We start from the raw sequence: 144,179 nt of genomic DNA on the forward strand, positions 1-144,179 counted from the left end.
AATGTGAAGCATCAAATTAAAAACTGTGAATAGATGAAGTGTGTTCTTGTGTGTATGTCCAAAGGGAATGAAAGTCCTCAGGCAAATGAGAAAACTAGATGCCAGAATGTAAAATCAGATGGAAGACCTCAGCAGAGAAGGAAATACTCATTGGGATTACAGCCACCGCTCTGTAAAGAGCGGCGAGGTGCATATTAAGGGGAATCTGGAGTTTGATGTTTCTTGTGAGGCTTCAGCTCTGCAGAATTCGGATTATTTCCTGTCTGTGTCTCAGAGAACTCCAGAGACAGTGAAGCCCTGGGAGCAGAGCGCAGTGAAAATGAAGGATAATGTGAGAGAAAATGAGTTGTCTCAGGTGGTTGGCTTTGTCTCTCAGGGAAGAACCATATTCCAATATTGGGTTTTTTTTCCCCGAGATCACCAGGCAAAACCCAGACTCTGCAAACACAAGTTGGGTTTACTCTAAATTTTGTGTGCTATAAATGTCACCAGTGTTGTGGTAGACCATAAATATGCTCTTGTTTGTAGCAGAACATGTTGTAAAATAGAAAAGGTGAGTTTGTCCGTCCCAATTTCAGATGTTGTTGCTCACAGTTATAATATTTCTTGTGAGCGTACAACAATGGACAAATATGGGCTTTAAATTCCATCAAGACAATCCATCTATTAGGAAGCTTCCAGTCACAGGTAAGTGCGAACTGCACCACATAGGGTGGTTGTATTTCTAGTTCTATTCTTACTATTTCTACTATTTTGCCTTTGGGATATTTCAAAAATAATTATACACTTGACATGGCAGCAAAGGTATACACCAATCAGCAAGTTTAAAAGCTGTAATTGGCTCATCAGTAAATATCTGTGCCCCATTCTGGACGATCAATTTTTAAAGGAATATATGAATGGGAATGTTACAATTTTAAATAATGATACTGCACACAATTTGGTTTGTTACTTTGGTCTCATTAGACAATAAAATATAACGCTCACATGAGCACTTAACTGTTAACATCTCCTTGTTCATGTTTGGCGTTGTCTCAGTTCTCCTCGGACCGGAGCTGTCATCAATAAACCTTTTCAACTTAACTCATCACCGACTCCAGAAACGCCATCCTTTGTCTTCTCACCTGATATTCAAAATCTCCCAGCAACAATTATGAGTCCATTCCCATTTGATCTCTAATTACGTTGCAGATGATGACAATGTTTAAACATATGAGGGGAAAGACACAAGAAAGAAACACAACAGATTCCCTTTCTCATTGTCAACCTTACACCGCTGAAACTTTCAAGAGTTTAAAGAAGTGAGGGATCATCTGTAGCAGTCCAGAGATACAGGCAAGATATCAGGAGAGAGCCTCCCTTTCCTCAGTGATGTTCGTCGTGTTTCTTGAGAGCAAAGAGGTGAAAACCCCAAAAGTTAGACTCCTCTCAGAGGTGAAGTTGAATGTGTACTGCCAAAAGTTGGGCGTGAAGAACGGACCATGTTATCACAGAGACTCTGAACCGCGAGGTCAGGCTGCTGTTTGGAAACTGCCTTGTAATATCACTTTACTCTGAGATACTTGATAGAGCCTGGAGGAGAAAAAAATATATATATATATATCGTAGCTATGTCTCGAATGTCTCGACTGTGACAGCTGCTGCAGGTGAAAGAAGTTTTCTGTCTATTTCGAATCTTATTAAAACTTTCATCCCGGTCCAAGGAGAAGCTGTCAGCACGAGTGTTTCCGCTAAGGATAGAGTCAGAGAGTCACTGCACATATATATTATAGTCTGTGATCAGAGATGCAGGGACCAAAGCTCAAGTTTTGATTTCCATCTTTAAACAATGATTCAAACTCTTCAAGCCACTCTTTGTAAATTCACCCAGAGACCACGCTAGTGAAAGGAGCCTCTATATCGGTAAACACACTGTAGTGTGCTGTAAAGTTTGTCAAGTGTCAGAAGATGTTTTTAGGCAGAAGAATTTACTCATCAAGGTGAATGGAGCAGTATGACTCCAAGCTGCATTTAGTCATTTTTGTCGTATCTGTTATTATTTTTGGTCTTGGTGACATTGCAGCATTAATTGTACGTTACATCCTTCATCATCGGAAAACCCTGACTGAGAGTGCATGTGTGTGCAGCGGCAGTGCAGTGCAGGGGTGGGCGGCGTAGAAAGCATGTATCCTGTCACACTTCTGAACAACCATGTTTTCGGAGCAGTAGAACTCACTTCTGAAAAGTTTTGTGGGCACTTCTTGTTCTTGTGTTTTCAGCGATACTTCTGCAGTGTGGCAAAATGGAACTTTATATATATACATGTACAGTATACATATAGTATCGGTATTGGTTATTGGCCTAAGCTCTCCTGATATATCAGCATATCAGAAACCGGCAAAAAGTCCAAGTCCAATAGTTACAATATTTACTGATCCTCCACTATATCGTTTAAACTGTTATGGTAAATTAAATTTAAAAAGGTTTTAATTTGGTTGTGGGTTTTGGATAATGGGTAACACACACATGCTTGAAATAAAATCAATGATTTGGAGCTTCTGCACAAGCCATCCCAAAGTTAATATTGCCCAAATGTATGCATTTAGAAAAAATGTGTGTATTTCTGTGTGCAATAAAACAAATGCAGTTTGCAGGTACAGGCAGGTGAAGGTGAAAGCCATAAAAGCATCATAAACGATGCTTTGTGCTGCACTGAGGTGTAATCTTCCACCATCTGGGTTATTTTCTTATGGTCAAATTGTACAGTTGTTTAGTGTTGACATTCATTACTGACTTTTTAATGAAGAAAATGCTAATTCAGCGCAACCTGCTGTCCCGCTTACACTGAGGCAGAGGAATATGCAATGTATACAGATAAAGAGCCTGAGGCTTTAATACATAAATAAGCTAATAACTTAAGAGTATTAATAAGAGTACCATTAATGTTTACATCAATTATAATGATTCTGGCCCAGGAGCAATATGAGACGGGGTCACCCGAAAAAACCCTGTCAATTTTAAATAAATGGATATGAAATGTAATAATTTGCCCAGAGCCAACTCAAAAACAAAGAGCATAAATAAATAAAAAGGTGACCTTGATACTAACAGCAGCTAACTCAAAATACTCTCTAATCTACTGAGATTATAGGGATGTGAACATAGTGAGTGAATGAACTGCTGTCAACAATCTAAGCGATCACTAATTTATTTCTTAATTAATTCACCACCAACATCTGTTTCTTTACACCCGTGTGTCATATGGTGTAGTTGTGACGACCAGCAGAGGGCGCACATCAACAAAAGCACTCAGAGAACAAGTCTGGAAGGTAGTTGTAGGAGAAGGATGCAAAGGTGTTATGTCAAGATGCTGAAATGAAAAATCGAGTGCATCAATAGGTGTCGTCACCTTTTTCATAAATGATTGGACTATTTCACAATTATGACATCTGCTGCTGTTTTCATCTTTTTTTTTGTTTAGACAGCGATCGTCTCGTTTCTGTAACTATTTGTGCTATCTGAGCTGCTATCTTGACCGAGAGCCCCCGGAAGAAGAGGTCTTGTATCTCAACAGGATGTTCCTGGCTAAAGGATAAATCAAAAAAAAAAAGAAAAGAAAAAAGGTTTATGAGGTTCTCAAACTGTGGTGCGTGTACCACCAGTGGTACGTGAGCTTCCTCTGGTGGTACTTGGAGGAAAATCTCGGGAATTTTGACCGGAGTGTGTAGAAAATGAAACAAATAACACAAAATAATAATAATAATACATTAAATAATAATAATAACTAGAGTCACATTATATCTATCTCTCTCCATCTTAAACTAATGTCACTATACCACTATACATGTGAGGAAGAGGAGGATGAGTGGTGTACACTCTCAGTGTCTCTGTCAGTTCTAAAACTAAATAAATTAAAACTAAAACTAGAAGACAGATCGGATATTCAGCAAAGCAGTTTTTTTTGGGGGGTGTTTTTTAACTATTCATTCAGATGCTTTTTGAAAAAAAATGTTGTTTTCCTGCACCTATGTTCAGTAAATGCCCTGGAGACTATAATGCAGTATGGTAAGTAAGTATGTTTGGCTATCAGTCATACTGGCTCTACTGGCTCTGTGTCCCAAGTGGCTGTTTGTTGCCTCCAAGCAATCTCCTCACATCCATCTGTACCGTCATGTACAGACACAGAGCTATGAGCTATTTGTGTCCCATCCTGTCAACACAATCTTCAAAGTCCGTCTCACACCTCCTCAGGTTTTCATGACTGTGCACTGTGTTTTTATGTTGCATTCACACTGTGCATGTATGTATTAAGAACATTGTAAGAAAGGATCAGAGAGAGAGAGAGAGAGAGAGCAACAGTCAAAGACACAGAGAATTCTCCTTTTTCTAGAGTCTGTGCGTGCATGTTCTTTTCCACACAACCACTGTCTCTGTAATCCACTATTTCACTTTCCATGTCGCCTTGAGCTGATCAAAGCTTTTTTTCTGTTGTCCCCGGGCTCTATGCATGAATAATACCACACACACACACACACAAACACACATCATCTGCTCAGCTATAATTAACACTCATGTCTATTTTTTGAGCCGCGAATACACAGAAACATTTCCTGCTGCGGTTTCATAAACAAGGAGTCAGCGCTCCTCATAATAGGTCCTTAAAGTACACGTAGGTTCCATATATATAAAAAAAACAAGTATAATGAGTTTGAACAAGTTGATTTTTTAGTATTTTTTTTGTTAAATCATACACATGTGTTGAAACGAACCATGGATAGATAACATGAGATGAGAAGTTCTCTCCTGTTTGCTTGATACTTAATTCTCACATTGTTCTGCACTTTAATTCCAAGGGAAACACCAGCGTGTGTTTTTAGACACAGTCGTCTGGCTCTGGGTGAATACATTAACATAATAACTCATTTAATTAAACCCTCCCCAAGGCCTAAATATTCCCATGGTGGCGAATACATTAAAGTAAAAGCTTATTTATGTTTAACATCAGATGCAAACATGGATATGGACTAAATATTCTATTCAAACACTTTTTCTCTTCTGTCTTTCACGTCTTTTGATACAGATGAAACGGGCAAAACAGTAGCAGTACCACTGAGAATCACAGGGGGGCAGTGTAGTCAATCGTTCAGAGATTTTACAAGTTGGTAAGACACTCAACAAAAGGGGCCTTTGCTATCGTAAGAACAATGTTACCACCACCACTGCAGTGATTGTTAGAAACAGTGTGCTGCCCTCTAGTGGCTTTGTGTACTAAGTAGCACTAATGCGTGTTTTATTTCTTTACTTCTTTTTAATCATCCAAATTGATCACGATGGCTAGTTTTTATCTATGCAGAGTGATCCACTCAGTCACTGAGTGATGAAATGAAATATATATAAATCGCTTAGCGCTCCAAACTACAGCAGTTACTACGTAGGTGCGCATCGCAGATGACGCGTTTGCACAAGTGCATTTGGCATCACTGTAATTACGCGACGGTTTGTGTTATCGGAAAACGGTTTCTGAACGCTGAGAAGTTGCACGTCAAAGACAACATGTGATTATTACGGTCGCGTTGTTTCAGGAAGCCGGAGAATCAGCGTCTTTGTCACCAGAGAGGAAAGACTTGGAAAAACCCCTGTACCTGTTTTTGGACATTGAGAAACTACTACTACTACTACTTTACTACTGTACTTTAACATGCAGTAAATTGATAAATAACTGCCAGATATTTAATATTATTTCTGAAAAATGGGCCAAAGCACTTAGTTACAGGACATTTTCTGGCCTTTAATGGTTAAAATAGGATAAAAAAAAGTCCAGACAGACATTTTAAGGCTTAGGTGTAAAGGGTTAATAGATTAAATGGCGTGCCATTTCAAATGTACTCAGAGTCATGGAGCTGTATGATACTGTATACATAATATCAAGCTGTCATGAAGTCGAAGGGAAAAAGTTAATGAAGAGGCCGACATAAGACACATAAGGAGAATTTGACAAATTCTTTGTTTTTCCCTCCGTGTTTACATGATTTCTGTCCTCCTGTCGGTCCGTGTTTGCTTGTTTACTTCTTTTTATGTGGTCTGATCAATGTGTGCAGTGCAGTGATGAGTTCAAGGTCGATTCAGACATCAGAGGAGAATCTTAAGGCCGGCCTCTTTAACAGCTCTTCACACCTCCACCATCTTTCATCAGCTTCTCCGTCTGTTTACTTCACTTTGAATGAAAATATTTAATGCTTCAAACAAGACGAGAGGATGCAGACAATTAGCAAATTGCTCCTCTGCGGTGCCTGAATTGACCTTATATCCTATTTTTAAATGCTGTGTTTTTGATGTCTATCAACCCTTAGAGGGCTGATTTAATAATAGTCAGCAGCCTTTTACTCAGACTATGGGGAGACAAATTACCTCAGTGATGCATTAGTGCCATTAACTGCAGAGATTGTTTGTACAAGGACAAGCTTTGTTTGACATTTATTATTTTGAGGCTAATGAAACGAACAAGTATGTTTGTTTTTTTGTAGAATAATGTCACATAAATCTTTCTAAACCCATCTTTAACATTTTAAGTGTTACTGTGTTTGGAAATAAGGTGTTTTTAAAGTCAGAGGGAAAAAAAAGAAAAGAATGAAAGCCAAACACAATCTTACAAAGCATCTGTTGTGCTGTTTGTCTACAGCTGCTGCAAGTTCATGACGATGGTGAAGATTTCTGGCTAAACTGGTTTAATAATATCTGAGTAAACACATAATGAGTTGAATCAGTATGTAAATGATATTCCAAATCCAGATAAGGATTGGAACAGTTTTTTGTTTCCCTGCAACCTGCTCACCATAGTCAGTGCCTTTACATGCATGTTTGACGTCTGATTTTAGTTGTACTAAGACAATAATTTGGTTTTCTTCATTTCATGTAAACACATTAGTCCCACTAAAATCAAGCTAGTCTTAGTCGGACTAACATACCTGGATAATGTGAGTCATAGTCTGAATACACCTGCTTGTATATGCTTAGTCAGACTGGGGTCAGGACTTGGCCTTCTGCGCATGCACTAACATTTCCTCCCCAGTTTTTTGACCTGAAAGTAGAAAGAGACGATGTCTAAACTGCAGTACTATAGTAATACGTTGGCGTCTTTCTTCACAGTAACCACAAGCATGTTGTCCGATTGCATGTGTTAGTCAGACTATGGCCTTAGCCTTAGCTGGATTGAACTGTACATGTGAGTGTCTGCATCCTACGGGGGATGAGAATGAAGATATTAGTGTATATTACTGTGCTCCACCAGCGGGTATTGACCCTTGTCACTGATCTTGCTTGTTTCATCAACACCTGAAGGTGCAGCTGGGGCAGCGAAGAATGTCTTGTTTAGGATCCCTTTTTCTTTTTTGATGAATCTGTTGTTTTTATTGGCTTTTATGAGACTGTGATTTTTAGCCGAGCGTGAAAGTAGTATGAGATCTCGGTTCTGTCAAAATCTGAAACAGTATATTGCTTCCTCCAGCTTGGGGAAGAGTTGCTGCTGTAAGTGTGGAAATTGGCAGCTGAACCTGAACGTGAATCTCTTTATTTCTTATACTTCATTTGAGGTGGTACCTATTATTATTATAGGTTTGGAGAACAACCAAATACATTACATCACAGAAACACGTGGATGTAATGTACGGTCCACTGCTTCAGGGATTTCCATTGCCTCCTATTCATTGTCTATGTAAACAGACAAGTGGTTGCATTTCAAGGTACAGCTCATCAAGTTGGCCGCTGCTCATTTACATGAAGAACTACAGACTTTTGATCCAAACTAGTGGTTTTTGAAACAAATAAAGACAGCAACAGCAACTTCATGGCTTATTGCTCATTAAAAATCTATTCAGAAACACATCTCAGTGAAGCATTCTGTCATTTTGTGAAAGTTTCCGAAAGAGCCACCATGTTGGTCTGGCTTGAAATCTGGCAGCGTGTGCAGCCAGTGTTTAGGCTGTTGTAGGACTTGCCTGTCAATCATGTACTGGAACATTTTTACTGCCACGCTCATCACGTGTGCAATGCTGGGATCAAAGATTCCAATGGTGGACACATTACTTCAAAAGCAAAAGTTCACGTGATTTGGGTTCTTCTTTGGCTAATGCCGATCTTTAGAAATCAGTAAAGAATCGGAATCAGAATACTTTATTAATCTCAGAGGGAAATTCAAATCGCCTCCAGCCGACGAAGAACAAAGCAGATCAGAATAGAGAAATCAGTATAAAGTATAGAAAATCTAATTATAAAACTAGAACTAAAGGTATAAGATCTATAATGAAAGTAAAGTATCAGAAACAATTTCAAATATTAAAGATGACACAAAATATGAAAAATAATAATCAAGTAAAATATAAATAGAAAATGTAAACATTTAAATTAAATTAAATGATGTATCTCAAAAGTACTGTATGCAATACAGTATGTACAGGAAGAGAATGAATTGCAGTATGTATAGGATATGTATGATATATATCATATATATAGACACACATGTATATATATACACACATATATAGTATGTATATATGTGTATATGTCCTGTGACATTTGTAAAGCCAACCGCCAAAATATGACAATGTTTAGTTGTATATTGAATAACTAAACATTGTCAAATAAACTGTTTGAGAACATATTGTGAAAAATGATATAAATGAAAAACAGTCATTTGATAAACGGTTCCTACCTTTGTTTGAGATCCTGGTTTGACGATGACATTACAGAGACCATGTATGTCATCTGGCTCGGAGACTTCTTTGGATCTGCTGCAAGGAACCATAAGATATTGCAGGAGAGAGCAATGTTGTTTGTGATCAATCCCAGATTAGAGGCAGACAATAAATGGATGAATGGTATCAGTGTGAATTACCGTGTGCCACCACCAGGGGTGTTGGAAATGGAGATTTCCTTCTTCTGAATTTACCAGAGCTGTTAAAGAGAACCAACTGGAAGTGTGCATTAATGACAAGGTGATTGTGACATCACAGTGGTGAGTTATTGTGTGGTTTGTAAAAATACCTGTCCCAAGGTTTACATCGTTCTTTCATTCACCAGTGTGTTATTGCATGTATCTGATTGTGTCGCGATTACCACTCCTGAAACACCTCTCTTTTAATTGAAATCCAACCCACACACACAAACACACACACACATTCCTGCAGTTCCCTGGAGGGATCCTTATCAGTTTTAAGCGGCTTCACCTATGCCAGTGATGAAAAAGCTGGGAAGGAGGACAAATGCAGAGATGAAGGGATGATGGGAGAAGAGATGGAAAGATTAGTGTCGAAAATAGAGGAATACTGCAGATGAGGAAGACGCAGAGTAGCTGAGCAAAGACAGAAGAAATGCATGCGCATAAATAAGCACACGCGTCGCTCCCGAGGTGTCATCTACAGGGCATAATGTAACACACTCCTGTGAGCCACTGTCTTATTTAATACTGAGGGGAAAGAGAAAGAGAGAGAGAGAGAGAGAGGTGCTCACCTGAGGTATCTGTCATTGATTTGCTGGTCCTTAAATATTTGAGCATCCCTGTTATTTAGGTAAGACTTTATTCATTCAGATGTATGTCAATTCTCAGTAGGAGTGAAGCAGTAGATGCCGTCGACCTCTCAGCACTCTTACATCCTTCTTTTCTTCCTCTCTCCATCTCCTTCACTGACTCCTCTCCTCTCTATTTGGTTCCATTTACTTCCTTTTCCTGTCCTCTTGAAAATGTCGCTGAACCTTCACCACCTCCACTTTTTAAACCCTTCTTTCATCGTCCCCTTCTTTACACTCGACCCCTTTTCATTCCCTCCGTCTCTCCCTCAGAGATCAATCTTATTTTTTGGGAGGATTTACTCACACACTGTGCATTTAAACCTCCCTATTGTTCCCAAATGCTGTCTGCATAAGAGCAAAGAGTAAATATCTGTATAATAAAATCATGCCACTGCTTCATCACTACACTATGTGGTTTCCCTAAGACTGAACCCATGCTAATCTTCAGTATTGGCACAGTAGGGGAGATTTCTTTCCAGAGGGAGAGACTGAGATAGCAGCACATCTGAAGCGAGCAGGAAACCAAGCCCACTCCACCTTGATGTGAAAAGCCCAGCGGGGATCTGACCACATGACTAAAGGCAGTGGATACATCCTCCTCCTCCTCCTGCACTTCAAAAGGAACGCCTGCTTCATTAAAGAGCTGTGCCAGGAAACCTGAGAAAATGCCACAAAGAGAGATGAGCATTTGCCTTCACATCTGTACGCAGCAGTACTTACTGTACATACTGTACCCATATGAACCAAAAACTCAAAATACTAATACACGAGCCGACGCTTGTGCTGTTTTTGCATGCCGTGCATGCTGAGGTATAAAAACAGGAAAAGTGCTAATTGGGGCCACACATATGGCAGCAGCTACAATTTACAAACAAACAAACAGAAAAACTGTGTGTAAGCAAGACTGTTACACCAAATGTTTGGCAGGGAAGTTGGACCTCGGAGAATCCTGAGAGAAATGACACAAAACATAGAAAGAGAGGAGAGGAAGGAGGGAGGTGAACATCTGACATTTGCATTCGAGTGGAAAGTGATTGTATGAATTTTTAAATGTATTCCTTGGAGTGATATAATGAGTGTTTGCACTCATATACAGCAGCACACTGTGTGTGTGTCAGTCTTTAAGTTGAGGAAGAGCAGGTTTCTAACCAACACGCTCCACTGATAGTTGTGTATTTATCATTTATGGCTCAGTAATTATTCAGCTGTGTACATCAATCTGTTCCTGTACTGATTAACTATTGTGTAAACAACATCAATAATACGCTCGGATATGGCTCTTATTCAAATTTCCTAACAGCTGAGCCGACAGACCAAATAAGACAGATAATGAGCTCAATAATGCTGCTCTGTGGATACTGTTGCACACACACATCTGGAAACAGACCAAAACAAAAACTGCACAGACGAGTTTTCTTTGATTCTTTAAATACTCAAATGTAACCACATTTGTTCTGAATCCATATATATACACACACTCACACATACACATGTACAGGGAGTGTCACTCCATGTCAGAGTGGTTCAGCCTGCTCCCCACTGAGCTCACATTTCCTGGTTCCCTCCCCTCAGTTTGACGATGGGAGAAGGATGAGCCAACAGGTGGAGAAGAGCCAGAGCTGACAGGCTCCGCCCACTGACGTGTCACATGTTGTTGAGATCAGAGCTCAAACCAGTTCCAATTCTGCGAAAGAGAAACTCAGACAGTCGTGGCGACAGCGAGGTGAAATGGCAGGAGTTCAGCTGCAGAGAGAAACCTTCTCTTGTTCCATCTGTTTGGATCCACTGAAGGATCCAGGGACTCTTACCTGTGGACACAGCTTCTGTATGAACTGTATTAAAAACCACTGGGACACAGAGGAGGAGAAGAGGATCTACAGCTGCCCTCAGTGTAGAAAGATCTTCATGCCGAGGCCTGAACTGGTAAAAAACGTCATGTTGGCAGATTTAGTGGAGGAGCTGAAGAAGACTGGACTCCACACTGCTCCTGCTGACCACTGCTATGCTGGAGCTGAAGATGTGGCCTGTGAAGTCTGCACTGGCAGGAAACTGAAAGCTCTCAAGTCATGTTTGGTTTGTTTGGCCTCTTACTGTGAGGAACATCTCCAACCTCATCATCAATCACCTCCACTAAAGAAACACAAGCTGGCGGAGCCCTCCAAGAACCTCCAGGAGAACATCTGCCCTAGTCACGATAAGATGATGGACATGTTCTGTCGCACTGATCAGCAGTGTATCTGTTATCTCTGCTCTGTGTACGAACATAAAGACCACGACACAGTCTCAGCTGTAGCAGAAAGGACGCAGAAGCAGAGAGAGCTGGTTCTGAGTGTAGAAGAAGTCCAGCAGAGACTCCAGGACAGAGACAAAGACATGAAGGTGCTTCAACAGGAGGTGGAGGCTCTCACTCTCTCTGCTGATAAAGCCGTGGAGGACACGGACAAGATCTTCACCGAGATGATGCATCTCCTGCAGAGGAGAAGCCCTGACGTGAAGCAGCAGATCAGATACAAGCAGGAAACTGAGGTGAGTCGAGTCAGAGGCGTTCAGAAGAAGCTTCAGCAGGAGATCGCTGCGCTGAGGAAGAGAGAAGCTGAACTGAAGCAGCTCTCACTCACACACGATCACACCCAGTTTCTCCTCAACTACCGCTCACTTTCCGCACTCAGTCCATCTACACACTCGTCCACCATCAACGTCCGTCCTCTGAGACACTTTGAGGACATGACAGCGGCTGTGGTCAGAGGTCAACTGCGGGACGTCCTGACCCAGATGTGGACAAACATCTCACTGGCTGTGACTGAAGTAGATGTTTCACTGACAGAACCAGAACCAAAGACTGAATTCTTCAGATATTCACAGGAAATCACACTGGATCCAAACACAGTAAACAAATGGATGTTATTGTCTGAGGGGAACCGAAAAGTGACAGTAACGTATGAAGATCAGTCTTATTCTCATCACACAGACAGATTCACTGTGTGTCAGGTCATGAGTCAAGAGAGTCTGACCGGACGTTGTTACTGGGAGGTGGAGTGGACAGGAAGAGAAGTTTATGTGGCAGTGACGTACAAGGACATCAGCAGATCAGGGAGTGTACTAGGATTCAATGAAAGAGGATTCGGACACAATGACAAGTCTTGGGCTTTAGTTTGTGACCAAAACTGTTGCATGTTTGTTCACAACAGTATCCAGACTAACGTCTCAGATGGTTCGTCCTCCAGAGTAGGAGTTTACCTGGACCACAGAGCAGGTCTTCTGTCCTTCTACAGAGTCTCTGACACCATGACTCTCCTCCACAGAGTCCAGACCACGTTCACTCAGCCTGTCTATGCTGGAGTTAGTTTTTATTATTCTTCACCTGGAGACACGGCCGAGTTCTGTAAACTCGAATAGACATCGAGCTCTTTCAGGAGCAGTGAGTTAAACTCTGTGTTCGAATCTTTAACTTCTCTGCTCTCATTGCAATGACAACAGTATGTTTATGTTTAAATTCCTCAAATCCTGAATGTTAATGGGAGAAAAAGAAATTGTTGAACAATTAATAAATTGGTGTTTTTAAAAATGTTTACTGATCACACAGGACCAGTAAACAAATGTCTATGAAGCAATGATGGCTGATAAGAGCCCGACACCATCACAGTGGGATTAAAAAATGTGAAGTACGCAACACACGGAGTGTCTTTTAACAGAAGGCAGATGTGCTGTTCCCAGTGAAGAGGGCTTGATTAGGCATCATCGTCAGTGATCAGCCATTCTCTGTGTGAGCATGTGTCCCACTGGGGGTTTACTGGTCTTTCAGGCAAGCTGAGGTTTTATACTCCACTGTGTTTATTACTATGTTAACACTGATATATGCTGCTGGCTCCCACAGGAAGATATTCTTCATGTAATATTTCTTTCTTAGTTTTTACCATTTATTTAATTTAATCAAAGACGGACCAAACGCAGGTATTTACTTTTTTTTAATAGCGCATTTCTTCTTTTGACAGGTTGCAGTATGACTGAATTCAATTTAGATGTCTGAGTTTGAGGGTGCATGCTGGCTCTGTACGTGAGCACAACCATTGTTAATGTTAACACCTGCAAAAACATCAAAAACTAAATATTTGCTGTGAAAAAGGCCTGTTGTGTTTGGCTGTGTTTGTTATTCTGACTTGAGAAACACACGCGCACACACAGACACACACACACTTTGTCCTTCGGATTCATGTCAAGAGGATTTTTTTGATCGCTGTCCTACACAAAAGTGCAGCTGTAGAAAAATCCCCCCCCCCCCCCCCCCCCATCTGGTTTCCAGGCAGCATGTGCACTCAGTTTGAAAGTCAAAGTCACCCTGAGCGTAGACTGAGACACTGAGAGAAAACTCGAGAGTTTACAGGCTAAACATTAAGCTGCAGTACAGTATAGTCCAGTTTCACACTGGACACACACAATTTTGATAATTTTAGGAATTAAGATCATTTGTATCCTCGCTGGGAATTAAATGAGAAGCAGTGACTTCACCACCGGTTGCTTTTCACCTGCACACAAAGAAGTAAATGCACCTGTGACCCTGCCTTATGCAACAGTCTAGCACATGAAGTTATTTTTAAAACATTTTAAGAACACAGCACACCTACAGTATGTCGCAGTGCATTTTCTGTGAAAACATCTTTCGTTTCCATTCACACGCTGCCGGCACAGCCATCGTAGGAGCAACGTGGGGGTTAAGTGCCTTGCCTAAGGACACATCCGCATGTAGACTAGCGGAGCCGGGAATGAAACCCACAACCTTCCAGTTGAAAGACGACTCGCTCCACCACTGATCTCCCGTCAGTCACAGTTTACCTCGTCTAAATCTAAGAATGTTATCTAAAATTATTTTAGATAACATTTTCCCATCTCACTCCTGTGTTTCCCTCAAACAAGTTTGATCTACTGATAAAACAGAAATAAAGAATTGATTTTCTGCAAAACACCAAGTTTTTTTTTTCTTTTTTTGCTTTTTAATCATCACACTGATGAAATGTGGAAACGAAAAGTGTTCATTGCAGTTTGAGTTGCGTCTCGACGTTAAATTGCAATCACAGTGAGCTGCTGAATGGGTTGACAGTTTCTCCCAGTGCGAGAGCGGGGTCAATGTGAAGATTTGATGAATCTACTCTGGCGTTCACACTTTTGATTTATTATTCATGGAATTGTGCTTTATAGTCGCTAGGATTTAGACCAAGAGCAGCTCTGTCTCTCAAATGCATAACATGCACTAAACATAATCACTTGAAGATCTTTTTTCCAGAGTAAGAGACCATGTCTCTGCTTAATCAAGGTTTTGGAACATGTCACGCAGAGGAGGACAGAGGTGTCAGAGATTGGGGACACCTGGACGTGAAGCAACATTTGGGGACTGACCTGGAGAAACTGGGATGTCTGGTTGCTTAGTTTAGTCAGCCCGAATGTCTCAGAGAAGCTCTATTTTGGATGCCAGGGTAAAAATATTATGTGGAGGGACCGCAGCCCTCCTGCCTGACACGCTACCAGGTGTTTGTCATTACTCTTATATACTGTAAGGCACTTATTTAAGAACCAGCAGACAGGATTCTCACTTCAGAGAATTAAAGCAGCTGCAGCAAAATGTAAAATATTAACAGGCGGGGCCCACTGGTGGCCATATGCAGTACATTTTTGAGCACAATAAATATGTTATTGTCATTTCCTGAAGACATTTTTCTTTGTGTCACTGAATGCTACTACATTTACCAAATGTAACTATCTGATAACAGAATCCCTAAATTGTGCTTAATTTTTGTTCCAGGAAACAAGTTTTGTAACTCAATGCCACTGATATGACATAATTCTCACATTTCCTACTGACACTAACTGCAGTAATAGACTAATGGAACTATACAGAGATACGGTGCCGTTGTGTGGAAACGTACGCACGCATTACGGAAATTTTAGTGCATGCCCAGAACACCAGGTCTGACTCCAGTTTAACTAGGCGTATACATGCAGGAGTAATCGGACAGGTATGTTAGTCGGACGAACGTGTTTACATGACATTAAGACAACCAAATTATTGTTTCCCAAATAGTTTAAATATTGGCATTATTTTGAAATGATGCTGTTTCGCTCAGTGTCATTTTTTAAGATTTACTAATAATTTCCTGTTTTCTGCTGTATGCTGCACGTAGAACAGACAGAACACCACTAACTATAGGACATTTAGATTCTTCAGTGTGTTTTCTGTGTTTCTGTCACATTCTTCTTGGACCTTGGATGGTGAACTTAAAAAGGAAAGAGAGTGGACACCAGATACAATATAAATCCCACCCTAAACATTGTCATCTGTTTGGACTTTTTTAATCTATCTTTTTTTCCCCCAAAAAATAAAGCCCACAAGCACTCTTAAAAAAAATCCAACTGAGAGCTTTGAAAGCTTATTTATTGAAAAATAATCTTGTACACTTTATCTTTGTCCTCTGGCCTCCTTCGGTCTTTTTGTGACCAGAGATGATTGCTTTGACCAGTGTTGCCTCAGACTTGTGTTAAGTCTGATAAATGACTCCAACTGTCACTGGAGGAGGGAGGAAAGACTCGGGGAGATAACCCAGCTGTCCATCATCCTTTGTCCAAGTGCAGAGAGGAGATTGAATATTGACCCGAGGTTGTCTTCTCCAAGCCACGATTTTTGAAGACTCTGTCAGGGATTGACACTCGTGTCCAAATACCGAGTTTCTCCAAAATGTACATTTTACAACGGAAACCACATGTTTGTTTTTTTTGTGAGATGCAGTTCACAAAAAAAAAATGAAATCCGTTTCACATTTTGTAGAAAGTATTATCACATAGTCAGAGGGTTAGTGTAAAAGTTGGTTGGTGGGCAGCAACCAAACCTTTACCTTTCAGTAGTGTATACTTCCTAACTGTAATAACACCTGGTGTCACTACCCTGTTTTAAGAAGTTTTGCGTCTATGTGTCTCCAGCTAGTTACAGTACAGCACTGTATAACTGCTGCTTCAAAATCTACAGTCAACCACAATCACGCTGGCTTCTATCCAGCTCTTCATAACACTGCATGCCGGTTCCTCATCACCCTACATTTTCCGGGGGAAGCTGCTCCACCTTTTGTCGGTTCTCTCCTAGCTGCTCTGACTGCGTTGTCCTCACAGTGTCCCTTTACCTCGCCAAATCTGCGACTAATTCTTTCCACTGTCCTTCACCTGCCCTGAAATTATAGACAGTTTCTGCACAGCGCCACCTGTCCGTGGCGAAAGTCTCTGCAGGGGCAAAGACGCCTGTATTTAGGGGAGTGACCTGCACAGCTGAAGAGAAGGGGGTCCTGCTGGAGGCCACACTCCTGCCGCACCACGGAGAAGGCGGGAAGGATGTGGTTGATCTCTGAGTCTATGACATCACACTGCACCTCCAACCTGGAGAAGGAAACACGAGAAGCAGATGAATGAATCCACAGTAAAACAGTAGTTGACTGGCTAGTATATTAACCACAGGGAAAATGTTCCCAACATGTTCTTTGAAGCGTAAACTCAGAAATACAAGTAATGAAAGTTATTTCTGAGTGAGAAACAGAACTGTAAAGTGGAAGTGGCATCACACGACTGATGCACAATTTTAAAAGAGAAGGAGGGAATTTTAGTGGAGAAGTGACAAGACAATAAGAAGAAGTGCAGGTATGAGATGTCACCGTGAGAAAGATAAAGACCCAAGCCACTCAGACTTCAACAAAGAAGAGAGGCATTTTAAACCATGAGAGACAGAAAACACACTTGGAGGATAAAAAGAAGTCAAGAGAATGGTGTTTGTGGGAAAGACTCACAAACTAGCAGCTTTCAGTTTTGTAATAGCCCTGAAAAGTACATAAAGTCTCAAGTTAAAATGTAGGATTTGACTGTTCAAGAGATGTGAACATTGAGAGGTCCCGTGTGTAAGAATTAGTGACACCTAATTATTGAGACTGAGGACTTCTTTGCTATAGGATATTCCATTTCTACCAATAAACCTAAATATTAAACACCGGACCTTTCAAAATATACGGATATATACACATATAAACAATAATAGACAGTAGTTAGATGATATACAACGAATGTTTGACAAACCAGTCAGGAACAGTGTGAGAATGCATGATAATATAGCAGAACAAAATTGAGAAATAAGGATGAAGCCTGTTACTGAAGGATTAAAATAGTGAAACCAAAAATATAATAAAAAAAACCCAAAAAAAACCAGATGTTTAAATGGGAATTCATTTGAAAAAATTGGTTGGCCCTGGCAGACAGAAAGTCACTTAAGGTTGCTGTACCTGCGTAGCGCCTCCTTGTTGTTAATGAAGCGGAAGTGAGAAGGCTCACAGATGAAGCCAGCTGACTGACATGCCTCCACGCAGGACTGACCCTCTTGAGATACGAGCAGCCTGAGGGAACTGAGCGGAGGCCAGACAGCGGGAGCTGTCACACTGGACGACCAGCCAAGCGCTGTGGAATTGGGCAGGGGAACAAACAGAGGTGCTGTTATCCTGTTGCCACCAGCAGACCCGTGTCTGGTGAGGTTGGCTGGAACGAAGGGAGGCTCTGGTGCACAGAAGTCCTGCAGGTGAGAGACAGAAGAAAAAAAAAATGCTTATGCAATCACACTTTAGTGGTACCACGGTTATGGAAATTCCCAGAATGTGTATTTTACCGAGTTTATAGGCAGAGTGATGAGGCAGCTCAGTAAAAAGCCCATTAAAAGTAGGTTCTTTCAAACAAGTGTTTCCACTGTGTCTAGTGCCCAGTGACATTGTTGCTCTGTATTTTAATGGAAGCTTAGAGGGCATTTCTCCACTGCCATGGCTACTGGCTGTTACAATACTACTGCAGACTGAATATATGATAGAGGTTACTGCTACCGCTCTAATGCTTAGTGCAAAAAGAGGGTGTACTGTGTCCAGCACCTTAGCAAAGAAGCTTTGGGTGATGTCTTTAGCAGACGTGTTCACATACAAATTTAGTATTCAACAGTGTTTGATCCCATGGGTTCACATACTTGTCACATTATAGGGTGAATATACATAGCACGTTTAGTTTATATTAATACATACATATCATTATAATACTAAGATAAAACTGTATGAATGAAACAATGAAAGGCCTGTATTTATAAAGTGTTTTTCATGTCCATCCAGATTTTTTCTTTTTGCTTATTATAATAAGCATAAAAGGGCCAGAAAATGCTAATTTTTCCGGAATAACTTTCAATATCTGGCAATTATTTACAATTAACTCCATGTTAAAATGCAGAAAAAATGCAGAAAAACAAAGTTTTATTGAGAAAAAAACACAAACACCAGATTTTGTGTGCTAAAATTGAACTTTTAACAATATAAAACATATTTAAAATAACATCTGTTTGAGTTTTTGTCTCAATGTCCAAAAACAGGCCAAAAAAAGGGTACTATGTACAGGGGTTTTTCCATCTCTCTCCTCTCTGATGATGGTAATTTTCCAAACTGTCGTGGAATTACGGAAATGCAAAGTAACGCGTTGTCTTCGACTTTCTGCAGGATTGCAGGTTACACGTATCAAACGACAGCAAAAGTAGATAGTGTTCCTTGGTTGGATTTCTGCGGTTGCCATGGTCACATGGTGGACCATGATGTCAAATTACAAAACAGTTCAAGCAATATTTATTTATACTGTACATCAGTGGCAAACAGCTGTGCAAGTTCACAAGGAAGAAAGTAAAGGTTAATTTACTGTATATATCACCGCTTACAAAATGCTGCACAGAACATAAAAACAACCAACAATGAAATACAACAATTTACAAAGAACATTTCACACAATTTTGAATCAGCAGAAATTCAGTGACAGTCAAACCAGAATATTAAACATGTTTAAATGAGTTTCTATACGTGGAGGATGAAATTCAAGTTATGATAAAAAAAAAATGATACCAATATTTCTTGCAGAGGATTTGATATTGGAGGTGAGTGGGACTATATGGGTTTGTATAGCTGATTCAGTTGATTCTGGAACAGTTATGAGAAGAGCTATCCTTCCACTCTGTGCCACTGCTGCCTTCATGTCTAATACACTTAAAAAATGCAAAGGTTTCACCAACACAGTTTCTATGTTAAGTCTCGTTTCCTCAGTGTAAATAGTGCTTGTTTGAGTCTGTGTCCAAAACTGCTGTGAGTGAGGAACTAACGACGCTTGTTGAGACACCAGTGTGGGAGACCAGAGACCAGAGTCTAGAACGGGTTCATTATACAAAAAAAAGTCTCTCTTTAATGTCAGCCCTCCATCATTATCATCCTCATACTTTTACTCTTTACACAAACTCATCCCTCCTCATTAGTGTCAGGAGACCTTCTGCTTTAGAGCCGCCGGGCAGATATGTGGTTCGTAATGAGGGATAGCGCGCGGATTAATGAGAAGTCTACGTACATGGAGTGCACACACACACACGCACACACACAGGGTGCTGAATGCACACAGTGATGAAATATTGAGCAGGGCGGCATGTTAGTTAAATAACACGAGACCATCATAGCATGTGAGGGTCCTGTTCACTGCATTTACATGTGCTAAAATGGACCGGGCCTCACCTGATGCTGTATGTAGGCATGGACTCTCTCCAGCATTCCCTCACAGGTGTACTCATAAGGCAGATACGGCTCCACCTTCAATGACACATCAAAACACAAAAGGCACAGTCCTCCTCACCCCATTATTATTTCCACATTTGTCACATATCAAAATGCATGAATTGCAATGAACCGTCTCCTCTCCTATTCATTTCAGGAGAAAAATGTTTCCATTGTCAGGTTCCTCCTATGCCAAATCACTGTGTGTCACTGACTGGTAAGTCACTAGGATTTATTTGCAAACCAATAGATCTTTCTCTGCTTGGATGAGCAGGTTTTTATAGCTAACGCACATGTTTTATTGCCTAATTTCCTCTCTTGTAAGTCACTTTGGATAAAAGCGTGTGCTAAATGCTTAAATGTAAATGTAATTAGAGATGAGCCTTGAAACAACACATATTCTTTTGTTTCTTCCTGATACCGATGTGTTCAATATCCCCCAACACACAACTGAGTGAATGTAAAATGACACCGGTTGTGATATAGAGGCAGTTCCACCTTGGAAAATACTACACATCTTACTATTTGCACTTCTAATTTGAAATGAAAAACAATCAAAGTCTAATGCTCAGCCACACACAAAAAAAAGTTCCACACACTGCAAACCGGATCAAAGCCGTATGTTAATCTACTTTGTAAACTGGAGCAGAAAGTAAACATGTCCACACGAGTGACACATTCTGGCTTTGTGCAATAAAAATCTGCATAACAGAGTTAGTTTTGCTTTGCTTTACATAGGCCATGCTCACTCCTACCATTAACATCCATATGGGGGTAATCACAATTGCAAGTCTACATGTGAATGAGACACAATGAGGACACATTTCAAATCCAGTTAGTCGGATAATATTTGGAGGTAGTGTGGGATGCACACATAGCCACTGTTTCTCTGTGACCAGCAGACCGGTTTGAAACATTTTCAAAGCAAACACTGTCTCCCATGCACGGATTTATTTGTGGCTGCCTGCTACAATATCAAAAACTGACCACCACATCCTGATATCTGACCTCACTGTCACAGTCTGACCAAACAACACATTTGGCTCCTGATTATAACAATGTACAGGAAGTCAGAAGAGAGAGACAGAGAGAAAGAAAGAGGAGAGGAGAAAGGATTCATTGGAACATGAGCAATTGTCTGGCAGAGATTGCTTTGTCTTAAATGAATGAACATGAGCCTCACGTTTATGTGTGTGTGTGTGTGTGTGTGTCATGTAGTTAATGGCTGTAATGCTCTCAGCACTGACACACGTGACCTGTTCAATTTCAGTGTCTCTGACTCTTTGAACCAATTGTGCTTGTGTGTCTTTCAGGACTACAATTTATCTGACTGTGCGTGTGTGTGTGTGTGTGATAGTGTGTGGGTGTGTGTGTGCGTGCTGGGACATTGTGCCTCCAGTGAAGGGTGAAGTGGTCTATCAGCTCCCTCAGTGGTCTGACAGTGCAGATGGAGAGAGAGCAGTCAGCCGATGCTGCTGGGTTGTAGCTTCTTTCGACAACACAGTCAAGACGGACAGATGACAGCATGTGTACTCACACACACACACACACACAGGTTTGCGCAGCTATTCTCCACAGGACACTGCATTGACTTCCAGCCTAAACAAAGCATTATTACTTACGCTAACCATAACCACGTGATCCCTGACTTTAACCTTACCACAATTCCCAAGTCTGCTCCTGACGGTTAAAACTACACAACAACTAGACTTGACTTTGTCAGGTAACGTGTCTGCTGGACATCCAACATTCTCATACAAGCATGGGAACAATAAAAACACACTGCCTACCGTATAAATATTGTCAGATTGTGTTCATTTCACAAGCTAAAGTTATTTTGTTTTACTGACATGAGCTGAGCAACTTTGTTTGTCTCCTCTTATCAGTCGTAAAAACATATTGTTGATTAGTTTGTCTAAATACAGTGAAACCAAAGATTTAAAGACTATAATGACATATAAAGGATATTTATGATTAATCATACACTTTCTAACACTCAAATACATTTAAATATTCAGACTACAATGCAAATTCTTCCATGTATTCAAGTGGGTGAATAGCAAACAATACCTTGGTCCTCATAATTTCCCTGATGGCAGAGTCAAACTCCAGGGAGTTGTTGTAGTCCACTGTCATGACATGTGGTTTTCCGATGTACTGCTCTGCATACGGGTGCTGGGACGACACCTTCAGAGGACGCACACAGGACATGCAGTCAGTGAACTACAAATACAAATATCTTAGCTTAGCATTTCGACACAAATTCCAAATAATGTATTGCAGGGGAATGTGATTTCACCAAAGTTGTATGCACAATTATATGTACGATAAGTCCTGTTGTATTAGGATCACCACGGCCAATATATGCCAGAATAATTCAGAGATCAAAAAAATTCATTTCAAGCCGCTCTAATCTGGCATGCTGCTCTCCTTAATAGAGCACTTGTCCAATTTCTCCACGAGCCATGCACAGTTCTCACCAAAATAAACAGCAAAATAGAGCTTTGATCACAGTTTGTTTGTGTTAAATTTGTCAGACACAACACTCTCTGTTAAGTAAAACAAAGTAAAAGCACCCAAGCATTTCAGTTTCCTGATTCATTAATTTTTTGTGTGCAAGTATTTGCAGGACCAGATGCACAGCGAGTACACTGTATGAAGAAAAATGTATGTCGTGGTATTTTCTGGATATACAACAGTATTTTTGTATGCATGAGGATTGTATAAGTGAGCACCCCAGTGAGACCGAAACACAGTTGTGTGTCTGTTAACGCAACTACACACATTGTTGATGATCTAAGACATGTTTTCCTCCAAAGGTGGTGGAGTAAATTGCTCATTGCTGCAATTACTACACAGTTAGTTCTTCAGCATGTGTGGTGCAGCGGTGAAAAGGGTCCCCCCCCTCTGAACAGTTTAATTTTGCTATACCGCCCAGCAAAAGACACAACATTGATGTGCTCCCTTGGTGTGAATAACGGAGGTGTGTGAGATGCAGCAGCCTGAACGTCAGGCACTGAACCTGCATTCAATTCAACTCTGCCCCCGCTGAGCTCCTCTGACTCACACAGCAATATGAGCTCAGGCATCATCTTATACCCAGTGTGGAAAAGGACATCAGTTTGTCACGGAACAAAATTTGAAATTCGTCTGTTCAGGATCTGACGCCTGAGCTTTTACTTTTGCATTCATTTTCCTCACGATATATATAAAGAGTAAATAAAGAGTATTCTCAGTGGTGACTGAGCGATGATGAGTACACACTGTATAGAGCTTACCTCTCTGGAAGTGGGTTTGCCCCTGAAAAACTCGTGATTGAGAGAGCTGTGCGGTGGGTGGAACTTGGGTTGAAGGAAAATGCAGCCATTGGCTATTGCTTCAAGAGGGGCGGGGCCTTCGTAGGGGAAACCAAAACCGATAAAGAGCTAGAAAAAAACAAAACATATTGCACTCTATAATAATGGAAATGAACAACAATTATTGTAATTTCTGCTTCTAAACAATCAACAAACGCAGAGTCTGCGCCCTCAGACTGACACCATTCGTAAGAATTCAGCAGACACAAAGTATGTGTATAAATGCTATTTCCTATAGCCTCTTGCCTTGGCCTTACGCAGCAGTTGCTGCAGTTCATGCTGGGGCAGCAGGCCATGGTTCTTCACAAAGGCTGGGACCTCCGGAGGTCTCTGAGTCTCATAATAGACTGTGCCATGGACCTCCATGTACCTGTGGAGAATCTGCAGGAAACCTTCCTTACCCTGCTGAGCGAGAAGGGGGGAAAACAATGGCTTTAGTGAGATGTGGGATAAAAGTGACGAGGAGATTTTATAGAGCAAGAGTGTATCGGAGAAGAACAAATAGAGAGTCAGTAGGTGTAGAATCATCTATATCATCATCTAAGCCTACATCTGCAGTGGATCCGTCTTACAAAACACCTTTTACATGTGAAAACAAATTGTTTTTATTAATGCATTTTCTTATTTTTTTTAATCTTATGTCCACACAAAATATCACTGTGCTGGTCAGTGTAATGGTTAAAGCTGAGCTATGCAGGATTATGACCCTCACTTAACAGCATTGGAGTCCTTTTTAATGTTTAAAGGGCTTGTTGTGCCTGTAAGATCAGGACTGCTGACCTGAAGTCCTCAGAATCAGGCGCTCTCATGAGAAACACTGATTGCTTGACAACACACACACACACACACACACACACACACACACACACACACACACACACACACACACACACACACACACACACACACACACACACACACACACACACACACACACACACACACACACACACACACACACACACACACACACACACACACACACACACACACACACACACACACACACACACACACACACACACACCCTAGCCAGGTACCAGCTGTAAGATCAAGGCAGTAATAGCGTTATTTAGACGTTCATCATGACAGAGCCGATGAAAAAGCAAAAAAGGAAAAATGCGTGTTATGTTACTTTTAACAACGGTGGTAAAGTTCCACAGACACAGTTATTACTTTCAACCAGAACGTCAACTAGTTAATGCTCTATTCTCTCACATCCTGCTCTACATATTTACATTTTGATTGTGTTTTTACATAAACATTGGTAATGGGGACACAGATAAATAAACTTTGAGACAGAAATGCTGTTTGTTAGACCTTGAGTAGGCCTTTCTGCGTGGAGTTTGCATTGTCTCCCCTTGTGTGTGTGAGTTTTCTCCGGGTTCTCTGCTTTCCTCTCACAGTCCAAAATCATACACGTTTGGAGATTAGGCAAAATTGGTCACTCTAATTTGACCGTAGGTGTGAGAGTGAATGGTTGTTTGTCTGTATGTGACCCTGTGATGGACTGGCGACCTGTCCAAGGTTTAACCGGCCTTTCGTCTTACGTCAGCTGGGATCGGCACCAGTGCCCCCCGTGACCCTCATGTGCAGGATAAAGCGGTAGAAGATGAATGGATGGACCTTGAGTAGGTGTGAGGTGTGCGATGCTTAATCATAGCTGTGCATTTGCCTCGGCTTAGTTTTCCAGACACTGTAAGAATAAAATATTTGCATGTGAAAGAGCCCAAGGGTCACACTTTCAAAGTCGAGGCTGAACACGTTGAACGGGAAAACAAATAAATCAACCAGCATAAACTAACCCTCAAAACTGAATCACATGAAAGGAGCATAACCCTGGGCCACAGTATTGACCGAGTGTCCAGTGTTAAGAAGCTTACTGTATCCCTGCTCTGTGGTGGAACCCCCACAGTCGTAATAGCAGGCGGTAGCGATCGATAACTTCTTCTGTGAGGATTTTCCCAGCCAATTAGGAGATTAGCTCAAGCGCTAAGTGCAGCAGACAACATGAATTAGCAGGAGAAATGTGTGGTAGAGCGCAGATTCTAGAACCACCACTTGCAGCAGTGTGTGTGTGTGCACACATGCGTACCCGAGCTTATACTCACGGCACGCATTGGATTAGTAACGGTAATACATATGTTCTGCTGTGCTTGTTTTTATGGCTCACCTCATTTCCTGCAGTTTTAAGAAAGGGGTTTTTCGAAACGTCAAAATGTTGAAGTAGGATGTGATGACATATGACAAGAGGAACTATTCTCAAAGCCTCACCTTCCATGCTGTTGCCACAGTTTTCTGTTTTCACATATTACTTATGTTGATAGCAACAACAGTTGATTTGACAACAAAAAAACAGGCTTCTCATTTCAAGCTGGCACCTGATCATTGTTTTATGCAGAAAAATGTCACTGGCTGAGCTTCAGTTCCAATAGTTTGTCCAAACACTGTGTTTGAAACACTCATCAATGTCTCTAGCTGACTGGTTTCAAAGCTACAAAAGGTCTGTTTTTTTTTTTTTACGCATTTGTTGAACTCTCCTTCAAGTCCCGAGAGCAATCACTAAATAATCACCAATAGAACTAACAAGATAGTAACCATGAGTTAGTCAGTGATTCACAGAAAAGGTGTAAAGCAAGTGTAAATAGCCGAGGCTAAAAGTTGAGCAACAGCTTAGTTTCAAACAACAAATCCCCTGTATTTCCTGTTTGTCCAAATACATCTTTGATGACTAAAATGCTGAGGAAAATGCAGCAGTAAACTGTGAGCTGTTTATAAAGCAGTCCTTGGTGAAGTTGTCTTGTTGGGATTATCATTTGGCAGTGATTCAAGAGAGACCTTGTTCTCGTGTTTAATAAAACAGCGTCTCCTCAACATAGCGTTACCCTAAAATCCAAACTCTTCTGAGCCAGCCTCCATTTAGTCTGGACTTGGGCCTAGTCCAGGGAGACTGTCCTCTTCTGTGTGTGTGTGTCACATCTGTGACATTGTGATGTCACAAAGTTACGGAATTGACAGCCTGAAAGCTGGCCAGCAGGATTTTGAGAGTGTGCTCTCTGTGCCGTACACTTTGTTTTTTCACAGTCCTTTAACACGTACAAAAAGCAAATATAATACAGGAAAATACTTTTAAAAATGGTGAAGTGAGATACTACACTGTACAGGACCCCGACGTGATGTGTGATGCGCTAGGAGACGCGCAAGTTGACGCGGACTTTGCCGCATGTGAGTGGAAGTATACAAGTGTCTTATGGTGTTTGGAAAATCCAATGCCACCTCAGGTATCTTAAAATTGTGACACTGACGGGTAAAGGCAGTGCATTTGCGAGTACTGTCACACGTATCTTCTCAGGAATTACTTTCCTAAAATCAGATGGGATAAGACTATGCCTAGAGTTTAATAGTGTGTGTGTGTGTGTAAGCTCCTTCATCTAATAGCACAGTAACTTTTTGCCTTTTTGGCTGTGAGACATAGGAAATGTTCAAATAAACAGGCTCTTACCTGAAGCTGATGTGCATCCAAACACAATGGCAGGCCACAAACGAAGAAGAGTGAAAGAGGAAAACATAATCAGATACAAATGTAGATAGATGAGAAATATGACAATACAGCAATACTAGTTAGGGAAAAAAGACAGAAAACAAACAAAAGGACATTCTACAATGTACAGGAAGCAAAAAAAAAACTGCCTGTGAATTAAAAGAGTTGTGTGCAAACAGAGCTATGACATGACGCTGAACCGTAAACAAGGCACACAATGCTGCCACTATTCCATTAATTCCATTAACACTCTTTAACATTAAAGAGAGGGAGAGAGAGAGAGAGAGTCTGCATTCATTAACATTGGCAGAGAAACAACTCATTCCTCATTTTAGTTGAATAATATAAATATAATAATATATAATGTAAATATAATAACACATATAATAATAATACTACATATAATATATTTTAATAATATAAAATATATTCAGTACTCCTGAAACAGTGGTTCATGGATATACATGCAGTTGTAAAACATGTCCCTACAGGCATTACAGGTGCATGGGTATTGCGTATACACAGAGTGGTACATGGGCATACTGTATCATAATGTTCATGCATTTGTTGTTTATACTGTATTTTCCCATTCATTTGCAAATGCATGTATCTATTACTTTCATTGTGTGAGAAACATTTGACGGCAGCAGTACACAAAATGTTAACAACAATAATATTCACTAATTACTATACAACTGTATATTAATACATGCTTTCAGACAGCTCCAGGATATGCAGCAGCAAAAACAAACGTGTGTGTGTGTGTGTGTGTGTTCTCTTGTGTGTACCTTCCACATGCTGGCCTCTTTTCCATACACAACAGCCATGTTGTTGACTTTGTTCTGCTGGATGCTCCTCTTCTCGGTCTCATTCAGCTCCTCCGAAACGAAACCCATGAATGAATTGTCTGGTGTGTGAGCTGAATGTGTGTATGCATGTAAGCAACAGGGAAAGGCAGGGTAATATGAAAAGAAATAGAGAGCAATGCACAAGAGAAGGGGGAGAAAGAATTTTGAGTGACAGACAAAAGGGGTGAAGCAAAAAAAGGAGCATTGCATTCTCGTTTGCTTTGGTTAAATGGCAGAATCATTATTGCTGTTATTGCCACCACTAACAATGACATTATGACAATATACACGCAGATTCTCATAAACATAGCTGCTGTGGGGCTTGGATGATTTCGGTTGTACAGGGTGTATGAAATATCTTTTAAGTTTTGGCTTTAAGATTAAGTATTTAAAGGAAAAACAACTGTGCATTATGTTCATGGTTTGTTTTTTCAATACATTTCCATTTCTGCTATTTATTCTTGAAGAATTACTTCTTTAAAACTCAAAGTATCTTCACAGGTACAGTCATTGGTAACTGCAAAAAAAAATGGCACCTGACATCCTGTGATAAAGGCTGAGACAAAACATTGCAGCTTAGTACAGTGTGAAACAGTTAGCCACAGATGTCAGAATGACCCGGCTGTTGAGTGACAGCTTGAGCTGAATGAGCAGAATGAGTACGACACTGGTTAGCAATGAATGTGAGAGAAGAGCAGAGTTAAAGTGTGCCAATGCCAAAGTAATTACCAAAACACTGCCGTCATAGCTACATCCTGCACCACCCCAGTCCTCTGTTACCCAGTTGCAATATTTATCCCATCAAGGATGGGGTTTTTTTTTTAGCATTAGCATCCACCTCTGTATCTTTTTGTGGCTGCTTCTAACCATTTTACTTTATAAAGCTATGTAGCAGCAGTGCTTCAGCCTTGGCACAGCACTGGAATGACAAGAGAACAAGACAATGCCATAAACACAAAGAGAGTTGCGCAGAGCTGATAGGCTTAATCAGCACTGTGTGACTTAATTGGTAATGACTCTATGCACTACAGCTAAAAGCAGTCAGTGTTTCACATTCAGGAATGACGAAGACATAGACTACAACAGTATGAGCTTTGAAAAATGCAGATAAGTCACATTGTGTGGCATGAAACAGAAAAAGAAAGGAGGAGAACAAGATGCAGCTTGGTATTGCAGAAAATAGCTGCATTAAATGCATCAAACTAATGAGAATAAGAAGCCAGACCTGTCAAAGAAAGTCACAGATGTCACTGAATAGGCATCTGTTTTTCAGCATCATATCAGCTGTCAAGAATTGTGGCCTTAGAAGTTGTAATATAAAATGCTTGAGCTGATAACAAGTTTTAGCAACATGTTGGTTCATTCTATATAATATGAATAATGCAGAAGGATCTGATGAAAAGTCTGTAAAGGAGATATCTTCAGGAATTAGCTTTGGGGTGTCTCAGAACGTTAACAGGCCTATGAAACAAATATATAAATAATAAAATATTCTATACTGATGGCGTGCGTGCGACACATTCAATTTAAGGAGTTTTTCTTTTCTTACGGAACATGGTCATGTATTGCTTGGCATTAAGGTTCCAGTAACCCCAGTTGGTCCTGTAGCCATGTAGCGTTGCATACTCCTCATGATTGTAGGCCGGCTCCGTCCCAAAGGTGTCGATCACCCGGATATGACATCTGCGAAAAATAGAGGACAAAGAGTCTATCATCCTTGCTGTGTCGACTGTGCAAAAAATATCAGGGACAACAGTCACCATATGAACAATCAAAATTGTTTATGACTGAACGTGAAACTAACAAAGTTGTCATTAACTATAGTTCATAATGTCTTTGTGACATTTATTTATAAGGTTTTGTGAATGACTTGAATATTCATTAATGCATTATGATGGAATACATGCATTAATTATTGTTTTTATTAAACAATAAAAACATTTTTTATATTGCTTTTAGTTAACATTGTTTCATATACAGCCTGTTTTATGTATTTATGCAAATGTATTATAGAAATAAATTTGGATTGGATTAATCCAAGTAATTTAAACATTACAGTGTATTACCAAGGTTTATGCAATGCTTGCAAATGCCAAATTATCAGCTGCCTTTACAGAATACTGTAAACATTGTGTCCCTTATTTCACACACTTTATTTACATTTGCTATATTTGTAACTGTAGTTCATTCTTTCTTATTCTCTGTTAAGTTGGATAAATTACACATTTTGTTGGCAGAAGCACAAAACATGTTTTTAATCTGCATAAAAACTAAAATAATTGTATTTCTCTTATTAACTTGGCCGTCTGTGCCTTGCACTGACATGCAGGACACACCTGGAAGTCAGTGCAAAGATGCTGACTAAACTACACGCTAAATTTACTTTGTTGGTAAGCACAAGGTATGCAAGCACAACAAAAACCAGACCTGCACAGTCGTGTTTGTAAATGTGGCCCTTTGCAATCATCATTCATCAGGTCTTAAAGACAGTAATCAGGTCACAATTGCAGAAAACTACCGATAGCACAAAACAGTCATGGCATTTAGCACAATGTCACAAATGATATTTGAAAAGATGTCAAAAAAGAAAAACAACGGAGAAGAAGCCAAAAAAAGAACAAACACGACAGCAGGTTTGTTTGAAAAGTGCAGCGTGGGAGGTTTGACATGAAGATGAGAAGCAAAAGAAACAAAAAATCACAGAGGTTAAGAGGTGTGGAGGAGTGAGGAGAGAGCAGTGAGCTCGTGAAAGATTAGGAAAAACTGTAAGTGAAGTGGTGCATGAACACGCATTTAGAATTATACACACACAAAATACTTGTGCTCCATCACACTCTGTCTCTCTCCCTCTCTCTCTCTCTCACACACACGCACACACACACACCAATGCTCTGTATGGAGTCTCTCACTGAGTGTGTTCAGTCTGGCCAGTCTGTGAGCTCGGAGTGATTAACAAGAGCTAAAGGGTCCACTGCCAGATCTGTGAGACTCTTTCCTGGCAGATAACTGTGTTTGTGTGTGCGTGTGTGTGTGTGTGTGTGTGTGTAAACGAAAGAGTGATGTGAAATAGTGCAATAACGCTCAAGTGCCTGAAGAACACTCAGGCAATTGCCTCTCTATACTTCATTAAAAAGCACACACAAACTCTTTTCTGGCAAATAGGTCTTTGAGCTGCGCACAGATTTTTTCTGATAGTTCTGATAGTTTTTTTATTCTGTTTTTCTGATATTCTCGTATATTTCCATCACAATGTACACATTACTATCGCACCTAAGGCATGGCATTATTAAACGGGCGGCTATTGTGCATGATATCAGTCATGCACAATAAATTGCAAGAAATAATGTGACTTTACTTGTTGAACACTCGTGCACATTTTTAATCCAGAATCAAACACTCAAAAGTTCTGTATGACTTTCCTTCATTGTAGCTGCACTGGAAAAACCTGGATCAGAGGTCATGCTTTCTGCAGCCTTTTCTTTTGAATGAACAAGGGAATCTTTAATAAAGTGCGTTGCATTGAAACTGTTAACCATGTAGAGCCCACAGTTTTCTTGGGAGTACCAGATGCAGTCTCTCTAACCTTCAATAGCCAGAGTTTGAGACATCTGTCGCATACGAGAGTTCTTCAGTGTTTGTTTTCACATTAACACGTATTCAGGAAGTTTCATACAAAACAAGTCCTCTAAGGGCATCAGTCTTATTCAAGACAAGGTGACACTCCATTCTTGTTTGATACATCTGTTGATTTTTCTGTCAGACTGCAGCTTCAAAGAGGCCCAGCTTTAAATGAACAGAACTAAAGCTTGGATATAAAAACAGACTTATCTGAAAAACATGCATCCATCTCTCATGCATCCTTTATTCTGAGGCGCCGTGGATGAGATTCTGCAGAAAACGTTTCGTCTCTTGGACCACAGAAGCTGACAATAAATTATTAAAAACAAATGTTCATTTCCCATGTCCCCGTCTCCTCTAGAGCCTCCCGCCAGCTCTGAAATGGTGAAAATGTTGCTACCCACAGATAAGAGGTCCCAGGGGGAGAGGGAAAAAGAAAAAAAAAAGTGTAAGAAGAGAGGATAAGCAGAGAAGTAGCTGAGCTGAATATCTATCAGGACATCAGAGTATGGGGCTAATCTAGGTTAAACGGCTGCTCAGCAAGGCTCAACAGTCCTCCAAGATGAGAGGAATATGGCAGGGTGGTGCTTTGTCACCCATAGTTTTTAAGTTTCACCTGTGGTGAGGGAGAAGAACCTGGACAACACAGTTTAGATGTGCAACCCCCGTATGAGCAAAACATGTATCTGAGGCAGAATATGTTCAATGGAAAAAATTTGGTTGCACATATGATGTCCATCCATCCATTTTCTACCACTTTATCATCCACATGAGGGAATGGACAGATGAAATGCTTTGAATAAATCTCTGAAACGTTGCTAGAGTCCATTAAAACTCTATATTAACAACTACTGACTATTAACACTGCATTAAGGATTACCAGCAGAGGACTCACAGGGACAGAGCTCTCCACCAAAGAAACCTCCTGCTTATTTCTAAATCACTACACGTTTCAGCTCTCTGAACATTTCCAGCTCACTGACTACCAACCCATCAGATCTCCCCGGTCCTCGGACAGTGGTTTTCTGGTAGCACCCTGAGTAAAATCAGCAGCGTGTAAAAGTGCAAATAATGACATGGACCTGCCCTCTGGGAAGCAAACATTATGAAAAATGAAGAGAAACTGCAAATAATGTTCTACTTTTAAAAACACAAATACAGCTTTTCGATTTTATCAAGTCTATGAGTATCATTAATAGAACCAAGTGGGAAGATGTGTGTGTGTGTGTGTGTGTGTGTGTGTGTGTGTGGGTGGGTGTGTAGTGTTTTTGCAATATAAATAGATTGTCTTGCCCTCATGTTACTGCCGTTTTATTCTGCCACTTTTTTAAATGGAGAGAAAGAGAGAGAGAGGTCAGGGTTATGCCTCATTCAGACTCATTCAACTCAGACCTCTGATCATCATCCTTCCTCCTGAGTTGGTATCTCTTGATTGATCGTGATTGTTGACATTTGTAATTTGTGAAGTGCTCCCCATACGATTGTTTTGAGCCTTCCTCCACATGACCTTTAACTTTTCTTGTCCTGATGACATGTATGATAATGAAGAAGTTAGGTCGTTCACATGCACGGATTATACACTGATAACCTTGTACATATACTGTTTATAGATCCTTTGAAAGAAAATCTATTAATTACAAAAAAAACATACATTTTCAATGTTATTTGCACATAGAAACTGTGCAACACTCCTCCATCCATCATTTAGATGCTACAGCGCAGTCACTGTGTGTTACTCATTAGTCTCTACCAGACTTTGTAAAGCAGAACTAGCCGTTATCCTCTGAAAACAGGTGCACTGTTAGTCAAGGGAAACTGTAAATGTTATGGAGTAACATCATTTGGAAAGACGCCCAAGAACAGTCCAGTGATTATAGATATGACAGAGCAGCTGGTTAAGTGTTGACCAGAGGCATTAAAAGACTGCAGTAGATGCTCATTTGTACTGTGTGGTGAGAGAGTTTATGAACACCTTAGACTAATGACACTCCTGGAAACTAATAAAGACGGCGGTAAAGAACATGGTGGAGTAATACTAACAATGTGAGGAATTTGACCTGGAATGTGGGTCTGCCATAATTGATTATGTGTTACCTTGTGTCTTTTGTCTGTTTTATTTTGTCTCTGCCTTGTTCGCCTTTCTGCCTTGCCCAAAAGTGTCCAATTATTTGCCTCCCTTGTGTATTTCGTCTCTGTTCTTCAAAGTTCTCCTTGTCATTCCACACTGGTGTTTGCTTGTGCTGTCAGTTTGTCTCAGTCTGTCCAACTGCTTCTACCTCTACTAAATTCTGTATGATCCTGTTTTTCTGGTGATTCTACTTCATGACCACTACATTGGGGAAAACAAACAACTACTGCATTAAAGTATTGGAAGAACCACCGACATCTGAAGGACAAGGGACACTCTTTTGATGATGAGAGAGTCAGACTGTTGCAAGATGAGTGAAGGGAGCCGTCAACGTCAATCTGGTGAAGCCATCACTCAACAGAGGAGGTGGACTGAGACACCAACTATCAGCCACCTACAGTACAATGCTGTTCTGACCTCAAAGGATCAACAGTCACACACACAGAACAATAAAAGTGAACTCCAACACTCACACAAGAGCAGACTCTGTCTCTCAGGTGACCCTGATGACCCTCTTTCACACCTTGACTCGGGTGAAACGGACGACCTGAAACTGGGTCAGAGGGGTGAACAATCTGCATCGTTTCTCATTAGATAAGTTTCCAGCCTTCAGAGGATAGATACCTGGATATGTCCACCAGTTAGTCAGAAGTGAAGCACCTATGTATTTTCATTTTATTTGGACTTCGCCTGCCTGTCTGTCTGTGGGCCATTGTAACAGTATTAGTCACTAAATCATTGTTTACATAAAAATACAATCTTCAAACAATCCCATTGGAGATGAAGCAATAGTAATTTAGTGCAGTAATTACGTTGTAAAGAATCATTATCTCACCTTAATGAAGCGATAGGGAGTCTCAGCAATCAAAACAAAAACAGCTACCGTTACCGCCATGTAGACGGCTCTTTCCTTTAAATGTGCAGTTGTTCATGATGTGTCCCCACGGAGTCAGCAGGCTCCAAAGTGCAGGTGCCCTAGATCATCTTATGTCTTACTAAGGAGGTTTGTTTTGATTATTTCTTGGGCATTCCCCTGGATATCTTCTCCAGTCCACCTCTAGCAGCGCAATAAATTCACCATGCAGAGGAAATCAATATGCTCGTCCTATTATACAATGAGTGGGTGTGATTTAAGACTGTGTCTCATCAGCTATCAGCATCTTTAACGACAGCGCACATGCACTGACACACCCTTGTGTACATACACACACACACACACACACACACACACACACACACACACACACACACACGCACAACTACAACACACCAGACAGGACAGCACCATGTTGTCCAGGCATAATAAATGAATGTGGATGTTAGTGGGAACATAAAACAAAAGTAATTAAAGGGAGCTGAAGGGCCCCAAAGCTCAGCGCACTTGATTAATGATCCTGTTCAGTGCAGAGGGCTCAACTAGATTGGTGTAACCTAACAAGATGAGAGAGGGAGAATGAGAGTGATAGAGAGAGAGAGAGAGAGAGAGAGAGAGAGAGAGAGAGAGAGAGAGATAAAAAGATATGACATTGACTTGTTCTAATACCTATGGGGATTTGGGGAAAAGGGTTGTCCACTACTGCATTCAATGTCCAGCTAGATGGAATACAGTGGCCAGTGGGCTCCTACTGCCACTCACCAACCTGAGTTAAAGTGTAAACAGCACAAACCTTTGAGGCCACGTTCTTTGGTAACTGCGTTCAAACCATTTACATTTACCTGACTTGCAACACTTGAAGACTTGCAACATATAACTTTATTATCTACCTTCAGGAGTTGTTATTTTCATTGTTAATCAACTTCCACTCCCTTCGGTATGCGCCAAGTGTCTGCAAATGTGTCCTCCTCTCCACAAACAAACAAACAAAGTAGAGCTGCGACTAACGATTAATCGATTCATCGTTTGGTCCATAAAAATATCAGAAAACCTTAAAAAATGTTGAGCGGTGTTCATCAAACCTGGAAATGATGATGTTCTCAAATGTCTCGTCTTTTAAATCACTTTTAATGATTTATTTGTTATCCAGAGCAAAGAAATTAAGAAAATACTCACATCTTCAAACCGATTAATCGATTATCAAAATAGTTGTCGATTGATTTAGTAATCGATTCATCAATTAATTGTTTCAGCTCTAAAACAAACCATGTAAAACCCCCAAAAGATATAATTCCACATGTGTTGCTGATCACCCCGACTGTGAGTTTGTGGGCTTACAAGCACTGGAAGTCACATCCTGTTAAGGAAGGCAGAAATCAAGCCACCACGTGATAATGACAGAGCCGGGAACTGCTGACCTAAGCAAGCAATTAGGTGCATACTGCAGGCTGACTGGCATCTCGTCTGGGGAAAATGTGGGATTGTGTGTGTGTGTCGGGAGGAGAAGACAAAGAGGGAGACACCAAAACAGGTTGTGTGCTGGAGAAATAGGTCCCCAACCGACCCGTAATGCATTTCTCTCGCTCATAATTGGATTTTAAAAATACATGGAGCAGCCTTTTATATGTGGTGTTGACTCTTGATGCCTGCGACTCCCTCTGTTTTGTAGTACGTCTCTGTCTCTCTACAGTATAGTCTCTCATGTTGCAACATATTCCCGAACCTTCTTGTTCTTTCCTGTGTTACACTTTCGTTCGGCCTCTTACAAGTATTTATATCTATATATGTGTGCTCTTTTCTTTTTTATCTTTCATTGTTGCTTCTTCATGATTGGAGCAAGAACAAAGAGAGTTAAATGTCAAGTGTTGCCATCCCATGAAGGGGGCAGAAAGGCTGACAATTTATTAGACCAAGAAAGATGACAGTGGGGCAAAGAGGGCGGCTGCAAGCTGGAGACAGGAGCAGACGAGCCTTAAGCAGAATTTTCAATCAGAGTGTTTTCTCCTATTTTTGTGTCAGTGCTTCATACAAGTCTCCCCTTCACTTCACTGCCCTGCTGCTAAGCTTCTGTGTTTGTAGAGGCCAGTTGTGATTGTATCAAAGGGTTTGTGATTGTATCAAGCAGACCAGAGCAAAAACGTCATATACTTATTATGACTTAATCTAAACAGCAGTCCAAGTGATCAAATGAATGGCACAGTCGTATCATTGATGTGAAAGATCTTTTAAAGAAACAAGGGTGACTCATGTTCTGTGCTTCACGGGGCTTTATAGACACTTTATTGTTGTTTTGGATATATTTTTGATTAATATTTTATTCACTGCCTTCGTCTCATGACTGTTATGGCCTCGTTGTTCTGGGTTTGTACCGGTGCCAGAAGCCATTAAGCACACTTTTGTAACAGCAAGAAAAAAAGAAAAAAAAAAAACTCTCATCCTGTTTCTCATTAAACAGTTTTTTTTCTTCTCTTTCTTTACACCTATTTTTTCGAACGCTGTGTTTAACTACCTCCCTCCTGTTGAGCATTTGAATGCATTCAAACAACGGTGATAATAAGCTGATCATTATCAGAAAGCGGCAGCAAACCGGGTATAGAACTACTCTGTGTGTGTGTGTGTGGTGTAGGTCTGTGTGCCACTGTTCATAAACTTATGATCTAAAAAAAATAGCTATTCACATGCTATTTTTGTGTGCATTCACACCTATGGCAAGAGTGGCAATAGATCGACTTCCTTTTTTAAATGTTCTCTGTAGATAAAACGTCTAGTGTTGTGAGAACACACAGAGATGATACGTTTTTCCTCCACCATGAACCAAATGAGTTCGGCTGGCTGCTTGACACGGACATTACGTTGTGTCAGAAAACGTGACATTAGTTGGAAAATTTCAACACTGATTGCGTTTCGTCAAGGTTTAAATTTTACGAATGGCGAAAAAAAAAGTGCTGCACTGGTCACGCCATTTACACTGGCCAGCCCGACGACATGCGTGTCTGTGTATTGACTTTGAATGCAAACATGTGCACAACCGTGTCCAGTGTCGTCAATATCACATATGCCTCTTGTGAAGCTCCATGTAAAGCTTTTGTTTTTCTTGCAGTGCGGAGTAATAAAGCATGACAAGTGAGTGCGAGTGACCTGTTATCTATTATGCCACACCATGCAAAATGTGTTTGAAATAGTGGGAATTTTGATTTTAAGGTAATTAAGTTGTATGGAGGCTAGTGGAGAAGGGAGACATTTGCTATATTTACATGGACACAAGTAATCGGATTAAAAATATGTCATGTAAACAAGGCAATGCGAAGTCTCTGATTCGATACAGTCCATTCAGAAAACAAATTTCATTCTGAACTAAAGGGCTGGTATGTGATGATCGCCATTCGGATCAGTGTTCATATAAAGAGTTGATCAAATCATGACTTCCTGGTTTGGTGCTATCACGTGTGTGATTCACGTAAGGAATGAGAACATGATGAAAACAAAGTGAAAGATGAGGAAGAGGAGGAAAATGAGACGGACAGCAGACAGGTGCAGCGTTTGTAGAATTAGGGCAACACTGTGCATGTCAAAATAGTCCATTCTGACTGAATTTGTCCACGTAAACAATGGAATTGTTAATTCCAATCAGAACTCATTTTTATAAACATAGCCGGTGTGAGTACACAAGATATTTTTGTGAGCCTAGAATTTAACACTTAAATTTAGACAGAGGCATGAACGCCTTATTACCATAAATAATGAATTCATCCATAAGCACAGCAAACAGGCCTGCTGACACATAGTGACATACAACATAATGCATAATGTGATGAATGCAAACCCCTGCTGAACAACACTACAAAACTGAAAATGGACCAAAGCAGTGACCTTATCAGGAACTACATGCAGCATGACCTTTAAATAAGAAAATAAGATGGTGGAGTGCAATTACAAACATATCAAGTTGTGAAATAATCCTCCCTTGCTTGTGGGCAAGAGGAAGGGATTTGGGCTTGTAACTGGAGAGTCACCAATTCAAATCCCAGCATGGGTCAAGGGCTCGGGTGCCCTATCCCCCATTGCTCCCCGGGCGCAGGTAAGTCTTGCCCATGCTCCTGTGCCCAGTGTGTGTGTGTGTGTGGTCACTACAGTTGTGAGTTAAATGCAGAGGTCAAATTCACTATCACTATCTAGCGTGCGCAAAAATAAATACATCTATGTGAAGCAGCACACGCAAACACAAGGTGATGCTGGCAAAATACCACATTCACTCATACTGTGAGCCGAAGGACAGCACAGATTTAATGCTTGTAAATGTGGCACTTTTACAATTTAATCACTATGAGTTTCCAGCTCAAAGAAAAGTCCTAATCAAAGAAACCCTTCAACAGCACAAAAGGCAGCAATTTTTTTTCAGCACAATGCCACAAATACTTGTTGTCAGACATGAAAATGAAAAAGTAACAATTGAGATGGAGCCAAAGAAGAACAATTGCAACCAGCAGCTGTGTTTACAGAGTACAGCGAGAGAGGTAAGGCATGATAACAAGGAAAAGAACAACATTATTGATGTTTAGAGGCTGGAGGAGTGAGAGAGCAGTGAGACACTTTCCAGGCGGACGATTAGAAGAACAGGAGTCAAGTGCAGTCAACGCACACACACACATAAAATTCACTAACTTGTGTTTCTTGAGTGAGAGCCCCATGTGCTGTTTCATCTGCTGCAGGCCATGGTAGTCAGTGTAGATGAGGTCAAAGTGCAGCGGGCCAGTGAGTGGGCAACTGCCTCTGCCTGGAGGCACACCAAGAAACCTGCAACACACACACAAGCAAAACATCAGTTTCTTACACAAGTAGCAAAACATGACAGCGAAGAACTGAACATGATCTGAGCTGCCAGAGTCATCGAGCATAAGTCATTCATCATTGGCTTTGTTGTGCATCAGTGTTAACTGGAAGTCAAATATATCAACATGTGAAGAGTGGGTGCTAATGGTATCATCGTGTTTTTGTTATTTTTATTGTTTCATTTATTGTACAAATGTATTGCGATCATCTATTTTGGTAAAGAGTTTTGATAAAGTGTTTGATAAATAACATGTTGCAAGAAATTCAGTCCGTGATTAAGGACCAAGTTTGCTGCAAAGTGCAGGCGCATATTTAAAGTGCCTTGAATCTTCAAAGATAAATAAAGTGCTTTTTAAGCTTTGCCTAGTCAGTGTGCACCGAGCTAGTGGTGTGACAAAATAAAATAAAGTGCTGGTTCAAAATGAATTGAGCCGCTCAAAACAGGATACAGGCCAAATGGGAGCCGTCAGATTAAAATGCTCCAAATGAAAGTGAGAAAGTTCTTTTCAAAGCCCTGGATTGCAGAGAACACTGTTAAACAGAACTTCTGTTTTCCTCCACCCACTTATCAAATGACCCCGCTGGGCCATAATCATACAGTATCTTTAATTAATATTTGGCAATATAGTTAGAGTTTATTATAATACCCACCTCAGGCGTGACACCAATTGTTAGTGCACTGCATTTTATGTGCTCTAATAATCTGTTAGTGGGCCAGTTCTCTCTTTTTGTTCTGTTGCAGATATTAATCATGAATAATACTGTATAAAAACATGAAATGTCTGCACAGAAGAGACATGCAATTTGTATTTAAAATATTTAAAACCCGGAAATAAAATTATAGTTGGCAAAAGTTTTATCTGGAAAACAATATTTGCTGAATGACTCATTTCTGTCAGCAGAAAAACAGTATTTAGCACCAGCAGTGATGGCTGACAAAGACAATCAGCTACAGAGACTCAACTTCATCAGCAGAAAACCTTGTGTGACTGACAGCTGAACTCCGAAAATTGCAGCTTTGCAAATATATTATGCATTGGGATTTTAGCACTGAAGATGCTAACGGATGAAAACAAAGTACGCTTCTTTGTACACAATGCTGTATTCCCCTTGATGAATTCAAAACCCCCGAATCTGGAGGTGTCAACCTGCTGAACAACACTACAAAACTGAAAGAAATAGAGCATAATATATAGTATGAAAATATACCAAAGCAGTGACATTATCAGGAACTACATGCATACTGTGGCCAAATTACAAACCACAACCAGCATGAGTTTTAAATAAGATGGTGGAGTGCAATTATAAATACATCAAGTTGTGAAATAGGCAGCCCATGGCCAAGAGGAAGGGATTTGGGCTTGTATCTGGAGGGTCACCACTTCAAATCCAGACGGGTGAAGGGCTGGGGTGCCCATGAGCAAGGTTCTAAATCCCCCATTGCTTGAGTGTACAAAAATAAATCATTCTAATTCATGTCAAAGTCACAAAATCTAATTCCCTGCTTTTTTTGTGTTTGCAGATTGAATGGGTAAATCTGCATTCAATCAATGTCAAGCCAGGGGGCAGATGAGGAAGACATAAACATGCAATACAATCAACAGACCGGTCGTTGGACTGAGTGAAGGAGACAAAAAAAAAAAGATGTCCACACGCACACACAACTGTGTCCAGGTTTAAGTCCTCGCTTGACTCGGTTTCAACTTATTTATCGACTAAGGGCCTCCTTTACCGTGCTGACAGATCTGCTATTGGATATGTGACCTGTGAGTGGTCTGCTAGCACTTACTTAGCTCTCATACCAGTGACAAATGAGGCCAAAGGCTAATGGAGACTGTAATGCAATTTGTACCCCAGTGAATTTCATTTTGCTATGCTAGTTTTACAATGGAGTCCTTTTGGCTGCACTGCTTATACAGAAGGCTGATTTAATAGTGTTGTGAGGCAGCATTTACATGAGTTTTACTGGCAGCAGTGAAAACATGTAAGAGGGTTTCATAAAGTGATTGGAGAGGAAAAGAACAGCAGCATGTCGTTTCTCCATATGGACATGTTACTGATTGTTGCACTGAGATACAAAAAAACAAAAACATCTTCAATCAAGCAGTTACACTGCAGACAGGTACAGTTGTGAATTTAATTACTGACAGCGCAACTATTGAGAAATTGTGAAAATAAAGATTTGTCTTCTTCTTTGTGTAGAGTTTTTATATCATATCATTTAATATAAATTATATATAATTTATATAATAATATACATTATCTCATAATAATAATAATGATACTATTTAAGACTTTTTATCAGCACTCATACACACACAAAAAATTCACAACAAAGACTATATTCCTCTTACAATTGTGAAAATTCACATTTGTGTGGATGTCATGTCTGTGGTCGGTGTGATTTATTGAAGACACATTGGCAGTTAAAAATGTCGTCAAACCCTCACCCATTACTGCCCTGAAAGACTGAAAGGTAATCTGTGACAGAGAGTGACAGCTGGCGATTTGCTGGCAGTTGGCCTTGAAGCAGTAGCTCGTGACTTTTACAGAGACAAGCAGAGCTGCGGGGATATAATAAATATCAAGCTGCTGAGACACACCAGGTTATCTTGGAAATGTGAGGTGGACCGGCGCATCTAAGAGCAGACCTACTGACGTCTCATAGAAATGAGGCAGTCCCTTGAGTGGCAGGGCAAAATTAGCATCAGCAGTAGAGGGGTAGCTGAATGAATTACACAGAAAATCTTCATATTGTTCGTAGCTATGTTTCACAGCAGGTATTGATGGACCAAAAATGAGAGCGATTCTGTCAGACACACGGACAAGGCTGTGTCCTGAGGAGTTGAAGCATTTATTTGCCGGTAAATATTGTAATTTACTCACAGACTGCAGTGCTACTTCGCAGCTATACAACAGTTTCCACACTGTGCATGTGGGTAATAATAATGCATACAAGTTAGATCTGGAGCTGCAGCTTAAGCCAGTCACTTGTCAGGGATATTTGCAAATATCCAAAACAGTGGCTCTCCCCTCTGCATGATAAACTCCCAACATTGTCACACCCCGAAATTATAAATGCAACTGCAGGAAATAAATCTGGTCTCTAGAGATGATGTCCTGCTGCCACCAAAGTAGGCAGTGCATGAAAAAATGTATGCAAACACAACATCAAATCACTCACAATGCTTTTTATGATTTGAAGAAGGCTGTAATTATATAATATCCATTGTCGGAAGTAGGAGATTTTGGCTGCCGTAAGAGAGAAGGGGGAACAATGAGTGAGAGAGAGTTTGGAAAATCAAAGTATCCCAAAACCGAGATTTAATAGATGTTGCAGACTCAACATTCCCAACGAAATAACACAGAGTCTTGTGTAGCAATAACTCCAAAAAACAGCAGGATAGCAGATGAAATTCAGCACCTTTGGCTCAACATTTTTCTTCTGCAACCCATTTCTTTCATGCTTTCCCTCTAATTATTCTTTCTGGCAGCTATTCAACTACAGCCGAGAGTGAAGATGCTTTTGTTCATGTCTGAACTAGTCTAGATTTATTCTTAGATGAGCCGGCAATGTCAGCCAGAGTCATACAGTGCAGTAAACTAAAACACAAAATATAACAGGCAGCAGAAAAGACCCGATTCTTAGATTTAACATAGAAACCCATACTGGCAAGCACATGCATGCAGAGAACCCTTTTAGGTCTCAAGGCCAAACATATCAGCATTTTAAATATTTTATTTAATCTGTCTGAACAACTGTTCTAATTGCACTTTATAATTATTCTTCCCGTGGCCCTCAAAGGATAATCAGTGTAGTTTTGTAACCATTGTCAGATTTTCTCGTTTTTAATATGGAAATTAAAGTATTACTGTTCTAAAACCATGGAAGTAGCGCTACCCAATCACATTTTACTTTTGTTGTGCAGGATGTGAAACTCACTCACTGATTAGAAACTGATCAGACAGATCTGCCAGGCAGTGATTTAAAACAAATCAAATAAAATCAAATAAAATAAAAAGGTTGCCTCACAGCATATAACATAAAGCACATTTACAAAAGCCTCAGCATAAGCAGTATCTTGTGCTTGTTGCCCTTCTTCTTTGTGCTTTGTGTGTGTGCATCTAATAGAAACTTTGCCAACATACTGTACAAACACACAGATTTGATTCCCTTGGGCATCATCAGAGGAGGATGTCTATGTGTCTCTGTGGCACATGGATACACAGGGTGGCAACCATCCCAGACACAATTCCAGTGCCACGCAATGCCACACAGGAGTCCAATTACCCAGGGTTCTCTTGACTCCTTGCTGGCATCTGGTGCACACACTCATAGAGAAAGAGTGTTGCTCATGTGTTTGTTGACCATGTCGCCCAAATCTGTAAGTGACGCGGTATGGTCCAGTGATCATGAAACCTTTTAACGGGGCAACATCCACCGCTGACAGAATAAAAAATAGCCAAATATGGAAAAACTAGGACACGTGTAGGACATGGGAAAAGCAGTTGCCACAGTCATTAATCAAACTGAGGTGTTTTGGTTGTTTTACAAAAAGAAAACTCTGGTGGCAGGAGGTGGTTTTCAGCTGTCATGTTCTACTTGTGCTGAGTTGTTTGCTCAGACCTTCAAATAGAACATGCATTACAGCGAGGTGAATATTAACGGTTAGAGTTCTCTTGCTGTCCTCATGAATGAGTTCAAGAATATAGTCATTTATAGTTAAACAATATTACAAATGATTTAAATTTACATAAGTTAAAAAAAACCTTATATTTAAAAGGTATTAACATTCTATTTGATTTTATTGGCGATTTTTGCTTTACTTCAAATAATATTAAGTCAGTACAACTAGACTGCATTGAAGATCCTGAGGAGCAATTTAACAAGGTGATATTAGACACACAAAGCACATGTTAATGTAAAAAAACCCACAATGGATTACTAATGGAGGAATATGTTTCAATATGCCCAAACGGGGTGTGTACTGCATTTGTGTTTCTACATAAAAACGACAGAAAGAGATATATTTTATTCTCCTACTACTAGGTCTATACATGTAAGTCGATGCATAGATTAGTGTCATGCCTCTTTGTCCATTCCTACATTGTGAGTGTACGTGTGTGTGTATGTTTGCAGGTGTGATACTGTAGATAGCAGAAATACTACACACTCAGAAAAAAACAGACAACGCTGTGTAAACAACAACTAACCTGGTGACAGGCTCTGTGCAAAATTTAGTTTGTGGCATCCCATCATTTGGGTACCACAAATACTAATGTCAACAGTGCCGTTATGACAGAGGCAGTGTGAATTCATGAACCCAGTAATATTTCCTAAGCCACATCATGAAACTACATTGATTTCCACACATGTGGACAGTTTTTGATCACAATGAGGACTACTCGTTCCTAACAGGGTCAGTGTTGACGTCGGTAGCGTGACGTAATACCAGTGCACCATTGAATGCGACACAGCAAACAACAGTGGAGGACATCCAGCAGCTCTTGTCAAGCTTTGTGTGACGGGTTTGGCAACATTTGGGAACTTTTTAATCTTACAATTAAATGTCTGCATTATCCTTGTTGGGTGCCTGTAAGCATGCATTTCATTTGCATAATATGTGTACATTTCCCTTAAAGTTCTACCTGAACCGTTGGTGAAAGTTACATGGAGCTCTATTTCACACCGTCTTTGCTTACAATGTGTGTTCTTGCTTTGCCCACTCTGTATGGAAATGGGGGGGAGTGATTAGCATAATTGTTCTGTATATTAGCTTTTTTCCTGGCAGAGTAAAGACTTTGCATTTTTTCTTTCATGCATAATCCTTGTGTTGATTACCTGCAGCCACCCAGATAGTAAGATATAGACACCCCGAGGAGTCTAGGGAATTATTTACTTTTGTTTTGATCATAAAAGAAAACATGTAAAAATAGAATTGCGATTGGAACACGGAGCTTTTACTGTCACAACATTTACATAATGTTGACATGCAGAAAATGATCAACCTGCAAATGCATTTTTTTTCTTCCTGTGACTGAAGAAATGTATGAAGACTCAATTTAGTCACTGCGCGATAAAGCCTGACAAAAATGTATGCACAACAATTTCTCCTAGGGCTGGAGCAAAGGTCTCGTAAAACAGCAAATAATGTATGACGTGAAACAAGCCTCAGCAGAGGTGTTACAAGGGAATAACAAACCTGATGGGCTGGACATTTAACTAGGGGGTTCTGGCCAAGTACCACCTTGGACTTATTGTCTTGATATAATGTATGTTATGATTTGAGACCAATATGGGGAAGAATATTATGCGACATGCTATTCCTTTGAATATAATGACTCAAAATACTTTCACATGCTGCTTTTCACATGCTTTGGTGTGGTGTGGTGATTATCCACTCAAGTGGGCAATTAAGATTGCTTGAGATTTTCACGGAAAAAAACAACTTAATACCATCGTTCTATTTTTCTGATAGACCAAGAGGGCATTCAAAGTACATTTACAGCCAAGCTGCACTCAGAGTTCCCTCTGCTGGGACCACGTTGTAATTATTGCAGACGTTCTGATGCACTTCTAGACAAATTCATGTAATGCAAATGCATAAACTCACAAACTACATCCATGTACCGTTCCTCTGTTTTCTCAGTTTTGCCTGCTTAGAGCAACATCGCCACCTCAGTGACACACAAGCCCACACACATGTGGGCCCACACACACACACACACACACACAAACACAATGAGCATAATCATGCAGTCATGTAATCACCAATTTCCACATCAGCCTTTGATTGCACGAGCGAATGGCAATCTGTGATGGCAATGTTTCTCTTAGATGCCACACAGGCACACACACACACACACACACACATGCACACGCACACGCACACACGCACACACGTACTACTGAAATCAGCTGACAGGCGGCAGCTATCATCAAAGGCAGGGTGCACTAGATAAGGGTGCCACAAGGTATCAAACACCAATACTACACAAGGAGAGGGGCAGCAGGGTGACTGGGAGAGCAATGAAGGAATGAGTCAGAGATTAAAGAAGGAAGAGGAAAAGATTCAACATTCCTGTCAGAGATGAAGGGCCCGTGTATTGGACAGAAGGAGAATTTGAGTTTTTTGTGTGTGTGTGTGTGTGTGTGTGAGACAGAGAGTGACAACAGAGAGAAAACCTACTGGCAGTGAGCAAGAGGAGTGAAAAGTGAAGAAGTGATGGAAGAGAAAGTGAGAAGAGATCAGACAAAGTTGGACAGAAAGATTAAGACACCAAAACAGATAAAAAAGAGAGAGATTCCGGCATGAGGGGTATCTGATTCTCAGAGAGGAAATGTGTGTTCTTGTATGTGTGTCTTTGTGAGGACCAAAAAATGTATAATGTGTGTTAAAGTAGAAATGAGAGAGTGGCAACTAAGTGAAAAGAATTAAATATAAACTTTTATAACTTCTAAGGTCTGACTTTGAGCTCCGGATGAAATTAAATTTACAGATAAATACACACACCTCGCATATGCACCCTGTTCTGATAAAGCCTGCTCCTACTTCAGGCATCAGGTGGTATGTACCTTTCCCTGCATCAGCAACTTAAGATCTAATCCCACTAAATCAAAGGGAATAAGAGGATGCATTGCATGTGACAGAGGAAGCCAGAGGGAACTAATAAAATGCACAAGGGGGGAGGGGAGCATGTATGCAGACATACAAATACACATATGGTTGGATAAGTGCATATAAATAGATATACAGTACACATCATTATGCTCTCACACATTGGAGTTGATTAGATTAATCCACTTTGCAACCTGCCACCGACCCTCAGGATAGAAGGAATGGAAGGGCAGGCAGCGTTACAGTGGAGCAAACATGCAAATCAATGAACGTATAAATGTGTGAAAAACAAACCCTTATAATCGCAAATCATCTAAAGTCAAGTGGATGTTTGGAAGCAAGTGCCATCCCAAATGCCACTACGTAGACACACTACGTAAAGTGTACTGTGACCGAAAAACAGCACCAGGTAAAAAGAAAACAAAAAAACAACCACTGCTGATGCACTCAGCTGCCTGCGCTGAGCTCAAACTCACACTGCTGGTAAAAAAAAAAAAATCACCAGCTTTGATAAGATGAAAAAAAAAGTTTTCTTCAGGAAGTAATAAAAGGATATTTACTCACAGATAAACAGACAGACAGACAGACAGTTTTGACTTTAAGTGCTAGATAACAGATATCACCTCCCCAGGTCTCTGTACATTTTGAAGAACATTATATCAAAATGTATAAGCTATTGAATTATTGCCCTACAAGTATGACCTTTTGGCTATTTTTTTATTGGTTCACTTTAGTCCAGTCCAATCTTAAAGACAAAGTATAGCCAAACCAAGACCTTCCCTTACCTGAACTTAGTTATTTGTTTAAATTAGAAGGAAATCTTCCATATAAGACAATTTGTGTGATGATGGAGATATATTCCTGCACAGCCGAGGTCCATATAATCGAGCTAGTAACACACAGCTGCACATGTCTCTAATAGAGTTGATATACAAGTATTGTGTCCTTTGCAAAAAATTACATCAGTCTTTCTTTATAGAGGACATACATGTTTGTAATCACAAATCATAGCAGACAATTGGAGCTGTAACACAATATGCAAAAAGGCAGTTTGAGAGGAGACTGTCAGCACTGATACAGTACGCATTCACTGAAGGAACTGCCAGTGCATTTTATAACAGCCTTTCTTAACAGTGATTACCCCGAATTTGCTTCACAAATCAGATATGGAGGGAGATGGATTGGAGTGATGTGTGCATAAAGAAAAAGACCACAGTGAGACTAAATGGAAAATCATAAAATGAAAATGAAAAAATGCTGGAAAAGAAAAACTAAATGTGGGGGAAAAGACAGCAATCTATTTAGATTTAGAAAAACCAACACCTCTCTCCACTCAACCCAATTTCAAGGCTGAGTGCCCTGAAATGGCTCAATTTTCTCCCGATGATGGCACAGAAATATCTGGAACAATCAGTTTGAGCCGGGCTTTGACAGTTCATCACTTCTTAAACCATTAAGCAGAGCAGACAGTGATGGTAATATTGAGCTGAATAGGTTTTTTTTTGGTTCTTCACTTAACTCATAACAACTCCAAGAATGCGTCGTGAGGTAGAGTATGTAGACACCAAACCCAATTATGCTTGACTTGGCTCACTTAAAGCTGCTCTCTTTTCAGTGAAAGCAGAGATAACAGAGGGCTGTGATATAACTAACAAGCACTGTCAAGTTTGCTACAGGAAAAAGTAGATAATAAGAGGTCTCTGGCCTCATTTTTAACTGTGGTTGGCACAGACATGATTAATTGGTTTCTGTGTCTTGAATGTTATTGAACTCCCTCACTGTTTCCAGATGAAGTCAAATATTCTAATGGGTTGATAAAGAACAACAACAATGACTTTGACCTAACGTAAAATATAAATGTAAATATAAAGCTGTTCATACAGAATCACTGATAAAAATCTAAATAAAATACTAAACAATAAGGATAATAATTTAAGAACAACATCCATCTTTATATTATCTTATATATTAACCCCTAATGAATTAGCTCTTGCATCACTAGCTACCGTATGTTTACATATTTACCGTTTAAATGAGCTGCGAGGGAAGATCTTGTTGGCGGACTGACTGGCGTATAGAGCAGCCAATAGTGCTCAATGGGCGTTACAGCTGCGACTCAGCATGGTAACATAGCTAAAGACGAAACAAGATCCTTAGATCTGGCCCTTTCGACAATCGTGGGTGCATTCCGATGAAGAGATTATCTGGCCAAATAATCGTGTAGAGTGAGGGGTTACAGACGAGATTTTAAAATCATCGGAAGCATCAGAGTCTTACCGATTTCAAATCTTAAGTATTTAACAGCGATTGGGGCACGAGAAGGACCCCGCAAAAACTAATGAGAGCGAGTTGACGGGGCTGCCCACAGTGCGAAAAGGATTGAATGTGAAGACCGTCTTCCGACCCCGGACCAAAAGGACACAGTCAGTCTGTCTCCATGTCTGTTTATATTCGGAAGTCAAGTTAAATCGCACAAGTTTCTGTGAGATCCCAAATCCCCGGAATCTCCCTGAAATTGTCGTCTTGACTGGATCATCTAGTCTGTGCTTTCTCGTGATTAAAACTTTGAAAATCGGTTACAAATGTATTGCGTCTGTGGTCTGCCACATTTTTAAAATCGAGTCTAATTCTCTAGTTTGGGGCAGGCATTAGTACACCCCCCCTGAGTACAAGTCATTTGAGAACAAATGATCAAAAATCTCAAAGCGAAATTGAGGGTATAATAGCCTCTATATTGCAACAGGATGATTGGAAACAGGCTTCTTTTTTAGATAATTAGGCTGTATACAGGCATGTAGGTGACATTTCCAGGAACATTTGTGTAATTAAAGCACTAAAATGCCGATTGTTGTGAGGACTTAAATGACTACATACTTTCCCGACATCAAAAGTGATGACCATGTGCTTGCTCTGCACAAACAGCACACTCATTTATCAGCTGCGGTTAGGCACAACTGCAACGAGAACCAATTATGAACCATTATGTGGTTCGTGATCTTTCAAGCCAGCCATTTGTCTCAACCCAAGAAGGAACTTTGGTTTTCACCCTCTCCCAACAGTATTTATGACGTATGACTCACTGCACTTTCGTGGCACCTCACTCAGTTGTATCATATACAGTGTGTGCCTGTGTCCTGATGACTAAAACTGTTATACAGATTAAAAACCATTAATACATTTTCCCTGATTGTGAAGTCCCCACATTATACATTAAACCTGTAATGCGGGATTTTAAATGCAAGTAGACACAAATATGATGATTAAGCCCATCAGCTCCATGTGACTCACTCTGTGGTTGCAGTACAGCAGTGTTTTATTCTTCTGTTCCCTGGTGACATTCCCTCACTGTGCACAGGAAGTGATTCATTGAAAATGAAGACTGATGGAGGCACAGTGGCTTCATAACGCTTGTAGAGTGAGACGGCTGAAAATGGTTGACGTACGGCTGTAAAAGCCAAGAGGTGCCTACGAAAAAGTTTGAGAAGTGATACGACTGCTACAAAAGCTAAGGGGTGGGGGTGGTGTGGGATGACCTCGGCATCCATAATGGAGAAATACTGGCATTATTTTTGGTAACAACGCAGAATTCATCAGGCAACAGAAGGGCTTGCTTTTCAGACTTGGATTCTTTGGCAAGAATTTTCTTTTTGCACGTCGTGAACATGAGGTAAAGAATCTCCTCTGGCAATACTTGATCAAGTTTCTTCAGCAGTTATACTTCACACTTTGTACTACTGAAAACTCTTCAGAGCGTTGACACTGTCTTAGGGCTTCAACTAACGACTATTTTCATACTCGATTAATCGATTAATGTTGATCACTGTTTCTCAAATGTCTCGCTTTGTCCAAAAACTATTCTGTTTGAATGATTTATTTTTTATATGGAGCAAAGAAACAAGAAAAAAAAAATCACATTAAAGAAGCTGAAAAATCAGAAAACTACAAAACAATCAATCAAACCAATTAATCGATTGTCAAAATAGTTGACAATTAATTTAGTGATCGATTAATAGAGCAATTGTTTCAGCCCTACACTGTCTCATTGATGGACAACAAACCCCCATTATACATAATGTTACTGTATGCTAATGATGGCGAGTACTTACAGTAGCGGTAGGAATCAGAGGCTACCTAATGATACAATACGATACGTGATACATGGTCCACGATACCAATAACATCACAATATGGCGATTCTGTGATAATCGATATATTGCGAGATATAGCGATACATCACAATATCTGCCTGACTGTATACATTTAAAAAGCCATTATCTCACAGTAAACTCCCTCTTCTTCAACCAGGTAACTTCTGCCCAAGTTTCCCATCGCCTGGCGAGTGAAACCGGCATGGACTTTACTTTAGAGCACCTTGATTTGTTAATTAAAATATCGATATTTGCCCTGGTGCCTCAATTATCGTATTTCAAATCGATATTACACATTTTAACACACTGAGTCCAAAGAGAAAAAAACATATGTAGTAACATTTTCAAAAGAATTTAACAATATAGCTGAAAAGCAAAACTTTCACTTGTACAGTACATCTGACATGATGATGATTTCATTATTGTCTGCACAGTAGAGCTTAGTTTAGTGAGAGAAACAGGGCTGTAACGGGTCAGACAGACTTTAGGGTGAGTTATGATCGGTGTCTACACTGGACATTACAAGTGTGTACGGGCAGATGAGTTACAACGTGATATTACATTTTTTGCAACTTCTCTTCTCCTTTGCCTTATTCCATGTTCTGGCTGCCTTAGGCGACTTCTTCTGAGAAATAAAACTCTGTGAAGGAAAGGAGGATGATGAATGGTTGATCGTGTCGGTTTTACTGGAGCTTGGGCTCCATGTGTCCCCAGGCCTTAAGCCTATTCAGAGCAAGAACTCCCCTCCTCTGCTTGCAATCCCCAGTAAGAGGAGATTGAAAAGCCCTAAGAACATAGATGTGGGATGAGGAAACACCCACACACACACACTTCATTTGTGACACATCTCCTTTGTGAACCTGTCTGTCAACCTATATATTTTTCTCTTTCTTTGTATGCCCGAAGGCAACTGTTTGGAGCCTGCAGTTGGCAGATGATGACCTCCCTTATTTCTCTACACAGTCAAAAGAAGGCGGACCGAGATGAAAACTACCTCTCTCTCTCTCTCTCTCTCTCTCTGTCCATCATACTGTAGTTGTGCTTGTATAAACCAGACGGCGATTTGATTGGACATAATTATAAAGAGACACATTTCTACCCTGACACGTAGACTATTATCTATTTTTATTTGATCACATTCACTATCCTATTGAAATCACGTAATAGATTTTTCAGGCATGTCAATTTCAGAGAATAAAAAGCAGAAAAATATACAGATAAACTGACAACGGAATCGCATATCAAATTACTCTCTTAATTATGCTCTCAGTTTTATGAGCTCAGCACAGGAGAATAAAATGCATTGCTCATAATGATGAATTAAAATCTGATTGTTTTCCCTTTCCATCACTGTTCAACAATAAGTGACTTCTAGAGATTGCCGACTTTAACAAATGGATGACTTGTCCACTCACCCCTCAAAACCTGTCATAAAAAAATACTATACGCCCCTTCTCATATTTTAGAAGGGGTGTTGTTTGTCTTTATTTGCATCGTAAGCTGCCAATTCAAAACATGAAGCTCATGCTCTGGCTGGTTTATCTGTTCGGGCTGCTCGAGGAACATGGCAGCACAAGATGGCAGCCTCTAAAAGGCGTATTCTTTGAAAACTAAGACATCTTTATTATAAATAGATGATACACCTATACAAACATATTAATGGGTAGTATATTCTATCTCTGTCAATAAACCCTCCCAGATGGACCTTTAAATCTACCCTCAACATCGCAGGCTTCAGTCAAATAAATCGGGTGTTGATTATTAGATCGTTGTATCATTCTTGGTCTTCCCCGGCTACTTGCAGATTGGGTTTGACACTACTCTAGCAGGCTGTATCATAGCTATCAAACTACCATTACAATAATAACTTTATAAGTGCACAGCAACTATTATGACATAAAATAAAATTAAATATTAGTTAAACAGGTGTTACTTATACCACTTGTATAAGGCTATGTACATCCATTAATGTAACTGGTAAAACCTGTGATCTACAATTTAATATCAGTGGACTATGTGGATTATAACAAAGACCTATTAACAGTTAGCGATGACTGGTGTCAGTACACTGTGGGGTTGTATAACTCTGTGTTGGAATTCCAAAAACCGCCTCTGTTTCAGTTTGAAGTGACAAGTAATAATGGCTAAAGTCAGTTAGAACTGACCTGGACAAATCTTATTTAATTATATTTAAAAAAAACAAACAAAAAAAACATCAACACTGAAATTAAAATGTGTTTCCCATGGAGAGATTCTGGAAATTTGTCCACCCCTTTGCGACTTCTACTTTGAAACAAATTAAAACAAATGACAGACTTTAGCTGTACCGTCATTAGTTATCCACCTAGATATTCCCCTGCTATAGGCAGTAAAAATGAAGAAAGATTAAAAAGAAATACAAAGCGTGTTATTGCTTTTTTTTATTATTAATGCAGGCATGCAAAGATGAACAGAACAGACAGAATAGTGAATACTGAAGGGGCATAGGCTACAGCTTGTCCTATTTGTATTTCTGAGACACAATAGTGTCATACAGACCAATTAGGGGTAATGCAGAAGACATGTGTCAAAGCAACACTAGTAACAAAAGACTGAGTCACCCAAGGGCCACAACTCTTTTTTCCCTACTCACTGCTTCCAATCTGAGACAAGGGAGACGAGAAGTCATTACAAGGTGTGCACTCTCTCGTGTGTATGTGTGTAAAGGATTTAGAAGTAAGTGTAGGGGTGATGAAATACTGTAAAAAAAACTGGAAAGTTTCCAAAAAGAACATGGATTTCCAGCTTCGAGGGAAACAGACTATAGGAGGAGAAAAGAATGAAATTAAGAGACAGAACAAGGGACAGATAGAAACAAAGGTAAGAGACAAAAGAGGGGGAGAGTTTGTTTTGGCCAAATCAGACACTTTAAGTTGAGAAAATGATGCAGACTTAGCAAACCACTCAATGACGTGCTCTAATTTTTAACAAAGACACATACCGACACTCGCACGCAGAACATCTACCACAGCTGATGTTAATGTGCTACAGTTTCCCCTTAAAGAGGGAGCAGTTTCACACACCTCAGCATGTTTTCTCAAATGAAATGTTTGAGATTTTTTAAAAGAACACACTTCTACCCCACATTGACAACCATATGCATAATGTTTCAGCTGCTCCGCGAAATGTTTCCACCCAAAATCTGCATCGTTGCTAAAATAAAGTCAGAAAGAAAACAAAAAACAGAAAATGATATACAGTAAGTTGAGGGAAAAAAAAATATAAGGGAAATCAGCAATGTCAGGAAAGCAAGAGCAGTCTAATTGCGTCGGAGAGGCAAGGGAGTCATGATTGGAGTTTTAAAGAGGATTTGTGTGCATGTGTGTGCTCCTGTCTGCTTAGCCTAAAAATAATAAGGATAAGGTGGCTTGTAGCCAGCCTACCAGAGCCAGGGGGAGGTGATGTGAGGTCACTGACTCCAGTCTCTCTGCAGGTTTTACTTCAGTGATGGTGCTAGGTGAGAGTGTGGGGTTAATGTGCCAGTGATGGCTGGAGAAGAGACATAGGGAAACAATGAGAGTAAAAGACAGGGAGGACAAAAGGGAGGATTTATGAGGCACCACGAAACAGATGAAGTGAGACTTTTTGTGGTGAGTCAGGAACCGATAAGATGTGATGAGTAACAATGAGCATGAATACAGGAAAAGAAGGATCATCCATTTAGAGTCCCGCTTTGCTGTTTAACACTCAATTAGTTATGCAAGGACTGCTGAGTAAACTCTATGCCATTCAACAAAACAATCTAAAACCTTACAAATGACCAAATCAGTGGAGTTTTTGAGAGAAAACATGTTTGTTCTGTTGAAAACGTTGTACCTACAATGTCTTGATCATCCATTCATTATACGAGGTCAGAGCACATCTACTCCAGTGAGGTTAAGAAAGCGATGAAAACTGAGATGCAACGTCAGCTAAAAGTACTTAGAGGACACTGTTGGATAAGTAAAACACTTAAAAGAAGGTGAAGTGACACAGGAAACTAAAACACAACAATGGTCAAAGTAGAGCACCACGAACCAGAGAGCAAAATACAGAGTAAAATATGTGTGCTATCTGGACACCATCCAATTTTATGTGGCGTTATAGAACCTCAGTCGATAGCTCTTTTTGCATTAATCTCTAGGGTTATGCAAGCCATCTCTGCACCGAAGACTTAAAGCAATGAGCTTATGATGCAAACTAGCTGAAGTTCGTTGATAGGACGCTGCTGCTGCTGCTGCTGCTGTAACACAGGGATTCTCAAGAGAATACAGAGTGCTTCTCTTACTACTGTATAGATAAAGCCCACAGCGCTACCGATCTGGCTACTGACCATTTGCCAGCCCTGCTTTAACACGAAAGGCATTAGAGGCTTTTAACATTTACAGACAGTATTTTAATACACCGTTAATGGTCAACAACATTGTCAACAGTGAAGCTAAAATCGTGACGCAACAACACAAAACCCTGTTCACAGCTCAACACTGCAGATGATTCTCAAAAAGAGCTTTTAACAACCAGGAAATTTCACTCTGGGAAAACCTCATTAATGCTCTTTGAGATTTGCTTATTAAGTGAATAGTTCAGCTGTGCGACTGACAAAGGCAGAAGGGAAGAATAAGCGATGAGCAATACCACTGTGGTGGTTTTGGAAGTTTTGTGTTTGTAGCATACTGTATGCTCTAAATATAGACATTGAAACGTTGGTAACAGCTCACTTTCCCCATCTATTTCACTGAACTGTGCATGGCCTACACAAAAAAGCAGATGAGACTTACTGTATTCTCAAGAAGAGCAGAAGAGGCCACGCCCCTCACCCTAAACTTGTAGGGCTAAACTGTCAGCCCTACGCCTGGATTTGCTCTGTTTTGATTTAATCTCTTAACTCCCCTCAAATCTGAGGTTGGGCTGAATCATTCGGGGAAAATATCTAATTGCAATTTTTCTGACAGAAATTCTGACATGATTGTATACAATATTCTTTTTTAAATTGGCATAAAACATACAACAATCAAAATAAACTAACAATTATTATAACTATTAACTGTTACTGCCATAACTTGAGTTGTCAGTGTTTCACACTTATCCCAACTGAAGGTGATATCTCAGTTGCCATGGAAATTAGTATCTGGTATAGTTAAGGTTGAAGTTGCAGAGACACAGAGTAATCGCCAATACATGTCTCCAGTACAGTGAAATAGAAAAAAGCGGTGCTTATGTAACAATTTTGTTATATCTATTAGAATATTCATGATCAAAACGTTGACGGACCTCATATCTGGTGTGATCCCACTGCAAAACATTTGTATGTAGTGCGTTTGCATATTCTACGACTAAAAGTATAGCGAAATATCGTATTTATTTTAGACATTCAGAGTATGCTGATGCATGTGCAGTTTTTGAACTTGCTTTTCAAATTTCCATTTATTTGCCTTGAAATCTGTGAGCTCATGCTTGAAACTAACATGCTGTGTTTGCGTTCAGACGGCAATGCTCTCTGTGTAAAAGCTACATTTTAGGACCAGAGGAGGGAAACATTTTCACTGCAGTGACACTTGGGATTGTTCCAAGATTCACTTTGACAGCCCAGTTGGTTTCTTTAAGTAGCCCTTGATGTCACATCAGACGGGCACTTGATGGTCACGTGGGACACTCAAGTTCCTCTATAGTCAGCCCAAGAATTGTCAGCTCCTCAACAGTGCTGCTTTAGTCAACCCAACTGATTTGGAATGCCAATGAAGCCAAATGTTACCTCAAGCCTATATACTGTATCTGACCCTGTCCCTATTATTATCACCAACGCCCCCCATTTGTCCTTTCACCCCAACTGGTCGAGGCAGATGGCCGCACATGTTTGAGTCTGGTTCTGTCAGCGTTTTTTTTTTTCTTGTTCATTGTGTGAACGGTTGGCTTTCTCTTCTCGCTATAACATTGCAAAGGTGTCTGCCTTACTATGTACAGCGCCTTGAGATAATGCATGTTATGATTTGGTGCTATACAAATAAAATTGAGATGAATAAATGTGGAAAGATAAGAGAAGAAAGAATATGGCACAATACTAAAAATAACAAAGGCTTGTGTCTTGTACAGCCAATAACACACACAAGTGTGTGTTTGCTGCTTTTCTGTGAAGTGTGTGGCGCTCTGTAAAGAAAACACTAAGAGCATGGGTTCAGATACGCATCAAACAGTGTAGGCTAGACTTAATAAAATAGACCAAACACTGTAAATGTGGCATTATGGTGCAGTTAAGGTAGGCGATGTGTGAAAAGCAAAATGAAAAAGCTAACGACCAATAGAAAACACGTCATAAGGCAATGTCCACTTTTAGCTATAAACAATGGTCACCTTTTATTCTTGGGATAATAGACGTACAGTGCTGTGAAAAAGTATTTGCCCCTTTCCTGATTTCTTATCTCTTTGCACATTTGTCACACTTAAATGTTTCAGATTATCAAACAACAAACAACAAAAACAACATCAAACGACAACAAAAAATATCCAAACCTACATAACCCTATGTGGAAAAAGTAAATGCCCCCAAAACCTAATAACTGGTTGTGCCACTGTTAGCCGCAACAACGGCAATTAAGCAATTGGTTAACCATAACTAGGATCATTGTACTGCTGGAGAACTGCACCTCTGCTGCTGCTTGACTGACTAGTACTTGCTCATTGTGTGAACTGTTGGGGTTCTCTGCTCTCCTTGATGTTGTCAATGTACAGTGCCTTGAGATAATGTATGTTATGATGTAGCGCTATACAAATACAATTGAATTGAATTGAATTGAATTGAATTGCTGCAGAACCCAAGTGTACTTCAGCTTGAGGTGACAAACTGATGGCTGCATCCTTCAGGATTTTTTGGTGGAGAGCAGAATTTGTGGTTCCATCAATTACAGCAAGTCGTCCAATTCCTGAAGCAGCAAAGCAGCCCCCAGACCATCACACTAACACTACCATGTTTGCCAATTACTTTTTTCATTACTTGGGTTATCTTTGTCGTATATTTAAATTTGTTTGATAATCTGAAACATTCAAGTGTGACAAACAGGAAGGGGGCAAATACTTTTTCATAGCACTGTACGTGTGTGCAGTGTGTTGCAGCTGTGTCACTGATCTGTTGAATCTTACACCCAGGGAGAATGTCTGCTGTGTGCTTGCTGCTAATGTAATCACCTTATATAAAAATGGATGTAGTCTTCCAGTTGCAGAGCAAACTCCCATTTTGAAGAGATTTTGCACTGCTGCCATGACAGTTTTTGCAACCAGAAATCCACAGATGTCACCTGCAACCAGGTCACTACTGGACTGGTTGCAGGTGTCCAGTCCAGTAGTGACCTGGACTGGACACCTCTAAATGAGAGCATAATTCACAATCGTGACATGATGTGCTATTTAAAAAGTAGTGATTGTGACATTAACTCCTCAGGCAAATGTTTAATGTTGATGTTGATGTTATGAATCCCCATAGTACAAAATTCAATATTAAGATATACTATATGTAGAGTTTATGTGTAATACCAGGGTTCTGACCATCCAACTTCACGATCACTGTTGCAGCACTCTTTACTCCCTCTAACACTACTACATCCTTGACAATGAATTTGGCACAAAATTCAGGTTGTCAGGCTCACTTGCTCAGTTAGCCCACAATGTGAAAAGTGCGCACTCAGCAGATGGCCACGATGCAAAACATCTGTATGGAAATAACTTGTGTTTTTGTGCAGGTGTCTGTGTGCAAATAAATGGTGCATGAGAAGTTGAGTCCAAAATTTAAAAAAAAGAGATGAGCCTTTAAAAAAATCCACTGCACAGAACCAACATTTGCATATTTGAATAACAAGACTCCTGCACCAACTCCACAAATGCCAAATCAGCACTTTACTCCTCTTTCTTCCCTACAGGCGCACATGCTCACCTGCACAGTGGTACCCGTGATAGTGTGATATGTTTACACTGTCACAGAAAAGGGGGAGAATAAAAAGAATGTCTCCGTGTGTCATCCCGAGTTACTGTTTTTGCCGATAAACTCTATTTTCACCTTCCGCCAATGTCTACGGACCACAGTACATTAGTGAGTCTTTTTGTGCTGTGTTTATGCATTTCTGGTGAATAATGTCCTGCCACCTGACCGCAGCATTCACTGGAAAACACAAACCAAGCTGAATGTTATACTGTATAGCACAACACAATCATCACAATCTGAATCAGCCCCTCAGTGGCCAATTACAACTATCCTCTGCAACCCCCTCAGCCAATAACAAATCTCAGTCATGGCCAAAAAATGTGTATCACATTCTATGAGCGCACACACACACACACTTGTAAAGACACCTTTGTGCAGTTGTGGAGGTGGATAGACCTGAGGCACTTCTTGTCCAGTTTTGTTCTAATGCTGGTCAGTGTGGCCCAAAGGAAAGCAAAGCTACTCGGTTTTGTCCATTTGTCCACCTGTCTGTCTTTGGGGCAAAACACTTTCAAAAGTGCTCCGATATCTCTCTACACGTTTTTGGGAGAGGGAAGAACACTATGTCTACAGACAACTGACCATATCCTCTCCATGAGAGAACGTAGGTAGAGAACAAGTCTACGAATCACCAGCCACATGCGATCAACACAAGACATGTTTGTTGATTTGCATTTGAAGAATATCTTAAACTGTAATTGCTGACAGGCTTCACGGACACTGCTCTTTACACTAGAATCATTGTTTTTTTTTGCCCCATAATTGCTGATTATAATTTAAATGTTGTCAAGAGTTGCCTTAAAGTTTGAAACCTCAGTGACGTTGTATAACTACTATTATTGCAAATATTACTATCATTTATCCTGTCCATTTTCTGATGAATGGTGTTGACGACTGCACACAAAGTCAATATGTGAGTAAAAGGTGTGGAACGTATGAAAGCTATATTGTTACTGGAAGACTTTCTGAACATGAACGTGAGCCAAAGAATCGATAAAACATTTCACAGATTTGGGGAGAACATAGTATAAGCCAGCATAAAAAGATGTGGTGAATATGTGTGAACCAGACAGCATTATAAACTCTGTTATTTGTGTTACTGAAGGCAGCAGCCAAAACAGATGACTGTGTCAACTGGGAATGATAAGAACACACTCTATAAGGTTTCTTTTTTTTTCCAATCTTGCAAAGCAAACCATGTGGAAGGATTGATATCAGGAGCCACATTTGATGTGCAATTTCTCACACGAGTATTTTTTTTTTATGTTCCAAATGCAGTCTGAAGAAACATTAAACTGTTTTCCCGAGTAATCCAAAGCTGTGAGATATTTTCCCACTCAAAGTCATTTCATGTGGGCCAAAAAGGGGCAAATTATTTCTTCATGTTGATGCACGAGATTATGTTCGGGGTTGTGAGAAATATCAGTTTAGAAATGTGGGTCCCAAGACACTACAGTGACAGGTGCGCAGTAAAAACGATCCTGCAACCCATTTCAAATCTGACAGCAGAACTCGGCTTTAGCGCAAGTCCCTGCCATCTCTAAACTCATTCTTTAAGTACAAGATTATTCTATATTTTCCCCACTCTCTTCTGGTCCCTGCAGATTTGTTATACGTCTACAAAATGCGACAGCCTGGGATTCAACACAATTCTTCTGTGATTTGTGGGAGTTGTCGCAGGCAATGCTCGGTGTAAAATGCAGAGTACCGTAGAGGGGTCTCTGCAGACATCGTTATATTGATCAATGTGCTATGCCACCGTCATGGCAGTGATGAGTGTTGGCAGAAAGACAAAGACTATTGGCACAATCAAAGATGTTGCCCCTCCAAAGTATGAATCGGTGAATATGAATGAAGTCTCCTCACACTCAGCTGTTCAACATAAGTCATTCATCTTCAGTGATTTATTCAGTGTTGGCCACAAAGAAGATATTGTAAAGCGTGGACAGGACAAGACTGAGGGGTCTCTCCCAACGAGATATATTGCCATCCATCCTCCGTCTATGGGTGTGTGTGTGTGTGTGTGTGTGTTTTGGCTCTACAGCTGTATCCGTCAGCAGAAACATGTGAGGGTGCTGATGCAGGGGATAAAAAGACAAGTGCAGTCACACTGACAGGAAGCTGCTGCGTGCATCAATATTGGATCAATACAGCGACAAATATATCAACAGGACCTCGGGGCTCTCATGCCTAATCCTTGGGTTAAGTGGAAATTGGGTGTAATTAGAGCACAACGCTCGCTTACACATTCTGAATTATAATATGTGGCGGTGAAAGAGCACAGTGATAATGGGGAGGATTGCGAAAGGTCATTGGTTTTTTGTCACAGCTGTCATCAAGGGTTATACTGCGGCAGACACTGTGTGTCCTGTGTTTAACTGCATGACACTAATGGACAGGTGTCAAACTTTGGGTTTCATTTACCATATTGTTATAACCTTAACCCTGTCAATCAATAAAACATTCTTTTTTTCAAAGCAAGCCGGTTTGCTGAGTAATTCCTACACGGACACAGTGGAATTGCTCAAGTGGAGAAATGTTTTCAGCATTAACTGTTCAATCATTAACAATTTGAACCGCTGATATTTACACACTGCCTGTAGCCCTGGTTTTTGGAGCCATAAGAGAAATAGTTCGCTACAAGGCAACATTTTGGGGGGGGGGGGGGGGGGGGACAACCACAGGGTTGATTTGATTCATTAGAAAAGACGGTTCTTATCTCTCAAATCACACAGAAAAATATGTCAAGCCAGCATTGGTTTGGTAAATAATTGGTGAATAGTAACTACTCACCCCTGCAGCTCCTTGACAGACATGGAGATCTTCAGGTTATGTCCCAGAACATGGAGAGCTGTGAGGATGTCAGCCCACTGCACCATCTCTCCCAGTGGACCTCCCTTCAGCACCTTGGGACTGAAAACATCTCCAGACTCCTCAGTCAGGAAGCCTACATGGATCAAGATCTACAAAAAAGACAGAGAAATATTGTATTGTGGCAGAGGGTTGAAGCTGAATCGACTTTACTAGATAATATAGGCCGATACAGTCATTTCTCAGTGTGTACAGAATTATTCATTATTAATCTAGATATAAATGTTAAATACTTTACAGACAACATACCAAGTTGACAGTCATAATGTGTTTTTATAGAGCAGAGTATAATAATTTAACCAGATTCACATTATACTCTTTATATCCGGCATGTGTGTGTTCTGACTTAAGTTAAGCTCCTTGAAAGTTAATCCCCAGCAGTTCAAACTGTTTTAATGAGTTTGCGGATTTAAATCATTGCAATTTCAGTCTCTTCCGAAAAGAAATTATATATATTAAAAAAAAAAACTGAAAACGAATTCTTTGAAATCCTCAATGACGTATCCCATCGTGTCCCAATGCAAAACCGTGCATGTAGGAATCCCGTCATTATGGACTACTACTCGAAGCAATTTCTGAGAATTCATTGGGGAAATCGCCTTAGTTGAAAAACATCCTCCATCATATGTGAAGGAATTATCCCAGTTTACGTTGCATGTGCAACTCACGACTGCATAATTAGCGCAAACCCACCGAAGAATTTGCAACAAGTTGCTTTTCACACCGGATTAGGCACAGTCATGTCCAAATGCTGCTCTGCTGAGTAATCCTGATGAGCTAACACAGCATGAACACCCCCCGCTGTCCTTGCTGGCAAATGGAGCAAACACCTTTCCCCATGCAACATGTCTAATGAGCTCAGGGTCAATATTGGACAGAATGGACTGAAAGTTTTGATGCTTTGCAACGTGTATGCACGTCCTGTGACTATATGCACAGCTGTGGCGGTAATGATGAAACATTTCAAATAGCAAGTATGCAAGCATGCGGCAAAGCTCTCCCTTATTACGCTCTGCCTCCTCCCATCATATTACATTTTCCTCACTATGTGCTACGTTATTGTAGGAGCCAATGCTACTCTGCCATCATACAGTATAACCGTGATTATGGAAAAGGAAAACAGCAGCAAACCTCTGAACAAGTCGTACAGTTAAATTTGTACATACTGTTTTAAGAGGTTGTTGTTACAGCCTTAGGCGGGTCATTATATTGATGATGCACAGTTAATATGGTACAAAAATGTGTAAAATGTTGCAGTGTCAAGCTCCAGTGAGACTCCAGCTGGCATGAAAACCCCCTGATCTAATAAGCCTGCACTATTAACTTCTGCTACATAAAAAAAGATGTGGAATGTAATTACAGATCAGGTGGCAGATGATGAGTGACAATTTATGGAACCAATACTATTTACTTTCTTGACTTAGTGGAGGCAGTGAGGTTGCGTCACAAATATTTTCAATGGCACTGTAATGTAAACAGAAGGAGCTGAATAACTGTGAAGTGGATTCTATACACAGGCGTCCACAAATGCAAAGTTAATCGGGAAAGAGGTTTATCTGCTCAAAAGCAATTTGTGCAGATAATCTGAGCTGCTGAGGGGGTTTCACTATCTCTCTAATAGAGCGTGTTAATCTCCATTTGCTGAAGTCAATTCTGTTGTAGGTGAAGAAAGAGTGGCGTTCAATTAAACATTTCAGAACAACTCGAGAGAAGCAACCTTTATATCACAGAGTAGGAATCAATAGCTTGAGTAAAGAGGGGAGACAAACTAGTGTGGGTGGTTGGCACTGTTTCTCCCCTGCAGATCACCAGTACACACACTTGCCGCCAACTCAATCTCGCATATTTGCTCATGGTCTCACTTGGAAATGAACGGCTGGAAAAGCCACATAATGGGAAGTTAGCAACAGAGGGAGCGACTCTGAAGCTGAAGCTGCACTTCACTCATGAACCTCTGTATCACAGCCAGCTTCCTCTCGCAGGAAAACCCATCACAGGCAACGGAGGAGGCTCTTTATGTCGTGGACTTGTATAGATGCTGTGGAATATTGTTAATTTGTGTTTGATTTTCTCCACGCTGACTTCCATCTATGAGCTCCAGTCAGAGTCGTGTTTGTGTGTGTTCAGCATGGATGCCCACACTCTCGCCGTGCGCTCAAGGGATTCTCAACAGGATCTTAAGCTGCTCTCTACAGTTAATATCCCTTGGGGACTGAGCACAAAAACCTGCCAAACCCACTGAGACAGACAGAGAGGTATATACATAATTGTGCTCAAAGCTCTTGCTCACCTTTGCACCCCATCTGCCTGCTTATGTGTTCATGTATAGTCCTTTTCATGAAACTTTTAAACAGCAAAGCGAGGTCCTTTCACAACATCCTCTTCATTCTGAATGTGGCTTGTTGATTATTTAACTGGAGTAAGCTGTTTAAATCTGTTTATTTATGTCGTTCATGTGCTGATGGGAGAAATGGTTTATGGGCTATAATAAGAGTATGACTCAAACAAAAAAATCATTGGAAAGTTTGACCCTGTTCAGTCATGCACTGTGGCCCTTCTGAAGGTCGCAGCTGTCTGATAAAAAAAAAAAAAGTCCATGGGTGGCAACCCAAGCCTACCCTCAATTTAACCTTCTTTCCTTTCCTCCTCTACAGGCTGCTTTCTCTTCTTCATTTCTCCTCACGTCTTTCCTTCTTCACTTATCGTCATATTCCTCCATGCTTCCTTCCCCTCCTCTTTCCTTGTCTCTTCTACTTTTTCCTTACCAAACCCTCGTCACATACTCATTCTGTCATTTTCCTCCTTTCAATGTCCCATTAGTCTCTTCCTCTGTGTGGACTTCATCAGTCAGCGGTCAATGAACACTCATATGCTGACAGATACACTAAATGTAAATGCTCAGTGTGTACTGTGCAGGCACAGACGAACACAGACGACTGCTGAGACACTTACGATAAGATGCAGCAGCAAAGACAGTAAAGATAATACATAATAAACATGCGTTTCTGCACTACTGTCTCTTAAAATATTCCCAATACGCCACAAATTGATTAAATGTGTCTCATTGTCTAAATATTATATTTATACATAATATTTAAATATTATTTATACAATATTTATTTCTGAAGTCTGCACTATAAGCTTTACCTCATTCAGTATATTTTGTGTTTTTACGACACAACACAACATGTACCCTGAGGTAAAGTGTCCTTATCAGTGCGCTGCTCAGAGAATGAAATTTGCTACCCGCTGAATGAAATGTATGATGTTTCTTTTGTCAGTCTCGTGCACACCTACCCATTCGTTACCTGTCCTTGATTCTGCTGCTGACAGTTGAAACGAATTGTCTTGCTTTTGTTATGACTTTCCATCTCATGCTCGTTTTGATCTCCAATTAAAGTGCAACTAGACCAGGCGTGGCCTGAAATCTGACAACTAGTTGCAGCTGTCTTATGAGGTGCTGCTTTGAGTCTGGGACAATGAACCTCGTACTGATTAGACAACAGAGAGGGACTAAAGTAGCCAATGGCAAAATTTGAATGCAGCATGTAAGCTCATAATTTTTATGTGTAATTTATTTTACATTTAACTGTCAAGATTTGCACCTATAATAGCATATAATACAGTATTACTACAATAGAATAGAATAGAATAGAACAGTATTGTCCACCGAAGTGGACATTTGCAATTTGAAATCATAAAAGGAGACATACAGAAAATCATAAAAACAAGAGAAGGAAATGAAAGACTATTGTAAAAGACACGAGCAAGAGTTTTACAGAAAGAAAACAAGGAAACTCCAGTGAATCAACAGAGCCTCTTTGAAATAGTAAAGACTGCACTTGAGCAGAATGAAATGGGGAATTTGTCAAAGGCAGAGAGGTTAGGTAAGCTCTGGGCCACAGTCACTTTCTATTGGACAGATTTGTCTGAGGGCCGACTTAATTAAAATTTGAGCTTGTTTTGTTTTTTTTAGTTCAGATTAATATTTTCATTAAGAAAGGTAAATTTGGGTCTAGCAGACAGAGATTTAATTTTAAAATAAAATGCATGAGGTTCTGCCCTTGGTTTTTATTGCAGTGATGTCCAATTAATATGCACATAAAAGCATGCACATACACTCTGATCACACACACACACACACACAGCTAATTATTGTGATGAACAGCTTTTGACAGCCAAGGCTAACTCTTAAAAACACCAGGACATCTGTTGTTGAAATAGCAGCAGTAGGTTTTAAGGCATATTTGCTGTTCAAGCAGCCACAGAACCATGATCGAGAAATTACATATCCCCCCAGTGCACTACAACAAAGAGGGAAATCAATCACAGTGGCAGATGACGATTTCCACACTTGTTAACTTATTTTAGAGAGGGAGAGAGAGAGAGAGAGAGAGAGAGAGAGAGAGAGAGAGAGAGAGAGAGGGAGGCAGAGAGAAACATTTTTGTAGAAAAGAAGTAGAATACGTGCTCAATCTGCCATCTGACACGAACTCATTCATCTGTAGTTTTTTTTCTTAACTAAGGAAAAAATGGAGTATAATTGGTAGTGAAAAGGAAGCTATATATGCTGCAAGAAGTTTACAAAACCCCTGAAGTTTTAATCACTCAATGCTTTGATTGACATTTTTAAAAAAAGGAAGCGTTTAAACTGCACGATTCCCTGTGTTTGATTTAGAACTAGTTTTTACACAAACTGCCAATGTCTACGGGCACCGTGGTGCAATCCATCCATCCTTTGTTGCTCACTCATCTCAGCTGTGCCTCCTGACTCCCCTATGTTCATCCATCAATCCTTCGGTAATACATATTCCATAGTATATTTCCCTGCTTCTCTTATTTTGCTCCATCTGGCACATGCTTGTCATTTTGTTGTAAAAGCAATCATTCATCTTCCTCCCTCTCTCTCTCTCTCTCTCTCTCAACACGGCAAAGCTTTTCTGGAATTGTGTAACCTAAACTAAAATGATATTTTGAAATTCCAGCACAGTAATAACAGAAGAAACATAGATTTTATAGATTTGAAAAACGCAATTTTTGGAATTAATACATAAATACATAACACATAAACCAATTACTGAAGAGAAATGCAGTGACAGATAAGAACCTCTTTTTTTAATCAAGATATTATCATTGCATCAGAGATCCTGAGATTTTCAAGATATATCTGAGAAAGCATAGTGGAAAACTGCCACAACTATCACCTTTAAAGAAAATGATATCGGCCAACATCAACATTTGTTGATCATTTTGAATCTTGAACATTTTATACTTCTAATGCAGGGGTGTCAGACGTACAGCCCGCAGGCCATAAATGCACAGCATTTAGCCATCTCAAAAAAACATCATTATTGCCCTTGATCACAACAAAAAGAAGAAAAGACTCCACTAAGTAACCCCTGTCATATATATCTTACCTTCTTCTGGTCCCTCCAACGTTGCTCCAGCTTGGCATCCAGGCGGTTGGCGGCCGTTGTCCACTGCTGTGCAAGACGGCGGATCCGGCGCTTCATGAAACTGAGGGACTCTTTTCCTGTCCCGACCTGGTCCAGCAGTACAGAGAGATCCGTGCGGAAAGCAGCCTGAGTGGAAACGAAGGCGATGGAGCAGAAAAGCAAAAGCAGGGATAAAGACGGGGTGAAGACAAAGTGTGTTGTTCATTGTTCATCAGGTGATACCTCTACAAGCATGTCCGCAGACTTACAAAACATCAGATAATATATCATTCTTGTATGCGATGGCACTTCTTTATTCTTTCTAAAAGCCAGGGAAACACCTGTATCTTTACAAAAGGAAAATGACTTTGCGACTTTTGTCATGTCACCAAAAATATGTGCTTTTTTAAATTAAACTGCATCCTAAAAACAACACTGCTAGCAATTCTGTCAGAACAAGTGTGGCGAGAAGTTACGACAGGGTGCAACAACCAAGGTGTTCTATAATTAAGGATATTAACAGTCCAGTTTTTGTTTCTCCTGTCCAAACAACCTTGGCTCTGACCTGGACGCTCACAAGAAACTGGGAGCTTGTTCAGTAATTTGGGTCACAGGGTAGGATGGCGACATCTGTCTTCATTTACAGAGACATTCTGCTGTACCTCCTGCTTACTGCTGTCTCAAATGAAGGGTAAGATTCAAGGACAAACTGTATATAAAGATATTCTCTCTCTCTCTCTCTCCCTCTCACACTGGCAGTTTTGCCTGTTAATGAATGCAATTTTGTTTACATCCATTTTATTTATTGTTTTTGTTGTCATTGGTTTTTATTCCAGAGCATTTTTTGTTAACAGAGACTGAGAGTCCATTGCATTTATTGTTTTGGTTGTTTTGTTAATTTATTGTGGATATTTAAAATGTCTTCCAGTTCCAGTGTTAAACATTCTTTAGAAATAAAAGTTCATCGTCTAATTTTTATCATCCAGCAAAATGTGTTATCGTGACAGGCCTAAATAATATATGTTGTTGGTGCTGGATTATGGTTGGATAATATCCAGGTACTATTAGCACCACACTATTTGTAAAGATAAATATTGCGATGTACAATGCAATGTGAAAACACCAAAACATAGTAAATGTGTAACGCTACACACTAGTAGGAGCAATTTCACTTGTCAACCTAGTAATTTGTCTTGTCCTCTAACTGCAGCCCTCTCTCCTCCAAGAACTTGATGACAGAGACAACTCTCTCGAGTATTGCCACTCCCCCTCTATCTGCTTCATCAAGTCGCTGTCTATGGTACATGGCAGGACGAGCATACGGGCCAGGTGTTCTGTGCTTGTCTCGTGCTCACCAATCAACTCTGAGATATAAGTTTTGGTGATATTTCATTTCTATAAAAAAAATAACTTTTTGCACTTTGAGAAGCAGTTTTTCTTTCCTTTTCCTTCAACACTGAGGACATCACATCAGGACAGCACTTACAATTCAAGGTCACAGGCTGCCAGTACTCTGCAAAGTAAAATGCTTTCACATAATGTATTTTGTTTTGTTTCCATACAGGGACATTTATTTGGTTTTATCACTCCCCCACAACTATAATTATGGGGGAGTGTGTACAGTAGACAGCAGTGGAGAGTGAGGTATTTTCAAATGAGTGGTGCATTGTAGCAAGTTGATTACTTGAATTATCTTGCTCCATTGGGCCTGGTGCTCTGCGGCATAACTGTGACTGTTCACTTTTTCAGTTTTTTAACTGTACTTTATTTTTTTGGAACATCCCATACTGCTTAGGCAACTCTCCTTCAAATACCACACATGTCCATAATTAAATGTTTTGCAGTCTTTGACTATTTAGTGATATTCACGTTAGACATATTAGTATGTAGTCTCCTCACCTGTCTCTTAGGAGCCTTTGTCTGCTGTGTATGTTGTGTGGGGGGGCTGCTATGATTCCTCCAGACCAATGGTGGGCAGAACCACTCCACCTCACTCAGATAGATGAGGAAGGAGCAGTCTGAACCGTCGACACCATAGAAGGCGTAGCAGGGGTCCGATGTCCAACGTGCACGCATCCACTGTACATGAAAAAACAAAACAAAAAAACAATAACAAACACATGACTAACTCACTAAACTACTAGTCCCCTTGAATACTGGGCATTCACACAAGGGGAAAGAGATGAAGAAGGTAGTAATACAACACCAATAATGCAATTGGGATAGCCGAGTGTTTCCCCACTATTGTTTTCTTCTTCATTACCATTTTCTTTGTTGCTGTCGACTCAGCATTCCCAAATAATAAGGAAAACAGGAAAACACCAGTTGGAAATGCTGACTCAGCCATCCCAACTAATTACTGGAAGTAACACAATGATACTCACATCTACTTTCCCTGGACAATCTGGAAAGCGTGGGTCTCTTGGAACTTCACATTGACTGGATGTTCCATCTCTGCTGACTGCTGAAAAGAAACAGTGAGTGAAATTTTAATATAATAAACTATTATGCCTATTATATTATCTTTTGTTTTTTGAACAATCAATAAATATTATTTGCATTGTGTGATTACCCACAATCCCTGCTGCTTTACTAATTCTACAGCCTAGGTCACCAACAGGAAGACCGCAGTCCGGAGCATGTGGGCTGTCCTTTCCGGACCCAGACCTATTACCATAAATAATTGATAATATTGCCACTGAGCATTTGTATTTTAACTGCCGCTGCAGTTCCGGCAATTTACAGCACTACAGGTCCAGGCAGACACTTACATGAGCTGTAAATCACCACAGGATGACACTCACCCGATCATGGTATCATAACTAGGGTCACAGAGCATGCATGGACACAGTCCTGGCATTTACAGTACTTGATTACAGAGCAGTATTTCAACATAAATATGGCATAATAAAAGGGCAAAGCCCAAAAGTAACTTCTTGTGGTGTGAGGTGAGCAGAGACACATAGACAGCGCAGGAGAACTTAATTAGGTGTAATTAATGTACACTTTAGTCACAAAAATTATCTTCACATGTGCATCTTAAGTCCTTTATTTAGTTTTCATGTTTTATTTTTCACCTGACGATAAAATTAGGACCCTTCCACTAAATTTGATTTAGACATGTTTAAATATACAGTATAACCTGGACCTCTTGGGATTACTACCCCCTGGTCAACAGGGTCACTAGAGTAATTCAGTTAGCTTTAATGTGAATATGTATTCCACTGATTCCAATAGCAATCCGCCAATAGAATATTATATACGAGCTCATTTACCAGTCCACCCTGGAAAATAAATCAAATTTTGATCACAAAATGACTGCAGGCAAACAAGTCTGACCTGCAGGCTCGCCCCTCAGATCGATTATCATAATATTTAGCAATCTACACTTTTTCATGATCATTTACAGCGTATGCCATTTGTGCATCGTTTCAATTTTATGCAACGTTACACCATATCTGCTTTACTGCATTGCACACTATTTCCCGGGATGGACAAACTACCGCCTGTCTGCCACCACTGACAATCATTCTCGGGTTAGGCAGCACTCTACTGCATTAATTGTTTCACTGACTCCGTTAACTGCCTCTCTGCCGCTGATGTGAGGAAAATAAGAGAGTGCAGTGACGGCGAGCATGACAGAAAAGTGACACTGCATCGTCAAAAACCAATGCAGCCTCATTTTCTCACTGTATTTTGAGTCCCTCCCTTCCCTCCCTCTCTCCCTCTGAACCAACAAATTCGCCCTCTCCAAATTCCGTCTGTCTCCATTTGCTTAATGAATAAGAGACATTTTTCCACATAAGTCCTCCCTGGGGCTTCCCTCCATTGACTAAACACATTCACAGAGAGCCTAAAATATGATTACATTAGCAACCACTGCAGAAACAATTGGAATTTGTGGTCGACTAACTAGATAAAACCATGACTCCTGTCCTTGCAAGACAGAAGATAAAAGCCTAATCGGTGCTTGAGGGGAATGAAATTCTAATCATGTCTTCTGTGCCACTCTTTCTCCTGTCGCTCCCTGTCGTACATACATGCCTGGCCATGAGATAAATAAACTATCACAGAGCCATGTGATAATAAAGTCTGCCAGCGGTGTTTCAATTTGCCTGTGATTAGAGAAAGCAGCAGTGTTTTCATTTTGACGTGTGCATTTGTTCCTGCTGTTGCAGATGGGGGGGAAAAACAAAAGGAGATGCTCATTTATTCTCATATTGAGAGTTGAGCAATTACCCGAAAGAGAAAAGGACAGGAAAATAAGAAAGAACGATTATACTCTGTGTGTGTGTGTGTGTGTAGAACATCATAAGCTTGAAATAATTATGGTTTTGATAAAAATGTGCCAGTGACCATGGTTCAAGCAAGCATGGCACAAGTGTAAATGTCTACTCACATTTAATGTCTCTTTATCTTGCTGGAAATAAAGTGAAAACAAATAAGAAAACTATAGATTTTCCAGAGTCAAATTCCACTGCAGCAAAAACACAACAGGAGAGTTTGTGTTTGATTGTTTGTCTCTTTACTCGTCTTTACAATATTGCTTCATGTCTATGTGTAAATGGGAAAATCAGTGCATTTTTCTCTTATTTTGCATTTGCAGATCTGATTAATGTTCTCGTCCATTCTCCTAAGTACAAGTCCATTTTTCTTTCAGAGCTGAGCTGAAGTGGTACAGATGTCCTGTGTTCATCTTTCTGAGATAGATTTCTTAAGTGTCTGGTTACCCTATACCCAGTCTAATTATAGAGTGGCTGTTAATTGTAAATTTAACACCTTTTTTTTGTGTTTCTCCATGAACTTTGTGAGAAATCTGTGTTCTGATAAACTAGCAAAGATCCTTTGAACCTCAATTCCAACTTTTACATTCTGGCAGTTTAGTGTTTTAACTGCATTGCTTCAGACGAAATCATTTACAGAGGTAATTAAGCACATTAAGACCTAAAGTTCCTGTTGCTTTGCATTTTATACAGAAATCACAGTATTTTTATGCGTTCTTGTGTGCACATACTGCTTACTCCTTAATTGCCATGTCATATAGCAGCATGTATGTTTATTATATGTTTATTGAGTATATTCAATTGTGTCCATGGTCCAAAAAATTTGTTTGTGTCTCATAAGACTTGTATTGTTATTCACTGTTCTTTTACTAAAGATGTGCTTTGTCTTTTTAATCGCTTTCTGCAATTTAGAGAGATATGAGATCCATGATTAGTATCTCTACAGGATCAGAAATACGGCAGATAAAAGAGATTTGTGAGTATTATTGTGTTAGTATGACTTAAACCCAATTTTTTAAAATACATGTTAACATGTTGGTGCAACTGAAATTGTACTCAAGTTTCTCAAGTCAGACTAACACACCCAGGTAATGTGATTTGGAGTCAAATTACTAAACTACTACATGTATGCATTAAATTAGGCCCAAACTGGCCAAGTCCTTTTGGACATGCGCCACAGTTTTGAACTTCAGAATTGGACTCGGAAACGATCGTAGAAGTCGGTCAACAGAGTGAGAAAAACATGAGCTGGAACTCAATTAATGGTAGAAAGACATGGTAACAATTAGCCACCAGCTAAAGTTGTCTTGCCTGTGAAATAATAGGGAAAAAGGAAAACTGCTACTACTCACAAGCTAAAAGGGGATAAAGACACACATTTTCAATATATCGATTCCTTGCTAAACTCGTACAAGGACACTAGCCCAATACGAATTAGGATAAAGGCATTTCACGACAATAACTGTGAAGATATTTTACCTCTTCCTTGCACCATGCTGTTCTGCAGTATTTGCTCTACCCTGATGGCCATGTTGGAGACGTTCTGGGCAATAGCTTGGATCCTCTCCACCAGGCCCGCTGGCTGAAACCTGCACACACAGAGCAAAGAAGGGATAAAAGCAAAGGGCATTGAAATAGAAATGATACAGTAGACTCATTTCAGTACAAAATGCCAAGGACAAAAACCCATCGCCATCACACACAAACTCACAACTGGCAGTGAAAACTTCTCTTCTGTCCCAATAGGATCACCGCCGTCCTTCTTCGATGCACATTCACATTCTTCCCCATTCACTTTGGACTAGTCTCTTTGCTCTTTATTTATTCACCTCTTTTACTTCTGAGTCATTTTCTTCTCTACATTCCCTCCCCATTATTGTTTTTCCCCCAACATCACACAGCTGTATTGTTAGTGGGAGATGCAAAGTGGAAGACACTTGGTTGAGGCATGAAATAGAAAAGACTAGAGCTGTTAATACTACTTCCTTTGACGGGTGAGACTTCCCACTCACATAATGAGAAATATATTGTCTCTCTCTCTCTCTCTCTATGTGTATATATATATATATATATATATATATATATATATATATATATATATATATATATATATATTCCATATTTGTTATGTGTATGTCTTTCAGATGGCATCTCGTTCTGTGTGCATGTCGCTGACAATAATGGATGGTTACTGAAAGGAAAATAAATATTTTCCTTCCCTGCTAAAAGATACCTAAGGCAAAAAAAAAAAACATATCAAAACCTGTCCATACATGCCTGGTCAATGTCTTAAGAGAAAGTTGGTCACTTCATCTTGCAGTTGGACAGTTTTCCAGCTGGAAAGTACAGTATGGAAACCAGCAAAACTCCTGTCTCCATCAGTAAGTTTCAAGTCCTTCCTGTGATCCTGTGAGCCAAAAACATGAAGGACAAAACCTGGGGTCTTGTTGGAGGAGCTTGACAGTGACTGTGACTGTGAGCGTGAGAGTTGGCCTCCAAAAGACACGACCTTCTAATCTCACCTCAAATGTCTGCCATAATGTGAATTTCGTCCCCAGGGAGGAACAGACAGAGAAGGGGAAAGGGAGCGACTCACAGTGGGAGACAAATGAACAAAAGAGTGAAAGGTGGATGAACACATGACGAGATCCAAAGCCGGCATTAAAGACAGGAAGCAGCCAGAGAAACTGGGAGAGCTGAGGAAATGCTGGAATGAAAGCAGGCAGATAACAGAGAGGAGATCAACAGCAACCAGACCAAGAGCATCTGGGGACCGCTTCTCTCAGGACATGAAGAGCTACTATAAAGAGATTCTGTGTGTGTTGGTGTGGAAGCCAAAATAAACCGCTTCACAGAAACATTAAATAATAATCATGATCAAAGTTTACAAGCAAATACATATTTGATGGATGACTGTTACATGCTGCTCGCAATAACGCTTCCTCCCCTTGGATAGCCGTAGACAGTTGGCTCTTTTACAAATGGAGGAAACAAATAAGAAGTGAGGAAGTGCTCACAGAAAACAAAAAGCGTTAGGGGGAGAAGAAATAGCATGGGGGAAATTCACTGGCGTTCGCCAAACGCAAGCAGAACACAGTGGGAAGGTTTAGATCAATTCGATGGTAGCCTGAGGGAAAATCCCTCGGGATACTAGTAAAAATTGGAATTTACCTCCCTCTATCTAATGTGCTCAAACTCTTTGAGCAAGTGGGGAGCTCTGGAAGCATCCACAGCTGTCCAGAGACACAGATGCTTGTGTCACAATGTTTGCATGTTTGGATGACACCCATTTGTTTGCATGTTTCCACCTGATGTAATAATGTTAAACCCTCACAGTCTCCAGCGCCTATTCTATTCCAATGCTTATTTTCCCACAAGGGCAGGCAGGCACATATGACAGCACACATGCATGAACGCAGACAGACAGAGACAAATAAGATTGAAACAGCATTTGTTTTAAAATCAGAAAACATTGAAACAATGAAATCAAAGACTGCATGAGCTTTCCTTGCTTTCCTACTTGAAGCAAGTTGTGAGTTGTCAATGTGACATTGACTTGAGTGCTGCAGAAAAAGAAGGCCTCCTGGGATAAAAGGTTGTTACTGACGGAGCTTAGACAGCCGCTTAGGGGAGGAGAAATAGGTAAAGCCAAGCTAGAGCAGTGATCTTAAGAAAGTGTACACTTGAGGGGAGACTTATTTTCCCTTCTTTCTGTCTCATCTGCTGCACAGTAAAATGGAGAGGAATCAACTCTGCTGCATCCTTTTCTCCATCCTCATCTTTCCCTCTCTCATTTCCAAAAGCTCTCCACTGTCCCTCTCCGTCACCTCCTGCCTTCCTCCCTTGTTATTTTTCTTACATTTTCTGCTCTAACGAGTGGCTACCCTACGGGGGAATCACTGGCTGGGGCTTCAGACTTCCAGTCCCATTTACCACTATAGGAGAGTGCGTCAGCTTCGATGAAGCTCACGTGAAAATTAGACTCCCGTCCAGTGGGCAACCGTGTGCGTATGTGTTCCTGCAAATGCATGTCTGACTGGCCTGGATTTGGGATGTTTTTTTATTCATCTCTCTCTTCCATTTTGCCCCCTCTTCACACAGGCAAAACTCACACTTTGCCAAGTCACTCATACCTACCCAAGGTATACCATCTACCTTGGGTGCTGAAGTGCAAGAGGAGGAAGAAGAAATCATAGACAAATATTGGAAGAAGAGCAATAAAATGAAAGCAGAGAAAGTAAAGGTAGAATGAAAAAAGACAGAAAGATAAATGCACAAAGAAGAGGAGGAATAAGCAATAAAATGAAAATCACTGGACTGAGGAGACTTCATTTCAATGACTATTGCTGCTGTGATGGTGTGTAAGTGTTTGTGTGTGTGTGTGTGTGTATGTGTGTGAAACATGTCCACTGCAATTTACTTGAGTCAGTAGCTTTTTCCTTTTGCTTCCTGAATCAAAAAAAATAATATAAAATCACTCCAATTATTATAGCTGCTTCACTCCATGGATCCATTCAGTCTATACCCAACAACACAGTGCTCTGAAAAATGATTTAATTTTTTTTACACAGTGTGGGCTGATGTCGATTGCATATTGTTCTCAATGTGCTGATGACAAAAAAAAAGGAGAAACTTTTCAAAAATAATCAATCTAAGACTAAAGGGAGAGGCACTGAAGTCTGTGTGCACATCTACCAGGCTGGATGGGGTTTATGATGATAATCTGCGTTTGATGTTTGCTGGTTGTAAGTGCTTATAATCATTTTAACAGAGGTAATGTATCAGACAACGCTTTGAAATGTATTGATGTATGTATTTAAGTAGCATTACAGTGAAATAATACCACAATAAAGACATATGATGTGACACAAAAAACACATCGTTGCGGTCAATTATGTTACACAATATAATGAAATAATGTTTTAATGAGGTTTATTGTGTTAGAAATATTACAAATCATTATTAGTTATTATCTAGTCATTGTCATTTTCATTATGTGACTAAGGCAAATCACCAAATTGCAAACTGCAGTCCCTGCTATAAATGTGGGTAATTGGTTTAATGCCATGCGTGTAATGGGATGTGTAGTCAAGCCAGAGGCACAGTTACTGTGGATTAAGCCTCACTGTCTGCAGCGGGGGGATGATAGATTTTTTTCCCTCTGTGCCACTCAGATAACCCAACTCAACCTTTTTATGATGCCTTTATGATCAAGCACACTGTATTTTACAGCGACAACACTGATACGAATGAAAGAGTTGCTGATTGAATTACCTAATTAATATTAATAAACAGTGTCAAGCGACATAATGAACGATAATGTTAAAGTAATAATGACAATTACGGATGTTATTTAAGGATAATCTTCTCGTTTTTTTACTTTAGACAGATGCAATACATGTACATGTTATAAGTTATGGGCTGACAAGTCGTGTAGTTACAAGCAAACTGTTCAATAACAGCATGGTCACACAACTATGATCTTAGCTTTTGTATTTGACAGCAATTATACTTTATATAACCCGCTACACAGCCAAAATGCCCCCTTTAAGCCAATAACTGCAAATTGATTTCATTTTCAGTTACACATTCTTATACTGCCCTTTTTTGAGTCCCTTACAATAAACAGAAATACTCCCCCAGCCTAAGAGAAGAACAGCCTCCTTCACATTAAACAGGCCATTACTAGACATTGATTGTAGTTAACGCCGATGTCAGGCCATATTAATCGTTCCATCCTTCCGCTCTATAGCCTCAGTGCGGCTCTGAACCCAAGCATTTATCTGGTATCATTTAACCAAGTATGAGGAGGTGAGGGTATTCATGTCAGTGCATATCACATCAACACTGCTGCACGGACTTCAGTCAGGGCCGTATGGAAATGAAAGGGGACGGAATGAGGAGAACTTCAGACGGAAAATACAATGGAACGTTTGGGTGCTAAGAGGGCAAGGAGAAGAGCAGTGCGATAAAAGCTGTAGCAGCAAGGTCATACAAGGCTTATCTGTTTTACAGCAGCAGTGTTTCAGGTAACAACTGCAATTTCCACAAGTAAACACACAAAAGGAAGAAAATTAGAGTGAAGATGAGGGCAAAGTATAAAAATGGTAGACAAGACAGAAGCCATGACAATGCTGGACATACAGAGGTGATGTTCAGTGAAACTCACAATATGGAATATATCTTAAGAATGTCATTACAGTGCATATAGTTTAAAGATTAGAAGATACAACACGTAATTTAAGACTAAGAATAGAGTTTTGCTTTGTATTACAATTAGGATTAAAATTATTACAATAAAGCTGCCATTGAATGAAACCATCACATATCAGTCAAAGATTTTCATTATGTTTTCAAAGAATAATGTTACGATGGAGGCATCCAGTAAAATGTTTCTAATTCACTTTGAGTGGTAGAGGTGTCAAGTGTTGACAATGTGGGTGCATTGATTGGGCTGCACGCAGCAGAAGTTGAGCAATGCTCAACATTCCAAGTGGCAGCAAAAGCACCATCCAATCAAATGAAATCTAAGAGTTTTAGCTCAAACACTACAGTACAAACAGCGCTCTCAGACAAGGCTGTTGCCCCATTGCTTGTGTATGTGTTGTTCAGAGTGCACCCAACAATGGCAGGTACAGCGGACACTACACTGACATCGCTTTAGAAACAACTCTTGGTACGAAGTTGACCATGCTAACTTCTGTTCTGAGCCCCCACCCCCACCATCAAGATCTAGGCACAAGAAGGTGGAGGAGGATAAAGCGGTAGAAGATGGATGGATGGAGTAATAACATAAAAATGTTGGTGACTGCTAGCTGTGATCACCGCAACTCAGCATACCTGTTGATAGCAGAACTGAGCTCATCCAGACGCCGTGCATCAGTGGTGGAGGTGTTGTCGAGTTTGGACAGGCTGTCCATCTTCTTCAGAATCACCTCCAGCGTGTCACTGATCTTCCTCAGAACACTACGTGACTCCACACCTCCCAGGACTGAGCGGGGAGACAGACGTAGAAGGGGAGACAAGAGTTGAACGGAAAGTTGGACAGCAAAGTGCAAGACAATCTTGCAGAACAGCATGCACATTAAATTCAAAGCCTGCAGCTCCTCTTGCTCACCACACTGATTTTGGCTGTGGTTGCGTTTTGGATGACTTTCTCAGCACAGCAGAGTAGATCAAAAGTAAACTTCTTTATTTCATGTGCCAAACAATGAATTCTGTCTGTTTTTCCTACCAGTGAATCCATCAACCACTCAAGATATACACAACTCCTCAGATTCACATCAAACATGCGGTAAAGACTGAAGGACTTTGAAATCTTCACATTTGACCTCTCATCAGTTTATCCCTTACTCCAAAAGTCATGAGAATGCAACAGAAGAGCAACAACAAAGAATGCCTCCAGCCACAGACGTCGTCAGTATGTTTACATGCACAGTTTTAATCGAGCTAAGAATTCATATGAGTTGCATTATCCAGGTATGTTAGTCCGACTAAGACTAGATCAATTTAACGTGTTTTCATGACATTAAAAAAAACCTTTTATTGTCTTAGTCCAACTAAAATCAGACTTTTAACATGCATGTAAACTATTTGCTAGTAGGGTATATTCCATAACAAGTAGAGACTCACAACAAGTTCACTGATAAAATCACTTTCTACCCTAAAACCATGAGATAACTTTGATGAAGTGAAACATTATGAACCCTTCCAACTTGGTCCTTTGCCATCATCATGAGCATAATTTTGTTGCAGTAAAGCTAGAAGTGAGCTGATAAAATACTTAGTCCGATACTGGCCAAAATTGGATATTGGCAAATTAAAAAAAGAAAACTCTGATATGGTTAAGGTTATAATTATATGTGGTAAATGTGGCAGCACACATGTCTTAACTGCTAAATTGTTAAAACAAGTTAAAGGACTGTATCATACTGACATCAGAATTGGTAGAAGGTCATGGTTGTGATATCGGTAGCAGGTACAAGAAGTGGTATCGAGCCAGCCCAAAATAAAGGTTAAGTTATTGATTTAATCACAGGTCCCGTGTGTCAAAGTTTTACGTCTCATTCACCTCCCAGTGTTTGCTTCAAATGTTTTTTTTCCCCCTTTTCTTTTCCAAATATTGAGCAGCTTGGCCACATGTGACCACCAGGTTACTTTCTGTCTCTAGCTGGCTAAAAGAATTCAGAAACCCAATTCCCAATGGTGGTTGCCATAGCAACCAAGGTCCCTATACTTGTAGTAAAGCCAATGATACGCCAAGACTTCAGCTGAGGGAATGTGGACACAGTCCCAGAGTCTCATGGTCACATAGTTACACATTTCTTCCCTGAACAGGAAAGACGTACAACACAGCTAATTTTAGGAGAGGCTAAAAATTAGTACCCAACAGAATATTCATTTTTGTGGGCATGACAAGACACAACCCGACAGAGAAATGACCCCCTCTGTGGCACTGCTTTAAAACCATGAACGCATTACCCCTATGTATGTGTTCAATTTTAATTCTCCCCAAAGGTTAGTCTTTGTTTCTTAATGCAGCATTGATTTCTCTTCATAAAATTGGTGGGGTTTTTTCAGGACAGACACTTGAGAGTGTAATGTGTTGTGCGTAAAAAAGGATGCACTAGCCATCAGAGCTGGAAAGTGAACATGCACTCAAATGTAGATGCAGCAGCAGAAAGGGAGAGAGAGAGAGCAATTATACTGTAAATTAATAAGTTAAGTAAATTAAAATGTGGGGGTGTCACACTACTACTCAACTCAGTATTTTGTTCTTAAAATTAAAAAGAAATTTTAATTCATCCAGTACCATCAATACGTTTGTATATTCAAGTTAGATAAACTACAAATTAGTATTATTATTGCTCACATTTTTTACCTGTGCAATGCTGTTAAAAACAATGACGTACTTTGCTATTAAGTGGTTGGAGAGAAGCAACCTCAGATTCCTTTTGTATCTTTCATCATGTTCTATGTTTAAGTTGTATGACATCTGATCTCAGTCAGCATGTGCACTGTAGATGCATTTTAACATCATGTGCAATTATGAGCACACGCTTGAAGCGTAAACACAATGTAAAGACTGTCACGTGATGATGCAGAATAAACGAGCCAGAGGAGATCTGACCGTCATCTAAAACCATCGTTACATTTCTCAACTACTACACACGACGAAGAAAGCAGCTAAAAAGGGTAAATCTATGGCGATAGGGCGACACAGGGGTCAGAGTGTATACTTTTATCCTCCCATCAGAGCACATAGGGCCCATCTTGACATGGCAAACACCTGGATTACACTGTCTGACCACTATGTCAAACCACATGTCTGCTGCTTGACAGGCAATTACTGCCAATGGGCTGCCATGCCAACCAGCGCAGATGCAAGGTCATTGTCTACCTCTATCTCTTCCAGGGTCAGATGGAAATCCAAGTTCAGCAAGTTATCTCCACAGCGACAGATGTATTTGTCCAAGACTTAGGAGTGTCATATCCTCTGCCAGTGATTGATTGTGTTGTGTCAGGGTGTTACCTTTGTGTGATTGACTGATGGAATAAATGAATAGATATCATCCCTGTAAAGGGTCGGGAAAAGTGGCAGAGCAAATAAAATAACAGCTTACGTTAAAGGTTCAAACAATTTAAATAAAATGAAGGCTTGTCAGATTTTTGGTGATTTACAGAGAAATTATATTCCTGCAAATGTGTCCAAAATGTGATTTTAGATTACCTCACCCACACACACTGCGAGTGTGATTGGTTTACTGTTTAAAATGAGTGCATCTCTGAGGGGCTTTTAATGAACTATAATATGAGAGATTACAAGACGAGGAAAAACACCAAAGTAGTACAAAACCCTTGCCCCTTGATAGATAACCAACAAACAGCTGCGCTGTCCAGCAGTCAATTGATTCAACAAGCCTGAAGGTACAAGAGAATAGATCGTTCCCATGTTCTCATGTATCAAATATCATTTAAGGTCAGGGGGCTAATTGTTCTCTGCGCGTCTCCGTCTCTTGACAAATCTCTGTGTCGAAACTTAGTCACAGAACCTCGACAACCCTGGATGAGAATGACCAGCTGTAACAAATGAGGTCTGCCCACTGTGTACCGTGATTAAAGACTCACTGGAAATCTTTTTAAACGCATTTGACACAGGTGAACAAATTGCCAAGTGCCAATGTTCCAAAAGGCTTGCTTAAATGGCATAAATACATTTGCTCTAATCACATAAAACCTCTCAATGGTCATGCTAAAAATGTCCATTTTGATTAATGCATACATTTATTTTGCTTTACGTGTCACCCCACTAGGCTATTTCAATCCCATGATAGAGGTATGATGGCAAATAAAAATGTGGCAGAATTTTCTAAACCAAATCACAAGAATAATTTCATTAGATTTCATTATACGAGTATTATTATGTGTTCCAGATGAATGAATTGGCCCTTCAGTCATAAATCAAGCACTCGTCGGTACAGTTATTTACCGACAAGTTGTGTTAAGTAAGAAAATAAAGATGGTCTCAAAATGTTATTAAAAGTAAAACCAGTGACCTGACATGACCAACCTGCTGGAATGCTTTTTCCTGCTGAGTTTGGCTTCCCCCACTGCCATGGATGGAATAACATCAGTACACACACACACACACCAGCCCAGCTTTAGCCGCCATACTGGGCTGAATATTTAATGTCACAGCACATCATATCTCAACCGAGGACTGAAATGCGTGAAGCAAAAACAGAATTCTTGTTCGTGTCTCCGAAGAGACGAGTGAAAACTAAGAGACATATGTGTCGGTGTAGATGTAGTGTGTATGTACACACACATACTGTAACCTACATGCAACTTTGGCTGTTTTCCCAGAGCTTCTGCAACAGCTACTTCCTAACTATTAACATTAGTGACTGGAAATTGAAATAAGCTTTAACAGCGAGCGTATTGCAGACGACACGTTCCCGCAAGTACACTTTGCATCACCGTCATTACGCAACGGTTTGTGCTTTTGGAAAAATTCCAACTGTTTCTGAAAGCTGAGAAGTTGCACGTTAAAGCCAACATGTGGTTATTACGGTAATTGTGGTAATTTCACTCACACTGTTGCAGGAAACTGGCAAATCAGTGTATTTGTCACCAGTCAGGGAAAAAGTGGGGAAAAAATGCCTGTGCAGTTATGGTTAAAATAAGCAAAAAAAAAAGTCCAGACAGACATGTGGAGGCTTAGGTGTTAAAGGGTTAATAAAACATCACACAGAAAACGTTACACTTAAAGCGACTGAATGAAATAGCCAGACCAACATGTCTGGCTTTACGACAATGGGAATGACAGGAAGAGTGACAAAATATAAAACATCTATGACATCCCCCCCCCCATCAAACCCTTTCCTGTCACTGGATTTCAAAAAAGCCCCGAGGTTCTTTGGCCGTCTGTGTATGTATGTGTGTGTGTGTGTGTGTGTGTGTGTGTGTGTGTGTGTGTAAACCAACAGCAGCAGTCATAGAATAACTGAATTGAACTAAATTAAAATCCACAAATTATATAAATGCAAATAAATAAATAAATAAATAAATAAATAAGTAAACATGTGTATTTGTGCTGAAAACAAGTGGCACTTGTTCTATGTGCTGCTTTTGTGAAAACAAACAGTGTTTAACTGTCGGCTCTCCTGTTGTGAGTCAGCCAATCATCTACTGTACGTGTACTACACGTGTGTCTATACAAAAATAAGTTGCACACAATGAGTTACTTATTTGGTGCCACACACAAACACACGTCTGAAAAAAACAGGATGGTGTTTTGATTGGTTTAGGGAGGGGTGAAGGGCTGTTTGAATATTTATGAGAAGAAAACTATCTGAGGTTTGATGAATGCCAACAGAAGGGCCTGCTGGATAAAGGTTGGCAAAGCCAAATTAACTGGAGAACTGGAGACCGATGTCATTTTGTCACAGGAGCACATAATCTCTCACACACACACACGCACGCACGCACGCAGGGAGGAAGAAAGAGAAAAAAAGGTCAGGAAAATGTGAAAAAAACTAATTAAACACAAAAAAAAAATCCACCACCCCAAAACAAAACTGTGATATTATATCAGGTCCTGAAACATAGACTCGTGTCTGTTTGTATCTGAAATCAGGACTATAAAAACTTGAGATGACACTATTACATAACACATAGCGATTGTTTCCTAATCAATGCTTAATAAATGTATAGCTGTAGGTTCAGAATGTCCTGTTTGAGATATCCAATCACAGAGAGAACAATCAAATCCTACAGCTGTGACTCTGAAGTCAGTACATTCATGGTGTTCTGCCTGTTGTTTCCCATTAGTCGCAATCAGCTGCAGGATTTGCCTGGAGATTACATCATCACTTCAGTATATGGATGCTCAAGACAAGAAAAGAAACAAGAAAACTCATATATATATATATACATACACACATATATATATATACACACACACACACACACACACACATATATACATATATATATATATATATATATATATATATATATACATACATATATATATATAATCAATTCTCCACCATTTCTTGATGCATCTTCCTTTTCCCCATCCTCATATTCATATTATCCTCCAAACGCCTGTTTTTCACTCACTCCTTCTCCTGATTCCTCTCTCTCTCTGCCACCATCGCTCTTTGCAATAAAGGAAACAACGCAATCCCCGGTAAAAGGTTCTCTCGCCAAGACACGCGCACAGACAGTGGTGCTTATTACCACGCTCCCGTCTCCAGTACATCTCGCTTATTTCTACACCTACGTTCAATTAGCACAAATTACTTGTGGTTTAATTATTATGTTGCAGGAGCTCAGCACTTTTCATTAGCTAAAGAACAACAGAACTGAAAGCACAACACGGAAATTAGTGGGATGGGAGTTTTTTTTTGTTTTTTTTTAAAGTATTGGGTGTGAGCGGAGTGAATGCAAATGCAAACACAACAAATGGAGCATGAAAGAAGTGAAACGTTGAACTGGCAATAAAGTAAATATTGCAATAAACATAACGATCTGAGGGACAATTTAGTAAGATGTAAGGCCAGAACTGAATGGAAGATTAAGAAGCTAATGTGTACCCTACATTAGATAAAATGTAAAGGCTATTGGTCCAGCTTTTGAAATATTTATTGTTCATTGGGTTTGGCCATGTTTTTTTTCCCCACCATTCATTCAGTGATGTGAGGACAAATTGGATTTCCTGATGGGAGATGGCAGATATGAGAAGATATTAAAACATACAGAGGGCGGGACAGCGACACTGAATATTAATGCTGACAATTTCTGTCACTTCTCTTTTGAGCACTTCTCCGTCTCTCAAATGAGATGAAGAGAGACTGTGTAGGGCTCTAATGGAGGTTTTTGTGTCTCAACAGATCCCTTTCCCCTTAATTCCTGGATTTTGATTGATTACTGAGCCTCCGTAAACCAAATACTGGTTTGGAGATGTCGCACCCTTCATTATCTCCCATCTGCAGGATCCTTTTGTATTATTCCCTTTATCTTTCATACACTTTCTTACTTTAATTTTCTCTCCATCACTGTCTACATGGTTTATCTTATTATGATGACAGAGGATGAAACACTGGCATCACTGAGCTTGCACACACTCACACACACACACACACACAAAGCATGAAGAAAAATTAGAAATAAAAAAACAATACTTGAGTAGAGACCAAATTGCATGTACACATATGCAGCATGAAAGGTTAATCTGTTGACAAGCGCAGTTTCGTCTGTGAGTGGGGTGCATTTGTTTCTTGATGAAAATGTGATGAAATCGGGTGATAGCGACCGCCGTTTTGAACCACGGTTTCAACTAAAATACAAAAGAATAGATTTCTTCATCAGACAGGGATTCTACATTATTTAAATTGCACACGCGCGATGTTGTGTTTATCCGTTGAAACAAGCGGTGACACTTCCAAGTGATAACCTCCAATCTGATCACAAACACACACCATGCATAAGTATAGGGGGGAGAAAAATAGAGGCACGCAAACCTGCAGATTCAAATGACCCACACCTTCACATTAGAAGTAATCTATATCCAAAGTAACATGGCTAATTGAAAACACATATCACTTGACTATTCACAAACACCGACGGTAATGGAATAATAGCGGCAAATAGGCAATTATAGCATTATAATAGGTATCATTTAACTGTGCAATAGAGAACAATGCTTCAAACTGCAGTGCAGCCAGCAGCCTTTACAAAACACTCCGTTACATAGACTTGGAAGTATGTCTTGTGGGTGCTGTGGACGCCAGACAAACGCACTTTAAACGACTAAAAGCTACTAATGTGGCAGCAGTTTTCTGAAAAACTTGCCACATGGGCTATTTCCACCAAGTCAATGTTTTGTTTGTGTGACAGAGTGTGGTGTTATACTGTAAGTGATGTACTCAAAGTGTCAAAGTTTAAAGTGAGCGAGTGTGTCTGTGTGCCTCCCTGTCAGATGGTTGTTGAAAAGAATTTAGATTGGGTAACGTGTGTGTGTGTGTGTGTGTGTGTGTGTGATGTGACCTTTTCACCGTTCTGTGTGACTGAGTGTGCATATTTTGATGTGTTCACAGGAAAGATGAGGGAGGTGACAGAACATGGGTCAAAATAACACTGTGAAGGCGTGTTTCCACTGCCTTCACAGGAAGAGACTTCCACCAGAATCAAGCCGAACTGTAGATCAGTTAAAAAGACTTACCAATCCTAAAAACGTGGGTTAATCTCCAACAATTACCAGGGAAATGTCTAAAATCTCAATATTTAAAAGAGGGGTCTGGTGTATTTAGCCACATCACTGCTGATTGCTAGCAGTGAGCTGCGTCACAAACCCTGCCGCTGTATATCAGTCCAGTGACTGTCAGACGGAGTCTGTGCTCAGGTCATGGAGGAAGTACTGAACAAATAGTTTTAACTAACTGATTCAGTTACACTGAAAACAACTGCTTTACAAGTCACTCGTTTGTGTGTCGCGTGTAAAACAAAGTCACCGCAGTTTCATGCAGCCGTGCAGTGAAATTACCGTAATAACCAACAGTGTTGACTTTGACTTTAACCGCTGGAATTTCTCTGATGGCACAAAGCGCCGCGTAACTACAGTAACGAAAAGTCTGCTTATGCAAATGCGTCCAAAAGCAAAGGACCAAACAAAATTGTACGAGAGCTCCGGTTGTTCAGTTGAACTAAATGCATAATTGTAATGATGCTAGAATATTTCCATGACAACAATGCAGTTTGGCAATGCTTGACATTTCTCCATCCAAATGGAATGAGAAGCATTTCAGTTGATGTCTTATTATTTATTAAAAACAATTCATGTAAAAAACACATTTATTTGGAAAGCTGCAGGGAAGAGTAGAAAAGTAGCAGGGGCCATGTAGATACACTGGCAAAGTTGGAGTAATCTTAACTCAGCGCCCTGCATAGTATATTTAGATCTGCACATCTATGATGGTTTGGCAGCTGTTGTAAAAACCAGAGGAGAGTTTTATGGTGATTACCGTGGAACAAAAGAAAATGTCCTTATCAGTCTGTGCCACTCTCATCCTGTACGGTATGGTGCAGATACTTAAACAGCTTTTTCAACTATGAATAATACATTAATTTTCTTGAAATAAATCTGTTCAATGATCTCTCAATAAGGCATCGCTCTTTGGTGACTTTATTTTTCTCTCCCTTCTTTCCCTGCATCTCCCAGTTCCCCATAAATATTATGGTTTCTCCCGCTTCCTCCATATGAACCTATTGTAAGTTTGTGTCTGTAATTCAGCCATTAGCAGATAAATTAATATCTGTCAAGGCTTTTCTTTGCGGCTGGGAGCTTTGGCAGATACCCCGTTTGCTCTAAGGCAGACCTGGCACTTCTATTCATCCTGTTATTTACTCTAACTTACAGGTAATGAAGCAGAGGACTGGTGAAACCATGTGTGAGGGAGAAAAAGATATACCATTCTTAGAGCCAAAATGGACATCTGGCCGTGCAATACTTGGAGGCTGTTGAGCTGCAAGCTGGGTATATACAAATGTTTACAGTCCAAAGAAAAAGCAGGGTTGGGGGGGGGGGGGGGGGTGGCAGTTTACAGGGCAAAACATGTTCAGGTATGTGAAGACTCTAGGCTGACGGCTATGGCACAAGCATGAAAAATGAACAACAGCTTTTCAAGCCCCAAGTTAACTCTTGCCACTAATGTGAAAAAAACAAGCTGCTTCTATTGAATTCAATTTATTTCAACTGCGAGAAATAGGACTTCACTAAATCTCAATGAACATTTTGCTGCAAGCATCCATTTTGTTAAGAGTGAAAGCAGGTTATTTGTGGCTCCTAAAAAAAAAACCCATAAAACAGCAGATATTGTCCCCTCCCCCCTTAAATTCATAAATTTAGAAAACAGAGGACCCTGCTTAAATTTTCAAGAACCATAGCCAGCAGCAGGTAGCTACTCTCCAATGTGCACTAAATAATAAAATACCTTTATTGTGGTTTTATGTATTCATGGTAAAAATCCTTGGCTGAGTATATTTTCCAACTCATTATGGCAAGAAATGCTGACAAATGTTTGTTTCTGTCCAGTATGTAGGGCACTCGCATCACTACTGAGACTCAAGAATCCAACGGCAGTTTTTAAGTGGTCACATGAAAGCAAGTTTCCAAAAGTTGCAACTGCAACACAAATCAATCATGTAGTGTGCGTGAACATGCGAGGATGTCAAATCACCTCCACAGAGCAGCACCTGCATCATTGTCTTCCTCACTCCCGATTCTATCAAACTGACTCTACAGGCACAAAAGTAATACGTCTTTTTCTGGAGGCTGGGAAAATTATGAATTGAACTGAATTCACAATTGAATGTATCACTTTTTTTTTTTTTTTTTACCAACTCCTTCAGACTGATGCCAAACTATGGCATCACTGTACCTCCATCTATTCAATCTCTCTCGGCATGTATAATAAAAAAATGTTTTACATCATGTATTAAGTTCTACTAGGACCTCGGGACCCTGTTCTACCCGAGTTCAAGTTCATTCTTCCTTGAGCTTGTTTGTGTTTAAACCCTCTTGATCGATTGCTTAGAGGAATAGTCATCGGTTTTATTGTGCCGAATCCGACTAGCTGAATGATTAAAGTGGTTCCACACGCTAATTCTAATTAACACCATAGTTCCCCCAAATTGAGCTTATTTTCTCGACACACAAATCAACACCTACACACACACACACACACACACACACAAGCTCAGGCTCTGATTTATCTCACTCCCAGCTTAATCTGACAATCATGTCAGCTTCAATAATCCTCTGTTTGGAGCTGAAACTCTGCCGTCTCTGCCTAATGGCATTATCTTTCTGTTACCCGACTCTACTGTGTTTCCTTCTGCTGATGGTGACAATATTTCTTTATTTTTAACGAAGAATAATCCTCACTTGGTGAGATGTCATTGGATATTTGGAATAAGTGAGTGCTGTTGAAATCGTTGGCCCCTGTAAAAGGGTGACCGTGTGCGATGAGTGTAGCGTTTGCACAGTGGAAACACAGGCGTCCAGCATAGAAATCATAACATCATGCATGCAAAGAACACAATTTAAATCCCAATGGCCAATCAATTATTTATCAATTCTACTATGCTGAGGATGATGTCGTTTTAAAATATTGATGACGGCGACTAGACAGTGCCAAGTGTGTTTTCAATTCTTTCTGTGTGTGTGTGTGAATGGGAAAGGCCAATAAATATATAATTGTATTACCAGCTCTTTGTGTATGGCATATTTAATGTGCTTTTGCAGGTTTTCTGCTGTCTCCAGTTTTATGGCATTAAAAAAAATATATGTTAACCTATGTATGCACTGAAATGTTCGTTTCTCTAGAGCTGAAATGAATAACTTATTTTTTTGTCAACGTTTTTCTTCACGGTGATTTCAAGACTTTTATTCAGCAGCCACATTTCTGTCAAACAACAATGTCAATAAAGTCACTTTGCAGAGGAGCTGCCACACACACAAAGTGATATAAGTATAAGTAAGTGTGACAATGCCTCCATCAGGAACCCTAGTGGTACACTATAGGTTACACTTACAGTAAACTGATCTATAAAGAATCTCACAACACTAACTGCTCTGCAGCTGGGCACATTTAAATGAGTGTGATGTGTATTTAATTGCTGTAAACACTTTTTATACTAGATGTGAAAATACCATGGATATTATTTGCACAAAGCAGTACCTAAGGCAATATCCTCCATCGACTTAGTAAACTATGGGAGCTCAGCTGCTTGGAGAGCATGTGTGTGTGTGTGCGCGTGTGTGTATATGACCAATGGTTTGACTGTTTGTTGCAATCAGACCACTGGTTCGTATTTTATTAGTAATCAGTCAAACTGCAGGCTTATGCGTTTTCCAAGGTTCTGCAACCATAAGATGCTGAGTCGGACATGGTTTCATTCTTCACAGACTGATAGCCTACGTAGTGGGACCCATTAGGGAAATTAGACCGATCAATTAGAATGCATGAATCCAACTGGATCCGCTAAAGGCTGAACAAAAATTGTAATTAAAACCGTAGCAAAGCATCCAGACGCACACATAGAAACAATGTGTTGTTTCTAAGAACATGTCAGCACATACTCCCACATATGCCCAGACAAAACAGTACATAAAGGGCAACGCTCTACAGAACAAGATTAAATGATTGTCAGTTAGGAACTGGTGCTTCGCGCTTTGGATCAGTCACAGGAAGCTCAACGTGTACTTGAAGTGAGCAAGAATAAACTCACACATTTGTAAAGTGACTGAGCTCCCACCACATCATCTGAAAGGTGAGCATTTCTGACAGGGAAAGATTGTTGTGCTCGTTAAAACCTTTCACATTCAAACATGATGCAGACAAACCGACCGAATGTTACATGACAGAAACAGACAATGAGAGATTTGGGAAAACCTTTTAGAAATAGCTTCTTTTTTTCTCTGTTGTGCCTCACCATGCCTTTTATTTACTAAGAAACTAATGGGACCCATCATCTGAGATGACAGGTAATGCCATTTAAAATTTCCCAGAGAGGGGAATAGCCGAAGGCTTGCCATTACAGCACACTCGCCACCAGATCAGTTCAGTAAGCTGCTAAATAAATGCTTGAGTGGGAGGAATGGTGTCAGCAGATTATGTACAAACTGCTGGTTTTCATTCAAAATGTGGCCTTAAAGAATAAAACGTTTCCCTTTCTTAATACATTATACACAAATAGTATTGTATAGACTGCCTGAATGCACAAGCATTATTCAACAGCTAGTCATTTATTGGGAAGAAGAACAAATCACTCATTTTGTGTTTTTTAGACTGAATGTGCATTAAACTAAAATACTGCCTGTGGATTAAATCATCTGTGATGAAAAAAAAAGCATCACCAATAAATGTTCATAACTCTTCATACGCATAATGGCCTCTAGAGGTAAAGATAAGAATCACTGATCAAACACAGATTCCATTAAGGCAGCCATTAAATAAAAAAAGCTTCTGTACTATACTAGACCCATTCACCATGGGTCTCACAGTTACATGTGGATATGGTACTTGTGGATAAAATAAACCACTATATCGGTATTTGTGTTGACATTTCTTTGTGTCACACTTGTCTAATCATTGTCAGCATCAAATGGTTAATGGTCAGTTCACAAACTGTTACTTCAGAGAGAAAAGTCCCCTCTTGATGCATGTGATTTTGTGCTCAAGTCGTGTGGAGGACACAGAGAGAGGAGAACTGCAGAATGCAGTGTTTGACCTTAATTTCAACTGACGGTGTGACGAATGTGCAAAAGACAGTGTTTATGCATTTCTGTTTTCAGCCTGCATGCATCTTAATTTAGCTTTGTGCCCATGTGTGTCCCCAGCTTTCAAGTGGAAACACCTCCACTGCCTTAGACTGAGCTTTGTACTGCTCTGCCTGAATTCCTGAAAAATGTCTATCTTTTCCTTCCAGTCGGGGCGTTTGAAGATAAACCACTGCAAAGAAATGTCTAGCGTAAACTATTCCCCCTAAACTGAACCTTAAAGTGAAACTTCTTGTAACTCGAACCATAAAACCTAGTCTTAACCCTCAAAAAAACATGTCCATCCATGGGGCTTAAATCTTTGTTTCCCACAGAGAAACACACCCACATGGGATATACGATACAAGCATGGACACACACAAACACAGTGGATGGAGGTTACGTTTACACAGACTCTGTAGGGCTCCTCCATGTCTCTCTTTGTCTTTTAAGCATTTCATTTTGTGATGCTTCTCCTAATCTCTGCCACTACCTGTCAGAAGGAGCCGTTTACTGTGTTCATATTACAGTACTCTAGGACTGTACACAAATATTAGAGAAACAGATTTGAATGCAGGTATTGCTTGAAGAGAAAGAAAGAAGAATGGAGGCAAACATTTGTACTCTTGTACAACGCGCCCTCTTTACTCTACAACATCAAAACAGGACCAACCAGTCTACGGTTTACACTATTTATGTGTTGATCTGTTAGATTGGGCAAAGAGAAACCCATTCACTTGAAACATCATATCATAAAACACTAAAGTTCATCTTATGATGCAGCCAGGCGTAAGCCACCAAAGCATTACAGTCCTTTAATGCCACCTGCACCAAAAAGCAAAAAGACATAAACAAAGAGAGGTATAGACAAAGATGCAGTGTGCATGCAGCAAATTATGCAAATCAAACAAAACAAATAGGCAGAGCAGAGCAGAGTTAGGTCTTCTTGGAGCAATCTCTCTCATCTGCTGTTTTCTCCTAATCTACACTGCATCTCTACTGCCCTCAGAGACGCGTCAGTTCCTCCGAGCAGCATTTCCTGAAATAGCACCAGTGTGCCCTCATAGGCAATGTACTGCCACATAAGCGCTGTATCTAACAAAGCAGTTCCGATACAGTACATAAAAGTATATGAGATGGGCCCCTCATCTAAAATCAGGACTGCTAGCAGGATTTATTTATGGTAGCTTATGCATGCATTTCTCACAACAGCTTAGTTCTGCTTTCTATCCGTCTCTACTAGGGTCACATTGGCATAGCAAACAATTAGAGTGTGGCATGTCATGTGCCGATTATAATCGCCGTCGGTCACAAATCCCCTGTGAAAACTTGGGGAGACAAACCTGCGGGATGGGGTTGGCTACTAGAAATGGAAATGCTTAGGCTGAAATGGAAGTGAAAGTAGCGTTAGTTTGAAATTTTAAAATCCTCCCTCCAAACTCCAAAAGAGCATGAGTCCACTGGTTTGAGCCCTCGTCCTCTCTAGGAGTGGAATATCTGATTCGTCTTGGTGAATCTGATTTATTTACGCATATAATTGAGGCTTGAATCCAATCTAACAAAAGCTGAATCTATGTGCTTCCTTCCTGCTATACTTTCGTGGGTCATATTTGATTTGTGCCACATGGGACTAAAAGATCAGAATTGGGTCACATGCGCCATGCAGTTTAAAATGCCCCTTCATTTGTTAACAATTGCAAAATTATTTGTGGTATGTTTTTTTTCCTGGGGAGTGAGAGACTGTGGGTTAAATTAACATGAGAAAAAGCTAAAGGGCTGGTTCTGTGATATTGAGTGAGTATAGTCGTCGGCTGTTGCTAACCATCTGAAACCAAGGATTGTAATTTATTTGGGTTAAATCTGTCACTTTGACGATAATTGAATGGGTCCACAACCATTATTTCTTTGCCTTCTCCTATACACTTTGTGTCTAATAAATTAATTCCACTGCATTGCAGTGATCATTACTGTCACTTATCAGACAAAGGGAGACGTTTCTTCTATGGGTGAGGCGTAACCGACAATGGTATGCATGTGAAAGCAGGAAAAAAAGAAGACGAGGAAATTAGGGAATAGGTGGGGGTGAGGAGAAGAAAAAGCTACAGTCTGCACTTATTCAGAAAACAATCATGGCTGAGGGAAGTAAATGAGAGAAAATGAGAAAATAGAAAAGGAGGTAGCTTGAGGACAGATATAATCTGAATTCATTCTCGGTGTGCTGTGTAACCTTATCAGCCACACCAGTAAAGACACCAGACAAATACAGCTGCCACTGTTGTCAACACAGACATAATACAATCAGCGCTCTTGCCAAAACCATTCAAGGCCATGTCTTCACAAACACCATTAGTGTTCATCTGCAGAAGGAAAGCGCACGCACGCTTGACTGTGAACTACAAGGACCCCCAAAAATGACCAGCTTACGTCAGAGAGGGACATGATGAGCCAGCGACCTACAGACAAAGCTTGATGCAGACTGGTTAATTGAGAGAACACATTGCTGCACAGTAACCTTCCCAGAGACATAACCATAATAAAATTCACTGTGGAGAAATTTCTCAATTACAACCGGGTAATAACACTTAGGGCAGAACAATGGCCCTCTCCACTTGTAAAATGAATCGGCTTTCTCGTTAATGTGTGTTAGCCTTAGGATGGAATAACACAGTGGCCCTAACTTTAGACAGAGGGGAAATAAAGGTCAGGGGAAGCGGTATAAATACAGATTGCACAGATGTGTTGAGCAGACGATGCCATCCAAGATCCAGCATCGTGCATCTCTGTGCATGTCTGAGAGTAAGCTACAAAGCAGCATTGGAAAGTGGAAAAATATAAGGCATTATATTTTACTCTTTTTGGGTACATAGTACAATTTTCTCATTCAGAAACCAATTGCAAAAAATAGGAGAAACATGCTCTTTGAATATAATATATGACCCTGGCTCTCTTATAACTGGAGTCTACACCACACTGGTAGTATAAATACATCTCGTCAGTTTGATCAAGCAAGCCAAGAAAAGACACTAACACAACATTATGGATTTCAAGAGGTAAAGAAGAAGAAGAAGAAGAAGAAGAAGAAGAAGAGGAAGAGGAAGAAGAAGAAGAAGAAGAAGAAGAAGAAGAAGAAGAAGAAGAAGAAGAGGCTCAGGTGTGCAAAGGACAGAGGAGAAACTGCTGTAAATTACCCAAGAAGAAGAAAAAGATTCTAGTATTTACAACTGCACTGTTAAAGAGAATTCCCTCATTTTAGATAAAGGACACATTTTCACATTTGCAATTGCAGTATGATATGAGAGGGAATGGTAATTTTTACATAATTATTCTCATTTCAATCTGACTCACATATTTATAATGATTACCGATGATGATTATTTATGCAGATCCATTAGAAACACATATGTTTTTTTCAGTCTGACAATACTTGAAACACATGTTGGCTTTAAGAAATATTGCGCCTCAGGCAGTTGGAATTAGGCCGTATTGCGATTTCGGTAACATTTTGATTAATCGTTCAGCCCTAGCGTATATGTCAGTCACTCCATTCCACACATTTCTAACACTTAGTTGATGGCATCAGTGGGAAGAGAAGCACATGCCAATGACTCCAGTTGCTCATGCATACACACACATACATACAGACACGTACAAATAGTCTACTCAAGCTCCACAGGCTACGAGTGCAGTGATACAGTGTTCTCCCCGAGTGGCTCTGCAGCTGTACCTAGTGTCGCACACATGCGAGAGATTGTCACGCCAGGTTTGTTCAACATGAAGTGACGGGAAGGACATATCTGCAGGGAACGCGTGATAGACATTAACATCCAGTGTGGAAAAAAAAAGATGATAGGGGACCACAGAGCCAGAGTTGTACGATGTGCTCGACCCATACCAGCTGAAATACACGTGTAAATGTTTATGCATGACCGTTTACGTGTACGCCTGTTAACTGCATTTACCACCGCGAGTGTAAACCCTCAGCTGAGGTCCTCCCAGATCAGTGCTCTACTCTCAGCATCTATGAGTCTCCTGTTTTATAAAGGGCCAGCTTTTTAAGGGTAAAGGAACTATCATGGGTCCTTTATATGGACAAGCTCCATAAGGATGGTTTTTAATTTTGAGGGGAAAAAAAAATCACCAGCTACACCTTTTAACCATGTTTTTTTATTTGTCTCTAGAGAAATCTCTATTCACCTTCCACCACCGCCTCCTACCCTCTCCATCTCTGGGAACCAAGCTCTTGATGTCAGTCAGTGACAAAGATTTGAGTTAAAAAAAAAAAAAAAAACAGAACACGTAACTCTAAATTTCAGTCTAAGCCAATAAACCTGTAAGAATCATGATGTGGTGGTAAAACGTGGAGCTAATATCCAAACAGCTGCTATCAACACAACTCCTGCTAATGCGACAAAGCCCAACACAAATGTTTCCATTACTGTGTGCAAAGAACAAATTTGTTTATAAAAAAAAACAACATGATTTTAAATGACGTGTGAAAAGCGGTCACACCTGAAGGGTTTTGTCTTAATGTGGAAATAAAACTGTTTCTGTAGAACTTGTAACCAAAGAAAACTGGCTTCTCTGTTGTTTTTGGAACATGAAAAAACACAAACATCTCCATATGTTGTCAAGCAACAGAAATGACCCTAGCTGCGCCGCAACAAGGAATCAGTCACAACTGAATTTCTTACGCAGCTTTGCTCAAATTAGTAAGTCCAGGAAAACTGCGCCACAACATTATTTGAGAACATTTATAGATTTGGCAACATTTAGTAAATTTTACTGTTGGAAGCGTGCCAGAAATGACACGAACATAATGAAACACGGTGGAAAACTCTCTCCCTCCTTCTGTGTGTGTGTGTCTGCAGGTGGTGAGTGCAAGCTTAATGAGAGGGCCAGTTGTTTCACGGGGCTGATTTTCAGAGAGCAGATGGATCAGTCTCACAGTCTCTCTGGTCTCAATCGTGTCCCACATTGCTGCTGTCGCCCCATTGAACAGCCAATTTCCTGCCAGCTCATCACAAACATACATAAAACCATACTCAAGGGGAGAAAACTGCGAAAACAGTGTGTGGCAGTGGACCACAGAGACTAACATAAACGGAGAAGAGGGGGGTAACACACACACACACACACACACACACACACACACACACACACACACACACTCACACACAAACACCAGATACACTGTTGATTATAGCAATACAGGAATCTTTTGTGCACAGACAAGCAGAAAAGTATTTAAATGCATTAATGGATACAAGCAGACATGTGGAGTCTCCATTACATGCGCACGCACGCACGCATACACCAATCTCCTTAGAAGGAAGCACGGTTGGACACTACACAGATTTTAATGAGCATACCAGATGTCTTCCCAAACTGCGGTTCACGAGCAGTTGATTAATCAAGTACATTTTTACTGAGAAACACAGGCACATACACACTATTCATAATTTACCAGACAAACGCAGTAATCTCAATTTATCACGAGCGCAATAATCCCAAATCCCCTACTGTTCCATTACCTCTCACTTACACACAGTGCGTCTGGTTTTTAATATGCTTTTGCATCCCTGCATTTGGCGAAGTCTGCTCATTTAACCATATCCATTTTCTGTGGTTCATCTTTCTCTTTGACAGCTTACAACACGACTGACTCACACTTAAACACAGAGTACGTGGTATAATCCCTGCCTCCATTATCTCTCAATCAATTTAAAAAAGACACTGACTGACCGACTGACACTTCTGATCCTCTATCACTGCACATGTCAAACACAACACATCCAGAACCACTTTCAAAGTAAAAGCATTTTCATTCCCAGTTTTTCTTTTTTTTTATTTCATTATGAAATCCTTAGATCTGTGGCTTTACTGGCTACAGAGGAGGGTTAAGGGTGTTTATTTTAAGGAAAATTTTCAAAAATATAACATTAGTCTGTTAATTTTTAGATATCTGAATGCAGAAACACTTGTTTTGTTTGTCACTTGCATTGTACACACAAGTCAACTGACTAAGAGCATGCCTCCATTACAAAGAGCATGTAGCACACATGCTACACACACACATAGAAGCGACACAGGAGTTCTTATTTTAACTCAAACTATAGAGAGAAATGGTCGGCCTCCACAACATGACCTCTGGTTTTCAATCTTCACACCTTGTACAGCAGGGGATTAGAGCGGTGCCTTTTTTCCCCTTCCTTACCACTGGCACTTAGCCTTCGCTTTGGGTTACGTGATGACATTGGTTATTTACGTTATTTAGAAGGTGGAACAAGGTTTCTCATAATTTCACCTTTGTTCAGGTGCTTTCTTCAATGTCATTTCATTTTTATTTGGCCAGACAGAAAAGAGTCTATTGTTAGTTTTCGGTTTTCTGCTCAGAAATGCTGGGATACTAAAATTTCCACTTGTGGCTACAGCAAAGGTTTTATAGGCCTGATTGAATGGAATCCCATGCGATAGTAAGTCTGAAATAAAATCCTGAGTGGGTTGAGGGGATCTGTAGATTACATTTTGAGCTGGACAACTTATCTCCTCTCGAAAATCATCAAAGTAAGAAAAGGAGAAATTCGCCACTGAGCCAACAGCTCACCAACATTCATGTGTGTTTACAAATATTCCAGTACGTTACACAGTCCTGCTTTGTGTGAAAGTGAGGATAGGAGAGAAGTGAAGGTGAAACCCACAGATGCTGTATAATAGCCACCCACTCTGCTGTCACTGCTGCAGATCAGACCAGCCATTTCCGATCTACTTGCTGATCCTATGCACCACATACGATAAATCTTCATTTGTAAGCATTTATATCTCATGGATTGACAACAGCTACAGAAAAAAAGGCTCTTCTACCGAGGGTTATATGAATAGCATTTACATTTATTTTTATGATTTGATGGCTTCATCCTGATATTTCAGGCCATCTTATATGCTGTGAAGCACCAGCAACAGACCAGCACCAGCAATAGATGTAGCGCCATAATGTGCAGTTGCACTGAAACTCAGTGAAGGGACTATTTAGATGGAAACACACACACACACACAGAGACAGACACACACGACACATGTCATTACCTTCTGTGCGGATGGTGAAGGGGGAGTCCCCCAATCTCTTGGCTGAGAATTCCCCCCCAAGAGATGTCATTAGAAAGCACAGGCTGAAAAATCCTATTCCCACCACGAATATCCTGCAACACAAGGGGAGGAAAGAGGACACAAATTGAAGAGGAGCTGCAATAGAAAAACATATTTGTGGGGACGTGCAGGTAAATAGGTGTTTTGGGTGACTGGCAACATTTCAAGAGAGGAGAGCGCGAGGCGAATTATGGGTGAGAGGTAAGAAGGGAAGAACGTAGGCAAATGAGCAGGCCGACAACAATGGAAGCTGGTTTCTTCAGTGGTGAATTATCAACAGGCAAAGATGAGAGCAGGAGTAAATGTGGCAACAACAAGAAGAGAAATGAAGAGACTGCCGAGAGAAACAGCAGGCGGCACTTCTTGAAGGGAACGTTTAAATAGAGCACTGATCACATGCAGGAAAGAAGAACTTGGAGAGAAGAGGCACTTGAAGCATTTTAGTGTTACAATATTACTGCCTCGCATAAATCTAGGGCAAGGCAGTATAAAGGGTAAAGCAGGTTATTCTAGTTATTCTTATCATAAATTAAAATATTGGAGGCACACAAAGGAGAGCGGGGAAGGAGAGGGCAGGAGATGATGAGTAAGAGCGTTTAAAGATAGCTTGAATAACGTTAAGTCTTTAAAAAAAACACACATAAAACACATTAACAATACTGGACTATGCAGATCTTCCTAAGAATGCGATGAAGCCCAAAGGGTTAAAAAGTTGATAATTATCATCATAAATGTCAAGACAACAAAATGTTTCTTTTTTCCTCCTGGGTGACAGTTGAAGAAACAAGTTAATTGTGGTTTTAAAAAGAACCCAGTATATATATATACAGTATATGCACACATATTTAGATAGCAAATTACACAGGTAATTATTGCTATTGCTCCATCGTCCCACTCCGATGTAACTTTATACTACGTCATCCACAGATATCAACGATATCTACTACATTCAGAGACTCTTGTTACTCAAATGTCCTGGTGGGACACGAGCAGTAAACTGGTCTCGGGTGAACATACTCAGAAGTGTAGGCTCACATCTATTTTACAGACCTGGCTTTGTAAGTTAAACTTCTGCATTACTCTACTTTGTGTGAAGCTTCAGTTTTCTCAGTGGAGGGAAGAAAAAAAAAAAAGAAGAGACTTGTTGTGGGATCTCTCTTGTTACAGCCATGAGAGAATCAGATGTTTGACTTAAAAGAGTTGAAAATCAGGTCTTCTGTATGAGTGTAAATCCTGCCCTAGTTAAGCTACTTTCTTCAGTGTATATGGATCAGAGGTTGTTATTTTGCAGAAGTTCTTTGGGGAAGCAGAAAGGCAAAGCTGATTCATATCCACTGGACAAAATACCTGTCAGCATCCATGACTAACAAGTTAAGCCCTACTCTAAAAAAAAAACAAAAAAACAGTAGAGCTTGCTGCTCTGCTGCGCTCCCCAATGGCTCACACTGCAGCACTTAGTTTTACCATATGTTTCAGCAGCTGATGTTGTTTTTCAAAAATGTAAACTATTAATTCTCACTTCTCAGTCATGTTAATTTGCTTCCAGCATGTGAGGAATGCATAAATGCTAAAGTACGGGCAGCAATAAAACAGCGGGAAATAGAGAAACTTCCAGTAGATTTTGTAATCCAATTATTACAGTTCAAATCGCTGGTAAGAAACTTCAAACTTTTAACTTGTGCACCAGAGGTTGGAAAACTTAATCTTAACATTACACACAAATGCATTATTCAAAGCTATTGCTTTCTCTTCAGAGGCAGCCAAAAGCTGTTTGCTTGAATGCACAGCCCAGTGTAAAATCTGACAGCACTACTGGAATGTTAAGTAGCTCCAGTCACGCAAAGTTCAGAACAAAACCTCTTAATATTGACGAGGCCGAAGGAAATGAGTTCCAACCGGCACCAACACAGAGCCATTGTTGAACTGGTGTGACTGACCCAAAGGGATCAAGATGATTTTGAATAATCTGTTAAGTATAGAGTGTGGTGGTTTGGCAAGCTCCCAGGGTGACTTTATATTCACAGATAGAGCCAAAGCATATTGCCCTGGGTTGTAATACACTCTGATGGCTCCAAGGACAGATGGAGGGATGAGGCTTTTTTATTCTCAAGCAACACACAAAACAATTGATGACGAAGAATCATCGTCTCCAAGGCTGTCTAATGGGTTGCATCAAACACGCTAACAGCTATCTGATCACTCCAAAACCTAAAAGCAGTTGAACGGTCGCAAGGTAATTCATCATCGTGTTCCGTACCTTCTGGGAGGGATTCGACTACATTCAGCCGGAGCTGGACATAATGAATTACAGTACTGATTGCACTTAGGAGGCAGACAGATGAATTTGCGCATGGATACATGTTGAAAGTCAACTTCTCAGATCTGATTACCGTCATGATTGGCTGGCGGTGGAAGCAGATTGCTCGACACTTCAACGTGATGATCAGTGTGATCATCAGGACGACAGGAAGAGGTTTCAAAGTAAAGTGTCAGCATGTAAATATGTCATTAGTTTACACTGAAACCATCAGAAGACTATTATCATACTGCATCAGAGTCCCAGCATCTATAAGAGTCTGTTCTTATCCACGCTATAACGCCATATACTGTGCCTCTGTGCTTCTCCCAGGATACTTTGGTATTATGAAATAATGAAATATTACCCCCATCTGTTCCAGGCATATTGTGGAATGAATTGGAAAAGCTCAATCATTGTCAGTGGACCCACAGAGCAGCAGTATAGTACCTGGTGTGAATCCAATCCAATACAATCATTAAACTCAAAGGATTATTAGTCATAAATATGAAGCCATGGGAGAAATACTTATACCTGCATGATTTACGCACTTTTCATATAAACAGCAGGCCAAGTACATGGAAGCCAACAATCAAAACCCATCCATCTACCGCTTTATCCTCCACATTAGGGTTGCGGCGGGGTGCTGTGCCAATCTCAGCTGACATAGAGCGAAAAGGCGGGGTACACCCCGGACAGATCGCCAGTCCGTCACAGGGCCACATATAGAGACAAACAACCAATCCAATTCACATAATCCCCAGAGAAAACCCACGCACACACGGGGAGAACATGCAAACTCTATGCAGAAAGACCCTCGTTCTGACCGAGCCTTGTTGCTGCTAAGGCAAGAGTGCTAACCACTACGCCAACCGCGTGGTCCACAAGTTCTAACTGTCACCCTCCGTGCCTTAAATCAAAAAGAAGAAAAGAAAAGCAGAGCCAGTGATGGGTTTGATAAAGATGACGGGGCAAGCAGCAAATTACGCTTGGAAGCAAAACAAACAATTACATTAAGATAAGGGAAAAGTGAAACATGAGTGTCAGCTCATGTGGCTCTGCTGATGTTAGTCTGATGCCATCCTAAGGGTGAGCGTTTCCCCTCTGATCTTTCGATCATTTATCCGTTCTCCACAGTGGCGTTAGGTGGGTGATATGAGAGGATTAGGCCCCGGTCCTGCCTGACGAGTCTTTAATTAATACGCTTAAAGTGAATGCTCTGCTCCCTGTAATTGGATCAGAAGGAGAGATCTGCTATCAGCTAATTGGCTTCCTCCACATGCCTCTAGGTAGATTATTTCTGAAGCGAGCAGTTATGCCAGGAATGGAGGAGCTGTGGTGCTGTGTGGATTTCTAATAAACTTTTCGTGGAACAGGAACTCGTCTGAAGTGTGGGAACGATTTGAACTTCATGGCATCCGTACGCCGCCTACGTTTTGAGATGATGAACAAGCGTATGACGAGCAGGATTTATAACACTTTATTTCTTCAAGTCTTGTCAGTAGGGTTCAGTTGGATCCACTTCTGAAGCATTTAGTGGGCACTTGGTGTTTTCAGCCATAGTGTTGCTGTATGAATCTGTCTGCTTTTTTACTGCAACCTTACTGCCTCCAGGAAACTTGGAGCTCAGAGGTGTAGACACGGGCAGATTGGCACATGCAGGCATGTAAAGAAGCAGCTTTTTTCGGGGAGCGTTGTTGGAATAGCATGCATTTTCAATATAGAAATCACGTTCGTGAGAAGCTAAAGTCAGGATTGTGATTAAAATACGATTGTGAAGGTTTTATGTTTAAATAGAATCCTTTCTGTGGAAGTTTCTTGGCGTTTCCAGACATGGTGCCGTATCGCTTTACACGAGCTGTCAGCTTCTTCCAGGAATGTCACCACAGACACGAAAAACAAAATTCTATACTGAGAAACACACAAAGAGTCGTGTGGAGTTGATTAGGCTCAATCAACATTGGTTGAAATGGTTTAAATGCAAACAGACATTTGTTTATATTAAAAAGTTAGGCACTACAGCTTTTAACTGACACTTGTTTTTTTATACTGAATCGCATGTGAACTCTATGGTGATAGTAATTATACTGTATTTTTTAATATATCACTGTATCCCTAATTGAAGCTGGCTAGGGAAGTGTCTTAATTAATAAACTACTAAATGCAAAATGCAATTTAATTTTTTTCCCTCCATCCACAACAAAATGACTGAAAACTAAGTTTAGGGATGGTGATATGGTGGTTGGATTTTTAGTAAATTCTCTCTCAAGGCCAGTGCAGTTGTGTGGCAAAGCTGCTGAATCAAATGTGCTTGAATTAACACTCATCCACTGAGCAGATAGATGTTCTGGATGATGGTTGCTGCGCAGGTGCTGCACTATTACTTCAGTCAACAGGGGAGAAATTGAGAAAATCCATCAGTTTTAGCAGGTGACGAGTAAGTAAAAGGTGGTAAACACTTGACTGTAGACTGATAGACTGTGCTGCTTTTAATCTCAAATTCTAACACTAAGAAGAAGAAAGGGAAAAAAAAGGAAAAGATGGATATATTAGATGACTTGAAGGCTGCCATTACTCTGGCCCTATCAAGGCAAATAACATAAAGCAGACTGGCACATCATGGCTCAATGGACTGTAAAAATATCAGCTGTTAAAGTGGTTAACATGTGTAATAAATCCCCTCCAGTTTTCCCTCTTCGCATCATCACAAACAAAGCGCCTGCTACACAGTGATAATGGAGCCATCCATGCAGCAAGAAAAGTAAGTTAGAGCTCGGCTGACTGATAAAACAGGATTATGATTAACAAGTACTCTTTCGTGATGAATCGCTGTCCCCCCTTTTACGTCCTCTGTTTGAGCTCAGCTTCTGTTTGACAGGGTGACACACAAAAACACACACCATTTGGACCGTCTAGCCTCTAACATGAACCTAACCAGTTAAATAGGTTAAACTCAACTGTCCACAACATGGGACATTAAAAACTACATTTATTGTAAATGACAAATGCAAAGGTCAATTTCATATGAAACTCTATAAAAAACTAAATGTTTAATTACAGGCACTTCAATTCTGTTACACAGTTCCATCCATGTAAATAATCTTAATCCTCTCCACATTTCACATAATTACCTCTCACCTAGGGACTCACAAATGAGGTTCAGCCTCATTAGGACCTGGGTTTTGGTCTCCATGAGGACTACAGGGTCAGTAAAAAGCGAACAAAAATGAGCGTTCATTAACACAAGAGCTGTTTTCGTGAAATTTCCCAAATAAAAAAAAAATGGATCCATACATTCAAACTCGTTACTAACCAACCACACAGATCAAATGCTAAGAATTCTCGCAGTCTCTTACCTGAACGGTTTGAACGTGACTAGACATCTTCTGACCATTATTTTAGCGTCGATGCTGCCAGCAATCATTTTCCAAAAAGGGCGACCCCTGACATTGTTGTAGACTTCTCGAGCTGGAACTTCAGGGGACCAAACATTTGTATGTGCGTCCCGTATACGTCACGCGGTCCACTGTTGTTTTAGAGAAACAACGCACCCATGAAACGCTTCTTTGTCGCTCCGAAAAGGGGAACGGTACAAAGTTTAATTCACCACGTCCCGTTTCGCGTGCCTCCGTCGCAAGGAGAACACCGTGAAGCTGAGCTTAAACCGCTGCTGGTGTGTGTGTGTGTTAAATCCCGAGCTAGTAATAATAGAAACCTGGTTGTTGTCCAACATGTAAGTAAAAGTATGTCCTCGTGTCTCTCGTGATGAAGAGGGGCTGGGTGCACGCGCGTCGCAACTTCACAGTGAAGCTAGCAGCACCGCGCGAGTGTGGCCAGTGAGTGAGTGAGCCGTGGGTTTCCTCCTTCATTACGCCTCCACGGGCACATGGAGTCACGTCTGCTATGTCCGGTTAATCGTTTCAAAATAAGAGCTCTATTCTTAATACTAGCGTAACTGATTGTTCCCTCGTCTCTCTCTGAGATGACGCTAATAAAAGTGTTAAAAGGAACAACAAAACGTTTTTTTCCTCACGTCCAACATTTGAACACGTTGCATTCATTGTATATGTTTTGTCTCCCGTCGTATTTGTTGTTGTTGTCTTTGTTATTTCACATTGCTGTTGGACTGAAGACATGAACATGTCTAGTAATATGCCTGCTGTCTATTTTAAATAAATAAATACAAAGTATCTTGGTCTTTGATTGTTATGGTGACATTATGTCAAAGGGGTAAAAATCAAAGAATCTGTAAAACAGGTCCAGAGCAGTGTACAACATTTGTGTAAGCTATTGCACTGACACGTCTCCTGAGTATTCTTTTATTTGGGAGGCTACTTTCCCTCATTTCCTCCACAGCTGCATCTTCCTCCCGCTCACTTGACGCTGGTCCAGCTACACAGTAAAATAGAAAGATGTGTTGATCAGAATCTGAAGCCTCTGTAGCAGCAGTCGTCTCTGGATGGCACCGCCTATACGGCTTTTCACTTCCCTGTTACTTTCACGGTCCACGCCTTTACTGTGGTCTATTGTTCTTTCACGTAGCCCATTAAAACTGCACTTTAATTGATTCCTTATCAAAAAGAAAAAGAAAAAGAGAAACATTATATATCTTACAAAGGGTATATTTCAACTGTATATAATATAATTGTGTGACTATTTATGTTTCTCTGTGAACAGATTTTGTTCATTAGGATCTACATTGTCATTATTCATCTATGGGATGGTTCTATTTATATTTGTTGTGCCTGGCAGTTCAGCACCACGGACAGCGAATGTGATCAGCATTGCAACCGCGGCACTCAGCGGCAGATTGTGTTACTGCAGTCACAGGAATGGCGCTGTCACTGCCACAGCACCTGGGAAGCACAGTGTGAAGAAAAAAACAAACGAATACATTCAGAATTGTGTCATGTATTTTTATTTTATTTTTGACCCCAGACTTACAAGACCAGATTCATGTACACTAGGATAGATAGATAGATAGATAGATAGATAGATAGATAGATAGATAGATAGATAGATAGATAGATAGATAGATAGATAGATAGATAGATAGATAGATAGATAGATAGGGAAGGAAGGAGGTCCAGGTACAACTTAAGACAACCTTATTTGTTCAGTGGGTGAAATGATTAGCATTCAGTTTTAGTTGTGGCACAGATTACACAGTCTGCAGCCAGCAGAGCATTGGAGCAGAACTGGAGGCAGAAGGTGGAGTTCTACAGGGAACCAGACTGAAGATGACAGTAAAACCTGAAACTCCCTTCACGCATCACTTACCGCTGGTACATGGGGATATGACTGACAGCCCGCCACCCATGCTGTCCCTCTCTGTGGATTGTGTGAACAGTTCCGCACAGTATAGAAATCACTGAAGTCTGAAAGGCATTCTGTCAGATCCAGAGAATACCCGAAGGCAAGGATGCTTCACCTCACTTTAAATACTTAGACTGCAAACAAAGCTGTTGTAAAGGTTATAATTCTAGGCTAAATATTTAGAAAGCAGTGCGCTCTCTCTGTAGGATTTTAAATGCGGCAGGAGCTGACCACTGTAATAGTGAAGTGACGCCTATTATTATTTCAGCGGACGAGGCATTAAGTCCAGTTCTCCACTTGTAAAGTGGAGAAAGTGTCACGGGTCCTGTCACAGCTAATATGCAGCTTTTTTGTTTTGCTGGTCTTGTCCTCCTTCCTCTCAGCTGGTTAAGTTCTGTCTGCAGCACTTGTCACTGTTCTTAATGAGCCGTCTACTTTCACACAGCATCTAACCTGAGGCTGAGCTAACCAGCTTCTGTAAAGTAGATAAAGATACTCCCAGTGTTCAGTGCCTCTCCATGAACACAGTTACAGCAACACAGTTGATGCTGTTGGACTTTCCCTTTGTTTTGCGTCTTCTATCCTGTCCAGGTTAAGTTTTGAAATGTATCCCATTTCCATGTGTTACCTTTGCATGCAGACTTTATAGTACAATAGATGCCCGTTTCAAAATAGGCCCCATTCCATGCAGGCCTGCACACTTTATATATGAGTTCATGTTTAAGTCGGCACACAAGTGATATATAGAGCAGGAGACAGTGTTTCTTATGGTATGCTTAACACATTTTCTTGTAGGATAGATGGCTAAACTAGACAGGGAGCACAGTCCATTTATCAATAACACGGACTAAAGGAGGAGAAGACATAGGCACATTTGTTTCAACTGTTTCCCAAGAACTTCTTTTATCTGGCCCCGGAAAGTTATCACATTTCAGTCACGACTAAATCTCGTCCCGAGGGGCGGAAGCAACTTTAGAAAAATATGATGGTTGAAACAAACCAGCCTTAAATTACATTAGATAGCCATTGATCGTATGTAAAGTACCTGTCGTCGAGCTTTTGGCATAAGCAGGAAAAAGTAAACATAATCTCATGGCATTTGTTATAAGATATGAGATTCTTTATTGTCATTCCACATGGTATGAGTAAAAATACATAGCTTCTGACAATGTAATAAATAGCAGAAAAAAGGAAAGCTAACAACTAAAACCCTTAAATATTCTTAAGTATAAATACACAAGGCAAGACATACAGTAAAAACACATGTGTGTGTGTGTGCGTGTTGGTGGGGAGGGGGGCGTTTATGAGTCTCACTGCTTGTCCGAAGAAGCTGCTCAGCATCCTGCCTGCTCTGCAGCTGATTCTCCGGTACCTCTTGCCGGATGGCAGGAGGGAGAACAGGCCATGAGAATGGTGGTGAGGGTCCTTGATGATGTTGACAGCTCTGCATATGTAGCGCTGCTGGTATGGGCAGTTTTAACAATTCTGTTGAGCTGATGTTGCTTGCTATACTGTATTAATATATTGATCATATTAGACACGATGATTACAGAATAATGTACTGTATTTCTGACTAAACTGATAAATTGATTAAGATAGTGTATATTGAATCGCCACTGTACATTCCTTCCTCTAGAAACTGCAAATATTTGCGCATAACTGCGTTGTCCTGTGTGATTAGTCTTAGACTTATGGACTGATTGATCCTAAAGACTCAGGACAGACATGCGTGCATGAGTGGCACCAATAGTCTTGTGTCATGTGAGGGTTAAGGAAATCCTCTTGCTTGCAAACGTCAGTACACGGCACATGGGGATTATCTGAGGCATGTTTGGTTTCATATTTTAAATGATCACACTGTAGAAGGTGCAAAACCATTTGATGTAAGATTATAAAATGAATCAACAATAATCGATGCCTATGTATGATTAAGTGTTCATGCTTTGGCATGACACTGTTGTGTGGAAACTATTAAGTGCAATATGATGACAAAGTACACTTCTGCAAGTTGTTTGTTCTGTTTTGAATGATGATATAACAACATAGATTAAGTGTCCAAAAAGCATTATCTTATTAAATGATGGTGTTAAAGATACACTCTGCATACGTCTAATGATCCAGGCATTGTGAGTCAATCGAGAAGTTGTTAATCTGGTACAGCGGCATACATTGATTTTCTGTTTCTGGAGCCGGCAAAGGTCAAAGTCACTTCCTCATTTCTGAATTCATCTTGCTGGAACAACACAGAAGAGTCAGCTAAACAAAAATGTGATTCTAATCAAGTGATTCATGCAGGTCATTGGAGAGGTAAGTTGCTCTCAGCGGAAGAGTTGAGATGAGGACAAGAGACTGAGCTCCCACTTCAAACTCTGATCACGTAGACAATTACACATCAGTGTCACACACCTGAAGCAGCCAGTCTAATTAAATTTTTGCTGTGAGTGCGGAGAAACTGCGGAAAAAGAAAGCCAACGGCACTGTTGCACGACTCATCATGTAGCAAAAAGTAACCCACGAGCCTATAACTGGACACAAGGCATCAAGAGATATATAAGCTTGTCCCAAACACAAACAATCACATATGGCTTAATATTTGAAATTCTATTATACAGTACAACAGAGATATTATGCCATGAGTCTAATCACTTGTCCCAAGTGGTAGTGAAATTATACCAGGAAAAATAAGCACCTTGTGATTTTAAAATTCCCTCTTTGTATTCCCCCGAACAGCTTAGATGAAGGGAACAAAAACACTTGCAATAATTAGTAGGATGATCACATCTCAGGTCGAGTCCACTCACCTTGGCTACCCGAGGCAGCCGAAGCTTCATCTCAACGATGCAAAGAAATCAAGAAATGAGGGAACGCTACAATATCAAAGAAAAAAAATGTCATCAATTGATTTTTTGTTTTTTAAACAGTGAATCAACAGATTAGCGCTCTTGCCTGTACAGCAAGAAGACCCGGGTTTGTGACCAGCTCGGAAAAAGGGCCTTTCTGGAGTTTGCATGTTCTCCATGTGTGTGCGTGGGTTTTCTTCGGGTTCTCCGGTGTGAGTGTGGATGGTTGTTTGTCTCTATGTGTCTCTGTGATGGACTGGTGAGCGGGTCCAGTGTGTACCCCGACTTTCACCCTATGTCAGATTGGCACCAGCGCCCCCAGCAACCCTCATGTGGAGGATAAAGTGGTAGAAGATGAATGAATCCTCAGAAAATAATCATCAGCTAACTCAATGTAGTGGAGCGACTAAAGAGCCAGACATTCTACAGAATTCCTACCTTCTGCTTAAAAAAAATATTCTATTAAAAATGTGTAGATCGGAGGAAATCAGACCTGAATCAGGCATGAAATAAACCTGCTTTCTTAATTTAGCAACACTCAGCTCTTGTCTGAAACTCACTCCTTCCCCAAACAAAGACAGGCTAATTGGGTGTCTAGACTCAGTCACAGAAACAAATAAAAATGGAAACAACAACAATAACAATCCATTCCTGTAATGGAAAACAAAGCCCAGAGTTAATTACTTATTGTTAATCACTTCGTTCACCTCCAGCTACCTGTTGGCCTCACTGTTTTTCATCCCATCAACTTTTCTTTAGACCAATTACAAACCTCCGTCTGGATGGGACGGAGGGAAACAGCTGAACGAAGGGATGAAGACAAAACAGTTGAGACAAATGGAGGGATGACAGAAATCGATAAAGGAATGGAGAATAGACATGAGGAGAGAACATAACAATAAGGGGGATTGATTTATCTGTAATGAATGAGGAAAATGGCTTGGTGTAGTGATTTGTCCCGGTCACGTCCAGCTTGATTGTAACCATTTTGTGAGCCGCTGAAAGGCGATGCAGTATTGTGATGCAGATCGACAGCCCAGGTCATACAGAAGAAAGACGATTTGCATGTTCATTACATTTTGAGATTGACTTCTGTGCATGGACACACAGGCACACACAGACGTGCAAACGTCAAGGTGCTCTTTCGGTGTAGAGCCTCGGTCTCTCTGCAGGGCATGAGTGACAGCTACACAGTGGCCCCCTGTGCTTCAGTGAGGGATTCAGAAATAGTAGCAAAGGAACTGCTCCTGAAAAATGATTCACCTTAAACAAACCCTTATGTAATTTTGAAGTTTAAATCATGTGTCCAGGTTTGTCAGACAGAGAGGGAAAAGGGCAGAATATAACACATGGAAACCCTTGGAATATGAAGAGAGGATATTATTGTATATTAAAGTTTGTTGTTGGAAGTAGTATTGAAGTATCTCAGCTTTAAATACGCAGGGTAAAGGATGTAAACACAGGTGCAGCTACAGTACACACAAATAAACAGTACACTACCACTCACCGCGAGTCACCTACCACTTCCACAGACACCCTATTCAAGGTTTGGTTTTACTCACAATCGATATTGTTTATTTATTTCACAGCAAACGATGAGTCACTTCTATTGCTTTCACCCTAAAATATATTCAGTGACCACGGTTACCAAAATTCCCACTTTTTGTAGCACACTTTTCAAATGTGATCGATTCAGGAATACAAGGCATGTTCTGCATGTAAGACAACACTACGAGCAGTTGTTGTAAATGGCATAAATGACGTCTTACTTTTATTGTGGTAGGTTCATCTGTGCAAAAGTGATGCTTTTATTTTGAAAGGCAAACATACCGGAAAAAGGAGAAAAAACGAGATAGATTAGTGCAAATTAAGGCTGCAAACGGAGACTTTTCGTGGTTTATTTTAGCACCTGGCTGACAAGGGTACAAGGTCTGTATATGTTTAATGTGGTATTATGTGTGTTTTGAGTTGTTTTTAATCTCACTTAGTACTTTATAGAGTTTCATGTGACTGTGAATGTTATGCTAGTAGCATCACTTCATTATTACGTCATTAGCATCATCCTATGTGTGGGTAATTTGCACAATTAACTCTTTTACAAGGAAACATAATTTGAAGTGATTATAGTTGGTTGATATGCACAATTAATCAAGAAACGGTTTTGTTTTACACATTGTATTGCTATATTCCTATATTAAGGTGTTTTTATCATTTATTTAAAATGTAAATAACGTGTTTGGGTAGAAATATTGTACATTTAGCACTGCATTAGAGGTTGTCCGAAATAGCATTAAAAGGGCTAAAGAGGAGTTAAAGGGAGATAACTCCTATGTTCATGTGAGTGAAAAATTGTATTTATTTTATTTCATTGTTTGTCTTCTCACCAGCTCTTAGTTCAGGACAATATAACGGCATGTTTGGAGTGAAGTAAGTTTTCAATAAAGCATTCTGAACCATCAGTAAAGGAGCCAGAGCATTATTCAGCCAGGGATGCCACAGATGCAACAGAACCACGAAGCTTTGAGATGAGTGCAGATGTGACTGTGAACATGAGCTATGCATGACAAAACTGGTAGTTTCCTGTGTCTTGTAAATGTGCAATGTCCACACACGCACACACAGAGACACACACACACGCTGTTTCCTCAGACAAGCACTTCAGTCAAGTTGACTGATTTGACAGCCAGCAACCCTCAGAATGAAAGGAGCAGTCATCTGAGTGTGACATCACCGAGAAATGCTAAAGGGACGAGGCCTGCGGGGCCGTAAAGAGCCCTAATACTGACACTGTGACTGACAGACATGCCATCCCCTTCTGTGGCAACAGGGCAAGGACAGAGTACAGGAGAGGTGACAAGTCTCTTGAAGCATCTTCCTAGAGACAGAAATGAGCTGACCTCTGCATTTTGATCGAAACTAAATTATTTTCCCTGTGGCCTTTCCGACTGCAGCGTGACAGAAGGCACACAGTCAGTCCCAGCAAGAAAACTGCTGGTGGTACAGTACATAACCAGTTCAAATTACAAGCAAGACAAACACACATGAAAGTGAAAAACTACAGTGCTGGCGCAAACAGCAACTTTGAGGCAATAGTTTGAGGAAACCTCTGCATGGTTTTGCATCATCCTGTGCTCAAAGCAAGGTCTAAACCGTACTTGTTTCCCCATAGATTGGGGACTTAGTATTTTAGTTTTAGAGTTCTAAAGCCTCAAGATTTGTGATTTGACCCGTGCCCTGTCAGTTTTTCAAACCGGAAGATCACAAGTGTTACCTGCAGCCAGGGTTACATGACACTCTAATGTGTCATGCATTATCATCTATTTTTCTCTAAATGTATGAACTTGACATCATTTTCTATTGAAGGAGACTTGAAACTGGCGATTGAGACCATTAACTACTCAGGAAAATGTTTACTGACATTATAAATCAAGTGAGAAGTTGACCTTTTATCTTATAGACTTCCATTCAACCTGAGTTCTTTTCAAAAACCAGCTGAGGTTAACACTCAATCACCCCCTGGTGGTTCAGTGTTACTTTCATCACGCTTCCAGGGCTTCACTTTTGATGAACCAGAATACTGACACTGATTCAGGTCAGTCATCAATGATTTACCTCACACAAAAGCATCTTAACAGAACAAATGTTCCTGTAACCAGAGCTTTAGGTTCGTCTCCCATAAGGAGAAGTAAATGCTGTCATAGCAACATATTAATGTCCACAGTACTGTTTTGAAATGCAACACTCAGAAGGTTAACATAAGCTTAATTGAAAGAAATGTGCGAAAAGCTAAATGGTACTACTGTACATGACTGGCAGGTAAAAACAAAACTCTGTGTCCTTCAAGTCGGTCATGGCTGAAGCTTGTTGTGCTCACACTGGGACTGAGTAAACTCCAAAGCTACTTTGTTGCTTACTTTGCTCTCATCTCTATCCTCTGATATCACATCAGTCCGCAGCTTAGTTTCTGCTGTGACCGTGTTAGTGCCCGAGTGTTTGGAACTGATTTAGGTTAAACCTCTTAATAACCACAGGAGAACTGAGTCCAACAGACTGACTTTCTCAGGCAACAACCATCCAACTTGATATTGTCAGTGTTCTCATGTACTCTCAATGTATACTGAAAGGCCTTCTGTATGACTTCCATCTCTGTAGTTTTTTCTCCTAAAAATAGTTGTTTCTTGGTGAAAGTCAGAGTGAAGCAGCTCATGCTTTACTGAATCTTTTTCACCCTCAGTGTCTGCAGACCCCACTTAGGTCTCAGCCTGAGGGTGGCAAATAGAGGAAAAAGAGTGATTGACTCCATCCACTTTCTACCTCACATAGCAATAAAAAGACAGACCAGGGCAAAATCAATAGAGGTTTGTAAAGGTTGCCGTTCCACCGTGGATATAACGATAGGACCGTGCTGAGTTTAGAGAATTAGATGGATTTAAAGCCAGATAATCAGACAAAATTACATGTTGTTTTTTTAATGTGAGCAAACCAATAACACATCAGTGTGTGAGCGATAAATACTCATGTCCATGTCTCTCAAGGTGTAGAAAAACCCCCCACCACACCTCAGATGAACTGTGAACAATTGTCACAGCAATTCAACCAGCCCCCATGCTGTATTTAACCAGATCTACACAACACTATGCCTCCAATATCTAATTGTCTACAAGAGAAGTGACAGTGTCCTAAATAGGACAAATGGTACAGAGACTCCGTGAAGGCAGTGATGTGTCAAACCCTGCCATGGCTGGTAAGAGGTTGGAGAGCCAGAGTGATTAAAGCAATGAATCACTTGCGCCGAAGTCTCTGCTTCTGCTGCCGCTGTCATTTTGCACACAAGATGGGAATTCAGGGTGCCAGTGAGCAGCAACTATTCTTTAAGCACAACTAGAGTACAACGTGCGAGCATTGGTTGTGTGTGTGTGTGTGTGGGTGTGTGTTACTCTGGTTAAGCACAAATAAATGTGTCCAACGTCCTCAGTCTTTGCCAGCTGATAGAGACTCATGCATCTCGATGGTAGATGGGTGCAGAGAGAAGCCACAGTCACTTTGTAACTCTCTGAACAATAAGATCAGATCTTCCTTTTAGTGGATAGTGATGAGAACGCAGGCCTTATACTTTGTTTATGCCAAAGACAGAACGACAAATCCAGTATTATTTGATTAAATATGGCAAAAAAATATAGGTGTTGATTTTTCCCCCCACATCTAAACGCAGACACCAATTATTTCTTGCTATAAAACTACAATTAAAAAATATCAATGTTACTATAGTTTAGATACACATCAACATAACGCATGTGATTGTGTTCAATGTTGAGGCTCCGATTCATCCTTACCTGCACTGACACTGACAGGGATGTAATATAGTAAATAGTTTGAAACAATACATTATAGAAGTCTAAAATATAATATATATATATTACTTATTAAGTAGGTCAGACCTTAATACCAGCCTAATAAATAAAAGTAAAACAGTGTTACAATACTTAAATAGTATGTGATCAAATTTATATAGTATATTCAACTTCTGGTCCGTCAATAAGTATCTGAAATACTGGAACATTAATTGAAAAATCCGCCAAAAGATATTTAAGGATTTTTAGGAAACACCCAAAAATTTCCTTAAGTCTGCTTTGAAGTTGTGTGTGTGCAGAACTTTTTGTGCCTTACTACACGAGAAAGTTCCAATTCCAGGATTTAACCACATGTTCAAGAGCATTTAACGAGGGTCCAAACTCGCTTTTGCTAGAACGTGTACCGGGATTAAGGGTTGCTCTTTGTCTGTTAAGTATCTTGGTGTGTTTTAGGTGCAGGCTATAAACCAACCTGAGTCCCATTCCCCGTTCCCCGTGAGATTACATAAAACTTTAGGAAGAGGTACAACAATGTAGAGATAAAACACGAGGTACAATAATGGCTACATAAAACATGCCAACGGGCTGCAAATGACATTGTTAAAGGCTTGTTAACACAACTGTTAGTGCCACACCATGAGCACTGACCAAAAACAATTAATAAAGTAAACCAGTGGCTCTCAAACTTTTTATACCAAGTACCACGTGAGAAAATATTGAGCTCTCAAAGTAACACCATTATCACCAACGTTAAAATACAGTGATATAAATAGGCCGAGCAAAGTCAGCTGCAGACTTTTCACAGGTGGCAGATTTAAAATCATTTGCTCTCTCCTCATCCTCCTTTTCCTCACATACTGGTATAGTGAAAATAGATGAAGATGGAGCGAGAGATAAGGTGACTCTAATTATTATTTTATTTATTATTTATTATTATTAAATTTATTCTATTTTTTGTTATTTGTTATTTGTAAGAAACACAAATGTAGCACACACGGGCAGCACAGCAGCTTATGTGGTTAGCGGCGCAGCTATCCATGGACCTGTTGGCTGACCTGACCAAGCCAATCCATCCTTGTCTTTAATTTCACGCCTTGGCTTGCATCATTTATTCTGCTCAAAGAAGTGAACGCGTCAATAGGAATATGAGGTGTGATTGATGGCGACACCCACAGTCTGCCACAACAACCCTTCTTTTCACGACAACAGGACACTTACATCTGTTTTAATCGGCAGAGCAGGAATGACACAGCTGTTTCTGACACCGTGACAACTAACAAGAAGGATAACAACCTGCTATCAGCAACAGAGGATAAAAAAAAATCATTTCTCAGAATATCGGGATATGAAAAAGACATTTTACATTGGCTCTTTCTTAAAAAAAAATGTCATTTTATTGTCTGAAGTTAAAACCATTTTTTCTTCTATAAAGTCTACTGTCAAACTGCTGAAACTACATGAGGTGCCTTAGAGAGGCCACTTTATAAGGTACACCGTTTCAACTGCTCATGAACATTTTCAATCAAATTCTGAAGTCCAAATCAGTGATTTCAAATGACTTTGAACATGGCATGGACAGAGTATTTCAGCAACTGCTGATCTACTAAGATTTTCATGCACAGACACAAAATATCCAGTGGGTGAAAATGCCAACCAAGGACTGCAGAAGATCACGTCTAAGCACTCAACACTCCAAAAGTAGATGGTTTACAGACATTCACACTTGGTACCAGTGCAATCCTGCCTCTTTATAAGATGCACTGTGTAGCTAATAAAGTGCCAAGTGAATGTATTGATTGTGCTACATGCTACTGTTTCCTGGTTGAGTGACTTAAACACGTTAAAAGACTGAGAATTGGGAAAATGATAAGGATGTGGTTTTCCCAGGAAAGTGCAAACCAAGCCAAGCAGAACATTGATCTTAGAGTCGGAATCGGAATGCGTCTTTATGGTGTCTTTATTGTACGGTTTGAGCTTTTCGATAGACTCAGCAGGAGAAGGAAGAAACCATTACCCTGACACCTAATGACATGCAAATAGAAGTCAAGTTTCATTTCACATTTTGGCTCTGATGAGTCAGCCATGGGCACTATTCAGTTGATGAGATTTGGGATAATTTGTAACAATGAGTCCAGAGTAAGAGAGAGGGAGAGAAAGAAAGAAAATAGAAGCCAATTGCATTCAATCTACTTACCTCACATTATTACCCTACATAAGCAACAACCTGTGAAGGACGAACTCGAGGCAACGAGATTTGACTTCTTTTTCTTTTTGCTCGTGTCCTGAGTCTGTGATTAAGTAACAATCATTTGATCAATCGATGGATACGTGGGGTACACCCTGGACAGATTGCCAGTCCATCGCAGGGCCACATATAGAGACAAACAACCATCCACTCCCACAGTCAATTTAGAGTGTCCAATTTAAAAATATCATGAGAATATAAAAAGTGAGAAACAAGCTTTTCAGCAGTAAATTGATGAGCTATAATTTTGGAACATCATGCGGGCAGTGCAAGCCAAGGACTATAACATACCTAGTGTGCTGGTGCCATTTTTTTAATGTATTTTCTAGTACTGCTGCCCAGAGGCGGAGTAAATATCCAAGAAGATGCAATCAATATTGCACCATACGTATGGCATGTAAGTGATTTGACAAGCTCAGCTTCTCACTGAATGTATTTATTCACTCCATCTTGCTTGCAGCTCAAGTAGCAGCTCCGCAGCTCACTCCTGTGGGAGGAGTCATGTCAGCAGTGATCGATCACCGGGAGGGCTGCCCATCAAGGGGTGACATTGACAGGCTGACACACAGTTTTGTGCTTTTTTGCCACAATGAAAGGAAATTTGAGGTTATTTACGTCTTTCCCAGCAGACCACGATACTATAGGCCCATTAAGGTCAAGAGTATGGTTTTAATGCAACTGCCTTAAACCAATGGATTTCCATTTGGTCATGTAACCCACAAGCCGCGGCTTCAATATAAATATAAAGGAAACTCTAAATATTATGCGCCTCTATTTTTAAGGAGCAGACTGTTGTGGGAGGCAGCAGCAGTGGCACTGTGCTTTTAATGCCACAGCTTGGCAGTCATTGTTGGTTGGCTGTAAAAAGTAAGTAACATTTGAGAAGATGGAAGACAGACTCTATTTCAAGACACCTACTATATCTACACGGCCTAGTTATGCCAATACTTGATCTGGCACACTGTCAGTGGTGGCCTTTATTCTTCTAAATGTTGCCTGGCCATGATATATGAGCACACAGGTGGATGTTTTGTGCCCCTGGGTTGTTTGATAAGCTGGAAATAAAATTTCCCTTAGCTTCTATGTCTTTCATGGGAAGGTAATTAGTGCCCAATTCATGGAAGCCTTTGGGAGCTGTTGCCATGCAAGGTTTTCTGTTGTGTTTCTGGTTCTGGAGCTCATCACACTATAATTATCCCCATCCCGTCTTTGATATTTTTTTGAGTGAAAAAGTGTGAGAACGTATCACCGGCTATTTTAGATGTCCCTCTTTATATATATATAATATATATGTGTATGTGCATGTATATATGTATATGTATGTGTATGTGTATGTATACATGTGCGCATATATGTGTATGTATGTGTATATGTGTATATATGTATATATATGTATATATATATATATATACGTATATATATATATATATATATATATATATATACACACACACACATAGGGTGCTGTATATCTGTATATATTTTTTTTTTCTACATCTACATTTTCTTAATATTTTTTATACTCTGTATAGATTTTAATTTGAGGTCTACTTTTATACTTCCTACAACTGACTCGTAGAACCCGCACAAGATTTCCAATGTGCCTGGACTATCTGTTTAAGCACAAATGGCAAATAAAAACCTTGAACCTTGAACCTTTATTTAGGTTGGTGAGTGTTTCTGTTGTGACACGGGGGAGGACGGGACCTGAATCACCACAAAGACCATCTAACGTCAGACCTCAGGCCTTTGGACCGGATGCTGGATCTGAGACAGACGGGCACGAGGCAGCAATTTATGAATACAAAAGAGCAACTGAAAAAAAACTAACCCTAACCAAACAACAATTCATGAAAACTATTATTATGGTCTGCACTGACTGCAACATAGGAGTGGCTACAGGTCAATGTTCGACCATGCGTTTCTCTACATGGTCTTGACCTCACAATATAAAGTACCTCAGCATAATGGATGTGGCTCCCCACATAAACCTGACTAGAATTGGTTATATGATGCTGGTTAACCACTTCACACGCTGCAAAACGTCATGTAAACCTAGAGTGGGGTTTTTGGAATGTTCACTGTCTGATTTTAATTGAACTTAAATAGAATGATCTTCTGTTCAGGCTGAATCAAACCTCCTAATAGTAATTTGCTCCTCTCCAGACATCAAGTGTTTATCATTTCCAGGCAGTTTTCAGAGTTGAGAGTAAAAACAAAGATTGAAACTGTCCATTTGCATGATGTTGCAGTTCCCCGCTATGTCTGCACCACTCTGCTTTTGCAGTTTTAACTCCCATTAGCCACTGAACGGCTCTGGTATTTCAGACAATTATTTTCAGACCCCCCCTCTCAGGCAGAAAGGACGGTGTGATTGAGCATAGTGGCGAGCTGAACTGAAGAACGCTGACAACATTAACCAACTACCATCAGGCTGATAGCCATTCATATAACAAGAGGCCGAGGGCTGGGAGAGACAGAGCTGATTTCTTTTTCACATGTCAGACAAGCTGAAAGAAAGTGAGTACAACAGCAGCTGTGGATGGAAACAAAAACATGGATACACATGGATTTAAAAAAAGAATCTGGTATAATTCCATAATGAATTCATTATTGTTATTGTTATTATTATTATTACAGTGCACAGGTCTAGTTCTTGGCAACAATCAAAGCTGTACTGGTCTTATCTACAAAGGTCAATGAACACAGTGAAGTGCTCGCTCCTGTCACACACTAGCCTTTATCGCTGCGGCTCATACTAATGCACGACGACTGCTGCCATTGCTGAGAGGGCTAACAAGTGTGCACATGCTGAAAATGATCTTTATAGTCGAGTCTCTAAGCGAGGGCGGGGGGTGGGTTGCAATATTGCCTGTGTGTTATTACCAGTTATGTAAGCACACTATAGGTGCAGATAAAGAAAAATGCATAGATGTGCATTATGTTTGATCAATTATTTTTGAAAGTATAGAACCATCTGTGGCAGTTACCCACAGAGGAAATTGAAAACCACAGCCCAGGCAATGTTAACAATATTAAACTCTTAAACTGGCCCCACCTGGCTCAAGGAGGACCCTAATCAGGTCTGTTACATGCTGATCTGTGCCGCCGTCTCCCCCACAGTGCTGCGGATTTGATTTGGCAGCGTCTCTCTTTATTTCCCGTGGGCTCCACTGCTCTCACAGCGAAGCGAGGAGGTGAGCCATCTTGCCGAATGGAAACGCTCCCATAGACGTGCGCTGTGTGTGAGAGAGACAGGCCCCTGGGAGCAATACTTGCTAATGACTATCTGATTGACTGGGCTAAGAGAGGGAGAGAGACGAAGACGTGGAAGAGGGTGACAATCTTTGTCTCCCTGAGCATTCATGTTCAATTCTATGTAGTGCGTGTTTTTTTTTGCATTCTCGTCAGTCTTTGGTAAACAACGCGTGTGCTTTTGTGTGTCCTGCGTCTCCCCCGTGCCTTGCTGCCTGAGTCCTTGATGAAGGCTGCTTACTGTATAATGAGAGATGTGGTCAGATAATGGAGGAGGTAATTACTTCAGCTCACAGCAGCCCCTGGTTAAGAATTACATTATTGATCAGTCAAAAGAAGCAGCGTGACAGGACGGAGGAGGGAGAAAAATCTGCCCGTGAAATAAACAGCTTGTTGGTCTGACTTCTGCTCAAGGCGAAGGCATCGGGCACACGTATGCCCACACTTAAACACAAACACACGACAGCAGTTACTCAATCCAAAGGGATCTTATTTCAGCATAAATAATAATAAATCATATTGTGTGTCTATATTCTAAAAACAGGGTTCTATCCATTATTAAAAAGAAAACAATAACATCAGAAAACACTGACACATCACCTGCAGTTGATCTGACAGTTTCGGCCTGAAGCTGCTGCACAGCTCTATAAGCAGCAGAGTGCACTAAGCACATTTAGCACGCCACCACATTCCTCAGAACAAAAGTTATCCAAAAATGTAGAGTTCCCCCAGTACTATGATTTATCATGCGTTTATATCTGAATATCTGAAGCTTTAAGACGAGAATACGGCACACATCATTTCACAAACATGTGCTGATAATGTGAACTATATCATACTTGAGACTAGTTGGTGAAACTGTTTTTAAATATATGACAGCAGTAGAAGTTAACACACACACACACTAAACCCAAAGGTACACAGACAGACATTAACTTGATTATCTTGACCCACAAGCCTTTATCCCCTGCAGCAATCAATATACTATGTTGAGTACCTATTAGAGAGCCGCTTTTAAGACTTTCTCTGGGTTTTTCTCCAGCGTTGCAGCGCTAATGAGCCATGAAGGAGCATCTTTTTGCCATCGCAAGACTTAGAACATGACTATAAAGGAAATGCTTTCAATAAATTTGAAATGTTGCGATTAGCAAATCGCAGAGGCTATAATTGAACAGTCCTGTCTCTAATGGCTCCATGTTCTGTGCCAATTTTACAAAATGCAATACAGAAAAAATATTACAAGCAATTCGTATTTGATGCTCTCACACTTGTATTAGTGCAGAGTAGCATGTCATGTGGTAAGACTCTTATTTAAACTGTCCATATTATGCTGAAGATTGACCTTAAAGTTATATCGCAAATGAAATTTGCGACCACAAATTGTTCAGCCCTAGACTACACACAAGTGTGCAGTGGTAAATGGTTTGTATTTGTATAGTGCTTTTGATGACCACTCAAAGCGGCCTTACGCTACAGCTTTGCCATTCCCCCATTCACACACGCTTTCATACAGCACTTCTACAGTACGTGCAGCACATCTTCCAAACCCACTCACACGCTGTCGTGGGCCCAAGGACACATCGGCACGTAGACGAGCGCATCGAACCCACAACCTTCCAGTTGAAAGATGACCAAGTGAACTTCCTCCTAATACAGCACATATCATTTTCACTACACTCAGCAGAATCCTGGTTTAATATTGACATAATCTCACCTACAGCAGGTGCCATGAGGTATGTTATGGACTCAGATTTATGCTCTAGGTCGTTCCAACATCTGTACATAAGAGCATGTCGGTTTGTGTTTGAGTATGTAGGTGTGATCGCAGAGACTTTAGCTTTTCATTAACACAGGCGGCCTGGTAGACCATTGCTTCAGCACTTGTCCCCAGAGGCTGTCTTTTTTTGCACAGGCTTAACGCAATCAATTCACCATCCCGGGGAAGGGAGAGACGGACGTGAAGGGGTGGACTGAGAGACGGACAATGGTGCAAAGAGAGGGAGGAAGAGACCGACGGGGACTGAAGCATGGCAAACAGGATTGATGAGAATAAAACTCCACTAGCATCTCAATCCCTTTATTTTTGCCAAGAGGCCTCCAGTGGGGAGAGGAGAACAAAGTCAGAGGAACTAGAGGAAAGAGGCACAAGGAATACTGAATAAAGACGGCACAGCGGCCTCCTACAGTTCCCCATCCATCACCGAAACTTGAATACACTGTCTGCAGTCATTTTACTCACAAACCTCACAAAGCAATAATGCACTAATAATGCAGTGCAATGCTATTGAATGCACAAAGCATCATGTCACAGGTATAAAATGTCAGATTTGAATCATCATTGTTGTCACATGTGTACACTGTGGATGGCAAACGGTTGGAAGATGGCGTCAGAGTGAGTGCTTATGGTGTCACTTATTACGCTAAATGTCAACTCTCCTGTTTGATCATGGTGGACATAAAAAATCTGTCCAGCTCACCTGCTGAGGCAAACAAAGCAGCCGGCTGGTGAGACTGAAGGCCGCTTCAGAACGACTTCTTGGAACGAGACGTGGACGAGTGTTGGTGAGTCCAGCACTTTGACTTATAACTTTCACCTCATGATTACTGTCATTTCAACTCCCCGCCAACGTCAGGCTGAGACGGAGGAACAGCGACTGTTTGTAAAGAGCACTATAAATGTAAGCAGCTACTGCTATCATCCTCGTTCACCAGCTTTGAACGCAGCCCAGTTGAGCTGGGTCGTTGTCACTCTGTGTTGTGTGCAGTGGTCTATCGCCCTCCCAAATTCAAATGCATGTGAAAATGACAGTTAAAATGCAAACAGTATTGGTCGTACCAGTTATGAATCGTAATTGTAATCACAAAAAAATGATAGTTTGACCACTTTGAATAATAAATGAAAAAGTTCATCATACTTGTTACTTTGGCCCTGTGATGGACCGGCGACCTTTCCAGAGTGTATAATGCCTCTCGTCCTATGTCAGCTGGGATTGGCACCAGCAGCCCTGCGACCCTCATGTGGAAGATAAAGTGGTAGACCAGGAAGGCCAACGGGCGTGGAGTCTGGTCAAGAGGGGGCCTTTCTAGAGAAGGAAATACACAATATTCCATCATGATACCGCAATTAAGATATTCACGACAATATCACACAGAATTTCTAAGTAAATATACTTGTTTTAATGTGGCATGATGTGTACTTCACAATAAAAACATATTAATAATGCAAAAAATCTAGGATTAAAAAAAAAAGTAAAGCTTCAATTAAGTCAGTGATAATGTGGACTTTAATTAGGGCCGCCCACAGACCACAAATTTGACACCTCTGTGGTAAATATTGGATGGATGGATGTGTTACTTTCCTTATATAAATACACATTAAGCATTACATGTTTAGATATACATCCATCCTTAGATTCTTCACATTCAGATTCATACAGCGATCAAACAGGAGACGAAATGTGTTGCAACAACACAATAATAGATAGACAATAATAAAAAAATAAACGTCTCTCTTGATTTAATCATTGTTCCACTCATGCCAAACTAACACACTGGTAAAAGCTGCATTGACCAGTGCTCTGGTGCTGCATGTTAATCTGTACTTGCTGTTCCTAAAGGTCCAGAGCAGCTGTTGTAGAGCATTAGTGAAACTCTCTTCATAAACACACAGTACAACAAATTGTGGCAAAATGTTATTGACAAAAGTCCATTAAAACCTCATTACAGAACCCGGCCGTACAGACACGGCCGAACATTGTGGCCAAGTAAATTGTGTTTTGCTGGTGTGGTTGCAGACCTAATGGGAAATCGCAAAACCTTTTAGCACTGAGAGGGTATTAACAATAAGGTGAAGCATACATTCAACCTCAATTTGCACCTCTTAATCCATATGGTAAAGAACACTAATGTGGCCCGAAATGAAAACCTCTCATCAGAAGCTCGTATTACACTGTTCCAGGATTTGTTGCAATCAAAGAAGCCCATTAGAGAAAGTGGACACTCTGCCTCTTTAAAATGAACTGCACAAGAGCGACAAGAGGGCTCTTGTTAACCACCGCTGATCTCTCTCTGAATAAGGAATACGAGGTGGTGAATAATGATAGACCTGACTAGTCTTAGAAAAAAAAACACAGGGTCGAGTTTAAGAGACTTTCTTGTTCCAAAAGCATAATGGGAACAAAAAAGAAAAAAAAATCATATTCACGATCAAAGCGAGAAGCAGATGAGAGCTTACGGGAATGAAGACGAAAACAGCTTCATAGAGCACAGTATGTTTATTAAGTGCAGAGGAAGGAAGAGCAGCGGGGAGACCATTGTGTTGGACCTCGGTGAATTCACATGCAGGAAATCCAGGAGTATGTCAGAGACATTATGTTCACAGAAGGAAGTAGTCGTGGCAGAGTGGACGCAAGACACTAGAGACACAACACTGACAAATAAACCTCATTCTACAGCCAGCAGCGGCATACAGCAGGAGGTAAGAGGAAACTTGTGTTTGTAATCCAGCTTTCTGAGCATAAACAAAATCCAGGGCGGAAGAGAACAAATGTGATGTGAGATGAAACTAATATACAGATTGTACAGTGTGTCATTGAAACTGGCATGTGTTGGTGTGTTTATTTTATTTAAAGCTGCAGGTCTTTCACTTTTGGGTGATGTTAATATTCTGCCTCAGAACTGAAGCACTACAACAACAGAGATATGATTCGCCCCGTGCCTTTTGTTGGCAAACGTTTATCAAGCCCTGAAGCCGTGTGTGAGAAAACTTCCTCCGCTGGATTAAAATTACATTTCGGATTGTTTTTGTTTTGGCCCAAATGGCTGTGGAGTTACTCCCTCGACACCAGAGTAATATTGGAGAGGTCCTAAATTGGCGGCCTCAGCATGATACAGTTTTCAGTTGTTTTTTTTTCTTTATAAGTGTAATTTCATGATTGTATTTGGTCCAGGCTCTGTTCAGTTTTCTTTAAAAGGCTGCAGGAGCTGTCGTGGAAAGAAACTACTCTTCTCACTCACCAGAAATGATAGAATTATTAGGACAAATTCAACACAGAGTATGGAAACAGGATTGAGCTTAACTTCATTATAACGTCCAAGTCAGGAAAGGAAACAGGAAAGAACATAATAGCAGTTGTAGCGTTCCACAGAAAAGTTATTGTTTGGTCTTCTAACCTTTCTTTGTACCTTTCTTTAACCTTTTAACCTTGTATTATTTTCTGCACATGCATGCACATTAATGTGACCGGCACATTTAAAAGGACAGAGATAACATAAGAATTCAAATAAGATAAAAATGACTCATTAGGGACTTCCCATTAACAGTTGTATGGGAATTAAATTCAAGTGTGTTTCTTACAAATTGGACACTCTAAATTGACTGTAGGTGTGAATGTGAGAGTGAATGGTTGTTTGTACCACACCTTTCATCCTATGTCAGCTGGGATTTGCACCAGCGCCTCCCGTGAACCTTCTTATAGAAGATGAGAAGAAGATGAGATGTGTTTCTAGCTACAGCCAAGTCCTGAACAAAAGACATTTTGGAAAATTTAATTGAATTAGCTTATTATTGCGATATTATGGCGATACCACTGTGCTCTGAGGTTTATCACTGGTTGTAGCTGCCTCACCCACCACTGCCAACTGTATGCTAAAGCTTCCATGCCTTCCTTGAATGTAAGACGCTACACACACTGGATGACTCTGGTTTATAAGGCTCTTCTTGGCTTGGTTCCTTTATGTGTACTTTGGTATTTCAGTGTTTGTTTAGTGACTGTTATCACCCTGTTCTTAATAACTATGACATGTGCTGCTGCCTTTCCTGACCAGGTCACCGGTCACAGGTTTGATGCCAAGCTTTTTTTTATTCTTTTAAACAAAGAGTAAACCATACAGTTGTGTGAGCCATGAAATCACGAGGCTTTAAAACGGAAAGATCGGAGGAAGTACTGCACAGCGACGTTTAGATAATGCATTGATCAAAGCTGCTTTAAGAGCAAAACCTGAGAATAAATCTGCGCTGCCTCTGCTTATACAACACATGCCTTCATAGTATTTAACTACCTTTGATATTTCCTGGAGGGAAAGGGGGAGGGAGCGGTCAGTAAACTCTCACCCAATCATTTCCCGCGGTGTTCCCACACTTGGCTTCTCTTGTCTTATCTTATCTTTCTTTGTCTGAGATCATGTGCTTTACTTTACAAGCGTTTTCCAATTCAGTCCTGCGGCTATTTTTTCGTGTTGCCTCAGCCGGTGACAGATTTGAACAGCCGGCCTTTGGCAGTCACGCCTCTCAAACCTTTATTTGTACGGATTCATTTTCAGATCAACTTTTTATTGGAATTACAGTTAAATATGGGGTTAATATATAATATATAAAGAATGAAATATTTATATCAGGAGCAGGGTCAGCTCGCTCTATGGAGGCTGTAATTTTGGAGCACCGTGTTCACACAGGAAAGGAAGGGTGAGGTGAGGGACACTCTTACACACTGAACCTTGCAGTAATTGATGTGAGACACTGGTCTTTGATGTAACAAATGTGATGGGGACCCCATCCCCGTCTTTCTTCCAAGAACGATGGGGTCTGTCGTCACGCAGATACAGTAAAAAACCGCATCATCTCTTCTCCTAACACCAAATCCACCAGGATAATTGTTGCGGGGACATATTATTGATGTGCTTCCAGGTGTTGTCTGTGTGGGTGACCTATAAGGCAAAGATAATGGATGACATTTCCTTATAGTGTCTCCTCCAGCAGAGTAATTATCCTGAGCCTCAGGGTTATAGGGGTGTGGGAGCATCGATAGAGGCTATTTCCATCAGCAGTCAAACAGCTCATTTTATGCACTAATGGACAGGAGTATAATTTATGAAGGGCAATTCCTTCTAAGGGGTATCATTGGATGCTAATGACCTGACTGGCACCTAGAGTCAAACCTGAGCTGAAAGACATTGAAACTCACTATACTGTATTCATGAGCTGCTTTCAGCAATGAATGGTATGTTTTTCAAAGTGATGACAAGTGCCAGCTCTTAGCTCACTGGTTCATTTACAATGGAGATGATTCACTCTGTAAATATTAATGTTTTCAGTGTGGGACTCTCAGCTTCTGTTGCTGCTTAACACTGTACGTGTGTGTCAGTCTTAGACAACAGATCATGGCTTGTCTCATCTCATCTCATCTTACCCGAGAAATGCAAAAAAAACAAAAAAGAAAAACATCTGGAAATGACCCAGGCTGATTTTCCACCTCTGTTCAGTCACTATTGCTTAAGACATAGTTCAGTACCTGTTTCATTCTGTCAAACACTTTATTATGGAGCAGAAATCAGAGACCCTGCATGCACATTTGTCTTTCTCTCTCCCTCTCTCACACACTCACTCAAACACACACGCACACACACACAAAGGTTCGTGCAGCTACCCTTTTAAGGACTCTGCAGTGAATTCCGGCCTAAACAAAGCATTACTCATCAAACCAAAACCAGTTAATGCATTTACATTTACATTTAAGCATTTAGCAGACGCTTTTATCCAAAGTGACTTACAAAAGATCCCTAAACGGGACCAGTTTCTCAGAAATGAGTTCTGCCAAATTGACCAGGATTTGTTTTTCTACGAGGACTACTTGTCCTGACAAGGTCAGTGCTTATGCACCTTCACACCTAAGATTAGAACACGTTTTCTGTGATTGGTTTTACAGCTGGCATTAACATGCGTCTCCGGTGTCCCCATCAAGATCCAATTACAATCTGATCACAGTCAGTTGCCCATCGGGCAGGGGAGTCGGAGTGTCAGCCGGTTTGAGGCTCCGTCCTCGGTTGTATTCACACCTGTACTTACAAGTGGTCAGGCGCTATCCAATTGCAATCCGATCACAGAAAAAAAAGCATATTAATGCCAGGTGTAAAGTGGGCCGAAGAGTCAACAAATATCAAAGGTATTGTTATGTAATAAATAGAAGTATATATACACACACACACACATGTTTCTTGTAGACACAGTCTCTTACCCCCTTATCACTGCCAGATTAAGGTCCCCACAGCACCCTGTAAACAAAAGCATAAATCACTGATGCTTCTCCTCCACAGCCTGACTGAAATTCATGGTTCTCAGTTGCACTAAATCACAGTGGACGAGTGCCTGAGGGAGGCTAGAAGGCTAATACACACCGGCCATCAGCAGCGAGGCCGGTCCTATATGTCTAAATATAGTCAATTCAGAGACGGATGGGCCTAAGCTGAGCAGCCACAGGAGAGGCAGAACACCAACACCAGTGCGTCTGATAAATGTACACAGAGTTTAGGCTAAAAATGTAATGCCAAGGGACCATTTGAAGGAGTGTGAAGAGGGATGGCATCCTTACGCAGACACCTACGTCCAATACGTAGGTGGTGCTTGTTTTTTTTTAGAGATTAGAGAGAATTATGGTTCGGATCACTCTGAGAATGCAGGACAGGAGGATATTGAGAGGGATGGCATCCTTACGCAAACACCTACATCCAATAGAATAGAAAGGACTGGAAAGGGAACCAGGCTTAAAGTGGGACCACTTTACCGACTGGAAGTGTGTGCATGACACTGCTGCTGAACTAAACATCAGAGGCTACTTGATTTATCCATCCATCCATCTTCTACCACGTTATCCTCCACAGGAGGGTCGCCTATTCACTCTCACAACTTTGGTCAATTTAGAGTGTCCAATTTTGGACCGTGGGAGGAGAAAATCCACGCACACATGGGCAGAACATGCAAACTCCATGCAGAAAGGTCCTTGTTCTGACTGTTGTGTATTGGCTTCTTCTATTATTACTGGATTTAAAGCTGGGAAATTGCACATTTTCATAGTCTGACTGTGAGAAGTTCAATTTAGTAGCATCTCTCTATACGATGTATTTTAAAAGTTTTAGTTAGACTAACACAATAATGCAGTCTTTTCTAAGGTCTTGTAAACATATAGCTTGCTGTGATCTGGCTCTTGAAATGTCAGTGTCAGAAGATGATTTTTTTTTTTCTTCTTTTTTTCTTAATAAGCAAAACCATAGTTTAGAGTGTATTGTGTGTTGTGGCAGCTATTATACGATTCCTCCTCCTGGTTCATCCTTTGATTGCGATGTTGCTGTAGCTCAAACGCAGACTCACCTCACCCCAGTTCAAGGTGAAGCACTAAACTTTAATTGAAGGAGCTGCATTGTAAGCACCAGCATGTGAACATCTGTGCAGCAATATTATTAAATGGATTTCTCCATCGCAGGGGAGGGAATATGTATTTATATATATATATATATATATATATATATATATAGATCCTGTGTGTTCTCACTGTAATTATCAAATTGATTTCCATATAATTTAGAAACACAATATGGCACTAAAATCACTCCGTCTGTGTCTTTCAGCACTTTAGTATGAGGCGGTTGTCTCAGAGTTGTTCGTCACAGAGGGGGGTTCATCTCTCGCAGTGAGGCATCTGATCATGAAACACCTTTAAAGCTTGACTCTCATCTGGGAAATAAAAGGATGTCGGGGGCCAAGTAGTGCTGCAGTAACACATCAGCAACTGCCGAGTGCGAGTAAACAGCAGAGGCTTATCCTGTGCATGAGCAAACATTAGCGTCAAGTATGAGCACGGCCCTACATTCTCTAAGAAGGTAGGTCAGCTGCTCATATGCTTCCTGATTAAAGAAATAAAATAAAAATCTGATCTCCTTAGAGTGATAATCTCTCCCCCAAACATATTTGTCCTGCATCGACCACTGCATTTACAGCAGACCTGTGACATGTATGTGAATATTACATTCCACCTATTTATAGTCCAGACAAAGAGGATCCGTGTGAAGCTTGTTTTTTTTTTTTAGAGATTAGAGAGAATTATGGTTCGGATCACTCTGAGAATGCAGGACAGGAGGATGTTGAGTCTGAGGAATATAAGAATTACAAGCATGAATCGTGACAATCACGGTAATAATTTCACTGTGGTTCTCTCCAAGACTCAGTGTTCCGCCGACGCACATTCTGAAGAGTGAGCATCATTCAGGGTTATTCAGACTTCACACACACAACCAATCAGTCAATCAATCAATCAGCTAATTAAAACTTATAAAATACAAAAAGAAAGAGAATCACACATTCAATTCAAAACTATGACGACACAGGCTCGTAAAAACCCAGTAAAACTGTGTATTTATGTGAAAAACATCAACATCAAATATAAAATCAATAAAAAGAGATGTACAACAGTACACCACACTGTTGTGTTTTGTATAATATGTATAGAGCCCGGCCCCTAAAAAGGGAAAGTCTCTAAACCAGAAACAGTCTCACAGCACGCTTGTTCTTGATTAACAGCCGACACGTGACAGCCTCTCAGAGGTCGGACGTCTTAAAAAGGTTGTGTATTTATTTTGCCCTACCTTGAATGCTTTAACCACATGAGTATGATGTAGTCCTTTCAGGAAGGTTAAGTGGGACGACTGTTAAAAATCTCCTCATCCCAGAGAGTCAACCAATTGTCTTCATTTATGCCACAAAAACTGTCAAGAATCTTCTCACTGATCGAATGCTTTGCAAATTCTCCCTCTGAAACACAATTTAATGCTGATGAATAGCATATTAAAGTGTTGATGTTGAAAGTGTCATCAAACCTGCAGAGGGAGTCTTTTTTTCTCCCTCCTCTGACACTGAGACCGATTAATCAAACGCTGTTGAATAAATAGACATTTCTACAGTTTCAAGACAATATTTCTTTACTCGGGGACAGTAAGTATAACTACTACACACCAAGACAGCTTCTATGAACTATGGTGGTGTTTGCCGACCACAAATGTCCTGTTTGCATAGAAACACAAAGTTCATGCTATAGCTTTTGGGACGCTGTGTGCATGGTGGCACAAGATGGCGGCCTCTGTAAAGTCTTTTGATAATGTATATATTCTATAGGCGCTTTTCCGCGATACAGTCCAAGCACAACTTGGCTCGGCACAGCTTTTATATTAGCGATAGTACCTGCATGGTACCTGGTGCTTTTTTAGCATGAGCTGAGCCGACACTAAAATGTGACATCGTCAGACTGCCAGCCACTGATTGGTCAGAGAGTGTCATCACTGGAAGAGTCATGAGCGTGACGTCTGACACAGGAAATGAACAGAACAATTTCCAGCTGTGGATCAGTTAAAAAGACATGAAAATCCTGAAAACATGCGTTTAATCTCCCACATTCAGCAAGGAAGTGTCTAAAATCTCAGGAGTCTGGTGTATTTAGCGCAGTGGTTCTCTACACCGACTTTTATTTTGAAGGATGCAGATTATCATGACACTATTCTGCTTTGCATTGTTGAAATGCCATGTAATGATTAGTAAGGATTAGTTCATGCAAATTGGCATATACTGCAGGGTTTCATAGGTACTTTTCTGAAATAAAAAATGCTGGCTGTTGTGAATTTTATTGTTGTATTGAGTTATACGTTTGCATTTATTGCTCGGGATGAAAGACGGCTGCTGAGCTCCTCGATGTTTCCAAGGTTTTTTTTTTCCCCATCATACGTGTTGCTGTACTGTGTCTGATGCTGTGGTTTCTCCTCGCCATAAAACACATTGCCACCGCTGTGCTTGTTCCATTGTTTTATGCAAAGGTCTCACACTCCACAGCCTCAACCTTTCCTGTCAAAAAGTATGTCACCTGTCTTAAGTTCTTTCTTTTCATCTGAAAAGGTCATCTCTAACTGTTAGGATGGGGCGGAACATAATGAATCATTCAAGAGTTCAAGACTTCAATTAAAATACGAAATAAATAAAAAAAATGATGGCTCAATTTCTTTAACTATAGCATGAATCAATGGTATGACACGTAATGAATAAACATTTACTTTATTCGCAATTTTAGAGGGAGAGGTGAGGATTGTCACACGTTTTTTCAGTCAATATTATTTGAGACTAAATTTAGTCAAATTTGGAGAACCGTGTAACATGATTACATATAAAAGCTGCGTAGCCGGTTGCAATGTAATTTAGGTAACTTTGGTTTGTATTTTTGTTCAGTGTTTGATATTGTTTTGTCAATCAAATACCCTTTTTCTTACAAAGAAAGACGAGTGCGGTTCTCATACCGGGCAGAGAAAACAAATATAACCCGGGAAATAAATCTCTTTCTGTTTCTCGGAACGCAGTTTTAAGATCATCTGAGGCGAGAAATAAGTCATTTAGAATTCAAAAATGTGGTTTGCGTATTAACCACCATTCAAACAGTAGAACAAGGAAGTCCGCTACTGTTCCAATTGCACTGATCGTACTTGCGTACTCCTGTACTTGGCGAGTATGTACTCCACTCGTGAGAAAGTTCATTATGTTTGGGACGAAGGACATGGTAGGACCCAGAGGGTACACTCCGGCCTGTGTCTGCTCAAAATGCCGCCAGATAGATCTCCCACACTCTCCCCGTTAAATCAGCACATTATGAGATGTGTCACTTCTATTGCGTGGAAATCATTTTGAAATAAATTGCAGCAGACTGTTCTCAAAGTTGATTTTTGCACTCATATCATTTTATTATTCTTATTCTTATACAAGACTGAATCCAGCCTTTGGGTCAAACGTTTTATCTTTTCCGGATCCGAAAAAAAATTGGACCAATAAATGTAATTTTTCTCGAGTCAAAAAGTGTGCACACAACGACATGCAACTCATGAGAACAGTTCTGCTGTCATGGCGAACCCTCCCATAAACTTTCCAACCGACATTAACTGTGCGATAGTCGTCTTTATGGGTGGAGATTGGGTCGGGTGGTGGTTTTATGAGTGCAGCAAACCTTGCAGCTCTGCTCATAAATATGATTCACAGTTTTATGTGCGATGGAGACGTCCTCTGAGTTCGAGGCCTCAAAAAAAAAAGGGGGCACAGCCTGAGGAGTTTTTTTTTTGCAATGAGAGCAGGGGAGACATGTCCTTCATTGATCCGAGTTTGACAACAAAGCAGTTTGGAGGATGAGCTAATGAGACTTTAGATGTCTGCAGATTTACCTGAGTGATTGTGTTTGCTGCTGAGTCACATTCTGCCGGCATCTTTGCACCTGAATGCTATTGATTTTAGGTCAATGATTGTCCATGCAAGTTCTTTTATTATCGGTCTTGTCCACGTCTGGGTGATTCCATGTGTGATTTCAGCATTTTGCTTCCCTTAAACTGCTTTGCATATGTCAACCTTTAATTTTCTGTGTTCAAAGGTTTGCTCACGCCTTTATTTAATATAGATTGACTATATGTTTGCCAAGGCTGAAATTAATGTTTGTCTAAATCACTCATTCTCAAACAAAAGCATGTCGAGGCCCATCAAAAACCTTTAATCACAAGTCTCATCAGCACACTTAATCATGGTCGGCACAGCACATAATGAAGTGTCTGTAAACTATGATCCCCCACCAATTACAAGAGATCTGGTGTGAAAGTGACGGCTCAACAAATCTGGTGACACTTTTAGCACTACAACCCCAAACTTTATATTAAAAGTACAGCTCGAAGAAGAATAGCTATAGCTTTGTTTCATTAATACTGGTTACTTTTCCAAAACTGACTGATAAAAGTATAAATGAAATGCAGCGCCCCTGCTTTTAATTCTAAACACTTTACTTCTCATGGCCCGCCATCAGCCAACCATTCACTCTCACATTCACACAGTGGCCAATTAACCCCCCCCCCCCACACACACACACACACAAGCAAACTCCATGCAGAAAGGCTCTTGTTTGAACCGGGTCATAAACCCCGGTATTTTTTCCGCATGGCAACAGCACTCACTACTCCGCCAGAACAACAAACCTACTGTATATTTAATCCTTTATTCGTCATTCCATTCATAATGTCTGGGAAATCACTCCATATTGTAACCATTGTTACTATAATTTACGAACAAATTAGGGTCCTAACAGGCCCATCCATGATGCAGAGCAACTTCAATGCAGCAAGCTATGTTTAAAAAAGCCCCTTTTACTGCACATGCCATACACTGTATTCATTCTGTACATACAAAACAGACCTTTTATATTATAATACAATATTATAATATTTATACCATCTGAAAAGAATCTCAGTGGAGTGCGTTTCCTGTTTCTTCAAGCTTTGTGTTCCTCTAAAAACACACTACAGCGGAAGCCTACGATCACCACCCTGCAGTGATCCGCTGAACAGCTCCACTGGCAGTTTGTGAAAATTGCCTCCATTTCATTTGAGTGGCGAGTCCCTTCCTACGGGAACACAGTCAAACCGCTTCACTTCTTTGCCAAAGAATAACGTTTTAAGCTCTCCTTTCCCCGAGGCCCTCTCACTTATGGTTCTTAATGGGAGACGAGACGCGCTGCTGGTGTCTGGCAAACAGAGTTGGTGAGAAAGAAGGGCACATATAGGAAGGCTGAAAGAATATTGGGAAACCTCCGATTTTTGTGAGGCAACATTTAGATTAGGGTGTTATTGAATAGATCCACTAAGCAGGGGGGTTTATTTCTCTCAACAGGCTCAGAAGACAGCACATATTTTCCCCACTTCATAGTGACTAATGCTAACTCTCCCTACCTCCCATCCCCCCCTCCCTCCCTGCACGTACACCTGCCCAGCTCTTAAAGGGGCCGCAGCATTCTTACAACAGTAGTTTACACAAATTCATACTGCGGGCCGGATTGAACCTTCTGGTGGGCCGGTTCTGGCCCGCGGGGCATACGTTTAACACCCCTGCACCAAGCAATCTTTGCTATTCAAGGTTTAACTGGAGAGTCAGCAGTTAACATCAGGTTGTTGTTGAAAATGAAAGTTTCTGTGGGTTAAGGTGTGGCAGTGGGAGTGGGGAGAACCATAAGAACCTGGCTGTTAAACGGACCTAAAACAATAAAGAAGAAGAGAGAAATACATATAAATGACTGTTGTTGAGCCAAAACATTCATGAATAATATCCCGTGCATTTACCTGTCAAATGAATGGGAATTCATAGAGAGGTGCCTGGTTGATAGTGACAGGTTATGGCGTTAAGTGCTCATAAATCTTGGTAAACAACATGCACTGCTCAGTGCATCAAGAGTCAGGTGACCCAGATAAGAATTATGAAGGAAGCTGTTGTCCCAACGCTGGCCCTAACATAGCTGTGTGTCATAATTATACAGCACGTATGTGTTGTGTGTTTTACAACACATACGACAACAGCCGAGGCAGCAGCAGAAGCAGTTCCCATCACAGTTCAAGTCATGTTTCTCCCAGAATGGCCCCTATTAGATTCATTTCATTAACACCCATAACTATGTTTATATGTCTGTATAACATCTTTAAAATAAAAGGGCTGCTTGGGTTTTCATAGCCTTAGAATAAGCCTTTTATAGGTCCTTACACCTGCCATCTTGTGGCAACAAGAAAGTGGAAATGGCAGAGAGTGGGAGAGTGTTTACATCCTTTTTTTTGGTAGGCTACCATAGTTTCCTGGTGCGCTTGGGTAAGGGAGGTTTGAGGGGGGAGGCTAGGGTTTGTTTCACTCTGCACTCATCATTAAATAAGTCTAATTCTCCCTAATTGTTGGACCTTTAGGCAAATTGTTATTGCGATTATTGTTATTTACTGCAACAGCCAGTGAGCCAATATGTTGATCATTTGACCAAGTGTATCTTTTCAGTTGGTTTACACTTAAAGCCTCCAATTTATGTCAAATGCAGCAAATCTGTACCCATTTACTGAAGAAAAGGAATCTTTAAAGGATCTTTGTTGTCATTATATAACCAAGTCAGATAGAGGGTTGATCAGAGCGTGTCTAACATTCTAACTTTCATATGTTTGGATGGTGGGAGAGCCACAGGAGAACATGCAAAGTTTGCACAGAAAGGTCCCAGACTGTCCCAAACCACTACGCCACCGCGCCGCCATTCTGACTGAAGGTCTAGCACAACTTAAGATAGAACACCTTAAGTCTTGTTGAGGTTAAGCTTTAGAGGGAATTTGGGGGGGCGAGGAGCTGGGTCAAGAGATGAAGTCTTCAACAGGAATTAGATAGTTAAGATAACACAAAATTAGGGTCACAAAAAATCATCACACTGAAGTGGTTAGTGGTTATGTGACGCATGCTCGATTGTACAGGTGGTAATTGGAACATGAGCCAGTGTTTGAGTGATTTTAGGGGCCCAGGATATTTATCTAATGTCACCAATTTCGAGGTGAAATGTGAGGATCGTGACGCTGATGATGATGATGTGGATCCATCTATCCAAGTAATCACCTCAGCAACAGCTTCAGTCTGCGTCTCATATATAATATAGTACACAGCATTTACAATCAAACCTAATTTAACAGACGCTAAACAAGTCTAGAGGGTTACTGCAAATCCTGTAAAATCCACAGATGAAACTCGGCATTGTGGGTAATCTGCTCCCCACTGCAATTAAGTAAAGTTAAAAAAAAAACTGGGTGTACCGTGAAAATAAGCTAGAGTGCTGCTGTAATGCAGGGCAATGGTGGTCTAAGTGTTTGACAGCATGTTTTTCCCTATAATATGAGTGTGTGTGTGTGCGTGTGTGTGTGTGTGTGTGTGTGTGTGTGTGTGTTCCTAGTATTACTCATGGGGACCTAAATCTTTTTAAACAGTCACATTATGGGGAATTTCTGGTTAAGATTAGGGCTAAGGCTTAGGTTAGGCTGTTCAAATAAATGTGAGTCCTTAAAAGAATAGTTGTGCAAACCTGTGTGAGCATGAGCATGTGTGCAAATCCAAAACTGGATTGTAAACAGGGCAAAACAGGAACTTGCTTCACTGCTGGGTCTTGGTCAGTTAGTTAGTTAGTTAGTTAGTTAGTTAGTTAGTTAGTGTACCTTAGGCCTAAGACTTATGCACATTATTGTACATTTACAAGTTACGACTTTATCTCATGATACAAGTTTTGTCCGTGTGTTACTGCCATTCATCGCCTTTATCTTAATTCGACAGTTTCCCGTAAATGACTAATGAACCATTGAACTTTGGATAAGACACAGGCTACTGTTCAGAAGTCTTCAGAACATGATGGACAAAAGCATTTCCCCCCGTGGCTATTGCCATGGAGTTTGAACAGGGCCAAAAAAGATTTAATGAGGCAAAATTCATTGCAAAATCTGGATGCAGGGAAATTACAGCACGCTGCAACACATCAAAGTGAGTCATATAAGTCACTACTTGTGGCAGCTTCATGAATAGGCCTTCACCACTCACCACTCCCCCAGTTTCTTTCACTTTCGGTCACACACACACACACACACACACGCACACACACGCGCACACATACACACACACACACTTGTCCTTCCCTTTCCCTTTTTCATATTTCAGCACTCAGCCTTCCCTCTGAGAAGCCATTAGCCTTCCTTCTTTCATTTGACTAAACATTAAAGATCTGCACTCAGGTCAAAGTCCTGTATCCACACCTACTCTGTCTACAGAGGCTACAGACGAGGAGACGAGCTGGATAGGAGCATCAGTCTTCTTGAGGTAAGTTTCCCTCTGATTTAACCAGGTTTTGAGACTTAAAAGTGGTGGTTGACGCAGACTGTTTTTCTTGTCATCTGTTTTCATTTCGACAGTTCTTCCTGCTACAGTGACATGGAGCCTACAGCACTGCATATACTCTGCCTTGCATCTGTATTCACACTGACAACACAAGGTAAGTAAAACTATACGTCTAAGTATTTTTATTTAACCTATGTAAAATGGGATAAGAGGGATGGGATATGGGAAAATTTGATTTTTGAATGGCTGATTGTGGTTCGGTGGTCAATGCATCAGCAGCACGTGTGCGTTTTCAACAGCTTAGTCGTTAAAAAAGATGAATACATTGGTTTTGATATGAATACCTACTAATGATAAGCACCCATGGTTACCTTACAAGTCAGAGCCATAAATCAACAAAGTATATAAAAGAGGAATAAAAGTAAAGATGTGGAGAGAGATTACCTGTAGATGAACCTGTAAAGTGCCAAGCACTTGAAGAAGAACATGTCTTGGCTCAGCATAGCCAGTCTGTGGGAAAGGAAAACATTTTTTTTTAATTATTTCCTGCAGATTATACTATCTATATAAAAAAAACATGCTTTTTAATAATTTACGGAAATATTTATCCAAATGATTAGCTCAAATTAACATCATAATGCACTGTAGTGTAAAATCATAACAGTAAATGTTTTGTACACGGTCCCTGCACACTAGTATCACAGCCAGATGTCAGTTGACTGTGGCTGATTTTCTATATTATTGAGGTCGGAAAAGTTCACCTCTTGCATCACAACAACACTAACAACAAAAATGACATCTGGTAAACAATAACACAATATAAATGTGTGGCCAAAAGTCATGTTTCTCGTTCCAACGCATAATGTCATAAAGTCACTATTTTCTCTATCGCACATTCATTATTTTTTTCCCCACAGATGTCACCTCCCGGGCTCCATAGAAAAAGAAATAATAAGTTTAACAAGTAAACGAAAGTTCGGCAACTTTGTGTTTCATTTGTTATTATTAAATTCTTGTATTCATCAGATGCAATACATATTTATATACTGTACATAAATATCAGCACTGGCCTTGGCAACTAAATGTTAGTTCAAAGAACGCTTTCTGATGAAGGAGCAGTCAACAAGCTTCGTATTCAATCCTCTGTCGCTTTCTCTGCAGAGCTGGTGGGCTTGAGGGTGAGTCCCAAGATCACGGCAGAGTGCGGCAAGCAGGTGACGCTGCAGTGCAACGTGTCCTCATCTCTAAATGGACTATCAGTCAAACATATGGAGTGGTCCCACTTATGTTCTGTGAACAGTGAAGGGAACATTTCATACAGCAGAGGTACATTCGGTGACTTCTACTGCGAGTACGAAGAAGGACAGTTGTCTCTCGTCTTTCGAACAATACGGCCGGATCTGGAGAGCAGAGACCCAAAGACCTACAGGTGCAAGCTGCAATCCAACAAGGGTGCTCCGCATGAATACACCACTGTGGAGTTAGAAGGTCAGAGTCCACCTCTGTTTCTATTGTTTCATCTGAGCAACACACAGAAAAGCAATTGAAGTGAATGCACCTGGTTTCCTCAGCTTACGTCTAACCCTAACCCTAACCCAACCAAAGTTTTGTTTAAATGAAAACTACTCAACACGTTTACATTAACTGCTGCATTTTACAAACTGTGTTTGTGGCATATAAGAATCTTAACTCCCGTTTTGAAGCCTTGACATTCACAATTTGACCCCGCGCCATGTTGACGTATTGCAACCAGGAATATATTAAAACATGCTACTGAATGTAACAACTCATTTGACTCATATTAACTTTAAAAAAATGTGGTTTTATGCAAAATGCAGGATTTTTGGAGTGCAATCTGAGATGTAAAGAGTGTGTCCATGAAGTGGATATAAAATGGACTTACTTAAGTGATGTATGATGCATGGTGGTATTTAAAAGTGTACCTAATGTTTCTGTTCTCTGGTTTTTCACTTCAGAATGTGGCGGGACTGTGCACGGTGTTTTAAGAACTGATGGTCCCTCTTGTACCTTCAACCATGTCCACCCAGACGGAGATGTGCACTGGTTTCTTGGCTCCAAGAATCTCTCCGATGGGTCTGCAAATCACAACACCACTAAACGTGTAGAGAACGGGGGATGGCTCACGATCCACAGTGACCTGGAGTGGAAAAAAGGTTCAGATGAGCCCTTCAACTGTTCCTTGTGGAGCACCAAATCTGGAAGATACATTGCAAGTACATTGATTCAGAAGGCAGAGGTCAAAGGGCTAACGGGCACAAATGGTGTCAGACCGCAGGAATCCATGGTGGCATTTCTGTGTGTATCAGTCTTGCTCGCTGTCATGCTGTTATAGCTGATTTGGAAAAGTAATTCTGTATCAGGGAGCATGTACGATTTCAGTTAAGTTGACACTTCACTATACGAAACAGTGAGGTACTGACATTCAGGACAAAGAGCTCTCAGTAAAGTGAGTCATCATGCATGGTCCATAGATGCAGTACTCTTCCTTTTAATCCCCGACAGAGTGTTGAGAGGTGATAACAAGGGAGTCGATAAGCATTACACTGTAAACAAGGAAAGAGACTTGGTTTTATTTCGATGGAGTCAAAGATGAGGAAACAGGACATAACACATTCATTAATAATACCCCCCCCCCCCCTAACACACACACACACACACACACACACACACACACACACACACACACACACACACACACACACACACACACACACACACACACACACACACACACACACACACACACACACACACACACACACACACACACACACACACACACACACACACACACACACACACACACACACACACACACACACACACACACACACACACACACACACACACACACACACACACACACACACACACACACACACACACACACACACACACACACACACACACACACACACACACACACACACACACACACACACACACACACACACACACACACACACACACACACACACACACACACACACACACACACACACACACACACACACACACACACACACACACACACACACACACACACACACACACACACACACACACAGAGTCTGGTTTCCAGGACAACAAAAGGATATTACATTGACTTACATTCATTTATTGGGGACTTACTCAAACCTTAACCAGAACTTTCAGCTAGCAGAGTCTTCAGCTATAAATCTTCTATCCATAGATTATTTTAATCAATTTTAAGGAATTTAATTCTGAAAAACAGGGTTGCAAATATCAGATGACAAGCGAGTCCACCATGTGTCTACTGCACAGTTTTGTGTGTGAATCTGGATTTAGACCTTTTGTTCATGCAACAACTCTCGGGTCTTTGGTCAGATGCTGCCCTCTAGTGAGCGAGTCTTGATGAGCAATATGTGCAGCTGGGTGTAAATGTGCAAATACTGTATATCTGTTTCCTTTCGTGTTCAGCTTGACGGGGAAGTGAGTGAGCTGTTTGCAGCAGACACAGGTGTGAAGACAGGTACACGTTGTTTTTTCTCCTTTGTCCTACGTTCAGCTCGACCTCTGTCTCTCATTGCCCAGGACTGTGAATCACAAGATAGAAGGCAGAGGACACACTCAGCTCCAAGGCCAAAACACTGGTGGTTCAATAGCTCAGTCTATTCCCTTCACAGGCGTGATATTTGAGAGTGTTTTGAGTCAGAACTCTCTCGCTAATGTTGTCACGGATGGGCTCTACATAGCACGACGTTGATTCGGCTGAAAACCCGCTGGATGTATTCAGTGTGACCTGCCTTTACACTTGAACAATAGAGCAATCCTGGCTCCCTTAAACCTGCAGTGGAACCCGGATTAATGTTATTGGTAAAAACCTGTGTTCGTCTGCTGAAAAATACCTGCTATTAAGCTTTATTAAAGACAATGTTGGAGCATTACAAGCAAATGATGCATGAGTTGAACTCATTGACAACTTGCTAATACTGTATATAAAACTAACTTTCAGTCCAATTATTTGCACAGTATATTGTATGTTGTTGATAAAAATGTGAGCAATCTAACGTACACTATGATCACAAAACAAAATGATTTCACAAAATGGCTGGATTTTCTTTTTTCTAAATAATGACCAGCATTTGCTTCATGGGCAGCTGTTAGTTTGTGTTTGACCTTTTGACCCTCGGGGGGCATTTGTGTTTTTATTATACTGGTGGTTTCTTTCACATATGTTCAACAAACAGAGGAACAAATGATTATTGTGAATCTTTTAAGTTAGAAATATGCAACAGCTGTCTAAGCAAATGCTGTGTTTGTCGTCTGTTTTGTATTTTTTTATTTTTTGATGTTTCCAAAATGATTTCTGCTGTTTTCAGAATGGAGCTTTCAGAGGGAAATAAAGAACATTTGTCGATACTATGGTTTGCTGGTGTTTCCTGTAAGATAATAACAGACCAGAGGTTGTAGTTTACTGTGGTTTGGACTGTGCCTCATACGTGTGTAATATGTTAAGTTGTACAAAAGCTTTTGGGAAAAAGAATACATAAATACATCCATCCATCCATCTTCTACTGCTTTATCCTCCACATGAGGGTCACAGGGGAGTTGCTGTCGCACAGAGAGAGAGAGAACATGCAAACTCCGTGCAGAAAGACCCTTGATCTGAAAAACTCAAAACTCAACACAAGAAACAGTCTCACTATGAGTCAAATTCAAAGCTCATCAAGCTCTCTATGCAACTGTTAATGCTGACGTAACCACGTTGATATGATCAAGAACAAGATGTGACATGTTCTGCACTTCTGCAAACGTCCCAGCTTCAGTTCAGCTCCATGGTTACCAGTTATCATATATTAATCCATAAACCAACAGCGTCGATCACTGTGCACTTGTAACATCCACTTCAAACCACAAGAGGGAACCATTTCTCCACATGATTCCCTGTGTGACTCTGAGCTGCAGGGTTCAAAAAGGCCAAGTAAATGAGGAGTGAACTCAGGCAACCTTTGCACGGTGCAACATTAACACATGGTTTGTTTCAGTACAAACAAACTACCACTGTTGATGCAAAGGCTGCTGCAGGAATAGTTTATGTTAAAGTGTAGAGTCAGCCAGAGGCAGGAATGACAAACAATAATTGAATTGTTGTTTGTAAATACAACACAAACGTGTCCGATTCTTAGCGAGTGAAGGAAGTTACGTTGTTGTCACTGAGCAGCTACTACATGAGGTAACAGGAGGCTTGTTTCTGTGTAAGTGGTCCTGCTGCTTTGTTACATCATGTCTCTATGTTTGAAGTTTGCTTCTCATACAGGCGCCTCATCTGACCAAAGTACACAGTGGGGGGGATGTTCACTCTATTCATTTAGTGTGTGTGTGTGTGTGTGTGTACATCGGGCTTCAGGTCAAGTTCCCATGGTAACTGAGAGGTGTCTCACTCTGTGCCCCTGCCTTCATGTGTGTGTGTGTGTGTCCGGCCAATTATTCCAGTGGGCTGTTATCTCCTTTTTACATTATCACCCTGACAGCCTGGTGGTCAATGGTCGGGTGAGCAGCTGGTCATAACATACACAAGAGCAAGAGGGTGTGGACGGAGGAGGTGGGACGGATCAAAAGAGACAAGATAAGAAAATGAGCGGCCGACATATGCAGCGGCGAGGCAAGATGGATAGATGGGCGCACAGAGTGGTAGAGAGAGCTTAGCGATGGAGGGATGGACCAAGGAGATAAAAGCTAGATTATGTCAACAAACAGCAGAGCGCTGGTTACCTTACATTACGGCAAATTCGAGTCGGTCTGGGATTAATTATCCAAGAGCTGTGATTGATGTTGCTTCGTGACATTATGTCTAGCATAATGTGTGTTAGTGTTTTCTTTCACTATGTCATTACATCAAATAAATGATAGATAATAGGTTAAGCAAACAAGAGTACAGCTATACTAATAAATGATTGTAGTAACTGACTGTAGCAGTAAATAGCTGAAGAGCCACATTTTGTTTTTATCTCAGATTAAGAAGAATTTGTTATTTTTTTCCACACACAGAGACCAAATGAACCCTATAGTGAATTTGACCTCTGCATTTGTCCCATCTTTTTTAAACACACCAGTAGTGAACGCACAAGCTGGGCACAGGAGCAGCATATATAATTACGTGCCTTGCTCATGGGCACCCTACCCCGTGATTTGAACTGGCAACCCTCCGGTTACAAGTGCAAGTGCCTTTTCTCTGGAAATACACAGGAGGTGTATATGTTAATAAGAATTGACTTTTTAGATTTTTGCGACCTGATGTGTAATTTAAATCTGTTATCACAGGTGTAAGTGAAAGCAAATGTTGTCAGAGTTGTTGATATGTCACAAGTTCACAAGTCATTTTTTGCAGGCCTATCAATAATTAAATATGGTTTTGCAGATGTAAGAAAAAGCAGCAAAAAATGCTACTTATTTTCTTTATTACTTTTTAAACCGTGCACAGCAATAATTATGATTTTCTTTCAAATATAGGGCAGTGCAGCATGGGTAAAATAGCCAACAATAAAAAAAGGGAAATATAAATACATTCTATCCATGTTGCACTAAATGTATTAAATTCATTTCCACTGTTGTTATAGTTACGGACATGACTGACTGAATATACTCCCTTTCCCCTGCTCCCGAGAAACCACCAGCAACACATCCGACAAACCATTTTAAACACAAACACACAAG

The 144,179-nt window shown here is 40.4% G+C and overlaps 3 protein-coding genes across 3 annotated transcripts; 2 read left to right on the forward strand and 1 right to left on the reverse strand.

The window, feature by feature from the left end:
• Positions 1-8,866: 8,866 nt before the first annotated feature.
• Positions 8,867-13,814, forward strand: LOC131467156 (tripartite motif-containing protein 16-like). The gene has a single exon (XM_058640897.1). It carries the CDS (start codon positions 11,272-11,274, stop codon positions 12,937-12,939), a length of 1,668 nt encoding a protein of 555 aa, XP_058496880.1. The 5' UTR covers positions 8,867-11,271; the 3' UTR covers positions 12,940-13,814.
• Positions 13,815-15,935: 2,121 nt separating this feature from the next.
• Positions 15,936-104,816, reverse strand: LOC131467158 (alpha-1,6-mannosylglycoprotein 6-beta-N-acetylglucosaminyltransferase B-like). Its single transcript, XM_058640898.1, has 18 exons — positions 104,333-104,816; positions 98,621-98,733; positions 78,550-78,700; positions 73,189-73,298; positions 69,811-69,890; positions 69,326-69,505; positions 67,409-67,573; positions 61,914-62,083; positions 39,199-39,330; positions 29,466-29,599; positions 27,857-27,987; positions 24,568-24,570; positions 23,774-23,932; positions 23,450-23,596; positions 22,242-22,358; positions 20,133-20,207; positions 17,847-18,130; positions 15,936-16,956 (listed from the first exon to the last, which is right to left on the reverse strand). The coding sequence occupies exons 1-18, from the start codon at positions 104,398-104,400 to the stop codon at positions 16,758-16,760; spliced, it is 2,418 nt and encodes an 805-aa protein (XP_058496881.1). The 5' UTR covers positions 104,401-104,816; the 3' UTR covers positions 15,936-16,757.
• Positions 104,817-124,269: 19,453 nt separating this feature from the next.
• On the forward strand, positions 124,270-140,168 carry LOC131466444 (uncharacterized). Its single transcript, XM_058639656.1, has 5 exons — positions 124,270-124,460; positions 137,378-137,462; positions 137,555-137,634; positions 138,642-138,968; positions 139,457-140,168. Exons 3-5 carry the CDS (start codon positions 137,574-137,576, stop codon positions 139,831-139,833), a joined length of 765 nt encoding a protein of 254 aa, XP_058495639.1. The 5' UTR covers positions 124,270-124,460; positions 137,378-137,462; positions 137,555-137,573; the 3' UTR covers positions 139,834-140,168.
• Positions 140,169-144,179: the final 4,011 nt, after the last annotated feature.

The sequence above is a fragment of the Solea solea genome, chromosome 10, assembly GCF_958295425.1.
Source record: "Solea solea chromosome 10, fSolSol10.1, whole genome shotgun sequence".
NCBI classification, from domain to species: Eukaryota; Metazoa; Chordata; class Actinopteri; order Pleuronectiformes; family Soleidae; genus Solea; species Solea solea.

Coding starts and splice junctions, on each gene's coding strand:
- LOC131467156 (XM_058640897.1), top strand. CDS start 11,272: ATGGCAGGAGTTCAGCTGCAGAGAGAAACCTTCTCTTGTTCCATCTGT.
- LOC131467158 (XM_058640898.1), bottom strand. CDS start 104,400: ATGATTGCTGGCAGCATCGACGCTAAAATAATGGTCAGAAGATGTCTA. Junction 69,891..73,188: donor CAGCATGGTGCAAGGAAGAG/GTAAAATATCTT, acceptor GTTTCTTTTCAG/CAGTCAGCAGAGATGGAACA. Junction 22,359..23,449: donor GCAAACCCACTTCCAGAGAG/GTAAGCTCTATA, acceptor CGTCCTCTGAAG/GTGTCGTCCCAGCACCCGTA.
- LOC131466444 (XM_058639656.1), top strand. CDS start 137,574: ATGGAGCCTACAGCACTGCATATACTCTGCCTTGCATCTGTATTCACA. Junction 137,635..138,641: donor ATTCACACTGACAACACAAG/GTAAGTAAAACT, acceptor CTTTCTCTGCAG/AGCTGGTGGGCTTGAGGGTG. Junction 138,969..139,456: donor CACCACTGTGGAGTTAGAAG/GTCAGAGTCCAC, acceptor TTTTCACTTCAG/AATGTGGCGGGACTGTGCAC.